The 115290-nt window shown below is 41.5% G+C and overlaps 1 protein-coding gene across 2 annotated transcripts; it reads right to left on the bottom strand.

Annotated features, from left to right (window-relative positions):
• Nucleotides 1-7259: 7259 nt before the first annotated feature.
• On the bottom strand, nt 7260-93877 carry LIN28B (lin-28 homolog B). 2 transcript variants are annotated; one of them, XM_059469193.1, is made up of 4 exons: nt 93844-93877; nt 85982-86169; nt 45018-45202; nt 7260-7629 (listed from the first exon to the last, which is right to left on the bottom strand). In XM_059469193.1, exons 1-4 carry the CDS (start codon nt 93875-93877, stop codon nt 7260-7262), a joined length of 777 nt encoding a protein of 258 aa, XP_059325176.1. The 2 variants fall into 2 exon arrangements, with proteins under 2 accessions (XP_059325176.1, XP_059325175.1); XM_059469192.1 differs by lacking the exon at nt 93844-93877 and adding an exon at nt 86453-86531.
• Nucleotides 93878-115290: the final 21413 nt, after the last annotated feature.

Here is a 115290-nt window from a genome sequence, read left to right as displayed (position 1 = left end):
GAATCCTGGATGATTTGGAAGTAAATGGGTTGTAAGCATCTAAACCTAAGCTCAGGGCTTGTCATTCTTTCTGCCTAGTTTGCCTTCTCCTGGCTGGAGAACATTAGAAACACCACCAGTCCATCTTTGTTGGTTTATGAATTGTTTGGCTGCTCCAGCCCTGAATATCTGGGCTAAGAGCTGTGCAGTAAGTGATGCCCAGGGCCAAATATTGAACAGCCAGCAAACAAAAATCGACCATCTGCATGTTAACTGAGCACCAGCAGCCTGAAAAGATGCCTGGGGCTTGATGGCACCTACTCAGCAATCATCCAGCGGCCAATGACTGCAAAAATAATAACTGGTGCAGAGCAACATGCTCTTGAGGGGACTGCTCATCTCAGAGGTCAGCACCATTGCAGGCAGCAGACAATACTGGAAACAGCAGAGCACACTGCCAAAATTGTGTTTACATTAATTAATTGGGACATCACCTGAATTACACTGATATCAGGAGAATTCATGTCACATATTCATCCACAGAATGAATTCCCTCCTGTCCACCAAAGAGTGTCCTCCTGTGCAAGTATACAGGAGGTGTGAGGGCTAATTGTGTAAACAACTTGAAAGTATGTGAAATTACTTGCATCTGGGGTATTTTTGTTATTGGAGAAAAGTTGACTGGTGTTGAGGGAAGGAGATAGGTATGCTGAGTCTACCATAAATTAGGAGTAGTTTAGAAATGAATAGCTTGTGTAAATGTAATGGCTTGTGGGAGCTCTTGCTTCCAACAGATTGCAAGAAAAATGCAGTTCTTTCAAAAATGGCCACATTTGTTTTGGCACTTAGGGTTACAGAAAGGCTGGAAGATTGCTTGGAAGCATGCATCCCAGGACCCACTGAGCAGGGAAGAAAATAAACAAACTACTTTTATTGTTATTTCAAAAGGCTTCTGTGATTTTGATGTCACTCTATTGATTAAATTAGAAGTTTCAACCCAAAGATTTTTTTCTTGTTGGCACAGAGCAATGTTGTTGTAATGCTGTGTGGCAGCGATCACTTCTCTGCAGGGTTAGGAAGGGAGGCCTTGCCTTGCAGCAGTGGGTTTAGGTGCTGCTGATGATCTGCCTTTGCCTAATGCACATGACAAGGCTTCCTGTCTATAACATGAAGAGAATAGTTCTAAACTGTCCTGGGAAAGGATAAAGATGCTGACTTTTAGTGGCTCTGGGAAGGAGGGCTGCTCATTTGGGAGATGAGGTGGGGAGAACTAGGTGCTGCCCTTCTTGCAGGTGCTTTGGTCTCAGTCAGCATTAGACACAGCTGGAGAGGAGGTTTCTTCATTTCACTTGTTCCAAGGGTTTCCCACATCTGTGCATGGCCAGAGCTGCTCAGTGCTCCCCGAGGTGGCTCCCTCCTGCCTGTGTCACCTTGCAGGGTGTTCCAGAGTTAGGTGGTGGCACACCCAAGGTGTCCCCTCCCATTCCCTGAGACACTGGGGTGAGGCTGGCCAGGAGCTCATGTAAGCACCTGGTGTGAACTGTGCTCTTCACAGAGCCCTCACCAGATGTTTCACAGGAAGCCTCACTGATCCTCAGGACTGACACCAGCAGTGGGACATGTGTGGGATGTTGGCCAAGGGGAATGCAAGTCACCTCTTCCACACTTCAGGAGAGTGATGAAACCACTTGGCTACAGGTTGGGAGTGAGGTGGGAACACGACTGGATGTGACTGGACATGTGATTGGGACACATCTTCATAGCTCTCTCTTTTTTGTCAACATGTATAGAGGTAAGGGGAAGTAAATGGAAGTTTTCTGTGACTAGAAGAGTAGTAGATAGTCACCCTTTCATGCAGGTGTTTGTGCAATTAGAAAAAAAAATTCCTCCTTGTATTAGAAGAGGTTGTTAAATTTTGCCATTAATCACTGCATGAAGAGTCCTGTGTTAAAACAGAGGCACTGGAGCTGGCATATACACATCCTCAAATATTTTAATAGAGAATGATGAGCTAATGCCATCCAAGTCACTAATAACACTTTATGTAATTTACAGAAGGAATTTCCAGGTAATGAAAAATGAGAGCACTTTCCTTTCTAAAAAGAAATCCCTCTTCAATTCAGTTTAAATTACCATGAGATAGATATATACAAGCTTACAGATTATGGAAGTAGTGATAAAGATGGGATGAGGCTTAAATACCAAAAGCTTTTCAGGTGAGATAATAACCTAAATGTCTTATAGCCTCAATGTCCAGTGTATTCTCACAGAGAATAAGTACCAAAAGCTATAATCCTGCAGTTTGATTTCAATAGCTGAATAGGTTTTGAGGTACAATTTCTGCAGCACTGCAAGTATGATTCAGGTGTGAATTAATAATTTATTTCTCCCTCCCTCCCCCCAGCAATGACTTATATAACTCAAATTATTTTTTCTGAAGGTAATATCCCAAAACTAAGTGAGCATAGGTGCAAAAGAAAACTCCCCAGTGACATGCAGTGTGTTTTTACCATGCAAATAAAGCAAATCTCAAAGGCTCACTGTAAATGCCAATGTTATATGTTTTATTTTTAATCAAGTAATTCTTTGCAACCTCGCAATATCCATGACTGACAGGAAAAAAAGACATTAGGCATGAAATGAGAATATAAAATACATGATATGTAGAAAGGCAATCAGTGCTTTAGTCCCTCAAGACAGTAAACAGGTGAAATGACTTTCAAAACTTCAACTCAAGGTTTTTTTCTTACAACATAAAATTCAAGTGATTTTTCTTTTATTTCACCTTGTAAACAACATACAAGTCAAAATGGACAATGAGGTAATCTATACTACAGAGATAATTTAAAAACACTAGATAAGACACAGTATTAAAGACATATAGAAATCAGTGTTCACTTTGGTCTCTAGTACGGTTATTGTTATTATTATCACAAGCAACACATACTAGTTAAAGCCAGTCTGGTGATGTTTATCAGACAGTTGTTGCTTAACTTAGTAATCCAAGAGGTAGTCAAAACCATTGTCCTTTGTAAAGATATTCATACATTTGGTTCAATGACAATGGTAGCAAATACCTTGCTACTTTTCAACATTCTCAGAAAAATACTGCCACAGCTGCTGATACACAGCCCTGGTTTATACAAAAAAAAGAAATGTGTCTTCATAGATCAACCTCTTGTTATCAGTCAACAGTTGTAACAGGGGTAACACAACCACTGGATCTTAAAGAGGCTGTTGATAAAACTAACCAAAATAAGATCGATGCATTTAACAAGGCTCTGCTTGTTTCTAAAACAATACTCAAATCTCATTAAGACTTCTAGGAAATTAAAATCAGTGCATCTGCACATGTACACATCTTCCCAATTACTTTTATATCTAGCACAGGGGAATACATATATATTTTTTATGATAAACATTTCTTACAGATAAATTAATTAAATTAAATTTAAGACTCCATGCAATTTCCCATGTTCTTTTATAATGCTTCTTACAAAGAATGGTACAAGATCTATAAGCACTTTTTTTAAAATGGGGTTCTATTAACAAAACTAAGTTAGCAGGAACCAAGCAGGAACTCCAGGATAACACTGGTGCAGAATAAAATGGCTGAAAAAGGTGGCCTGCAACGGGAAGAGGTAGGATCCAAATGTGGTGTTTGGCACTCCCTGAAAGCTGGCTAAAGGCAAAATATTGCAAATGGTATTACAATGCCAGATCTGCTATTAACTGCAGCAAAAAGTTATTTGGCTCTTCCTCATGGCCTATCTTTTGTAGCATGTAATTAAATACTGTGACCTCTCCTTGGGGAAGAGTAAAAAATATCTCACAATGTCCCTTACAATTAAATCACATAGAGCGTTTTGGGATGGGGGAAGGGGAGGGAGGGAGATTCTTGCTTCAGGTTTACCCTTATCTCCACTATTGTTAGGAGAAAAATACATCTGTCTGAGCAGATATTTGAACTATTTCTACTCAAATGAGTTTTACTGTGGAGCGCTCTGGCAAGGACAGGCTGGTGAATAGGGGGAGATCCAGCCTGAGCAAATTCTGCCGAATATTAATTTTGTCCTTAGGCATGAAGGAAGAATTCCAAACTCAGTCTGTGCCTCCTCCTTTAAAAGGTTCTTTGCTTATTTGGAGCAGCCAATTGAAGGGTGTAACTACATTTTTTTTCCTACTGCAGCCCAGTGCTAAGTAGTTACCTGCTGCAGCTTATGCTGCTATATGTTTAACTTAGGCATGTACATTTTTGTCTCTTCTGGAGCTGTATTCATTCCCATGAACAGTGCCCATAATCCTTTGGACAGAAAAATAAAAACTTTCAAAGAAATGTTTGGAAAGGTCTCATAATTTCAAATGGATGCTTCATCTTAAACAAGTATTTATCATAACGTCTGCAGTGGTGAACTAACAGTCACATATTCAGTACAGATAAAAAGTATGTACCATAGATCAACAGCCACCTTTAAGGCCACAGCAGCACAAAGGTGTGTTCATGCAGTAGATATGAGGTAGCCTTTTGCTGTAAACAGAATAATAATTTTATTGTCACCTATGTAAACAAAGTGGGCTTGATGCTTCTGTGTTTTTGTTCTTCCCCCTCCACCCCAATCCCCCATCCCTCCCCTCCTAGAAAAGCCAAGCACCATAACCCCAACTGGAAGTCAGTGGGAGCTGTGGTTGCCCAGCATCTCTGAAAACTCAGACCCTGTGAATATAAAGACAAATGCTCACATAAGCAACCAGTACATAATACCACTTCATCATTTCACAGGAACTTATAATACAAAACGCTGAGATCTGATTATCAGAAACGTAGGTCTACGTCAACTCAGAGGTAGTTACTAACATCAGTACATAATACTTATACAGAGATAAAAAGGTCTAAGACTATTTGGTTTGTTCTGAGTAAGCAGGTCTGTAGACTATTCTGTAAAGAAAAAACATTACATGGTATATTCCCTGAGCAAAGTTCTTTGTCCTGAGTATGTTATGTAACAGTGATAACATTCTAATATATAAAAATAAAACCTTAAGCTTTCAACAATAAGATAGGGTTTGGTATGTGCTCTTAGCAGTTCAGTCTGACTTTGGTGCGCACAGTGATTTAAACAGCACCTACAAAAATCCACATGTTGAAAACATTTCTTTATCTCAGCTCTGAACTTCTTACATATAAACAGGGAATGACCAGTTTTCAAATCCACAGTTGCCTATTTCTATAAGGAACTTTGGTTTAAATTTTCAAAGTGACCTAAGTTTTGCATCTTTGCTGTTTAACCTGGTTTTTACACTGACTAGAAGGTTAAGCAATGCCACTTTGATTTGTCTACATAATTTAAATAAGTTTACTATCCTTACGTAAGGCAAGGACGTTCTCTATAGATATATCACATTCAATATCGTCAAAGGTAAGCTTTGCATTAGCATTACTGAGAACTTCAGTACAAACCTTGAGATTCTTGCAAACACTGGCAAGGAATTCACACAAAATAATTCTCTCTCGAAATTGTGCCCTTCACTGAAGAGTTTGATGACTACCTGTTCACTGAAGCAGCAGCAGCACCAGTAAAAGTCTCATGTGGCAGGACAAGTGGGAAGGGGAAAGGCCAGGCAGTGAGCCAGCTGCATACCTGGTGTAACCCTCGGCTGCAGAGGAGTCACCAGGGTAGGACTTTGGCTCGCTGTAGCCTTTCATGCAGGCTGTTTCTTTAGTTTGATTAGCTGAGCTTAAACCTACCCGACACTTTCAAGCTTTAACAGCCTGTGTTTATTGCCAATGTTAAGGATTATACAGGTTTCTCTAATTAACTTACATCCACAATGGGATTTGTCAGAGTACGTTATCTTACGTATGACTTGGTAATTCAAAAGTTACAAATGGAAAGCGACTTGAAGTTTTGATAGGCTCCAACTCTATTAACCCCGGGCAAGGCCTGCAGCCCAGGGAGTCTCACTCTGAGGCCACCAATCTTCCTCCTCCTTCACACAGAAGTGTGTGGTCCTAGGGCACTCTGCACCAAGGCTGGTCAGCTGCAGCCCCCAGTTCACCAGAAGCAGGTGACGGCCAGGGCTTCTGGGAAATCTGCAGGTCTGCACCCATGCTGTGTCACCATCTAGGGAGGCCAGCTGAGCAACCCCCAGCGCCCATCAACATTTAGTCTTAGGAAACTATTCAGCCCAGGATCTCATTAGCTTTGCATTTTGTTTTCTTGAAAACCCAAATGGACAACAACAATAAAAATCCCTAGGGAGTTCTCTCCACGGTATTTCAATAGGAAATAAGGGGGAAGACCCTTCAAATTGAGGGACACTACTTGGGACCAAGAGAAATTGCTGCTGCTGCGGCTACTACTGCCACCAAGGTACCCTAAATGTTCACAGTATACAAATGGCTAACCAGGATGGCATCCTGACACCACTCAAAAGGGTCTGTTCGGTAACAACTTACACATTCTCCCCTACACAACAGACATCTAAATTACAGTCACAATCATATTAATTTAACAAAACGTTTTGAAAAACCATCACAGAAACTACACATTCATTGTCTTTTCTGGAGCTTTAAACTCCTCACCAACAAAGGGTGGTGGCAATGAGAGTTGTCTTGAGTCATGAAACTGCTCTGCACTGGCATGGGGAGGGGAGGGTTTTGATATTTTGTGGCGATGAAAAAGGAACTAATTCAAATTGATGGGACGGGGGATGTCTTAGTATCTTTAGTACCATATGGCAGCTTTAAAATATGAAAGTATCCTTTGGTTCACAAGAAACGTAACAGTCTTGATCTCAGTTCTTTGTGTGGTTTATCAGTTCTTGCTTGGTTTGTTTCTGAGTGAAATTTCAGAGAATTAGGTTTTCTTGTTTGCTTTCTGAACACATTTAGAAACAGGTTCTAGGAATGAGTTCAGGAACATTGGGTGGGTACAGTGACTTTTGCTTCACAGTAATGTCTGGTGGGATCTGGAGAATGGTCTGATGGAAAAATATATATTTATAGATATGTACACATACACACACACACGCATGCACACTCACACATACACACAGAAAGTAAAACATAATGCACCCTGCTCAAATGTATTTTGTTTGGAGTGATTTGTCTATCAAAGAAAAAAAAAAAAAACAAACAACAAAAAACAACAAAACATTCACAGTTCCTCAACAGTAGTTAAAATTCCAGGTCAGCTACTGATAATGAATTATTTCCCCTGTACTTGCATGAGGTAGACATCCCAAGAGGGTAAAGAAAACGGAACATTATGAAAAATGCATTAAGTTTTTTTCCTTTTCTGAACAGAAGGCCCCTTTCTGTTTGGTTCTTCAGGCGACGCAGACAACTTACTCGACGACACTTCCTGCGGTGACCTGCCCGAGCGCTCCGACATCTCCGGCCTGCCTTCCTGAGAGTACGATGGAGACGAGAAGCCGTGCGATCCTCCCCCTTCTCTCAGCAAGGCAGAAGTGGAAGGCTGCGGTTCGGCTTCGTGTCTTCCCTGAGAACTAGCGGGCTGCTGCGAGACAGTTTTATGGGGGCAGTTAGCCACCATGTGCATGATGCTCTGACAGTAATGGCACTTCTTTGGCTGCGGAGGTAGACTACATTCTTTAGCGTGGTGGTCGAGGCCACCGCAGTTGTAGCATCTAAAACCAAACAGAGACAGAGATGGAGTTACGCGAGGCAGCGTCCAGCGGGAAGGTTCCTTGCGGGCCCGGGCGCGGCCCCACTAGAGGGCACCAGATCTCCAGCCATGGCCGCCCCGCTGTCCTTGCGAGCCCCGGCACCCGCTCCCGCTGTCCCGCGTCGAGCGGGGATGCTCCGGCTGGGCCGCTCCCGGAACCGGGGCCCGAGGGACGCGGGGCCGGCAGCCGGGGAAACGCGAGCCCGGGGAGGGGCGCGGTGCCCGCCCCGAGCCAGGACCGGAATTGCCCCAGGGCCCGGCTCTGTCCCAGGGCCCGGCATTGTCCCAGATCCCGGCATTGCCCCAGATCTCGGCTCTGTCCCAGGGCCCGGCATTGTCCCAGATTCCGGCATTGTCCCAGATCCCGGCTCTGTCCCAGGGCCCGGCATTGTCCCAAGGACCGGCTCTGTCCCAGGGCCCGGCATTGTCCCAGGACCCGGCTCTGTTCCAGGGTCCGGCTCTGTCCCAGACCCCGGCTCTGCCCCAGGACCCGGCATTGTCTCAGATCCCGGCTCCTCGGCTCCTCTGGCTCAGCCCAGGCACGGCGGGCTGTGGCCGCGGTGCCGCTTTCCTGGGATGCGCTGCCCGGGGTGCAGAGAGGCCCCTCCAGCCACACGGACACGGCTTCTCCCACACTTCTCAGAAATGGCTGAAGCCCACAAAACCTCTTCTATTTAACCTTGTTAGCCAGGGGAGTCCTGAAGAACTCTCCAGCAATTCCTTACAGAATCCTTTGTAACACACATCGGGAACACCAGTTATTGGATTACATTATTCTAACATACGATACAAAGAAATAATTACACGCCTTTGGCATGGTGACCTTATGTGCACCACCGAGTTTTCAACTTTGGCTGCTTTTGTATGCTTTCTGTTTCTTTGTTTTATAAAACTTGCACTGAATGCATAGACATTTCATTTCAAATAATCAAACATTACTGGAAAGAACTAAACCTGGGGGGTTTTTTTGTTTTGTCTTTTTTTTTTTACTTTCCCTTAACCACCAACGAATTAAAAACAATTATTTCACAAATACTTAGGTCTGTGGAGTCAAGGATTAAAAAAAAGACTGTAACTATAACTATGAACAAAATACTGCAATGTGCTCTGGATCAAGCCCACATAAAGATGTGTTACACTTTCAGATTCCTGAGAAGTAACAAAGCACCATTTGACTATTTCACCTAGGATTTAGAAGTCCCTACTAGTTTATACAATATCAAGAAGTTTAATCCAAGCAAAGCTTATGTATAACTGAAGTCTCACCTATGGAATTTGCTTTACCTTGCAAAGAAATGCTATTGATAAAACCTGTGTAACTTTTAAAAAAAGACTGCAAATACCAACATTTGTAATTCCACTCCAAGAAACAATGCCTGGCACCTCCCACTTCACATCTCTTCATCACTAGCAGCAAGATACCAACCATATCTTCATTTCCACAGACAAACAAAAAACCAGCACAAGTTTCTCATGGCATGCTGCATGCCATCATGTCCTACAAGACTGACCAGTAATTTACAGAAGTTAAATAATGAACAGAACTTCATTGTCCTTTCAGAAATTATTGTGATTTATTGTTGTATCTTCCCTAAAAATGAGTAAGAAGAAACCAAGCCCAGTACAATGAACTCTGCACTTCTACAACAACTGCAATAACATATTTTAGGTGAACTGGTTCCATTTTGATGTCACCACTGCCCTGAAGTTTGATGTGATTTTTCAGTGGAATTTGAAGACTGTGCTTACACTACTCTGTCTGCATATACTACAGACTAACCCATGAAGGCAAACACTGTCTAACAAAGCTTCCTCTGAATCACAAAGAAAATAACATGCACCAGCCCCATTATCACTTAGTATTGATTTCCCTAGCACAGGAAGGGAAATGACATACTAAGTACATTGCAAAATCCAAACATCCTGATCTAAGACCAAAACATCAAGGTTTTTTCTCCTATGGTTAAAAAAAATAATTTTCAAGTTATTAAACATTATCCCTACTTTTTGCCAAATCATTGCAGGTATTTTCAAATTAGTGACCCTCACTTGCCAGTATGTTCAGCATTCAGTCTTCCTAACTGGCATTCAGCTGCTTCCACCACAAGCTTTCTAAATACCTTCTGAAAAACGTAGCAAGGAAATAAAGCCTTGCAATTGGAGAAATGAAACAATAGCAGCAAAAATCTTTTAAGTGTTTTACTTTCTCCCCTTTCAATAAATACATCTAAGGATACACAGATGTGGTACTGATTGTAATTTAGGTTATATTAGAGAATGATGCTTATTATTTGTCATTGGTTTCTAGCAGTGTACTTGTTCCTGGGATAAATGCATTCTAACAGTATAGCATAGGAGTGTGCAGACATTCTGGAAATTGTATTTTTTGTCTTAATTCAGGATATGGAATTTTATGGCTGTGAATGCATCAGCACATTTATTTTCTCCCTTAATATCACATCTATTTAGAACAGTTAGCAAAAAGAAAAAAAGTTTGAAAATAGGGTAGAGGGCCTCAGTAGCAGGATAGGCAGTAACCATGGACAAATCAATTTAATCAGTCACTATGGTATGCTGTGTTATCCAATTCAGTGGACCATTTCACCTCACCAATTGGCAAAGAACCTGCTGTCAGGGCCCCTGCTTCCACTCAAGCAGCCTCTGTCACCCTTTGCATAGCTACTCAATCAATACATCCTATTTGCAAAATATTGTAATTCCTTGCTTTTATTTAAATTTTCATTGAAATGTCACTGTAAAAGAAAAACTGTCACAAGCAGTTGTGATGAAACTCTGATTTGGTTTTTGGGGATGTTTTTTGTTACCAACCAAATCAAGCATCTGGGTAAAGTGTCAAATTAAAGTATATATGTGCCAGCCAGGGTGTTGCCTGGACTTACAGAGGAGGGTGATATTTATTCAGTTCTTTTAACTATTTATTCATTCCTCATCAATCACTCTTACCAGGAGAACAGATCACACCTCGCTCTGAAACGCCTTCCCTTTCCAAGGGATTTATCCCAAAATGCAAGTGGTCAGCCACCTCAGAGCTCACAAATGACAGCATGGCATCATCCCCAGACATTAAGGTATGGCATTAACCCTTTCATTCTGAGCACTTCAGCCCTTTGCTCCTCTCTGCTGCGTGTTCTTATGTTACACCATCACGAAAGCCGAGAGCACAATGTGCACATGGGAGCTCACACATTCACATCTCCACCTACATACACACACAGAACAATACACAAGCTGATCCTGCCATGAAAACTGGAAATTCTCATTCCACTCTGCTCACAGAAACTCCAGATTAGTGCAACCACAGCAAGTATCTCTTCTCTTCTGAAGCACCACGGAAAGAATGTATGTTAGCTTATTAAACACAAGTTTATATGTAAATTCTACCGTGAGATGAATAAAACACAAAAAGCCCTTAAATGTGCAATTATAATAGAATCAGCACTTACAAAGAACAAAAGTAAGAAGGATTTGTTAAAATAGGATTGTCTTTCTCACAGTAGGCTTCCATGATTTGCTAGCTAGCTTCAGGCTCAAAAATATAAAGAGATGGCAATTATCCTAACGGGAAATCCTTTCTTCTCTACAGCACTGACAGGAAGGTGAATCAGGGTGATTTTTTAATATAAAAAAGATGAACACCTTAATAGAGGAACACCTTGAGGAACTAGTCTACCATTATATTTCAATACTCTCAAAAAAACCGTAACAATAATACCTACTAATGAAGAAAGAAGCGAGCATATAGCAAGGTTAAGAAAACCTCCTAAATTCTCCTTCACTATGGATTTGTGATTGCACAAAACTATACATATTAAAGGAAACATGAAGAAGCAGAAGTGTACAGATTCCAACACAAAATATGCTGTATTAATTGCAAAAAGCTAATGACTGAAATTGATTAGAAATACTCAATTTCACAACCAAATAATACCATCTAGTCTTTAGCCTTTTTTCCTTCTTCCAGCAATCAGATACTCCTACTCAGGAAGCACACCCCAGCCCTAAACTTTTTAAAACAACAATACCCTTGCCTTGCAAATATGTTTTCCACAGTAACAACTCAGATGGGTTAAGCAGCAGTAGTTAGAGTAAATACAACTGCTTGCTTCTCTGAGCTGTTTTATAATACAATTTAGATGATAATCCAATACATATGACAAGTAGAGAAAAAATATGTGTAACCCCAGACTGTTATCTGTTGAGAGAAAAAACTGTAAAATTACCCTAGTGACTGACTTGGGGGAGGGGAGGCAGGGAGTAAGGGGTTAACATCTAACAGGGATAGGAAAGGGAGGGAAGGGGGTACACTCAGAGGAAGACTAAAATAATTCACCAGGATATACGCCACACCAATTCCTCTTTTGTTATTCCTTTCTGAATGCTATCAGACCACAAAAAAATGATTCTTGGCTAACAATACTCCATCTTGCAACATTAATGCCTTGAAAACGGCATGGAATCCTAGCAGTGTGTGCACATGAGATGCTGTTACAATACACTGAACGCAACTGTGCAGTTAAAGCACAAAGGAAATGTTTAAAATCGTACCTAAATGTGCTGTCCTTTCCAGGCATTACTTTCACAACATACCTGAAGAAAGGCAGATGGAACAGGCAGCAGATCAATTATTCTATTTTGTAAATGGCTGTAAGGGGAAGTTAAACCATCCATGATTTAACAGAAAAATGGATCTTAGACATAACTAAGATTTCTTTCCTCTGTTTAAGGCTTCAGTGACTTGTCTTGAAAATAAGGCCATGAAATACTGCAAAGGGATGCTTCTCACTACCTGGATGTGACATTTAAAAAAGCTCAGGGTGCTTGCTCAGGTACCACCTGGGACAAGTGACAAAGACCTCCCACACCTCAGCAGGTGCTGGAGGATCCTCAGAAAGGATCTTCTGGACTCTCGAGGATCTGCTAATTTCAAATTGTCTTTGCTGCAGCTTGAAAAGCCAGGTTGGACGGGACTCCAAACAACCCAGTCTAGTGGAAGGTGTCCCTGCCCGTGGCAGGGGAGGTTGGAACTAGATGGTCTTTAAGGCTCCTTTCAACCCAAAGCATTTTGGTGAGCTGACAAGACACACAGAAGATGAGTGGAGTGTACACTCTGCTCATGCCTCCTGACAGGGAAATGGATGGGATGTTCCTGCTCACAAATGCATTGCTGGGGTGTACACCACTCTGGCTATCAACCTTTAATTCTTAAGCTGTAGCTGAATGCAGGAGAGAATACAGACAACTTTGAAAACACACTAAACAGGTATTAGAATTAAAAGTAGTGAACACTGAAATACTACTGAAATAATAATTAAGGTCATGTGAAATTATCTTGTTAAATAAACTAGAGAAAGGACTATTTACAATCCTCATCAGAGCATTTATGGCTTGTCCATCAAGCAGGCTTACAATGAGGAAGAAAACCTCACTAGCACCTCATCTATCAATCCATGGGGAACAAAATCAGTTTAATTTTACTAAGTGTTTAGTAAGTAAGTATTTTTAATCAAGAATGTTGTAAAACAGTGTATTATCAATGCAGAAAATGGCACACTGGTGCCACATTTAGGTTTGTGTTGGTCCTGTGAGTATTTGCTACCCAAACTTCTCGTTCATGCAAAACACTGTGCAGAGGCAACATGCTGGGAAAGTTAATTGCAGGCTGGCATTTTTCAGTGAAATTCAGTTAGAAAATTTCCTGTGCTTTACTGCCTTTTTGAGATATTTAACAGGAATATATAAAAAAAGATAACCTCTTAAAGAAAAAAAAAAAAAGATGAAATACAATAAAAATTCTCACCCATCTATTATTTTTCCTGTGAATCCTACAACTCATGATAATATACCAGAGATCCAAGACTTTCAATTTTGCGAGAAAAACAAGGTCCCTCCATTTTTTTAATCTTGCCTTCTTTCTTTTTACAGACAGCCCCATCACACTGACACCCACCCGCACTGTCTGCGAGGCTTCCAATAACACAGGGTGGAATATTGATGGTGTTTACTCTTGTTACAAATAAATAAATAAAAATGCTCTGTTGTAAACTCATCAGATCGACTCGTTTTCTGTGGTTAGTTCTAAATCAATCTATTTTCCCCAGTGTATCACAGAACTAATATCAATAGGTTACGGTCTTTTGTTGCTCGGGTTTCCCCTCCCCCTTCCCCCCAACAAAGAGGCTGACAAACAACGTGCGGCATTTGTCTGATAAATCAGGCCTGTCAGGATACAATTTAGCTTAAGTTCATGAGAAATAAAATTGTTTAAAATTTCCTAATACAATTTCACTGGAAGGTGATGGGGTTTGTTTTGTTTTTTTTACAACCAAGGGCAACAATGAAACAGAAAGGTGGTTCAAAAAGCACAAAATGCAGCTTTTTCTCCACAAAAATGGAAAGGACTACAGAGACAGCAGATCTTAAAAAACGACCTCAACGATGTTGTTTCCATTCTTCTTTCCACTAAATCTTATCTCTACTATCCACTCAGCTCCCTTTACAGGCATGGAGGAAAATTATTTTTCACACAATCACACAAAAATCCTTAAGAAATGCATCCTCATGGAGGAATGATTGGGATGCATTTTCATTTATTACAACCAAAGGGTTTTCTTTATATTAAGAGCTAAGAAGTCCTGAAATAACAATTTAAAAAGTGAAGTTTTGTTTCTAAATAACATGAAGGATGGTTTTGCTCCTATAGTATCAATATAGCATGGAAAGAATGTGTATATTTTAATGGTTTCAACCCATCCAGATAAAGCAGATACAAAATCAGCAATGGTTTAAGGAAGTTATGTTTTAAACAGCCATATATCACACATTTCAAACATGAAATGATTTCAAGCAAGTTTACTACTGTTAATCTTTTTGCACTATGAAACCACACACACAAATACTCTCAACCACAAATTTCCCTTGTAAGCTTTAATTTCTGTGGGAATAATAAAATAACCCAGTTTTTCAACAAGAACAGCTCTGCACACAATAATTTTTTTAAAAGTACGTATTTTCCACAGTTCCTGCTGGTGGTGGCAAGGCTGCCTGGGCTCTGCCCTGGGCACTGCTGCTGTGTGCACCCAGGTCTGCAGTGCCCTGCCAGAGCCAGCTGGGCTGCCAGGGCCTTGCAGGCCTCACTGCCCGTGCCTGGAAGCCCTGCTGAGTGCCCTGTTTTCAGAAGCCTGCCTCGGTAACACTAGAAGCCGAGGTGGCTTGAGCCTCCTGGCCATGTGGATAAGGATGCACGCTGCATAAAACCGGCTCAGCTCTTTCTGGGTCAGTGAGGTGCTGGTCATGAGCTAAGAGGCATGCCTGACCTTATCTGCCTCTCAGCAGAGCTGGTTCCAGGGTTTCCACATCCACTGATCAGTTAATCCACAGATGAGATAAAAGGCAGTAGGTAACTGGGAATCAGTTGTTAAAAATTGCATTTTCAGTTTTGTTCCTTATTTCATTGCTAACATTAGCAGCAAATACAACAAATACAGCAAATGCAAGTGACGCCAACTCACAACAGCAGGAAACAGTAAATGGCATCCTGGCAGTAGGCTGGAGCACTGAGGCAGGCCACAGTAGAGAAAGAGAAGGAAAGGAGTTATTCTGGGAGTTCATAACCTATTCTTCCTCCTCAAATACCAGCTGTGAGTGGTGTGACTTTAGGTACCTCATATAAATCAGTTTCACACACAAAGTTTCAGAAATATCTGGTTGCAGGAGCATAGACTGACTTAGATGCTGGCCTTGAAATGGATTCTCCCATTACATACACTGAGTTAGATGGCTTGCATGAATACAGGCTTCATGAGTGTTAAGGATTGCAGGATTTAACCAGCAGCTCACATTTTCATTTCATTCTTCAGAAGCAAAGGGATGGTTACTGTCTCTGTGACACACTCTCTACGAGGAGACCACACCAGCTATCTCTGTAGCGGTTCTTTCCAGAGCTAATGGCACTGATAAAGTCATGTCACATGAATCACATGGAGGGCTTCCCATCCCAAATGTGGAACAAAAGGGCATCAAACATGGTGCTTGGTTTTGCTTGAAATAGCACCTGTAAGTTCATACATTCAATACCCACAAGAACAATTAAATAATTCAGATGCTCTATAGCCACACTTTAATGGTAAGGAAAATCTGCATCACTCTGATTGCACTGACTGAGAAAGGAAGCAGCCACCTTATTCACTTTTCTGAACTTGCACCTTAAGATGTCTAAAATGGACCAGCTTCATATATTTACATTATTACTAAATGGCTAGGCTGAGCATTTTCTCTAACACATTTTTAAGAGGCTTTCAGTATCTTGAAGAGAAAAAAATTATTTTGCAACTTTCACATTAAAATGCGGAAGCAACAGTAAAGCATGAAAAGAGGATTTCGCCTGCAACAGGATTAAGCCTTATATGTTAAAGCTTTTAATTCCCACCTGAGGCAGGTATTCTTGTTGTCCCACACTGCCTGATCCCTGAGCATTAAAAGAGAAATAATGCCATTTTCTACTATTCTGCCCTACATCACCACCGGATTTATCCTCATCATTAATTCTCACTATTAATTGTGTACATAAGATACATAATATCTTAATATACAAAAGACAAATACAATTGTGTACCCAAGAATAGAAAGCAATTTATGCATATAAAAATTATTGTTAATTCAGAATTTGGTGTTTCCTTTTTCCTTGTTTGGCCTCAGGATGGCAAATCTCATGCACATGTTTAATACTCATATCTCTGAATTTTGTCTGTATACACTTAAAAATAATGGAACATAATGATCTAGTTTACTACATATAGTTTCCCTATATGTGGTAAACTAGATCACTTTATCCTCTTGGTTGGATTATGTAGATTTAGTGGTATCACTGCAGTAAAATTATAACAATGAAGTTAATAAAAGTTTTCTTAAATATTGCTAGTTCCCAGAAAAAGAGCATCTTAATGGTCTTAGTTCTGATGTCAGTCACAATGGCGTAGATCCAGAGCAATTTTGATGACTTCACTGAGCTTATTTTCTGTTCTCTTTAATAATGTAACACAGAAAATTTCCCACTGTACAAATTCTGAAAGGTCACACAGCAGCAGCCAAGGCTGGTTGCAGAGGTCAGGTTGGTACAAGCTGTGGGGCCACAGAGCAACGTAGGCTGAAGCTCCTTCATTCCACCTGTAAATTTGTGTTGCTGGTTGATGTAACATTTGAAAGCAGAACACAGCATAAATCACAAAGAAAACCAAAGAACTGGGGCAAGAGTGGAGGAGTGATGTGTCTTCTGCCCATTTTTGCTCAGCCTTTCAGACTAAGAAAGAATGAATTATCTCAAAATTAAGGATCCCTGGTTTATAGGCCAGGGATCAGCTTTTCTGGCAGGACTGATGAACTGACTGATGAACTCTGAATTAGGAGATGTTATCAAATAGGAACCCCACACTTAAATAAAATGTTTGAAAGCAAAGAACAATTCAGACAAGAGCACCCCAGCTGTGATCATGGCAAGGGAAGAACAGATTACAAGCTGGACATTGAGTAAAGCTGCCACAGGAAAACACAGTGGATATGGTCACTGAACACAGCACAACCAACTTCCTGTAGTTTTGATCAGAAATTCACACACCAAAGCCCAGAATTTACAATTTTAAAAGCAGTCACAAACCAGAGGAATAATTAATGTCAGCATCATGTCTGTGTTTTAACAATTCATTAATACTCTGAAACAGCCCTCCAGTTATCCAGTAGCACTCACTGTGCAAGGCAGGAACACTGTACATTAAGAGTGGAAGAAGAGGCAGAAAGGGCACCATAATTTAATGCAAGCCCAAAAGTTGTTAGTGATAAATCCAGACCACTGGTTGGGGTGGAAGAAGGCACGTGTGTCTCTGCAGTCACTCTGTGAAGTGTGCAAAGGCCACAGGAATGGTTACAAGGGGATTGGCTACAAGTTCTTCCAATTTGGCAGGAAAATCTTGACTTCCAGTAAAATAGAGGATTACTCAGTTATGCTGGTAGCCTGTCTGCTCTCCTCAGATCCCAGGCTCTGAGGCACATTAGAAGACACAGAGAGGTGACTGTGACATACTGCAGGAGCTAGGAATGGAACATATAACATGTCAAATCCATAGGACTCCATTAGCCCTGACTGAAACTCAGCTTCTTCCTGCTTTAATGATTATTTACCACACTGCCACAAGGTTATGGAGACAATTCTTACTATTCATTGAGCTGTAATTATTCTAGTGACAGATCTACTGCAGGAAAGATTGAGAGTATCCTTCTGTCACAAGACCTTAAAGTATCACAGCTGGGGCAGGGGATTTGAACTCACAGCAAACTGAACTTATTCTTTTCTTCATTCTGGATAAACACCGAGTGCTTGAGGAAGGAGGGAGCGCACTGGCAGGCAGTGTGAGAGAGCACAGTTCTCAGCATCAGGCTGGAGCAGGGTCCCTCCCATCCACTCAGTGTCCTCCAGTGGCAGTGTCCTTTGTCACAGCTGCTCCTGAGGGGTGGCACATGGGTGCCACAATCCTTAGTGAGTGCAATAACAAATTGTACTGGCTGTGGGTGTTGGGTATCTGTATCACTGCACCACTGGAAAAACCAAACCACCAACCTCAGGAGCTGCTCTGTAGCTGAATTCTTCACCCTCTGCACCTCATGGAATCCCAGAGCCTCCATCACTGCCTGTCCTTGTCAGGTACAGTCTCCCCCACATCTTGTGCTGCTTCCATCACTGGGTGTAATGCTCTTTCAAGTGGTCACTGACCCTCCTTCCCCAGAGAGTGAAGATGAGAAACCTGGGTGTCTCACCTACAACCTACTAATCCTCCTTGAAAAGGCTGAACAACCCTCTGAAGATTACAGCAATCTCCTGATGGAGGGAAGATTGGCATCCAAACTTGTCTTTCACAAGTTTCACAAGGGGGAGGTGTGTGGTGAACTGGGGGACCTTTTGAGTAGGTTAGAAGTGTGCTCACTGGCTTGGGCCATACAAGTGAAGAGGAGAACTCAGAAGTCAACCTGGTAATTCCTGAGGGGCTCAGCTGTAAAAGCTAGAGCACAGAGTTGCTGCTGTCCAGTAAAAAACTCAGCTGACATAAGACAAAGACAGCAAGTTAAATTTGACATTCGAGTCTCTTGGCAGCCCCTAAACAACAAATCTAGGAACCAGATGCCTTTTGTGAGGTTGGAAATAGTCACACCTGAACAGTGTTAGCCATAGAAGACAAGGGACTGGACCTTTAGAAATCTGTCACTTCCTACAATATTCCTGGATACTTTCAGGAACAAATCAATTGTTTATTGAACCGACCTCTCTCTTAAAAACCTAAAAGGACTTTGCTGCTAATCAAGGTCCCTTTGGCTCTCCTCCTTACAAACCTTCTATCCAAAATATCCAAATTTCCTGGAAATACACAATCCCATATAACCACAAAATGAAGGGAAACTGTGTCTGCCACTCTGGATTTCAAGCACAGCCCACAAACTTCCCTTATGAAAAGTCTCATCCTTCCCAGGCTCAGAAGCTGCTGATGGAAACTTCTTTCTCTGTTATAGGCAGCCTGTGTGACACAGTTAGGTATAATCAAATGCTTACAGGAATTTAAATGCCTAAGTCCCACTGACTTCAGAGCTAAACAAGGTCCTCATAGCTTAGAAAATCTGAGTCTGTGCCCCTCAGGATTATATCTGGTACACCAAGGAAAGTTATGGTACAAAAAAGTACAACCACATGGTGATCAGGCCACAAATTGCCATTCACTAGTACAGGAATTAAGCACATGCTGAAAAATGCATAAAATACCTGATTTTGAAACTGTTCTCTTTGTTACAGCTATTTCACCACTGTCCAACTATTATCATGAAAAGTCATAGACAAGTTGTGAAAAGTAATTTCAATTACATCAGAAACATTACACAGAAAATGAGGGCTATCATGAGCTTAATTGGACTTCACATAAATGCTGAAATCCCCTCCACAAGTCTTTTACATTCCCTCTTGGCAGGCAGCACAGATTTGAGAATTAGATGAAGAAAGCACACACTTTCTAAACGATGAAACAAATCTAAACTAGAATGTCCTCAATAAGCTACTGTGCTTGGATTTCATTCCAGTTTCCTGTAAAGCTTTGCACAATGAGTGCCACCACTGCTTGCTGTCTTGGCAGCATCAGGAGCAGTTCCCAGGGTGCCCTTCTGTTTTCATACCCTGCACTGCAAAACAAGCCAGCAGCAGTGTGCTGTGCCAGGCAGAATGCAGGGAGAGTCAGGGACCCTGCTCCAATGCTGCAAACCATCCAGAACCATCAGCAAGTGACCAGGACTCCAGCTCAAATATTTAGCATTGCATTCACAGCTTTTCCTTGGGTAATATAAAAATAAGTGGAAGATAATTACTGAGTAAACAGCCCCCTTTCCAAGAAGAATGCTTCCAAAGGCATATAAACTGCTTTCAAAAACTGCTAAGGATGATCCCTGTAATGATCCATGCAGTCACTAAAATGCTAGCCAATTCTCAAAGGAAAAAAAATCAGTTAATTCACTTTTTTTTTTTTTTCCTATTTGTAGCATTTATTTAGCTTGCTTCATATCACACCTCCAGTTTTGAGACAAAATCATAAATCATTGCACTGGCACAACTGTGGGTGTGATAAACACTGTCAGGAGGTGGGAGGGAGTAGATTTAGCAATGCAATTCCCATTGTCCTCAAACACTCTTGCAGAGGAACTACAATGTGGAACAGGCACACTGCCTGGGATTTACCCCTGGTTTCACACAAATCTATACCGGATTTCAATCTGGATTCATGAATTTGTCAATATCATAATATTCCATCTGATCCCCACCAGTAGGTGTGTGTAAGTGAACAGTGGATGTAAGAATCACACACTCCAAGTCCAGGCAGAAGATGCAGATGTTCAGCTTAGTCTTGTGTGGCTGTGGCTGAATTTCCTTTCAGTTAGAGACAATGAGCTGGAAAAGAACTTAACTGACAAAACGTAGCTGAGCTGTGCGCTTTGAGTTAAATACACTCTAAATATAGTGCACAGAGATGCTTAACATCCCTCCTCTAAGGAAATAGGTTTTTTCACCATTCTTTTACATATTCCCCGTAAATCCACCAGCCCCATTTCAGGCTAACTAATGCTTTTTTTATGAACTGTCCCTCCACTTATGCAGAGCATGGCTAGGGCATTTCCCACTCGTGCTCATGCAAGTTACAGCTGGACATATGCTTTTACTTGCAGTCTGACTATTTTCCTTTTACCCCTTCACACGTTCTGCCTTGCTGTGTTATTCTTTCTTAATTTTCCTACCATTGCAATGCTTCATGTGGAAGCACTGCACCTGTCAGGGCTAGCAAGAATAGTTCTCTATTTTCCTTTTGAGGCTATTGTTAAGGTACGGCTTCAGAAAAAAGCTGCTGCTCATGGACAGACCAGCAGCTAAAAAGGGATAGGAGAAGGGAATGTCAATGGTTTGTCACCAATTACATGAGATGACTTCTCAGCTCAATTTATTTTGCCTGTAGTTACCTCAAATTCAGTGGGGAGGAAACCTTTGAGAGGAGCTTGGCAACTTTGACATGCCTCTCAAATTTACAGTATTGTAAATTTGTAAAACTACTGCACGTTTCAATAATCACGGCTGTGATTACAGAACTGATGCATATAGTCAGAAACTCAAGTGTCACATTCTGTGTTTCCTGTCTTTGCAAGAGAGATGAAAAGGCAGCATGGAGGGGCCATAAGGGTGGGTCAGAAAGCTGAACAACCGAGTAAGAAGAGGGATAAACAAGAAGAGGGTCACCCACACCAAGCCACTTAGTAAAGGCAAGGGAGGCCATCAGCAATGGCACTGTCCCACCTGCTGGCAAAGCCTGGAAGGCACAAAGCAACTGTTCAGCCCTGGGGAGGCTGATGCCAACCCCAGGATGCTCAGGAGGAAGTGTGTCCATCACAGCAGCACTGCACAGCTCAGCAAGGAGGAAGCTCAGAATGGCAAGACCTGAAAGCCTTCCCATGTGAGCCTGCTGACACTGCCAGGATAACTGTGAGTCAACCATGTCTGCTGCTCTTAGGGTACACAAGTATAATTGTTTAACTTCAGGAGCAGAATTAACTTCTGTTCCACCACTGAACTCACAATTCATGGTCAGAGGCAGCCGAGATGGCCAGGTCATCCAGAGCAACACTTGCTCCATTCTGAGGAATGCCTTGAACACCTCTGCAGCAACAGCAGTCTATCCTCACTCTGTAAATTACCTTAGCTCTTTACCATGGATTTAACTGCTCAAATGCCTGTCTTACAAACAAAACAGCTTTGAGATTGAATTATCAACTTTAATACTCATTCAATAACAATTCATTTTTATTCAAGAATGGGACACCATAGAGGACGCTTGGGTTCCCTTAAATATGTCAAAGCTGGGACAAAGAACCTGATTTCTGCAATATGCTGGGATAATTCTCATGCCTTATTATACTCAATGGCATAGAAGTTAACAGGCCAACATACCTGTTGACATACCACTGGCTCTCTAGAGCAAAAATTTTTTAGAGGTTGTTATCTGCCATGGTTAACTCTGCTACTAAGTGCTTTGGTGGCTCTGAAAGCAGAGTGCTTTACAACAGAATACACCTATATGTATCAGTATCCCTTTTAGCTTCAATGAATACTTTGAAGTTTTGAGGTTTTCATGTCAGAAATGCTGGTGTCAACATTTCTAGGGCCTCTAATGATTTCTGCTGTTACTTAATCCAGCCTCTAATATTACCGTGCCTGTAAATTACTTGGAGTAAACAATATTCGACTGCAATTCTAGTTTGTTGACAGGATTAAAAAAAAATATTTAGGAAGAAACATCTGCACTTGGAAATAGTACTTTAAAATTATCTAAATGCTACCACTCTGGATCTTTGAAAGAGCATCAATACCAAATGTGCTTACCACACATCTTAGGCGACTCTTGCCGCGTGCGTTTAGAGTGGTGCTCCCTTCGGTCTGGCTCCAAAGTTAAAGCATCTGAAGTGTAAATTGTGTGTGACACAGCCAAGGAAACCCACTTTACTTTAACCTTGTTAATGGCGAGCCAGATGGAACCGCTGAGGCCACCCATTGTTCGGGTTTGCATTTTTTTGTAATGCCATGGTGTAGGTCCATAGGGCCTCATGAATTCCCCTCCTCTGAATATATACTGTGCTGTTAAAGGCACTGAAAGGATCAAGCTCTGCTCTGAGAGCAGCTGGCTTTGTATTTTTTTAATGGTTGTTAGCAGCAGCAGCAGCAGGTCCATTCTACTCCCCTATTCTTCCTCTGCCCTTCTTAAAATCCTGATCTGTTGGTTCTTGAGGGAAACCAAACCCTAACTCTGACCTATATAGCACATCATACATTACCTCAGGGTCATTACCCCAAATATTAATCAAAAGCCTCAGATTCTCCCTCCCTTGCAGCCTCAGATCCTGCCCCAGCAGTTCTTAATCACACAAGTAATCATCACTGACTTCATCAACAGTCAGGTTGTAATTTCTTTCCTACCAAACCCAGGTAACCTGTGAGTGCATCATTTTTGTTAATGACCATTGCCTTCTGAAAATTTGGTCAAATTTCCCTGTCTTGACCTCCTTTGTGCCTTTAAGATGAAAAAGGAAGTAAGAGGAGTTTGAGCAAAGCCAGCCCACAGCCAATGACCCTGCCCGAGAAATAAGGGGGTGCTTGCAAATTGTTACATGCCAAGACCTGTTTGAACAGCATTTGTGATGTAGAGGATGATACCTCGCAGTGCCAGTGCAATGATGCAGAATTGTCAAACATTTCCTGATGAAAAGCTGCAACACATGACTTAACAGAGGTAATAGAAAATCCACGAGACTACAGCTGGCTGCCTAGCAGGTTTCCAGTTGCTGTGCAAGATAACATCATTTTGGGAGAAAGGAGTATTGTTCTCCCGGTCTACTCCAACTGTGGTGCATGCTGCTCTGCACAGGATGAGGAAAGCACAAAGCCATCTCTTCAGCCCTTCCTACCCAATGGGCCTGCCATCAGGAAAGCAAACTGCATCTCAGGAAAAGGAGGCAGCAGCCAGGAATTACTGAATTGCATCACTGAGCACCAGACAATGTGCCTCCCTCTCTGCAGAGGACTTGACACTGCAGTTAGCACAACCTGTGAATGGCACTAGAGGGATGCTGCAAACAATTATCTGCTCCTACAGAAACTGCACAAAGGCTTTGGCAACACTGAGGCTGATCAGGCTATTAAAAGAGCTGAGAAACCATAATCAATACTTCAGAGCAAATTCTCTGATCTGTTCCAAGTGGTTTGCTTTTGCACTACACTGGCACAGTAAAGAAGGAAGGAAATCCTACTACCTGATTCCCAGGCTCATCTGGTATAGGAGACACACTACTCATTGAAATAGATTACACCCCTGCCATTCCCAGTTAGTGTGTGTGCCTTTAGGAAGGAGAGTCAGGAGGCACCTGAAGCTCAGCAGAGCTTAGCCTGCTCTAGGCATGAACTGGAGTAAAGAATCAAGGACCTGATAATTTATCTTCTTTCCCCAAACTGCTCTAGATGCTGTCAAAAGAGCTGCTTCCACTGTTCTACAGACTCCCAAAATCCAGCTAAATTCCAGCCAAACTCTTTACTCTTTCCCAGAGTTCCTGTAACCTGACACAATAACTTTGGGGCAACCATGGCAGGCAGGAAAAGGGGAAGATCAATGTACCCCAATGTTCCCCAGTGACCAAGGGCAACCACAGGAGACACACCAGAAGAAAAGGCAGGATGTGATAACTTCTGCTTCCTCCTACAAATGTCAAGTTTAAATTCTGTCCCTTACCCCTTTATCTTTTACATAAATAGTAGGGTGCAACTTAGGAAAATTATTTTTACTTGAATACTTCTCTAATATTGTTGTTCTTAAAGGCTATCTGTGTGGTGGTGCTGGCATAAGTGAGAGATGCTGCACAAGGCACAGAACTTTTATATTCACTGTGTTGTTAAAACCATTTCCATTTCTAAATAATAAATCACAGGGGAGGGTTCAAAACCAAGCAAAGCTCTTTTTCCTCCAAGTAAACTATTTTTCAACTATTTCATAGTTCCTGTATTGGACTTTCTTTTAACAAATAATTTTCCTTTGCACATTGTAACAGTTCATTTTTGAAGGCCAGACTACCTTTAGTATATTTCCATTGTCTAAGAAAATGATCCAGTTAACAGAATACAAATACTAGATAAAGTAAATAATAAAAAATAAGGCACAATTTGGAACTGATAAACTAACATTGCACTTCATTCACTTTTTATAATTTTCCTGTCTTCTCTATTTGCAGGATGCAAAGCTGTCATAAATATTTTGAAATTGGACAGGACTGATTGCCATTGCTTGCAGTTTTTATATCCCTTTTTCATGAACATTCTTTAGTCCTAAGTCCATATCTCAAAGCAAAAACTGTTAATAATCCTGAACTGATGTGACACTCAGTACTTTAGCACCCTAGGATGGAGATTATGTGCCCCCCTTGATTTCAGCATGTTAAGTTTCCTTGAAGCTTTGTTTCTTTCAGAGGCAGCTGTCTGCATTTCCATACCTTACCCTGCCTCTTGCCTCCAGAGCTTAAATCACATGGGTATCAGTTAGAAAAAAATAGATGCAAAATTATTTTTTTCCTATGAAGTCTTGCAGAATTAATTAGTTCAGCTGGTAACTTTCCTCTGCTGATGATGATGACAAGAAGAAAACCACAAGCTGTCTTATAGAAAGGGAAGTCATCAATAAATCAGGACTTTAGTTGCCAGTACCACATTCTTTGTACAAAAGGAACTCTGAATAACATTAGTATCACTCTAGAGCTTTACCATAAATTAATTTTTTTTAAATGAACTGGTTGTTTGTGTGAAGTTTTTTAAGACACCTGTTCAATTTTCTTAGTAACTGAGGGTGTTTGAAAGATTCAAAATAATGCTAGTTTACTATCTCAACATTGCAAAATAGCATTTTATAATTTACTTTTATATTTGAGCAGCACTTATAAATCCTTTGAAAACTCACTGATTCCTAGCAATGACTAGGAAAATACACATATCTGGAAACACCAGGGAATATATATTCCCTTTTTTGGAAGCCTGGAAAACACAATATTGTAGACTGAGTTTCACAAAGTTACTGACACTTAGGTCTGCCTTCCAGCATTACAGTACTACTAACTTCAAGTGCTGATTCTATCTAATCCTTCCCATTTGGTGGGAAAAATTCCTTTGAAGATCTGTCATTAAGAAATCTGAAATATTAACTTCTTCTGTATGACACACAAACACACTGTAATTAGAGCATGTGGTAAAATCAGATGGAAAGAATATGGTTTTCTGTTACTGTATGTGAAATTTATGTTATTTTTTCCCTTGTCATGAAGAATGCAGGCTATAATTTTAGTACATTTACGCTCCCAATGAACCTCTGAAACTGTAACACCCTTCCGATAATATGATTGATGTGAAATAGCTGAGCACTACAATGGGAAATACTAATTTCTGTACGTATCTCCAATTGTCTTCACATTGTTCACAGCACTTCAAACAAATGCAACAGAAGCAGAAAAAAAAGAAACAGATTGTTTGGCAGGAGCTGGCAGGGAAGGAAGAGCTGTGATGGCACCACAGCTGACTCCTCCAAGCCTACTGCTTGCATTTTGCAAATTTTGAGGAACAACTGCTGAAAGGCAGGAAGGGAACTGAGAAATGACCACTGCATACATACTAAATGCCAGACTGGAAGTTGGCAGTGAGTTAAGCCTGAGCACTGCAGCTTTTAAAGGCTGCTCTTCAGTGCCACAGGGATGTCAGGCACAGAGCTGAGGAACGCCGCTCACCTTCCCAGTCAGCTGCCAACTTCTGGTGCTGAACAGTTTCAGAGACAAGTTAATGGTGTGGTGGCACCAAAGCATCTAAAATAGGTAGGATTGCTTTTTGCATCCTATTTTCACTCCCTGGCCAGGGAAAGCACAGGCTGCAGCCCTGCTAAGAGGCAGGACCACGGCTCTTGTGTGCAGCGGGATCCACTGGCAGTCTGACAGAGGGAGCTCAAATAGAAAAGACCTCGCCTGGGACACTCCCCAAACCCTCTGCGAGGTCTTGCTGATGCCTAATTATACCTCTGGCCTTTTGGAGGCCAAACCCAACTCCCTGCTGGGTTTTGTGTTCCTGACACTTTCCTCCCATGAACCCCGCTGGCTCTTAAATCAGCACCTGCCACCAGCGAGGGCAGACTTCCTCTGGCTCCTACTGCAGAGGCCAAAAAGCTGCTGCCAGCAGGGAACGTCTGTGCCACGTCGAGCAGAGAGCACAACACGGCTCACGCTGAGCCGCCCGTGGGGTTCCTCGCTCCAGACAAACCCACTGAGCTGTCACCAGCGGCGTCCCCCACTCTGCCACCTCCCTGTCCGGCTGCTGCTCGGTGCCTTTCACTCCTGCAGGATTAGTTTGTGCTCAGTTACGCTCCCCAGAGTGGCTCTCTGAGGAATTAGATCAGCACTGGTGACCCTGCAGGCAGAGCACCACAAGGCCGGTGTGGGTGCAGGGGGTCAGGAGTGCCCAGCCTCGGTAATTTGAAACTGCACCCTGGCAGAGCCCTGGCTGGAGTCAGGGGCAGCATCCCTTTCTTTTAAAGCCACAGCTCCCCTTCAGGAATGTGAAAAACGCAATTTATGCATCATGTATGAGCTGTATGACTATGCAACAGGCTGTTGCTTTTAAGGGTTAATCCTTTGTTAACGGGGGTCCTTTTTGGGCTCGTGCTGCACAGAAAAAGGTACCCGGACGTCCATAGCTCTTTGTATTTGTTGTCTCATACTGTCCTAATTCAAATTGTCCAAATTATTATTACACTAATTGTATTACTATTTTTATAACCATTTTATTACTATTTTACTATTAAACTTTTAAAAATTTTGAAAACAAGTGATTGGGGTTTTTCACAAGGAAAAAATAATAAATAGGGATTCAATCTGTTAACGCAGTCCAGAGCCTTGGAGACTCCCATTACTTCGGCTTGTACAGAGCAGTGCAGACAAATCAACAACAGCTAAAAAACCTTGTATGTTTTATACTTGAAGAAGCATTGTTTTCTGAAATTTACATTACTTTCAACTTAATGGTGCCTCTCTAGCAGTTCTGGCTGAAGAATTCTGCTGCAATTGTTGGGGAGAGTTTTGGCAAACTTAGATCAGACATAATTAAACACCAGCTGTGTGTCCCCAGGGAATGTCAATATGGGATGACAAGAGTCCCCAAACCCAACTATGTATTAATGGATACAGGCATGAGATATAGAACCAGTGGGTGAAAGTTTACACTCTAGATATTCCATAAATGATTTACAAGTATATATAAAGCAAAAAAAAAAAATCTCTGGACGTTCAATGCCTACACTGACAATAACCTAGACATACTCAATTTGCTGCATATTTAAGAATACTTACTGATGCAAGAAATTTTAATTCCAAAATCTGAAGGAATTTGTCTTGAATACCTCTGAGAAAGGGTGTGGCCTAGGGTTGGGCTAGGCCCACCTGTGTACCTTCCCCATTTTTGTCTTTCTTTCAGAGTGGCTCTCTTCCCTTGTGGAAAGAGACTGTGACATGCAGAATTATCTTACTGGCACATTCTGCCAAACAGGTCTCCAGGGCTGTGTCTATTACAGCATCCTCAGGAGAACTCTCCTGGCCACATTGCTTGACCATCTCAGCAGTCTCAGCAGTGTCATGAGTGCTGTCTGTCTGCAAACCAAGAGGGGAAATGTTACAAGTGCTTGTCTTGTCAGAGAGAGCCCAGTCCCGGGAGGGAGCACCCTGGGGCTCCAGTCACAGCACAGCCACAGGGAGCCTGGCTCTCAGCACCAAACCATGGCCTCACCACACTTCAGTGCAGCCACAGCTGTGCCACACACTTTCATTTGTGCTGGCTTCCACAGACACTGCACATCCCCATGCACAGAGTGCCTGGGGCTCCTGGGTGGCTGCCAGGGTGTGAGCCCCAGCAAAGAGCTGTACCCCAGCCAAGCAGAGCTCTGGCCAGCCAAGCACCCTGGACCACTCAGCTACAGCCTCTGCTGTTTTCCCTCTCGGTCAGCTTGCAGCTCACCCATGTTTGGTACTCCCCCTCCTCTGCATCCTGTGGAATATGCACTTTAAAGCAGCTTCTCTAGCTTTCTGCAGGGGAAATGGGGGTAAAAGCTTTGGTTTGGGGCAGCAGCATGCTGCAGACCTGCCTAAAAGCACTGAAGTTATCAGTGCACAGAAAGCATCAGGTCAGAAGCAGCCCTGCCTCTGTCACCAAAGGTGAACACTGCCCACCCACCAATGCTCTTTATTCAGTCAGCCCCAGTCCCACAAACTACCTAGCTCACATCAGTATTACCTGTTACCATCTCCTTCCCATCTCCAGTTCTGCACACCCCCACCTTCACTTCCATGCTGATTCTGCTCCTAAAAGGCCCATTTGGCTCTTATGTACTGATTTTGCCTTTAGACACTGATTGGAATGAACCATTTCAGGGGACAGCTGGCTACTTTAAGGAAATAAGGATTTTTTAAACTTGAACTATCATGTAACAAAGAAGTGGGTTTTTTTTCGAAACAGGAATAATAATAATAATAATAATCATCATCATCATCATCAACCTGTCTCTGTGGAATCTTTTTTTTTTACTCATTTTTACAAATGAGAATCTGCTTGAAGAAAACATTTCCAAGCTAAATGAAAATGGATTTATATGCCACACACAAACTGTAGTACTCTACAATGTAACAAAATATGCAAGCTTAAGCAAATTTACCACCTGCTACCATAGCAAGGGAACATGGTGGAATCCTGCTCACAACACAGCATCTCATTATTGCAGCTGGATGTTCCACTACAGTGATTAGTGTGCACACAGTGGCACAATTAATTTCAGTACTAACACCACCTTCATATAGTTTTTCACTTACAGTCTCAATTCTTGAATCTGTCATTCAAGAATTTTTGCAGGTTTTTGGAAACTCTCAACTGGCCTTCCTACACAGACAAGACTGTAAATGATAAAAGGGCATGTGACATTTTTACTTCTGTTGTTACCTGGCCTAACAAGAGCAAGCTAACATAGCTACGTTATTATAGCTTCATTTTGGCTGATACCTTAAAACTTATTAAGTCATCTTTCTTCAGAGCAACTGAGGCAACCTTTCATAAATCTGTTGTATATACCATATATGTGTGTACAACACATGTATACAACAGATTTAATAATTATTTTTTCCTCTTGAAAAGTCTATTTTCTATGAAGTGCATCTTAACTTTGCACTGGTGTAAACACCTATTCTGACAAATCCAGAAGCTTTCAGATTTGACTAATTTGTATTTTATCCAATAATTAAGCAAGAAATGTGGGTCATGAAGAAAAGTTATATATAACATCTTAGATTTATTACCATATACTTCCAAAGATTCTATGGACAGCTATCACCTGAAGTATCTCTTACATTCATGCTCTCTTGGCAGCTGGAAACAACTTCAACCACTACTTAAAACAAAACCAACATGCTTTTTTTGCTGGCTTCTCATTCAAATCAGCAGCAAGAAACAGATGAGGAACACAAACCTCAATAGTCCCTTAAAAAAAGGCCACCAATAATCCAGTTTTCTGAAATCCTCTGAACTCAACTTTTTGTAGAAAGGGTTTTCTGATGAGTTTTTATTTTGAAAAGGAGGGGGGCAGTGCAGGCTAAACCCTAGAAAGCAAAGCAGAAGCAATAATCTCTTTAGGGCAGCTCATGGTAAGGAAGTGACTCAGCTGAGGAAAATTACAGAGTCCATTTGGAGACGCTGATTCCAAGAGCACCAGGGTCTGCAGCCAGGACTCTGGCACAGCTGCACTGCCAGAGATTTCAACCTTCACAAACACATAAGCCTGAAAAATACTATTTGCAGGAATTCTAAACAGGTTTGTCTATCTCTACAGCATTTTTTTGTTGTGAAAAGAAGATGTAAGGGAACTGAGGATATATCCTCAAGCTATTTCTCAAAAGGCCAAGCAAAAACAAAGCAGGGTTTCATCATAAGGAAGTCAAATTAATTTCTAAATAATTCAAAAATTGCATTATAACTTTCTTGAGTTTTGAATTACCCTTCCACAAACTCAGCAAGCAGTCTATTCTGCCCTGTAAGCTATGGCACACAAAACTTGGAGGCAGCTCTTAGCACATTTAGAATTAATGCCACAATTACTAAGAGATGAAAAACCTCCACCACCTTAAGAGTGTGCACTAGAGTAGTTTTCGATCTGCAGATCTCAGATATCTACAGATTATGTTTAAAGGGTGGGCAAAAGATATTAAGAAAAGCAGGCTTGTGAACAGGATGCTTGCATCATCAAAGATCATGAAACAAGAGGCTACACACATACAGCAAAAATCCTGGGGAGCAGTACTTCCAGATCAAAAAATGTGTGTGCATCACTGCATGCTAATAATTCAAATAGCCAAGAATCACAATTCTTGTAATAAAAAACTACAGTGATTTTTAAGTATTATATGGACTAAGAAGGATTGCATTGAAGAGTTTATTGGTAAATAAAGAGGACAGAAGGAAGGTATAGAAATGACTCAGGCAAACAAGAAAGTTTTTTAAGTCATTTCAGGTACACTATCTTTGTAATTAATTTTTTCTTTACTAATTAACATCTTCTGTCCCTTCACAAGGATTCACGAGTTCTCACAAGTGGGTAACCAAAACCATTCTGTAAAACAGAATTAGCCCTCCAACTATGGATTATTTAACCACAGAGAGTGCTGACAAGCAAGAAACCCAGAATGGCTGATCAGAAGCTGCCCCATTTTATCCCAAGAATTCAAACAGGGAACAGGTCACCAAGATGCAATAACATCAGGGCTGGTTCTGCCCCTTCAAATGCTCTCTGATTCCCAGTGCCTGTGGCACTCCTAGGGATGCAGGACACATCCAGGACCAGCAGTGCCTCCAGGATGGCAGAGCACAGCCCTGCAGCTGGCAGAGCCTCTCCAGCAACCCAGTGAAACGGCAGGAAGGAAACAAAGCACTCCCTGCACCCCTGGGAGCAGCTCCTCCTGCTTTCCCTTCTTTTCCTTCCATGAAAGAACAAGAAATTGTGGTGATAATTTTGTTCTATTTCCCCTCAGGTGCAAATCAAGACTAAAAGCTGCAAAAAGAAGGTTTTCACTGTTAGAGTTTGTAAAGTTATAAGCTTGCAAAGGGGTTTAAATCTCTTATCCTTCATTATCCAAAGTGGAAGTTACACTGAGGTTTAGAGATGGCTGTCTTCTTGAGTTTAACTGTATTACAGTACTTCAATTTAATTAGCAGCCATACCTACAGAAGCAGTACCATAATCCATATGCTGTGAGTCAGAGCCTGAGCTGAGAGGGACCTGGAACTTTTGTTTTCTTTCCTGCTAGATGGGTTTGCATGCTGAAACATTACTCTGGCTTTTGCCTATGATACTGAAACCACTTCCATTTGCACTTTAAACAACCAAGAAGAAAATATGATTGCTTACACAAATCCTCAAACTTGCATAATTGTTCAGATGTGGGAAGGTGTCTTCTTCTAGATAATAACATTTTTGAAATCAATGCACAGATGAAAGATGAAGTTGTCACTCTTCTAAAAACACACACTAATGAATTTTGAACTATGTCAGACAAGAACAAAGAGACAATGGTGTCTTTTCTTGTAAGTCAATTTATAATCTATAAAAGAACATGTCTTGGTCACAAATTTGTATGGGAAAGGAATTCACACTTCAAAAACTGAAACAAGGAGAGATGCTTACAAATGAGTTTGAAAGTTTTGGAGTTAAAATTTTAACTTGGGAATAATTTTTCCTTTGTACTGAGAGCACCTGCATTCTCCAACAACAGCAAGGGGTCTTCAGCAGACTACAAGCAAGTTTCAGGTTCTACAACACTTACTATTGCTGTTTGTAAGCAATACATCTAATTAAATGCACACAGACTGTATGAGCAGATCCTGAATTATTATCTCAAAATGTTGCACAAAAACATTTAGAATACAAAATACATAGTGCATTTATACTGAAGAGGCATTGTGTTTCTCCAATAAAAAAAAAAAAAATTCTTCAGTGTTAATGTTCTCAAATAATATAAATTGCTTGCGTCAACAAACACAGTACAATTAGCTTGTTACCCTTAAACTGAGTTTAAAATAAGCAAATTGTTTGATGACTTTGATGTTTTCCACCCAAAATGTGCTGGCTAATTTTTCCATTCCAGTTCCCATTCCAGTCTTTTAACTGCCTTAATCTCCTGCCCTCAGATGTTGACCTCCTAAGAACAGAGGTCATAGGTTAGCACAGACAGACCTCAAAAGATCTGGACTATCAATTCATGCCTGAAAGATTTCTCTTCCACAAAAGAACTACTAAAAAAGCAAATTCCAAAATCCAACTCCACAGGCTGCATAAAATGTAAACTTGTTGATAAACTGCATTCATAAATATTATAAAAAGATTGGATCTAAACAGTGTGAATTAATTTCTGTAGGATACAAAAATAAACCATAGGCACAGACATGGAATAATGACGGAACTTCAAAGATAAAAAAGGAAAGCTCTAGACAGGGCAGAATTAAGAGTCGGCATCTTTAAGCACAGATATGCGTGTTTTAAATGTTTCTAATCTCTACATTTGAAAGTACCATTTTTCCACATCAGGCATTTTTAAACACGATTTGTTTTCTTGTAAGGGTGAAAGTGTGAGATTAGCTGACTCAGTAAATGAAACAGCACCAGTTAATACAAATTTTAGTGATTATTAGTGAGACTACTGCCTCATTTTCTTGCAATAATCAACCACACAACAGATTCCACGCTGCTTGATTGGTCAATGAGCGAACAGCTCTCATTAAAAAAAAAAAGCCAGATGTTTCTTTTCTATGTATAAGAGAAATGTATAAAATTGTAAAGGAGAAAGATAACTTCAGGAGGCTCCAGGGAGGTAAAAATACAGAGATAATAAGAAAGAACCATTTGATAAAATTATTTCTGGGATCCAAGGAAAATTTGTTTGTTACACAATGAACATAAAGACAAAAATTCCAGAATTTCTCACTAGTGAAGTGAGTAAGGATATTCTCACATTTAATAACATAAAATCACATTCAATTATTTACCGTGTAAATTAAATGAGGATTACTTTTTTACTTAGAAAATGAAACTGCTTACACATTTTAACTAATTATTAAAAGGAGGCGTATGCACATATTTCTAACAATTATTATTTGACTGGCTAACCATTATTCTTCAAAAAACTATATCAAAACATAAGAACTTGAAAGAATTAGTCTGATAAACAGGAAATAAGAGATTTTTCATTTACTTACTAGAAAGCAGTGATTTATAAAAACTGGGGAGAAAGAAGGTAAATACAATGAAACCTTTAAAAAGGTAAATTAATAGGCTTACATCTGAGCTACATACAACTTCTAATCCTATTGCAACCATTGATGGCTCCTTCTCATTGATGCAAGCAGTAACACTGCACAATTCTGTAGTACAGCTCATCTCAGGCAGACACACACTGACACACACTCACTATTGTTTTGTTTTATATTATTAGTTTAGCATAACAAAAAGGCAAAGATACTAATTTGAAACACTAGCAAATCAGAAATTGAATTTAAAACATGGAACTATTTCAGCTTTTTATACTGGTGAGAATATATTCATTTATCATTAAAAGAAATCAAAGCACTCTGGTTAAACTTTGATGCAAAGGCTGTTGCAACTTTAATTGAGCATTCTGTAGTTAGCTGTTGTTTGCAGAGCTGTCTAAAGTAAATTAAATGTTTAGCATTTAAACTATCCAACAGCTAAAAGGGTAAAACTCCAAGTGACTTCTAGAATAGAGGCAGCCATTCAAAACAAGACCAGTACAATTTAAATAGATTTTTTTACTTTCAGCTATTCGTTGTAAAAACTCTAGTGCCGGGAGAATCAACATCATAAGATTATAAATTAATGGAGATCAAAGAAAAGAAATTGTTTAGCTCACTCCCATATTTCATAGTGAACTTTCACAACTCTTTCCTCCTTAACCATTCCACTGTTACTGAGCAAAGCCAGCTCCCACTTCATCAATAATGCCATGCTTGGCTTGCTATTCCTCCAGCCTGGCCACAGCACCTCTGCTCTCCTGGGCAGTGTTCCACTTCCTCCCTGAAACTCTTCATCCTCATCCTACAGCAAACAAAAACTAGTCCAAATCCCAAAACTAGTGAGAGGAGTATGCAGGTTAATTTCTACAGATCCTATTATCTACCGAAAGATAGAAATAATTTACACTGCAGTAACAGCTTGTGAACCCACATGTGAATTCTCCTATATTGCCTTTTCTCATTTGCTGCATGAAATACAAATTATTGCACCCTTCTTCCTTAGCCTACTGAATTCAATGCTTGAACTCACCACCAAATCCAGCTAAATCATGAACACAAAAAATACTGATTTTGGGACTCTCACTATGATCTCTTTGTGCACTACAAACATCAACTACTTTGCAATGTCTCTACAAAATGTGTGGTTTATTTGGTATCAGAGAAATGCACCGGATTCTGGAGCACAAGGAAAAAAAAAAAGCCAAAATTATTTTCCAGAGGAGCATTATTCTAAGTGCCCAATTTGAAATACCAGTGCCCTTGGAGCACTCACTGTTTTTTAGCACTTGATGCATTTAAGGCAAAGTTCAAACTGAGCAACTGTGAGGGCTGCATTTGGTGGTTCTGCAAGACAAACTCCAGATTGTCAGATGTGTTTCGTTTGTCACCTGGTAAGCAAGGAACACACAATACGTAGAATATTCTAGAAAGTCCCATTTCAGGTCAACCCTCCCAGGTCCACTGGAATCACCACAGCTGCTGCAAGGCTGCAGAGCAGGAGCTCACATACCAACCTGTGCTCCAGCTCTTGATTTGCAGCAATTTTGCAAAATGCAGGAAAATTCAGTTGAATCCCTGACTGTGTGTGCAGGGAGATTCAGGTTTTTCTGTAGTCCCTGAAGAGCAGCAGAACCACCAGCATTGAGGCAACCATTTGGAGCCTGGAAAAGATCTGGGCTTCTCACACTGACACTCTTTTCAGTGGTCTCTTCTCTGTTTCCTAAGTCCTTTCTCATCCACCTCCTTCCTCATCTTCCCTGTGTTTGTTTTCCTATTCCTGCTTCTTCCTAATCTTCACCCTACCTTTTATCCTTGAAATACCTTCCTATTACCCTGCCTGAGGGATTGTGGATACCACAGGAGCGTTTCTATTCGAGCTCCACTGTGTTTTCACTGAGCAGCTTGTCATAACCAGGAGAAGAAACTGCAAAGTCCCACTCAGTGCTGCTACTTCTGCATGGAGGATGCAACATTGCTGTGCAGGGGTGGCTTCAACTGGTGCATTTTCCCTGAAATAAGAGTCCCTTTCCTGGTGTAAATATGCCCTTACAGACTCATGACTTCTTTCAGGACACCGCCTGTGTGTCACTACCTGCCTGACAAATGCTCCAGCTCAGGTGCTTGAGGTTTTGGGGGATGCACAGTGGGAAGAGCAGCATCGTGCCTGCACCACCACTATGGAGATGACTACCTCTGTGACACATTCCTCTTATATAATGAGCTGCTGAGCTTCTTGGCAAAATAAGATATTGAAGTAAATTCACATTTTAAATTATTCATATTTAAGTAGGTTTGATCTTTAAGTGTCAAGGACAGAAACATGAAGCCACAGCTAATAAAAGAAACAGCTGTAGTGACTTGGAATTACATTACCACACAGTCTTTATTAATTTGAAGTTAAAGGGCTCCAGAACTTTTATTCCTTCTAAAGAGCATCAGATTCATCCACAGTGGTAAATCAGGGGCAATGTTTCAGGTATTTAGCAAATATGCTGTAATTCATTTTTCTCCAGCTTTCAAGTTTTGGTATCTTTTTCAACAGGCCAAAATATATGACAATTATTTCCATCATCTGGAATCACCATTATAATTGGTCCTCAGTGTTGTGTATTTATTACATTTTATGTTTTATTATTGTGTTTTGAGTATGTTTGCTAGGTGATGCTCGAGTGCAACATATGTTAAAAAAAAAAAAAAAAGGCAAGAAATGCAATAGTTTTCCTAAAATAGGAGATTTGGGGTTTAGCTGTTTAATTACAGTGTGCTGTCATAAAATACAGCACAGGCAGTCTGCACCTTTAGAAAAGGCAGCTTATGCTGTGAGCAGGTCTTTTCCCAGTTCATTGACAGCTACAGCATCACACTTGAGTGTGATTCAATCAGTAGAGATGGAATTGATATAATATCAAGTTTGAAGTAACTTTGCTGTCCTAACCTAGCTCTCCTAGTCCATTTAACTTCAATTCAAATGTCCTCCATGGCATGCCACCATGTGTCATTCAGCTCTTTCATTGAAAGCAGCACAGTCTGTAGTCAGGACCAGGATCAACTTAAAACAGAATTATCACAATCTGGACAATATCTTCAAATAATTCTCTGTTCCCTGCTATTTTCAAAGCACGAGAGTATTTCCTGATTTGACCCCTGAAAATGTATGCACTATTTTGTTTATTTTTGTCTACTTGAAAATAGTATAGTAGTAAGAAATTAAACACTGAGAAACAAATTTGAATTAAAGAAGAATATGCCAGTTATGTCAGGAAGATTTTTTTAGAAACAGAATGATTTTTTGAAAATTATTTACTAAGATACTTTTAACATATACTCTACTGGATTTATGCGTAATGTCTGTTAAATTGAGCAAAGCTCTCAATTCTTTTTGCTTCTGAACTCCTTCTGGTATGTGTAATCATTAGTACAGTAAGAATGCAGACGGATCATTAGGTGTATCAGTGCAGGCAAAGGTCTGAATATACACTGAGAGTTTACTGTAAGGGAGAAAGAGCTCACCCTGTGATTAAAGAGAGTGGAATAATAGTCAAAAAACATGAAGCCCAGAGACGACACCTGATTGAAGAAAAATATTCTGCGTTCCAAAAACAGTGTATGTACTTAAGAAACCCATCTGCTGTGCAGGGACAGCTTTACTCTACATGAGGCTGCACAGAAATGACACCTTCCTACTCACTTCATCTGTTCCTGGTATGTTTTCAGAATTGAATCTACTTACTTTAGCATCAAATTTGGATTTCTTATTATAAACACTGTGAAAAATTTGGGGCCTCTCTCTTCTTAACTGTACATGCATACAAACACATACCAAAAAACTTTTTCCAGTCTCTACTCTGTTCTAAGCTTGTAGTGATGAAAATCACATTTGGATGTTGCTTAGCAGAATCATGGCTACCAGGTTCCAGGCTCTTCCCTTGGCACAGATATTTGCATCTACTTGAAGAACATGAAAAGCCCCACCAGAAGACACATGGTGGAGAGGCAGCACATATTTTTGCATCTTTTGATGATCTGTAGGCCTCAGTGCAAAGCCCAATTCCTGCTTGCACCCAAGTGTGCAGGCTGAAACACTGCACGGTCATGCAAGCTCACCAGCAATGGAGGATCTGAAAAGAGTTCTTACTTTAAATGGCCTTGTGATGGATTTAGTAGTTAAATTATCTGAAACCAGAAAATGGCCTTTTAAATGAATGGGGATTGCTTGTGTAAGCACCCAGCACATTATAGTGTGCCAGGGTACCCCCAAATATCTAAAACTGACCTGGGATCAAATTAAGCTTTATAGCCTGCATCTAACTATGGGCCTTGGCTTTGCAAATCTAACCATGATTTAAAATTTTGAATGGGATTTCTTCCATGTCTTCTGAAAAACAAAACCTTATATTCAAATATTATACATGCTGTTATTCACAACTGTAATCATTTTCTACACTTTGCTCCAACATGCAAGCACTGATCTTTCAGCTCTGCATCCTGGCTCCTGACTGCTTGAGCTACATAACTACGGAAGAGAAATCCAGTGTCTTTTGAGAAAGGCAGCTCCCAGTGCTGTATGTTGGATCTCGGGGTAGAAGCTAGCCTGTCTTCCAAGAGGTGAGGTTCTCCTGCTTCTGCTCTCACTCTGGAACACTTTCCCATAGTTCTACACCAGGCATTTCAGGAAGACTGGTTTAGTTACACCCTGTGCCAGAGAAGAAATCATGACACACAGTGTGTGGTCCACGGTATTGGGAGCTATACACACCAGGCAGTGGCAGTTGTTCTATCTTTTCTCCCTTAAGCCACTTTCTTTCTTTTCATTTTTTCCATGCCAAAAATACTTGCTCCTTAAGATCTGATTCTGTTCTTAGACTGGACAGGCCAAGTCCTGGAAGCACACTGTGCGTTTGTTATGCAGGAGGGCTGTGACTGCCGAGCTCCCTTTAAACAGAGATGGATGATGTAGATTTTAACAAGGGCTGTCTAATGAATATATGCACTAACACTTTTCAGAGGGTTCTGACTTAAGACTTGGATGGGTCTGCACAACGACAAGCAAAGATTGACCTCCTGCCCTAGAGATCCATCTCCAAGCCAGCTTTCAAGCCTCCAAGCCACAGCACCAACTGGTAGCTATTTTTAAAATTTACCTACTTTTTAACCCTACCAACAAGACCCTTTGGTATTCTGGTTTTATCTCACACCTGGAATACTCAAAATGTTGCTAAAACTTCCAAAGTCTTGCCAACCTGAGGAAAAAAACCAAGGATAAAAAACTTTGTCCCTAATGTTTGTAGCCCTGTTATGTAGCCCTGTTAAGGTGTTAAGATAAAACCTTCATAAAGTACCTGGAGTATTGCAAAGCTCTCAAGGTAGTTTTTTGTTTTCTTTTTTATATATATATATATATATATATATATATAATTTTTTTTTAAATTCAGCATTCTGAAGTTCCTGTTACAAGCATTTCATGCCAGTTTAGTGGCTTATTATGGCACAGTCAGCAAATATCAGTCCTAAAATTATGTAAGGAAGCATTACTCAGAGTGGTTTATCTCCATTCTAGCCCATTGTCTAGACATGCAAATTGTTAACTCTATAAAACTCTGCACAAATAATACCAAGCTTTGCTTGAGGATCCAAAAGGAACTTGCATCCAGCAAATTCAGGGACTTAACACTTAATCTAATTTGTCTTTTGCACATTAGTTGTTGATACTGAAGGAATGTTTAAACCACTACTGCCAGAGATAGAATGCAATACCTCCCTGCTTTTTACAGTCTCTCCTTAAATATGTGCCTGTGTTGGAAAGATGGTAGTAGGCCAGAGGGACCTCATTTCATAGGGCAATTTTCACATAAGAGAACAAAATTATGGCTGTCTTTCCATTCTAAGTTTAAAAGGTTGTCTCAGACAACACTGGAAAGAGCAACTAAACACCTAACAAAATAAATCATTATGATGCAGAGAAAGGGCAAGCAGTCAAAAAAATGCCCTATGCTTGAAAAATGGGAAAAGCAAGAATGAAAATTGGAATGAAGAGATTCTTACCATCTAATACCAGGTGCAAGGGAATCATAGAGGAGGTGTTCATGCTCTAATTGCTGAAACACCACCCTTGAGTAATGTCCTTATGCAAGGTTGTATTTCTAAGAAACTGGTGCAAACCATGCAATATTTGCATTACTTGTGTGTCAGTTTCCTCTTTAGAAAATGGCAGAACTGTGAATGCAATCTACATTGAAAAGGAGTAGGAAAAATTCACCATCTCACAGTAACATGCTGACACCATTTTGTGCCAAAGGCAACAACTCCCTGAACTTGTTGTCCATTTCCCTGGCTGAATGACTCAGTTTGCCCATTCCCCACTTCACCTCAGTGCTGTTCAGGACCTGCCCAGAGCAGGTCTCTGGGGCTGGCCAAGTGATGTCTCCCCATTGTCAGGGCTGTGTGCGGTGACAGCCAGCCTGGCCTTGCTCACTCTCAGCAGAAGGGACTGACAGGCTGTTCCCACCCATCTGCTGAGCAGGGGCTTTATGTGCTTCTCCCACGTCGGCACTAGCTCAGGGCTCTCCTGCCCAGCCCATACCACTCTCATTGTTCACATCTCCTTCACAAAAACCTGCTTGGTTCAAGCCAATGGAGGCTTTTCTGTGAAAGTTAGATTATACACTTGTGTGTGATTCAATCAGTAGAGACGGAATTGATACAATATCAAGTTTGAAGTAACTGCTGTCCTAACCTAGCTCTCCTAGTCCATTTAACTTCAATTTAAATGTCCTCCATGGCATGCCACCATGTGTCATCCCCTCCTGCACCACACCAGCTTAGCGGCTGTTTGTGCAGATCACGAGCTTTTAAAGACCTTTAAGATTTTCTTAATATAGTCTGACTTCAGATCATCCACAAAATGTCTTCAGATATTAAAACCATTTTCTGTCTGACTCAGACACAAACTAGTTTTAAGTGACAGTTCACCCAGGGAGAATTATATTATTTAATTACAACCCCTCCTTCCCTAAGTGGCTCTATTTCCACCCTGTGGGTGGTTTAGAACTATGTTCTTCTTCATTTGAAGATTATGGGTTTGGTCACATTCAAGAGTTACTGGTGAACACCATTTATAACATCTTAACACAAAACCACTTCTTTTCTAATTGCTCCTCCTTCATATTTATCTATATTGGAATAAAAGTTTTCAAAGTGCTGTGTCCATGCTGCAGCACTCATTACTGTTCAGCCAGCTGAGCTGCAAACACGTGGCTGTTTCACCAGTCATACCCCAGAGTGTATTCAGCATCACCATTTATCCAGTGGCAATGGTTCTTTGAGCTCCATCATTTGGAGCAGCTCCCAAATCCCTTCCTCACAGCTCACTTGCAGGGCTGCACTATAAACCAAGCCAGTGAAATATTTCATGTCAATGTCCAATCTCACAATGTAGTATTTACTTATTACATGTTTAAATCTAAACCAGTTACTGACACAGGTCACCTGTACTAGGAAGTTTCCAGGCCACAAGTATGATGTTAGCAGAAGGTATCAGAGGACTGAAATGACATAAATTAGAACTGGGAGATGGAGTTATACTCCTAATTATTTCTTCCTTGTTCCCTTCTTCTTGATTTATTTTATTGCTTCCATTTTGGTGTAAAGATTTCAAAACCAAAAAATAAAGAAAAAAAAGAAAGCTGTCAACCTTCCCATCTCCCCCAGAACACTCCACATGAAGCAAGTGCCAAGCTAAGCAAATGCAGCATAACAGACACTCTGCTAAAAAAGTATCCAAGTTTGAGCTCCTAGCAGGAATATTTACAGATACTGGGTAATACCTCTAGGTCCCAAAGATAACTCTAGCTTCTAGTCCTGTGAGCACCATGCACCTTTATTAATATTGTCCCAAAGGACTGTGGGTCAAATTATTTATATGTACACTGCACTAAAGAATATTCTCCCATCTATATAAATAATTACAACTCATAAAAGAGTCCTTTACCTGGTTTATTTTAGGTGACATAGAAACACTGGGAGTGCTTGTTAAAAAAAAAAAAAAGAAAAAAAAAAAGAAAGTAGTGTAATTTTTTCCTTCTTCCCTTTTTCCTCTCAACTTTACTCTGCTGGGTTAGGTTCTAATTTCATTTGTTCTACTCTAAACCATAGATGTCTCAACAAATGACTAAATACTTGATTAAGTGTGATTTCAGAGTGCTTCATCTTTTCTGCATCAGATCCCCGTGGTCATTCCTAGAGAGCAGCACAGCACACTTTAGTGCCAGCTCACTGCCAAAGCTGAGCAAAGCACACTGTGGATGGAATGTGTGAAGAGCTCCTACAAAGCGAGCTGCACCTGGTTACAGTGCAAATCCTCACAAATATCATCACAGCAAGGTCCCCACAGCAACAATACTGCAAATTACAGGGACCCTGAGTCTACCATGGAAGCCTCACAAAATCCACCAACGTTGGTAACCTCACTGTCAGGACTTTTTTTCCTCCCTGTCTGTACATATTGCTGCTTTTCTGGTTTTTCTCCCTCCACCTTTGCTATCTCTAACTCCTCTCAGTAATTAGAGTAACAGAATCCATCAAATGGGATCCAGACAAAAAGATGCACTGAGGCTGGGCCCTCACACTCTTACACTGGTAACAATAAAAAGAGATGAACACAAGAAGTTGGAATTAGCTTTCATAAATGGAGGCAGTTCTCAGTACAAGAGAACAATCTTGTAAAATCTTCAAGAAACTTTTCACTAGACATGTTGGAGGTGCACCTTTTTAATTGTCTAAGCATTCAAAACTAATTTTTCTTCAAGCAAAGACACTGCTTTTCACTGAGTGATAATGTCAATGCTACTTCAAACATTTCAAATTTCAGCCTTTTTGGGTGTCTTATGACTTAAGTGTAAGAATTCTGAGACAGAAGTGGGTAGATGTTTTTGCCCACATTTTCACATTCAAATTAATTCAAATTAATTTTAAATTCTCCCTTTTTTAAAAGGCAAGTGAACATTAGAGAGTACACTGTCTCATAGATCAGCCCCCCACACTGTTTTCCAGGGTATATCTGTTCAACTTTTTCTATGCTTCAGCTATGAAAAAACATGATTGAAAGCAGAATTCATCTCATTTTATTTTAGAGGTTTGTAAGGGAAGCATTTACAGGATTGGAGCTAGGATCCCTTTGTAATCCCTGAAGAGGAACAGCAGCAAGGTAAGATACAACCCCAACGTTTTATGTGCTTGAGATGAATTCCATTTGGAAAGTTCTGCTTCCCCCTGCATCTACTACACTGTATACTACAGATTGTTCAAATCCCTGCCTCTATCAATATGTATTCTTCCCTCACTGCCTACAACCAGCCCATTTCAATTTCAAGGTTTCTGAAGCAAGGATTGTCTTCCTTCATATACATGTGCAACAAATAGGTAAACAGGATCACACCAGCATGACTGTGGCCTTTATTTGCTGCCAAAGTATGAAACATCAAAAACAGTGGTAATGCTAATACCCTGAACAGATTAGCAATTAGAATTCATGGAAAAAACCAATTATTTAAATAAGAATAATACTGAAAGCCTATGGCAAAATAACAAAAAAACCCAAAAAACCACCCCCAAAAAACCAGCCATTGCATGCAATACCACTCTATAAGGCCAGATATGGAGAGCAATCAAAAAGAAAGCTTTGTCCAGCTTACACAGTCCTTGTTGTGGTTATGGACTCTGATCTGTTCCAGCAGCAATAAATTTTCTTTATGGCTTTTAGCTTTTACAAAGGAGGTGAAAGAGGGACAAATATCATGTTGTATCATGTTGTCTCCACTCCTTAACTAAAAAAAAAATTAAAGTGGGGTGGGTGGGACAAAAAAAAAGGGCTTTTAACAGAAGTAGTGAGGACAAGTGGAGTTCATCTGTAGCTAGTAAAGGTTCCTGATCCCAAATTTCTCAAACCTGGGCTACATTGCCTTTCAAGGTGACCCTATCTTTCCTAAGCTACGCTTTGCTTCAGAATGTGCAAAGGAAGAGAGCATCACCTCCCAGTCATGCCATACATTAAACACTGCAGGCAGAACCTGGGCTGTTCTTACTGGGATCCTCACAAAGTATGTATTCCCCTTGCCTTCAGTCATTACAGGTCAGGGCTGGGGAACAGCATGAGGAAAAAGGGTGAATTCACCTAAACAAATAAATAAATACATAAGCTTTTGAGCAGGAAGGCTGTCCTTGGTGAACCAGGTACAGGTGGCTTTGAAGTGGACAGGATTCAGAATTTCTTGAAGCCATCAGAAGTAGAAAATAAAGGGTAACAGTGCAGTGCAAGTCAAACTGCTGCACATGTGTAGAGACAAGTGCAGCAATCAAAATTACTTGAAATTTGTAAAGCATTATTGCAACAGCCCCTCGGACCACCAGGAATTAAAAGCTCTGAAACACCTTATTCTCTGTTCACTAAGTAAAAATGTAATTAACCAAATTATGTACATCTGAACCCTTACTGCAGCACCCACATTTTTTTCCATATAAAACTACTGATGCAGTTTAATGATAGTTTGATAGTCTCTTTAGCATGCACAATTCTCACCTAAACATGACATTATTTCACCTGTGTTCAGACTGACCTCTCTCCAGTCTAAGAGCAATATCTTCAGAATAATAATATATTCCTCTGCAGGCTCCCTCTAATTTAATAAAACCTTCTCAAGTAAAACTCTTCAGTGGGTGACAGCTTTAATAAAATTACTAAGCTACATGTAAAAGCCAAATGTACACAGAAGGCTTTCCTTTCACAAACAATAAATGCTGAAAACACAATTTCAAGAAAAACTTGCAAAAGGAAAAAAGGGGGAATAACAAAGTAAGGTAATTACCTATCTCCCTTTGGTTTTCTTTTTTGTACTGTCTTCCCTTTGGGTCGTCTTTCACTTCCTAAACAGGGGCTCCCACCAGGGCCTGTTACCCGTATTGATTCAAGGCCTTTGGAAGATTTCTTAAAAGTAAATTCCACAGGTTCTCCTTCTTTTAGGCTTCTAAATCCTTCCATGTAAAGCTTGCTCTGTAAATAGGAAAAACACCGTTGGTTACCATTGCCTGAAAAACAGTATTTACATTTATAATCAACAGGACAAATCACCCCGTGTACCATCCTACAACACACACAAGTTGAGTAACAGCTTCCTCTGCATGAGCTGTAGCAGATAGTACAAATTATAGTCCTGGATACACTGAAAACCCCATTCAACACTAAACAAGTAAAAATAACCTATTTTTAGTATCAGCAAAACTGAAATAACATTTTCCTTTTCTGTGATGAATGCTATAGATGAAGCAGAAAAAAATGTTGTATTCTTAAAACCCTTAAAAATTCTTAACTGGTCTCAGGAAGTGAAATGGTCTGGAAAGAGAGCAAGTGCTCACTTCAGAGCAAATTAATTTCTGATTAAAGTTTTAATTCTTTATATCTGAGACATGGGTCTGCTGCTCTGAAAATGAATCAAAGACACAGCAAGCATGAGAGGCACAAGGAAGGAACTCTGAACAAAGTCAGCTGACATGGGCAATTCAAATATCCCTAGTGAGCTGCTGAATTTCTGTTGACTACACCAAAAAATCCTATCTACCTAGCACAATTTATGTATGGGTTTATATTTTCATTCACAGAAAAGGAAATTTTTATCATCAGGGCAAGTGAAATAAATACTGATAAGTATTTTAATAATACACTGCAGTAGAAAACTCTTGGACAAGCTGAAGTCAACAGGAGCTTACCACTGATTCTGATACAATGAAAATTTTCATCATGATTCCGAACAATGAAAATTTTCATCATGATTCCAAACAAATTATGTACAATAGTAAGTAAGCATTCCAAAAATCTGATTAATCAAACTCTTAAATAAAATGATAATTGAGTTAAATGACAAGGAGGCTTTTAGGGGTGGTGGAGATAAAGTGGTTGCAGTACATTTTTATTTTAGAAATTACACAGTACATGAATGAAAGCAGTTGGACTCACAGAGAATATTACAAAATACCCCAATTTACACACATTTGGGGGCCTTTCAGGAGAGTTATAACACCTATTTTCTTCCTTTGCTCATGAATTCCTCAAAGGAAAGAGAAAAAAATGTATCCTGGCTGATTCTTAATCCATTCCCTAACATTCACTTGGCTGAACCACGGAGTCCAGAAGGAAATCTCCACTGCAGGTGCCACCCCAAGTCAGCCATGTCAAAAAAAGCCAAGTGACACAAAACCTGCATCTGTTACTTGCCCAGTGCAACTAGGAACATGTAGAAATCAGCTGGCAATCCTGACCTGGGCTCCCTGTGCCCCCTGATGGAGCTCTGCAGCACCTGACACTGTTCTAGCAGAGCACAGGAACTGACACAGGTCACTGTTTCCACACAGAGAGGGAGCTGGTTTCTCCAAAGGATGCACAGAGAACAGGACCAAGAGCAAGGGCAGTTCCCCCTGAGCTGCTACACAGCAAACTAGTCTCAGACATAAGGAGAAATTGCTCACTATAAAAAGAATTAAACAGAGAAGTCCAAAGTAATAGTTGCCTTTGCTGGAAATATTCAAGGCTTGTCTTACCAGGGCACTGAATAACCCAATCCAAGGCCCTGCTTTCAGCAAGATGCTCAACCAGATGTTCAAATCAAGAGGAGCCTTTCAACCCAGGCTTTCTTTTGGTTCTGATTTATTAACCCAGTGCTGGTGAGCCTGGAGAACAGGATTACAGTTCCTGGTTCTGCAGCAGAGCTACCTTGGGGCACCTGTGTCACTTAACTTCTCCCTGTTTTTCTGAAGAGGGGTGCCACTGAAAAGTCTATTTTTCACAGCACTAATAGATTAAATTATAAAATAATTTGGAATATTTATTTTAATGAAATCATGTAAAAGCACATATGCCTCAGCTTCCTCAAACCCCAAGTTCTCAGTGCATCAGCACAAGGCACTACTGCTGCTGGTCTGACTGAGTGGCTCAGGTGCTTATAATTTGTCCAGCAGCCAAAAGTAACCAAGAACACAGCTTCACTCATTAGGAAAAAGGATGGTTTTGTTTATCCAGTTGTGCAGCTCTAGTAGGCTTGGCTCTCAAACACAAATGTAACAGTGTGAAATATGAGACAAATCGCTGATTTTATAGGCTGGAGGTTGAACACTATTTAAATGTGGGGGAAATAACATGGAAAGGCTGTGGAACACATGAAAGAAGAAATATATCTGTTCCCTGAATCATTACCTTGGCTTTTTTGAAATGTTAAAATTTAAGGCATGAAAAAATAAATAGGCAAATGTTCTTACTAATGCAACTGGAGGACAATAATTGTACACAAACCAATGAGACAACCACCCAGGAGGGCAGCATTATTTCAAGCAAGCTCTCCACTTTGAAATGCCTGTGTAGCAATAAGGGGATCCTTGCCACAATGAAGAACATCCAAGTTCAGGATGTGCCAAAAGAAGACACCACCACTCCTCAACTGAAACAACAGACAACCCTGAACTGTCTGTGGTGTGAGTCCATCTCTAGGTCTGTCCACAACTCTTCAGCCTTCAGTGGCCACCAGGGACATCTTGGTGAAAGGAAAGAACTGAACAATGTGTATTCTGTCCTAAAATAAGCACACAGCTGAATGTTCCAAAACCAGACAATCAGTACAACACAGATGGGTGCTGATCACAAGGGAACCTCAGAGGCATAAGCCCTTATTTTCCTGTAATACTCAACACAGCATGGATGCTTCTCTACTTGCTTAATTACAACTTAATGAAGATACAGTTAAGTCTCAGTAAGAGTTATGCATTTTCTTCCTGATTTCCACCATTATTAAAAAATGCAAAAAGGTTAACATCTGATACATGTAACGTTGTCTTCTTTTTTACCTCAAAAAAATACTTGCTTCAAATGCAACTTAAAGCAGGGCATTATTAGTATTCTAGAATGTTTTTATTTTTCTCATTTCACTGTTAACAACAGACCTTGATTTCTAAACAAAGCACTCTATTTACAAGAGATTTTTAAACATTTAAAAGCTTAAGTAAAGCAACAATCATGCTTTCATGAATCACATGTTATGCAGGTGTACGTTTTTTGCATGTGTTTTTTTCGAGCACTTTTAACAACAAAAAATGTTGAAAAAGCCCCACTTCAAATGACTTGCACAGTTCTCTTCTTGAATAGATCTCAACAGCTTTTCAATGTCAGAGATGGATTTGGTGCTGTCTGACTTTCTGTGCAAATGTATAGCTCATGGTGAGGTTCTCTGAGGGTGCAGTAACAAACAATTCAAAGCCATTGTGAAAAAATGGCATTTGGAAACCAGCAAAACCAATCTAAAACCTGAATCCCTCTTAACTCGTTTAAAGAGTTGGACAAAAAATGTCTGTAAAGTTGATCATTTAATGTTGAGAGACCTAGCTCAGTATTTTCCTCACATTACTTAAACAAATAAAACTGACACAATTAAAAGCAGCCAGAGTTTCAAGTCAGTGAACCATTTCTAGAGCCCTGAATGGGATGTATGGGCACACCGCCAACAAAGAGAAAAACTTAAAAGCAACATGCTTTTCCTCCTCTCTCTCTTTCAGCTGTCAGAGACTTTACTGTTATTTTTACCAGCAGTCAATACAGTGGTTTCAGACTGGAGCTTTTTTTTTTTCTCTTTTTAAATTTGACAGGACCATTTATGGTGATTTGTTGGGGTTTTTTTTGTTTTTTTGTTTTTAATAGATATCCTAATGTAAAATCTCACACCTCTCTGTTACAAGCAATGGCTTGGTCCAAAATGCTGGCAATCTTGTCGTAGTATTGGTAACAACAAATATAAATAGAAAACCCCATGATCACAAGTTCATGGAAGCATTTCCTACTACAAAACAAAAACTAAAACCTAACAAGTATAAACTGTATTAGTAAAATGGTCCCCAAAGAAATGCACCAATTCCTGGGCAGTGTCAGGGAGTGCTTACAGCTTTCAGCAGGCTCTACAAAAGAAAGGAAGTTTGGAATTAAGGATCATTACAGGGGCCCTGATTGCCTCAGATATGTGTGCATTACTTTTAATAAGTGTGGGGAGTAAGTGCCTCATCACAACTTTGCCATTTCTAGTCAGGGCTGTGAACAACTGCTTTTGCAGACATTAAATCCTTTAGAGGGACGAGGGAGAAAAGTTATTTGGTGGCATTCTGCTTACCTCGTTTATTTTCTGTATCTCTCATTTCTGACCCTTTTAATCTAGTGATTGATTGATTGCTTAGTACAATGACCAGACGCCACCAGTATGCTGAGTTTCCCAAAGTAAGAAAACTGTTTTTCCTCCAAAATTATCTACAATTAAATCCAGACATGAAGGAAAGCATATTCTAAAGCCCAGCTACAATAAAAATTGTAAGAAAATCTCTCCAAAACAACCTCGTACAGTTCCATCAAGAGTCGTCTGCCTTTGAGTAAAGCAAGGGCACACAGTGAGAGGACCCAGAAATAAAACAATTTAAACTGGATGCATACTACTGCCCTTCCTTGCATTGGACCAAAACCCATGCAGAATAGTATCAGGTCCATGACACAACTCCTGCTATGAGGACTTTTGCTGTTGACCAAAAGTTCTTTCTAGGAGGTTTGGGAAGACCGTTTTTGTATTTTGTATTTTTGCAGGCAGAATGCTAAAGCCAACAAAAAATTCACTACCCTGAATAACAGCCCCTCCAAGGGCAATGTGCAGCTCTGCTGCACTAACACAGGATTTGAAGACTGGGAACTTGCAAAACACCTCAACACTGCTCCTGCTGACCCTCAAGGGCTTGTTCCTGCTCCTAGGGGCTTATCTTGCACCAAATCTGGCACTTCTTTTGGTCCTCCCCATAAGCCAATTTAACTCGCTAATCTGACAGGAAACAAACTCAGTTTAAAAAGAAGGGGGGAGGATAAGAGGAAGAGGAAACAGAGATAGATTTTTGTTTTTCCAGTGAGCTAAATCTATTCACAGAGAAGTTCAATGAGCTCTGGGGCACACACAGTGGAAACAGCAACTTTTTGAGATGAGAATGTACTCCTTAATATTTTATGTAAAAAAGCAAACTCTACAGCATCACAGGGGGTTTTTTTAAAGCTTAACATAACACAAAGTAACTTTCAAAAAGCTACAAACCACTATTTCTCAAAGATTTGCACTTTGGCTCTAAGACAAGGAAGAGCCATGCACACTACATGTATAAAACATTTATGAGAAAGGGTGAGCTACTGCAAGTAACTTTACAGTAGGGAAAGAGCTGGTATGTAGGCAGTAACCACATGCAGCTGGTACACTGCAATTTCACACCTTTATTTACTTGGAATTTGTTTCTGTCTTGAATTTCCACCATGACCGTAGTCATGTTCATAACCTTGTTTCCATTCATCATCCTGTCGCTGTCCCCACACTGTTATTTTTCTTACTGAGAAGTGTGCAAAGGTATTTATTTAACTTTTGAACAAAAGGCTCTGTCTAATTCAAATCCACCCTCCCTATACAACAGAAGGATTTCTTCTTTCCCAATTTATATATCTAAGAAACTTCTACTACTGCTTTAACTTTTAAGAAGATTAAATGAATTCTAACTCCACTCAATACTTACAGTTCTTGTTTCGTCACTTCCAATAAGTGATTTCTTTTGATAATCTGTTCCTTTTCTGCATTACCTTTTCTCAACCCAATATCTCTCCCAAGAAAAGGGTCTGTGCTAGAATGATTAGGTAATTTGCCACAATTCTCCTTTTCCTTTACTTGTGATTCCAGTTGAACCTTTTCTTTATTTAAGCCTCCAGTACTTCAGCTCACCTATGTTTACTAAACCGTTCTCTTAAATTTAATGCATATATCTTCAAAAAATTACAACTTTCTGTCATCTCATTTATCTCATTTAATTTACACCAAATATACACAGTTAATATTGTACCTTCATTTTTTAAACAAGCATGTGTTCTGTAGGGTCAGCAATTCCTTTCAAGCGCAAAATAACACAACTTCTACTCTGAATTACTCTTTTGGTAAGAAAGCTATTGATGGTTGTATACAGAAAAAAACATTATTACATCATAGTATTAGACATGTTGTCTGTATATAAATCTAAGCTAGAGACCCACAACAAGTCTCTCATAATTCCTTCACAAAGTGATTTAGGCCAAATAGATTCTACTGTGTCCATGCTACTCTTTGTTTCCAAGGTGCCAACTTCACTGATGACACCATATCAATTTTCTGCATAATTTTAAGTATTTGTGTTCAGGCCATGAATTCAATTTGGCCTGTTCTCTTTGTATCTGGTTACTTATCCAGCAGTGTCTGCCCTGACTTTGTATACTAATAAAAAGAGCCTGGATATCAAACGTATTTTTGCTTTTCCTCCTCAACCTAACCCTCTTTTCCTGCTATAGTAAGTGTATCTTTTGTTAGTGTAGCACATACACAACTAGTGTTCTGCTAGTAATTTTCACCCTTTTCTCCTTTTCATGGACCATGTATGTTACTGCATATGCAATTCTCATTTACCCAATTTTCATTGTTCTGTGCTTTAATACCAGGCATGGAAATCAAACCAGTCTCTTCTCTCATTTATAGTTTAAGTAGTTTCCCATCAGTCACAGTAGGCACAAGAGAGAATTGACTCACTACAGTCAGTTTCAAAAGGGAAGTTCCTCTTTTCCCACCAAAGCCTCAGGTTGGCTCAGGAAGAAAACCGTTTAGCTCTCCTTGGCAGTGCCAGGTTTCTGCTTTGTTTCTGCTCCCTGAATCAGTTCTATGCCGTCAAAAACCCACCAGCACCCCTCAAAAGAAGCCTTGTGACTGTGCAGCCATGGCAGGTAAGGCTGTCCTGTGCAGCACCTTGCCAACACGTACATTGCTTCAGTGATCTCCTGAAACCACACTATTCATCTCAGATAGTTTAATCTCACACTGTTAATCCCAGACACTCAGAAGTTCCCCCACTGAGAAGCATCTTCTCCTCTTGATGGTCTCCCAATGGTCAAACACCTCCAAGCTCCCTCCCCACAAGCGTTCCTTGCTCCCAGCTGGCTGTGCTGCTTTTGGGAGCCCCACAGACACCCCAGGGTGGGGGCCCTTTCCTTCCTTCACTCACCACTGAGCCATTCCACCCTCAGGCAAGTGCAGCCACCCCATGCAACTGAAACCACCTTTTTTTCTGTCCCAAATACTCATCTGCTGTAATGCAGTTTTGCAGAAACCCAAAGGTTCTTTTCTACAAAGATTAGGAACAAACAAACATGACCTCTTATGCAATCAATAAACAGGGCAGATTATCCTCTTTCTATTTTCATTAGAATGAGGCTCTTTCTTCCCCACCCCCCAATTTTTATTCTTCCAGGATATGAGGCCCTGATGTCCAGCTGACCAGACTCTCCAAGGCATCCTGATATTCAATTCATTTTAGTGATGCTTCCAAGTGGAAAACTTCCCCAAGAGGGAAGAACACCATCATCAGACTCTTTGGTGTACCTCTTCCCCTGACAATGTGCAATAAGCTGAAAAATTAATGAGCTGCATACTTTTGTAGTGTCCACCTAGGCACAGTATTTTTCAAACCTCCTCTCTGTTAAAAAACACAAACTTCCAAGGCAGAGGTCAAAACAAGCCACCCCTGCAGCTCGTCTATTACATGAAGAAAGGAGCTATCATACGGAAACCTAGACCTTATCTCTTTCTCTTCTGGGAGAAAGAAAAAAAAAAAAAAGGAAAGAAGAAAAAGCAGAGTGAGCCACCAGAAAATCCAAAAATACCACCAAGTCCACTCCTCTAATTTCTTCCAGAATGGATACAAATACAGCGAAACCTGCAAGATGGATTTGGACAAGATGTCTCCTGTCAGGTATCTCTCCTGTAAGTTTAATAGTGAGGACAGAACACAGCATGGCTATGCTTGACTCATTTTAAAAACCACACTGAATATACTGAAACACAGTTCTCTTCTAGCAGATCTAAAAGCTAGCATCATTCCACAGAGGTGGAAATCAAAAGCACAGGAAGGCGCAATGTACAAGTCACAGTCTGCTGCATCTTTCAAGTACTGAAAATGTACTCTGGTAGAAAGCAGAGAGTGAATGGCAGAGTTATGTCACTTAAACCACAGCTTCCTGCAGATGTACTACACCTTTCTGGTGTCATGAACCATGTTTCCAGAAACAGCTGCAGCACCTCTATTTTCCATGCCTGCCCTATGATGTCTGTGACCTTAATTTCTGTGCTCCTCCATACACCCCCATGCACAAGAATGACAACCCCTGTGTCAAGAGATGTTTAAGCTATATAAAGGTTTCTTATCCACCTCCCTCACCACCTCCCACCATCCCAAGACACTGCATATAATTAAAAATAAATTAGGCTCACATTGTGATCTGCTAATTCAGATGTAGCAGGATGTCTCTCTGCACATGCACCTTTCCCTTGCTCTGCATAAAAGTGGCCTGAGAGTGATGTTTTCTTACTATAGACCCTTAACATCCATCTCTGAGGAAGCTGTTCTTAACTTTTAAATTGTATACCAGCTGCAGAATGGTACCAGGAAAATTCTGAGAAAGCAGTTCATCCACCTTTTTGTAACCCCTCACATGAGAAAATTAAGTGGTTCACACTTCACTAGTAAACAGAAGAATGGCTAACACTGTGGGCAGCTACAGAAGCCACAGGCTGGCACTAAAATCCCCTTGCATTTCAAACAAATGAATCAGCAAATCAGCATCCATATGGAGTCCTGAACCTCCTGTTCTCATGGCAAAACCTCCATCTCCCCCTATTCTGCTGGCAAAACATATCCCAGTTATCCTGAACTGCCTCCTTCTTCCTGAAGCATTGTATAACAGGTAGCCACCAACAATTCTGCAGCCCAAAAGGGAAACAGAAGATTACGGTGAGCATGGCAGGGTTATGTTTGTAGACATTGGCAAATAACCTGTAATAATAAGGACAAAAAAGAATCCTACTTGTGAGCAGTAAATTGAGGTAGGGCTCTGGGGTGCTAAGGAGGGAGGTAAGAGAGTGGATGGTTGTTGTATCCTGAAGGAATGCAGCAACTGGAGTTTCTCAACAGGCCAGGGACAGGGTGGTGGAAGGGCTGGGTAATGCCAGAAAAACAGGGCTGGTACCTCACAGGGAATGGGCTAGGGCAGGGGCCTGGCTGAGGCCTGAAGCCAAAACCAAGCTGTGAAAAAGAAGTGGCGGACAGTTACAGCAAGTGAAATCAAGTGAAAAAGAAGTGGTGGACAGTTACAGCATCTCCAGGTTCTCACAGCCACAGATAAGCCAACTGAGCCCTCTTCCCAATCAAGTACTGAGCAGAATGAAGGTTTACAGGCCAGTCCTGACTTGGGTCATGCTGGCACTCCACCCCTGCCCCTACCTCCTTCTTTCTCTTCCTCCCCAGCTACCTCTGGGCTGGAGTCTGGAAACTGTCCTCACATCACTTCCACCCTCTCCAGGCGCTGAGAGCAGGAGCCCAGCACAGCATCCTGACTGCCACTTCACCTCAGAAACCCGAGATCATGCTGCAGAGAATGTTTTCTGAAAACTGCCATCAGCTGCTTTAGTGCAAAGCTCCTCCATGCCTCAATGACCTCTTCTAATTCTTCAGAGAAAAACACTGTCTGCTTGAGAGCTCCTCTGAGCCAGGAGTGAGGGAGTAAATGAACATGCTTGGTATTTCACCCAACTGAGAGCAACCATGCCCTAAGCAATTCCAAGATAAAAATCCATGTTCTTGTAAACAGACACCTCTCTTGAACTATTCACCAGCTTTTGGGCAAACACAGTTTTCACTTTTATGGTACAGGTGTCCTTGCTTCCCACCAAGGACTCACATTGCACTATGCAAGGTCCTACACAAATGACAAAAGAAGCCATCCACAGGCAATGCATCAATGCTGCTAAACCATTTGGAGGTCAGAACCTGTATTTGCCATCTATTTTTTAATTCCATTTACTTAAAATGTCAATATACAAGCAAAACACAAAAATAAAATACTGATAGAATATTTGTTTACTAAAATCAAAGTCACCATGCACACAAGAATAAAACAAGATTATCTGACAAAACTGGTGGGGTTCAAACATTGCCTATAAAACAAGCAATAAATAGGCTGAAATTTTCATTGGGGATGATTACTTCTTTTCACAACATTATCTGTACTGTAAATGAAAGCCCTTTTCCCTTTACAATAAAAGAAAAATTAACAGCGACATTTATACTTTATTAACAATTCCTAAATTACAATTCAAGGTCCCTAGTACTTCTATGACCCTTTAATTATGGCTTCCTTAGCTATTCTTGTACAGCAGTTATACACATTTACTCAACTTTTAATTTTTTTTTGTTTGAACGAGATAATCGAGCATGACATCAGTTCTACCAATTTATAGGCAGCTATATTTTAATTTGATACAATTTTATCAGAAGTACAAGTATCTATTATGTGTTCAGATATTTGAACAAAAGAACCCATTTGGTTTGGATGAAGAATGAGCACAAGGTTATTTTACACTTCAAACATTAATCACTTTTTCTTTTGGAGGAAAGGGAGTGGCAGATGATCTAAATACATGATAATCAAGATAGCAGATAGCAGTGAAACTAGTAATAAAAGTCTCATTGGATGTAACAGGAAATGAGTGGCTGACTTCAAATTAAACTATTGAGGAGATAGCATTGAGGATTCAAAAAGTAACTTGAACTTAGCAGTACTTTTAACTTAGTATTTGGGTGAATACCTAATTTCTAACTTTACTGTGAACCAGTTCCCTAAAAAGCTGCATTTTTAAAACTGACAGAAATTGTTGGTTTGGAGCCATTTCTGTTATCAAATCTATATTCTGTTACAAAAGACACAACTTGTGTTTCAATTAAACACCTCTGAATATACAGTGATAAAAATGATAAAACAGCATTTGAGGCAAAACCCTTCTCAAGTAAATGGAAGGCAGATTTAAGTGATTTTTATGGAAGACAGCTAAGGATTTTAACTATAAACTGTTTGATGTTAGCATACGTATTGGACAGGTACTAAGAAATGCCTGAAAAACTCTACTTTTAAAATACTGTTTTATTACTATGGTTATGATTATGTTTATTTAGGTAGGAAGTAATTGTAAAAGTGCAATATCATGCATGCAACTGCATCAATCAAATGACAATAATGTTGGCTTCAGCTCAGATTGCAGAGAATACAACACTTAAATATTATTTGAGACTCCATTATTGAATCTGTCATTTTTATGTCCCAATTTTAGCATGCTCTGGCAAAGAATGTAAATGTTTTCTGAGGCCTCCTGAAAGAGGGTCAGACCAGCTGCAGCAGGAGGACACAAAGGGGTTCCTTAAGGACAAGTCCTTCCTCTGGCAGTGTGCTGACACAGCTCCCACCCACACTGGTGGAGGAGAGCAGAGCCAGGAGTGTCACCCTGCTGATTCTGAACGTGTTTGCCTTGTGGGCTGATTGCACCTCACACATGCCAGACACATCTCACATGAAACCCAGGCAATGGTGAGTTCTGGTGCAGCTGCAAGGCAAACAATCCACAGGAGAAATCCTTCCAAACACACATTTGTGGTTTATGTGCCTCCCCTAGACACATCCTTCCAGTATCTGCCCTTCTCTCAATCCTAGAGGCCTGATGTTTCACGGGGCACTGGTGGCATGTGTGCCACACTCAGGTTTCCCTGCCTGTCAGGGGCACAGATCCTCCCTGACAAAGGCAGCACAAACAATGATTGAGTACATTCTCTTCCAGATACCCCTTCCAGCCCAAGGGATCACAAGATCAGGCTTTGCAGTATTTTCTTAATTTCCAAGAAATTTATTTCTATTGCACCCATCTGTAGTAAGATTCAATCAGTCATAATTACACTCTTATACTCTTCCTCCCAGTTCTGGCTGAAGACTTTTCTTCGCCGTAACATTACACTTCATATTGGAGAAAAAACCCCATTAACTATATAAAATTGCATTTTTTTTCACTACAACATATTTATGTTTCCATTCAGTCTTTTTGCTGCATTGGTGTAATGGTCTGTTCTTACAGACAGCCATTACACCAGTGAAAGCTTCCACCCCTCCCCTTTCCTACCCACACCAACAGCTCAGGACCCCCAAAAACCTGAAATCCATAATAAACAAAATGCAGCCTGAAATCTCTACCATCTGTATTACTCCTTTACAGGTCCAATAAAAGTGGCCTGTTCCCCATGCTGTTTGCTTTTAATACCAGAAGTAAACAAATCCCAGGCTTCATTTTTATTGGACTGTTTGAAAGGAAAAGCTCCAAAGACTAAAATCAGAGCTATAATCATATAGTAACTATAATACAAGAAACCCAGCTGAGTTGTGGGAAACAAAAAAATTCTGAGCATTATTTTTTTTCTAGACTCCTTTCAGTGGCATACAAGATTTATTTTCTGGCTGCTATGTAAGATGCAACCATTTGTAGCTGAAAGCACAACACATTATGGAATGGAAGGGGACAGGTAATAGGTGATCATAAAAATCAAGTGAGTACAAATTAAAGTGAGAGAAGTAAAAAAGGATAGACTTGTTAGGTGTGTGACTTCAGCTTCAGCATCATCTATGTGCTCCTCCTTGACTGCACAAACTCAGCACTCCCTTATCACATTCACATACATGTGTGTGAGCATGTGAAAACACACATGTCATTTAAAGGCAACACCATAACCTAGTTCATCAAATCAAGCAGCAGCCAAATTAAACACCAGGCCACACAAAGTATCCATTGCAAAGTATAATAAAGGCTAGCTAGGAAGTTCTTGCTGGCAGAAAACTTGTCAGTAACTTGAGCTCTGCAGATGTCTCTTGTCCACACTACACATAGGCAGAACAGCTATGTTGCAGTATTTAACTACAAAGGCTTTTTAAAATCCAGGCAGCTTAACTCCGGTCAGTACCTACACCAGATGCATGTGCCCAGCAGTTCTTGCAGAAATCCATTCCTCTCCATTGGGAGAGGAAGAGAGCAGGATCAGGAAGAAAGCCACAGGAGAAGAAGACTTCTGACCAAGTGCTCAAGCACTCATTAAATAAACTCTAATGATTATCAGTAGATTCACCTGAGCATGGGCCAACCCCCATTTGCGCAGTCTTTGACTCAGATACAGCTATAAACAGCTGTGAAGGTGCAGGGAAGTAAATCAGGAACAGCCACCTCTGTGTGGGAATGACTCAGCCTTTGTTAAAAGATGGGAGGTGAAACTGTAATGTGAAATAGCTGTGCTTTGTTTCCACCAGGTGTGGACAGCTGGTAAAATACAGTTTTTAATCCAACTCAGATTTTGCACACTCAGCCAAAAGCCATCTCCACCTTCAGGTGGGGACTCAAAGCTGCTGCAGGTAAGAAGGGGATGATCAGGATCTAACAGGTGTGGGTTCATCCAGGCTCCATGCAGGCAACAGGAGGGAGGAAATAAAGATTGTGACAGCAATTCCCCCTCCTGATGTCAAGAGGAGGCCTGAGAGCCATGGGGAGAGTACAGGGATGAGTTAGTGAGCAGACCTGCCTGCCTTGGCCAGATGGGAACAGGAACAACAGAGGGTCTCATTTGCTCTCATAGAACACATAAAGGACAAAAGGCATAAACAGATGAGCAAATAAGAATTTTTCACTAACCAAAGCCAACAAAGGTGTCAATGTGATGCTACAATCTCCTCTGGAAAAATGTTTCAGCAATTTTGGATAACACAAGAAGTAGTTTTAATTAGGCACAGTCTAAGAAAATAATCTGTGGTAGAGCTCTTGCAAAAAATAATAATCGATTAGTAAATGCTAACATACTGCAATTCTATTTACTGTGTTGACAAATTTAACCTGATAAATCTGCTTTTTAGGTGTTTTGAAGGCTAAAAAAATACATTACTGATGTCTGTATCCACAAAAAAGTAGTGCATTAATTCCCAAAGCTGACAACCACCTTACACACAGGAAGAAGATGACAAAGCTCTGTACCACATCTTCCATGTCAGAGAATGATTCTCCAGGAGTGGCCATGAAGAGCTGGCAGGCTGTGCAGCAATGCACCCACAGGCTCTGTGACACAGCACAGCTGCTCAGGAGACTGACACCATGGGCATGAAGCGCATTTGGAATTTGTTTCCACACCCTGGCAAAAAAGGAACCACAAACAAACCACCCCCTCCTCCAAGAACAGTAAATATCATGGGCTACAGGACTGTGTAGGCTTGGTAAACACTCCACTCATGAGCAAAATGGGCTCATGGACAGAGAGAGGAGAAAAAAAAAACCAAAACCAACCAAACAAAACAACACAAAACTTAGGATAGTGACTGATTTTGAGACCAATCTGACATAATTTATCTCACTTTCCTAAACATTTCAATTCAACAGATCTTAAGGACAAACTAGCAAACCAGCTTTTTTTCTCCATGGCACTTTTGCACATCCCAGACCACTTAGGTGTGACCACTATTTCATACAAATAGTTATTTTAAGAAAGCAAGAAAATCATAAGATTATATTCATGATTAATCACCTGCCAGGTTTCTGCAGTTCACATAGCACGTGGGATTTCTTATGGCTGGCTTTGTTCTGTAAACATGGGAATATTTTTCAGAATATCCAGGTGCATAAACGTCTGTTATATAGACAGGCAAGATATTTTTGAGATAAGAAATTGAAAAAAAAAATGTTTACAAGAAAACAGAAAGTCAAGAGTACAAAAATTTAAAGCCTTGATTGTTGTGTTTTTTTACTGTTAACACATATTAACTTGTTAATCACACTCAAGTATTTCCAGAGAAATAAGCCCCTGAAGCTAACAACAAACATGGGAAACTTAAAAGTGAGAGAGGGGCAGCGCTTGGCAATTAGGACATTCAAATACATAGAGAAGAGACACCATAAAAATGGATGCAGAACTGGAAGATATATGATTTTCACAGACTCAAGACCTCAGGTTTTCCTCCTGTACTAAAATTAAGAATACCTGAAGATGCAAGAATTAGTCCCATATCAGTAAAATTCAATTCAGCTGTTTAGAAGAGAGTTAAAGAAGTAAAAATCATCAGTGTGATATCAAAGCACAGCTTTAAGACCTGGTATTCTTTCTCAAATGACATAACCTAATGTGAATGAGAAACTTTCTTAGAGAGTAAAAATGGGGACTGACTGTTTTCCCATCAATGCAGATTCTAAAAACTAGAAGTCTTGCTGTCCTGTCTTCCAAAGGGCACAGAAGAAAAAAGGGCATCTAAAAACTTTTCCTGCTTGTCAAAGAAAACATACTGTGAATGTACTCAAAAATAGTTAATTCACAGGTGTCTCTCCTGGGAAATAACACTCTAATCCAATCCATTTCTCATTTCCTGATATGACAGACAATGAAGGCTTATCACATATAAAATCAAAGCCAGTAGCAAAGCCATTTGTTGTCTGGTGAAAAGGACACAGAACTGGCTATGTACGATCAGGCAAATGAGAACATGGCCAGGACAGTGACAGAGAGCTCTCATAAGAACAGCCCAGCAAAGCCACATGCAACAACTGGGACAAACCCGATGATCCTGGATAAAAGTTGAACAAAATAAAAACTAACTGAAGAATGAGAAAGGTCATTCTCAAAGGAAAGGGCAGGGTCCCTGCTCAGAAACTAGAAAGATGGACCAGCCCAAAGAGACTGCATCACAGCCATCTGCAGAAAATGGGTGTTACTCAGCCCAGGAAATTACACAGCGCTGCTCTTCAGTCACATGCTCCGTGGCTTGTGATTTTTAAGATGCTTTTCCCTCTGTTGCTTTTGGTTCTATAACAATTATACTTCTGTTTGAAGGTAATTTCTGGTCACTGATTAACACATCCCTGCTCTCAAGGGAAAGAATGGCAGTTATGAGCCCAGTCGCACTTGCTGAGCAGGAACACCACAGACCCTTTTACAAGAGAAGGATGACAGAGCCAGGGAGCAGCTGGGTCATGGATCCAGCCTGGGAGAGGCTGGACACATTACCAATGCAGCCTGCCCCAGTGCTTGCTAGCACATGATGCATCCCTCTTTAGGGAGCAAAAATTTTGCTGAAGGGACAAGCTTTAAAGTGTTGTTAAAAGTTTCTGTAAATACAGAGCCCAGAGCCTGCCTGCTGAAGGTCTGGATTGCTTGCACGTCAAATGTCACTAGATTATTTCAATACACAGAGTCCCTTTCCTTGCACTGGTGCCTTTGGTTTTCTGTGCCCCAGTAGGACATAAAGGCAGAAACAGTGGTTTTGTTTATATAAAGACTCACACAGGGTTTGGTCTCAATTACAGTTAATGGTGTTTGAACAACTATCTGAGCCCTTATTCGTAGAAAAGGTATTGTCCTTGGCTGGTCAAAATGGCTCCATGCTTCAAAGCAGGATAAAACTCAGAGCAGCCAACAGGAGCTTCACTCACCAAATCTCATGGTGTAAACTATCACTGCCAGATAGATGGCCATCAGTGGTGTTGAAATCTGAAGAATTCTCACCCACCAGAATGTGTTATCAATGACCTGATATAGATAAAAACATTTGCTGCACCTCTTTTGTGTTTTTCTACATCAAATAGTTGCACTGCATCATTTCTGATACAGCCCACTCCCAAGCCTTGAACATCTTCTGACTCAATCATCTAAACATCAAGACTATTTTTAGCTTCCTTAACATGCTTCAACTTCAGGGCTTAACTGGAATTTAGATTTATAAGATATACTAACTGTATTTTATGCTGTAACAACCTGTAATCACAGCTGTACAGAATATTGTGGGCTTGTCCCTGATACATTTCTGCTCCATTACAGTCAATATAAGAAGCCATCCAGGCAAGGTTTTTGGCCAAATATGACATTTGGTTCTTAAAAACAAAGCAACCAACCCATTGCAAATGAACTGATCATAAAATAAAAGCAGTTGGCTATTTAAACAGCAGGCTGAATCCATAGTATCTTACAAAATTCTATCAGTAGTGCAGACAAAGAGAGGGATATGGACATCTGTGTGTAGATACATACAGAATATCCTATTTTCAGAATATCCTGTTTTCAGAAATTATTTCTGAAATGCCAACACAACTAAAATGATATAAACTCATTAATGTAATTTTTAATTTAAACAATTAGGAAAAAGGACAAGGTTTCTGCTCTTTCCTGCTGGAAATGCAGATTCTTTCCTTCACCCACTGTACCAGGTTTGGCAATCATCTGAATAATCACCAATTTAGGGATCAATGTTCACACAAATGTAATTTTAAAAAAAAAAGAAAAAGGTGGGGTTGTGTGTGTTTTGCTTTTAAAACAAGTTCAACTTGCTGAACTGCTTGATGCTGGAGCCTGGGCCAGCACAGAAAGAGTAAAGAAAGTAAGACTGCTCCTCTTGATGCAGTGAATCTAAATGTACTAAACTATTCAAATCAGACCCTAAGAGTATCAGTAAAATTTAACTTTAAAAGATAAATTAAGTTTAGTAATTAAAAGCAATTTTAAAATATTTTTCTTTGTGGGATGTTTCACTTAGGTATTCACACACTGCGGTCAGAACTCAGAGGGACACAGATGAACTCCTCATGGAAAATTTTGAATATGTCACAAAGCCTTTCTATCAATAATGACAAAGACCAGTTCAGGAACTCTAAAAAAATATTCAAAGTTTACTTTGCACTTCACTGGGAAGTAAGTTTGGTTGTATTAACATAATATACTGAATCTATACAATTAAGATCTGGTAAGCTTAGTAACTGATGAGCCAATCAAGATGCTGATTTTTTTCAACCCCTTTCATATCATCTTCACACTTCTACTGCCTCTAAAATCATGAATTAGTATGTGCCAACATACTGAACTAGAAATGGCAAGTACTGTTGGATTAAGTCTGAGTAAATAGTTGAGCTTCTTAGCAGCTAGGGAACTAATATAAAGCAGGAATGAGGAACATTTCTGAGAAAAGATCAAGTTTGTGGAGCAGTGGGCCACAGGGCTTTAAAAATTATTGCCATGAGATCCCCCAAAAAGCAATTAAGTGACAAGAAAAGATATTCTACTTCAGTATCAGAGCCCAGCCTACACAGCAGCTGACAAATAAAATGGTGCTGAGCACACTGTGCTGATTCCTCCTGCCCTGCAAAAGGTGTATTATCAATAGCTCACACAGCATTTGCAAAATACATGCAAGGAAACACAAACTACCATCCTAAGTTCCACTCAGACTGTGGATGGGGCTAAAGTTAAGCACATTCTTCATTCACTGTCTTATGAAGAAAAATTTCAACCTCCAGCAAAAAATGGTAAACCTGACAATCAAATATGTACTCACATTTTCGACTATAACTGTGGGCTCATCTTCACTACTGTTAAATCAATTGTACTTAACTCAATTACAGTGAGGTAATTACATTAACATGAGTCAGTGCATCCACACATGGCATTTGCACGTGTGCTGAGTGAATTGCTGTTACCTCCCACATGGCACAAGTCCTTTGCTCAATCACATTAAACAGGACACAGGTCAGCACACTTTCCCCTGCAGCTCAAGTCACCACACTGCTGTCAAATGCCTCTATCCCACCTGTGCAGGGGGAGACCCACTGCACAGCTTCTCTTAACCAGGTACAGACTAACCCTGGTGTGGATTTACCCACTGTAGCACCTTTCATCTTCTAAACCTTGCTATGTCCTACTGCTTTTGGAAAGGGAACAAAAACACCCATCTTTGCAACCTGTTATTATTAAACTTAAAGGCGATGAGAACATCAACAGTGATAAATAAATTTTTAACAATTCAACGAACCTGTGTGAGTTACAGAGGTGTTACCATTAATACAAACAGGGTGATTCACTGGCTCCTGCCAACATCTGCTGGCAGCCACATGCGCACCCGTCTCTACAGTCTCAGGCTACATATGTGCCTCTAATTAACAGCTTGGGCACCTTTCCCTGGGTCTGAAGCAAGGTGGCACAACATAATTGAACATTCATCTGGCAACATTCTTTCCTTCTCCACTTCAGCCCCATTCCCAGCAGTCAGGGTGGCTATGCCACGACAGCCCTTCCCGTGTGCCAAATGCAGTAAAAGCTGCTGTGAGGAGGACAAAAAACAGACACAGGGAATAATGTGCAGCCTCTCACATGATGGAGGATCACACTCCACTGCCTCAGCCTGCCCCTGACCCAGGGTTATTTATCACTCACCTCAGAGTGAGCAATACTGGTTTGTTAACTGGGAGAGTTTCTGTCACTGATCAGGCAGGTGCTTGCAGAAATTACATATAGCTCGCCCGTACTTTAATTTAAGCAAGAACCTGTACCCTGGTATCTGTGAGCACAGCTCAGCAGTGCTCCTTGCTCATCTCTGCATCCTGAGAGAAATCTCTGCATTACTTTTTAATATAAATGACAATCAGTTGCCAAGAAACTGAATCCGTAGTCAGACATGTAAAAATCAGACCCACAGGTACAGCACAATAAAGTGACGCAGCATGTCCTTTCTCTTAAAGGACTTGCCCAGAGCCACTGAGCACAGTATTAAGGAGGCTCTGTTATCAGATATTCACAAAACTTGTGAATGCTTCTCCTCACTGCACACAGAGAGCAATGACTGATAAACATGGAAATGAAAACCCAACTGCAGAACATGTCCCCTGGTGCCCAGGTGTATGACAAGGGTAACAAATGGTGGTGCTCAAATCCTATCAAGGGGAAGATGAAAATCAAACTCAAGGTTTGTATGACTTTGGAGACAGAAGGACAAGAGGAATGAAAGTTTCTTATGCTTGTCTCAAGAAGCACTTTCTAAAACACTTTTGAAGGGTTTAATCATGTACTCACTAGGCAGGAATAAGCCCACTTTATCACAAAAGTACAAGTACTTTCTGCTTACATTCTGTATTTGGACACACCATTTTACAAAACATGGAACCTGGAATACTAATGCCAAGAAATAGGTTAAATATATTAATACAGGGTTCTAAAATATCATTATTACAAAACACTAAGTTAAGGTCAACTTCTGAATAAAAAAGCATATTTATACACATCAGAGATGTCATCTCTTAGGAATAAATAGGTATTAATTTGCAAGGCCAAATTAATATTTAAATTGTGTCACATGGTTTTCAAAGGTTTATTTTGGGGAAACTTGTTTGCAATGAAAAAAATACAAAGAAAATAATTCTTCTGTTTGGTGCTTGTTGGTCTTTTTAGACTCAGAGTGCTTATTCTTATTTCTCTGGTCTTATTTTTTCTGAATTGTAACAACAAATCACAAGAGAAAAATCAGATCTTAACGAAATCTATATAGGGATTTTTCACAAATAGCTGTGCTATCTGGCAAAATTACATGTCAAACAATCTGTACGAAATTCAAGCCCTGTTTCAAGACTATTGCATTATTTTATACAAAAAAAATCTGCAGACCTCTGCTTTCCTTTTGCTGCCTTTGCAGACCCTTCCCGGTGCTTTCTGAGCCTGCCAGGGTCCTGTGTGGCTGCAGGCTCACACAGCGAGGTCAAGAGAGACCACAACCAGAAAACTTGGGAAAAAGGCAAACAAAATGGAGGAGGGGCAGGAGATGAAGGAGAGCCAGCAGAAATGCCCACAGGGTACAGCAGCATTTCTCTCAGCCCTCATGAAATAGCATGTCCTTAGCACTACCTGAGAACTTAAAAAAACAAAAAAAAAGATACTAAAGAAAAGCTCGTCCCTGGCCAACCTCCACAAATTTCCAGCAACAATCTGGAAATTACTTATTTATTGTGGGTTATATCCTATTTGTAAAGAAATCAAGAGCTCATTGTAAAATGCTGGCTCGCAAATGCTAATCTGATGGGACAGAAAATAAGTTTATACAGCTTCCTCTTGCAATTAGTGATTTATATATGTTTACTCAGAAAGGGTAAACATTGTTTCATTTTGTTAAATAAAAAACTCTGTGCTATGCAAATACCTTTAAATGGAAAATAAATTTACATTTCATAGTAGTTTTTCAAATATTACTTTCACAACCGATATAACTTTTAAAAATGTTTTCTCACACACAGCTTATTCTTTCTTACAATAAATTTTCCATTTGTTTGCAACCCTCCCCCAAGCCCTGGGGGAAAAAAAACTGCTTACTTTCATGTCAGTGTTGTAACTTATTATAACTATTTCAAATTTGAAAATCAATGATATGAAGAACAACTTACAAATAAAGATAAATGGTATTTTGTTCACTTAACTCACTCTTTGCTAGAATAATTTGCCAAATTATTTAATTTGTTACAATATGCCTAATATTGATATTCTGCTGATTCTTATCTGTGTACCAGAAACATCCACACCTACTTTGGTCACCCTTAAATTAAGGCAACTTGTGATCAGCCTAGACTGAACATGTAATATCAGTGCACAAGGCACACAGATAATTGTCTGCAAAAGAAAATTACTTTAATCAACCATTAATCCACTCAATAAATCAAGGTTACTGAAAAGTCTAGTGATCTTCTCAGTTACATGTTACACTTGAACAGAATTTTTTTAGTTTATCAATTTTTCTTTCTAAAATAAATACCTAGGTGCATTTATAAGAAAAGTAGCTACAAATTCAAACCATCTGAAATTTTACAGATGAAAGACAACCTCATTGTGAGGATCCTGATCAAATGCGATTACACAGAGATTTGCTACTGGACAGGCTCCATTCATCAGAGGCAATCTCTCTCTGTAGAAGAGAAATATTTCCTAAAATGTCAGGACATACATTTTGCTCAATTAAAAACAGCTCCTACACTGCCCATCCCAGCTGCCTGAGGACACTCACTTTGATAGAAATTACATATATATATATATATATATATATATATATATACACATATATATATGTAATTTCTATTATATAAAACATGCACATACAACAGAGAATATATGTATATAAATAAAGGCTCCCTCAATTTATTTACATCTGTATTACCTCCTCACCAATCTCCTTGGGGACAGGGTGAACACTAACATAAATTAAGTAGAACTGCTCTCTAGCCAGTCACAGCAGAGCTTGTGTCAATAAACAATTTCAAGACAACCATTCTTGCTTTTTATTAAATACAACATCCTTCTGACCTCATGTTAAATCAGCAAGAAGCAGAACTCAATGTTTTAATGTATCTACTAAGTTTGCCCACATTACATGCATGCAGCGCCCAGCATAATTTCATTTTCCTGTACAGACAAAACTCAGTCCCACTTGCTCTCACACAAACTGAGGTCCCCTCCTGTCACTTGTCACACAAGGGAGTCCTGCACAGAGCTCACTTCCAGACTTCACTCATCAGCGGCCACATCCAATGAAATCCAAGTGACTCTGTAATTGTGGCACAGTGTTGTGCAGCACTGGACTTACACCATGAATGACAAAACATCTGTGTGAACATGAGAAGTATTTCTTTAAGAACATCTTTTTTGTCATTCATAGAGGTTTATTTCAGTGAAAATATTTTTCAAATGTCCTTAAAAGGAAAATTTAAATTACTGCTACAGCTTGCTTTGAAACAGTTTGCACAACAGGAGAGAAACTGTTCATAGCTGAGCCTTTGTTGAAGTAGCCACCGAGATCATTTAATAAACATTACACTGAATCTACTAAGAAAGTTCAAATCATGGAGATACTTCCAGGGAACTTAACATGATCCTCCTGTACTATTAAGGAAAAGCAGTGCCCAGTAAAGAAACAGCTCTGTTATACCTGCTAGCTACACACCAGAGGGGCAGTCACAAATTAAATGTTGCCAACAGGAAAGTCATTCTATTTTTTTTAAAGTTACAGAACAAGACACACCCACTGTTTGCAGGACTGGACTCTTAGCATCTCTTTCTGAGGAAATGAATGCCAGAAATGAAACCAAGGCTGGCACTGGTACAATGTGCAGTCACAGTGAGCACACACCAACAGAGGTGGCAGCTCCATGAGATACAGCTGTGCAAAGTCTCACTCTGCCATTTCTCTCCTAGGTAGCATGTTGAATCAATGAGAGCAACAAGAAGTTCAGGGAACAAGACCTGCCATTTAATTTTGGCTCAGTTCCTCAAAAATTGCACTCCACCACTGTGCTGATACAAAATGGAATGGTGTATCCCAAATTTCCTCAGGCTGCATGCCTCTGCTGCTTTCCTCAAGTTAGCTCAATTTTTCATGCAGCAAAGCCAAAGCCCTATGAGTTTCATGATACAAATGAAACCCAAACACAGAAAATAAATTACCAGTTTGCAGCTTAAGAAGAAAAGTATTGTAACTCCTGCAGCTACAGAGCAGTGGAATTGATACGGGAGTCTAGGTGGAGGAAAGAGTGGGAAGGATTGCCACTTCTAGCAGAAATCTACAGTTTTGTGGCTTAAGGCAGTAATGAAACTGCAGGGTCGTAACAAGCAAGGATTTCATCCAGGAGAAGAAAAAACAAAAAGCTAAAACCCAAATCAAACAAGTGAGCACAAAAACAACAACAAAAAAAGAAACTTAACCAAACCAAACAATCGCAAAAGCCTAGCATGGATCATATCTTCGGCAAACAGTTTTTTCTTCAAGATTAATAGAGATGCTTGCTTAATTTAAAAATAACCATGCAGAATAATTAAAGCGCTCACAGCAACAGCAATGAAAAGTTTAATGTCTATCAACCAAATGTAATTATGCACTGGTGTATGGAATGACAATCACTGGGCTCTCCAAGATATGAGATTTGGGAAAAGCATTTCTCCCATTTGGCATTGTAAAAGCAATATGTAACATTAACATTAAAAACAGACAAAGAATTTTACATAGAAAGGTTAAAATAAGTAGCTAACTTCATACAAAACATCATTAAATATTCCCATTATCTAATGTGTCTATTTAAAAACAATTTTTTGTACATTTTGTAAAACCCTATGTTTAGCTGAAATATGTAAATATAAGGCACACATGGATTAACTAAAACTACAGAAAACCAACTTACTTTGTACTGGAAACATTAAATACTTCTGCTTGCAAAACACTTTCAAAAAGCACGTGCCACCTATTTGAAGGCAGCAATAAAAGTAAAGCAGCCTTTAATCCCTGCACTATTCTGAAACAACCAAAGTAACCTTAGGTTTGTCTGTAAAAACTCCTTTCATAACATATGCTTCTAAAACAATGGTTTGCAAGTAAAAAACATTATCAGAAAAAACCATGAGATTCCAACAAGTGGGATTCTGATGGGAGGAAGGAACAATTGACACAAATGCATCACAGTCAATGGTGTTACACCAAACTCACCCCATAGGAGAGGCTGTCCCAGAGGGGTGAATCATTAAACACTGCTGACAGCCTGGAAGTACATTTTATATTTAGGAATGCAAAAAGTACTGCATTTAATTATGCTGTTATAAACTACAGTGAGAAAACTGGTAAAAGGTTTGCACAACTCAACCACAGACCAAAAAACCAGCATAATGTGACCTGCATTGGGAAAGATTGCTTGACGTTACTTCCATTAGAGCAAAACTGTTGGTGGGAAGAAAGATATGTATTTAATCCATAGTACATAAAGAAAAATTTCTATAGACCATCAATTCTTTTTTCAAAAGAAGTCTTTTTAAGTAGTAAAGCTATAGTCATAACACAAGGTAAAAACATCCCATCAAGTCCATGTGGAACTTCACCCAAGGACAGACAAAAGCAGAAGACCATTTAGTTATAAAAGCTGCATATTTAAGGTCCTAATCTTGAAACCTTTATTTACATGAACAGGTCTTACTTTAAAGAACAAATGTTTGCAAGATTGGAATCCAGCAATCATTAATCTTGTTGAAAGACTTTTTAGCATGAAGGACTTTGCTGTCCTTCCAAATAAACAAAAGCAGATAATTCTGCTGAATATTTTTCAAAAGTTCTGTCTTGTCACATTACAGAACTCAGAAGTTCAAAAGAGATATAAGATATGAGGTAAAACATCACTGAAAAGTTCTAACAATTCAAGGAGAATAATTTGTTGTAAAATTTTCTTCCTTTTCAAATATTTCTAAAAATATGACTGCTTCAAGGTGGTGTAGTATTCTGTAGTATGATTTGTTTGATCATTAGGAGGGCAAGCCTGAGAGGCCACAGAAAATTGTGATGTGCCCAATTTTTTATCATCTTTGCTGAGTTGGTCAGAGCAGGGTGATGATAAAACCAAAGACTGTGGGTTTGAGCCCCATAGGGACCATTCACTGAAAGCTGGACACCTCTGGGTCCCTTCTGACTCAGAATAATCTGTGATTCTGTGACTACCCAAGTTTAACTCTTCCTCCAAGCATCAATGAAGCAAACAAATGACTCCTGAAAGGGAGGCTGCATTTCTTTTCAAAGTTGTTCTTGATGTCACCCTGCTGCCATCTTGGTGTGTGGCAGCTCCTGAGAGCCAGGCAGAGAAGTGCAGGGCTCAGTGACCCCAGCTCGGCTTATTCCACACCCCAGTATGGACAGTGCTGCCACAAACGGAGGCAAAGCTCCAGGGAAAAGTGTTTGCTGCACAGAGCTTTATTGGCATTGTCTGCGTATCACTGTGCCCTGTGGCTGATGGAGGACTGGCCATGGCTGATGTAACACCCTTCCCCGATCAGAGATCAGGGGCACTGACCTCTTCTCTCTGGCAGTCAGGGACAGGACCTGATGGAATGGCCTGAAGTTGTGCCAGGGGAGGTTTAGGTTGGTATCAGGAAAAGTTTCTTCCCCAGAGTATGGCGGAGCACTGAAAAGGCTCCCCAGGGAAGTGGTCATGGCACCAAGCCTGACAGAGCTCAAGAAGTGTTTGAACAAGGCTCTTGGGCACATGGTGGGACTTTTGGGGATGTCCTGTGCAAGGCTAAAAGTTGACTCAATCCTTGTGGATCCCTTTCAGCTAAGACTATTTTGAACCTGTGATTCTAGTCTTTCAGCACACGGAGCTGTGATTGTCCCTGCTTGCCCCATGCCAGCATCCCAGTGGAGGGCAGGCTGTGTGTCACTGCAGGGAGATGGGGAAACACTGCACTGTGTGTGTGTCACTGCAGGGAGATGGGGAAACACTGCACTGTGTGTCACTGCAGGGAGATGGGGAAACACTGCACTGTGTGTGTGTCACTGCAGGGAGATGGGGAAACACTGCACTGTGTGTGTGTCACTGCAGGGAGATGGGCACACACTGCACTGTGTGTCACTGCAGGGAGATGGGCACACTGCACTGCGTGTCACTGCAGGGAGATGGGGAAACACTGCACTGTGTGTGTGTCACTGTGGGGAGATGGGGAAACACTGCACTGTGTGTGTGTCACTGCAGGGAGATGGGCACACACTGTACTGTGTGTCACTGCAGGGAGATGGGCACACACTGCACTAAACCCATGAGCTCCAGCAGTGCTGCCCTTCAGACAGTTTTGATCTATCATTATTTTGATCCTCAAAGATATTAATCAGCATTTCCAGTTCTGCACCGTGTGCCAAATCAGCTTTTTTTTTCCCCTTTATTTTTTAAAATAAAACAAACCGAACATTTAAACCGTATTTAGAGAGTAATAAAATCTTCGAATCTCTCATATCAATCACTTCCTTGGACCACAGTCAGCTGCCCGGGGAGGAGCGGGTTATAAATGGCCGAGGAAGCGATAGGCAATGAATAGCCCTGACCCCCGCTTCCCCGCTTCGCTCGGGGCTTGCAACCTGAGCCGGGAGGGGGCAAATTCCTGCGGCTCCCGCTGCAGCCGGGCCGGCCAGGGGAGCCGAGGGCGCCGCAAGGGAGGCCCCGGCCCCTCCTCGGCGCCGCCGCGGCACCCGCGCCCCGCACACGCCCTGCCCGAACCCAGCTCCATCCTGCCTAACCAAACCCAGCTCCATCCTGCCTAACCAAACCCAGCTCCATCCTGCCTAACCAAACCCAGCTCCATCCTGCCTAACCAAACCCAGCACCCCCTGCCCGCCCGAACCGAGCTCCATCCTGCCTAACCAAACCCAGCTCCATCCTGCCCGCCCGAACCCAGCACCCCCTGCCTAACCAAACCCAGCACCCCCTGCCCGCCCGAACCCAGCTCCATCCTGCCCGCCCGAACCCAGCACCCCCTGCCCATCCAAACCCAGCACCCCCTGCCCGCCCGAACCCAGCTCCATCCTGCCCGCCCGAACCCAGCATCCTCTGCCCACCCGAGCCCAGCTCCATCCCGCGGTGCCTCCATCCACCCTCGGAGCACCGGAGCAGCTCCTGCAGCAGGAACAACCTGCCCTGCCCTGCCCTGCCCTGCCCGCGGCATTCCCGGCTGGCCGCGCCATTAACGCTGCATCCACGGCGCAGGAAAAGCCGAGCGGAGCCTTTCCGCCCCCCCCGCGCCCACCGCAGCGCAGCAAAGTCAGCAGCCGACAGGCAAACCTTGCCAGCGAGCGGAAAAATTAAGGCCCAGACTGTTTTCCTTCGGCGCCTTGCAGATCTGCAGCGATCCAGAGGGGAACTGGCAGCGTAAAACCCGCGGTAAAGTCTGCACCACCCTCTGCCATCCCTCCACCCGGCACAATCCAAACTGACCCACATTGTTAAACCTGCTTCCTGAAACACGCAGGAATGCTGTACAAGATAAAAACAACGCTTGTATCAGGGATCTTGTATTTCCTATATTAGCATCTATTCATGGTGGATATTTCATTGTGGAGTTTTTGCATAATTTCTAAATTAATTCTTCTGATTTGATTCCTTAATGCATGAATGTAGCATTTTAATACAAAATTTTAATAGCAACATTGCTGCCAGAAAGCTTTTGATAAAATTTGTGAAATTAATAGAAACTTCATATTTCAAAATCTTAACAGCTGCTTTTGACACAACAGTATTTTGTTTAGTAAATGTGTAAAAATTATGTTACAATAATATAATCAGTACTTTTCAACAAACCAATTATTAAAGGAAGAAAGGATTAATGTCCTTCTTCTGTATTTAGCATGTCCCTTATTGTCTGATGATTTACTTCCATGCAGATTTAATAAAAGGAAGCTATTTGCTCTTTTGTCCATCGTATTTAAAAATATGGCAGTGAGTTGTTAGTGTGCCCAGAACAATGGGCTCATAAGACATACAAATTCAGATCAACTTAGTTAAATCACTGGAATTAAACAGTAACAAAAAACTCCTGTACTAAATTTTCTACATGTTCACTTAAGTGGAGAAAACTGTGGATGAGTACACATTTTTATCTCTTTCAGTCCTCTTTCCTCTTTCAGACCTGAAATGTCAGGAATTTCAAACTTGTCCACAAAGTGGCACAGCTACACTTAAAATAATGAAGATCCTGCTGAATGTGCTGCAAGAAACTCAGATGAACATTTGTGTATGATAAGTTCATACAAATAATACTGTTATAAAATTAGTTTTGAGGGCATTTTAAAGATTACAAAGCTGCCACAAAGATAGTAAAAAACAAGTCCACTGAATGATAGCTTATACACACAAACTCCCCTTTCATTTATTTAATCAACGTTTTCTGGTTTAAGTATCTAAGCTCCCAAATGAAACTATCAGATAAAAAAATCCTTGAGACAAATTCTGCATATGCACTGAAACTCCTTGACAACTATTTCACTGACTTCACATGGCTCAACATTTCATTTCTTAGTAACATTTGGTCCTTGAAATATAGATAAAACATACTGTACTTTCAAAATGCACATCAGATGGAGGGAGAAAACAGAAACTAAGCTAAGGTTTACCAGTTTTTTTAAGAATTTAACATATAGATTATATTTATAATCCTGAAACCAGAAATGCTGCAACAAAATCAACCATGTTATGCCATTAGCTCACTCAAGAGAATATAATACACTATAGGTGCATTTCATGACACCTACTGTGGTCAGTGCTGACTTAGATCCCTTATCATGGACACTCAGATTAAAGGAAATCAAATTATAACTACAAAAACATTTTAGTGTTTTATGTATGCTTTAAAAAAATATACTGATTCCCATTAAAAAGATATTAATATGTGGATCACAGAAAATCTTAAACATTGATTATACTATCTAATAATGGCCACTAAATATAATTCATTTTTTGCCAAATGCTCCAACTGTAGCTGCTTTGGCAGTCTAATCTTAGTCCATTTACAGCTGTCTCCAGTAAAGAATGATCATCCAAAGAAGAAGAACTGTGTGAAGATTAACAATAAACCCACACAAGCATGGAACGGGCTATCATTTCTCAATAAACTACTTATGATTATTCTCAGTAAAAAAGAAACTATACTGCAAGAATAAATTAATCTGCCATTTGAAGAAAATATGTAATTGCTCAATTAAAATAAATTAATGAAAATTAACGTGAAAATTCTTCAGGGAATCTGGATCTACCAATTACGTTATCAAACATAAAAAGATGTTGCTCAAAGCAGACTGCAAATTAATTTAAAAAGCATCCACGTTCTTGAAAAATGTAGTTACTAAATGTAAATACATATAAAAGGGAATATGCATTTTTATTTTTTATAGAAATCTTTAAGAATTTCTTCTGAAGACAATGTAGGCACAGATCAAATTTAAAGGGACTTTCCCAATCAGTGTCTTGAATCTATATAATTTTAAACATTTTCAAATAAAATTGAATGTATTTTGGAATATTGTAAACTTCTTTTTTTGATTCTTGAGGAAGAGAAGGCATTGCTAAGAGGAGAATCTGATAACCTACTTTCTTAGTGTAGATAATAGACTATAGTCCAGGATAATTAAGCATTCCTTAGTGAAAGATGTGGTAATTACTGCTCCATTTAGTGTTTGCAAAAGCAGGAACTAACACTAACAAAATCCTATTCCTCCAAGTCTAAGCAAAAATTTTATCTTCAGATAAAATTATCTTGTCTTTTATCTACTATATTTCTGCCTAAAAATTTTGAATTTCGTTTTCATCTTAACAATGGACCTTTAAAATGTTTAGCTCTCTTATCCTCTACAGTTCAATCCCACAGTCCTCTCTTTGTGCCTAGTGCTGTAAAGTCAATGATGACATGTAAAGTTCTCTAAAGTATGAGAAATTAAGAGTTTATTGGTTTATTAATGCATCTGCTTCACATCCAGAATAAATTATTTCAGTAGAAATTATTTCATCTTTTTTTTCCCCAAGTTGCAGTAGTTTCTAAACCAGAATCACACACAACAAACAGGATGCCCTTAGATCAGCCTGCATGCCAGACCCACCCAGACCCCTACACAAGAAACCACACATTCCTTACAGGGTTCACTTCCACCCCACATTTCCCACCCACTGAAAAAGTTTCTGCAAAACATGCTACATGAAAACATTGAACAAACGTGATTTTTACTCATGTAAAACAGCTATTTTTACAAATGCAACGTGCTTCTTTAATTGACACACACACACAGGCACACAAACCTCCAAAACCTAACAGCAAAGCAGGCAAACAAAGCAGATTTGGCACAGCCAAAGGAGAATGTATTCACTGCAGTGGAGACCCATTGAGGACTGTGGTGAGATGGAAACTTTTTGACTAACTGCATTTACAAATATTTGAGGATTATACAATGCCTCCAAATCCATGAACTGTCCACCTGCTCCTGTCTGAGCAGAAGGTTCAGCTGCTTCCTCCTCCCCACAGGCCGTGCTCTCCCTTGTCTCTGAGTAGTATCTCTGCTCTCCCTGTCTCTCAGTAGTATCTCTGCTCTCCCTTGTCTCTCAGTAGTATCTCTGCTCTCCCTGTCTCTCAGTAGTATCTCTGCTCTCCCTTGTCTCTCAGTAGTATCTCTGCTCTCCCTGTCTCTCAGCAGTATCTCTGCTCTCCCTTGTCTCTCAGTAGTATCTCTGCTCCCCCTTCTCTCAGTAGTATCTCTGCTCTCCCTTGTCTCTCAGTAGTATCTCTGCTCTCCCTTGTTTCTCAGTAGTATCTCTGCTCCCCCTTCTCTCAGTAGTATCTCTGCTCTCCCTTGTCTCTCAGTAGTATCTCTGCTCTCCCTGTCTCTCAGTAGTATCTCTGCTCTCCCTTGTTTCTCAGTAGTATCTCTGCTCCCCCTTCTCTCAGTAGTATCTCTGCTCTCCCTTGTCTCTCAGTAGTATCTCTGCTCTCCCTGTCTCTCAGTAGTATCTCTGCTCTCCCTTCTCTCAGTAGTATCTCTGCTCCCCCTTCTCTCAGTAGTATCTCTGCTCCCCCTTCTCTCAGTAGTATCTCTCCTCTCCCTTGTCTCTCAGTAGTATCTCTGCTCTCCCTTGTCTCTCAGTAGTATCTCTGCTCTCCCTTGTCTCTCAGTAGTATCTCTGCTCTCCCTGTCTCTCAGTAGTATCTCTGCTCCCCCTTCTCTCAGTAGTATCTCTGCTCCCCCTTCTCTCAGTAGTATCTCTCCTCTCCCTTGTCTCTCAGTAGTATCTCTGCTCTCCCTTGTCTCTCAGTAGTATCTCTGCATCCCTAATACTAGGGCCTGGGAAGAAGACAGATCCTAAAGGATCCATCCAGCACGACTCCCATCCTCCCCCTCGCCAACACAGATATGCAATACTGCAAGTTACAAGGTTTTCAAAAAAATTTGCCAATACCTACTGCATCCCATCATCAGCCCTGCCAGAAATCAGAGGCCCTGCATGGGGCTCAGAAACTGTTCAACACCCCAAAGGCACTTTCACTGCAAGGATGAACTGCACTCACCTCCAACAGAACCTGCTGTGCCCACACTGTGGATCCTTTCCCACACTAGGAATATTTCACATACTTCTCCCACTTTCTCCTACTGTGAGGAACTTATTTGGGACTGAGCAATTTTTCAACAGGAAGATGTAAAAAAACCACATTATCATATTATTATTATATTATACCTTAGCATCAGAGCAGACTGGTAGATGCGTGGCCAGGTGAATTTAGGTGAGACATTAAATATTACACGCTCACAGTAGGAAAGAAGGAGCATACTGTGAAAAGTATATACAAATTACATACATAACATAGTATGTGTGCATGAACTCAACAAGTTGTATCACTTTTAGTCAACTTTTAATTATGCAACAGTAACCCAAATCCTGTTTACAACCCTACATTTCAGGCACTGTACAGGAACAGCTCAGATCGTTTTTGAGCACAAAATGCACACTTACAGCCTTATGAAAACAAAAGCCTGTGAACCACAGAGTTTCAGTAAAAACATTCATGTAAGAGTCTTAACATCCACTTGTAACTTTTACAGGTCAGTAGGACCTGTATTCACGAGAGAATACTGAGCAGAATTGGGCCCACCAGGTCTATAATCAACAAGAAGGGAAGGGATGTCATAATTTCATTGCATTAAGGAAGAGGTGCTTAATTGTGTTTAATATCTGGGGAAGAGGGCAGCAAACAGGTTTGTGAATAATTCTTGGATTTTATTCCACTTTATGTCAAAAATGACTGATTCTCAGGATGTACAATCTGCATGTCTTAGACCAGGTAGCTAAACTGGGTGAGATAATATATATTTTAAATACAGGATGCAGTTTGGGGTCTAATCCAACATCTAGAGAAGTCAGCTTGGGTCTATTAGGTATGTTTGATACTACTACTTTTATATATTTCTAGCATTTCCAGTACAACGAGTCTAAGAATATTCATAAATTATTACACATGGTCAGCAGAGGCTTTTTAAACCCCCTTATTTCCCCTAAGATTGTATTATTACAAATGGCTCATAAAACTAACCAAGGTTTTGATTATCACCTTGCAAAACACAGTTGTAAAATTAAATAAACTATTTTTTAAATTATAGCCCATGTGCACAATTTAGGAATTTTAAAGACACCTATACTTTGAAAAAAATATGAAATTATGCTTATTCTGGTCTTGTTAAGGAACACAATGGCTATCACTTTTACTCTCAGTCTCAGACCAGGGTTTATTTTGGGCCATGTATTTATATGACCATAAACAGAGAGTTGTAACACAATTGTTAAAGTAACCTCATGTGGCACTGTAATAAAAACAATCAAGAAAAAGAAATTCTCTCAGCACTGCCTATAAATTAGCATGGCTAATTTAAAGAAGGCCTCTCTGGGAACAGATTATCTTTGATGGGAAAGCCACTATCAGCTAAATTGATGAGAATTACACATTTATGAATGTAATAATAACATTAGCATTTTCTGAGAGTGCACAAGATCTGTAATAGTCATGAAATATTACTTTGATTTTGTAGATAAATTCATACACTTCAAATATTGATTACATATGCCTTTACTCAGATTTTATGCATTAAACAACTTTAATCAGTGAAAATATTATCTTATGATGCTAAAAAATGAATCTAAACTTTTCAGCCTTCTTCCTTCCAAAAAATGCAATTCTAGCACCAGATCAGAATTTTGAAATAGAAACTGTGTGATTTTCTTGGCTCCTGCTCTGATAATAGAATAAGAATATTCTAAAAACTCAGACAAATAATCTCAAATGCTTTGATGTACTTAATTTTCTAAGTTGAAATTCCATACACATGGAGTAATTAAGTAGCTGTACTTTCCAGATTATCAACTAATTTCACTAAGACCTCACCTATCTGCTAAAAAGTTCTATCCAAATTATTATGTATATGCCCTGTAAACATGCTTATTTCAGTTCAGTAGAAGAAAAAGCCCCCATATTATTTACATGTATCAAGGGTTCCCTGATTTTTATCTGCCTCATAAATAGTGCTTTTTAAAATCTGCAATCAATATATTTCAGTGCCACCACTGAACCGCAATCTCCAAACAAGAAAAAGAGAAACTGGAAAACTGAAGTGTGACAAAAAGATTGCTGAAATCAAGTGACTGATTTCACTTCCAAAGAGAGCTCAGATGCTTGTACTCTCATGCCAATACCCTCAAATGCCCTTTTCCTTGAAAAATCATTATCACTTTCGTTGTGTCTCCATCCTCAGCTGAAGGTGGCAACACAAGAACTCAGCTATTTTGCACCAGGAGGCTGCAGCTCCATTCATCACATTCCTGTGACAGCAGCTTCCAACTCTTTGCTCCAATTCCTCCACCTCACCCTGGCTGCTCCTTGCTTGCACCCTTGGCCACCCTCCCACGGTGCCAACACTGCCCACCCCTATTTGTGGGGATCATAGGGATTCTCTGCTATGAAAAATGATACAAAAATCAGATACAAACCTGAACACTTCCCCAGATGAGTCTGCAATGCAGCCCCACAAGCATTTATCCTAGTCCAACATGAAGAGTGATGCAAAAGCTCTTGAATCTTCCTGAGGCAGCTGCACTGCTGCCAAAAGGAAAAGTCATCCCTGTAGGATTCCCACTGAGAAGGGTGGCTGTAGGAGTTTAAACCTCCACCTATTCACCCACACTGCTACTGCAAAGCCTTGTTCAGCTGCTTGCAGAGCAGCTGCTGAACCTGCTGCATGATACAGCTTTGCATGGTCAGAAAAAATCAAATTCAGTGCCAGTTTTCCATGACACAGCAGGCTGTGAGGTCTGCAGCAAGGTCCACAGCTGCTCCACCAGCAGCCAAGCCATCTCTGGAGTGAGATGTGGAATTCCCTTTAGCTATTTCTCTAGTTAACCCCCTGCTCCATTTTAAGTCAGAACCAGCCAGACTAACCTGAGGAAAAGCATGGACACCAGTTTCTTCAGCTGAATAGGCTTAAGCAATTAGATGCACTTCCCCACCTTCCATGCAGAGGTGTTCAGTGATACTCTGCTGATGTAAAAGCAATTTAAGGATTCACTGCTTTTACCAGTGCTATCCATCAGGCAAAAGCCAGTCCAAATCAGTCCTGAAGAACTGTCCTTTAAAAAGAGCCAAGCATCACACAATACCTCTCTGACATTCCTGGTTACTTTCAGCTGGTTTTTAAAAAGGCAAAAAAGCACTCCTACATACAGGGAATTAAAAATTTAAACAGTACATCCTTATTTATTTGTGTTGGTTTTAAAAAGCATCATAAATGGTCTTTAGTTTTTAGTTCCTATCATTCTTAAATGATACTTTCACAGTCACTTTTATACACCTTTGTAGAAACTGGTGGGCCTAATTTTGCTTCTGTTGATAATTAGTGAGGGAATATGGCAGGCCTTTACTGCAATGGGTTGCTTAAGGAAGATGAATCAAACAATATTTACATGGGAGTATACTTTGTGAAACAAAGCTCTGGATGGTTCTAAATGTACTTACTACCTTGGTAATGTAGTTGCAAACCAGAACAAGCAACAATAACAACATTTTTCCCAATTTGACAATTCATTTCCTTTTAGCTTTGGTTCATACATCTGCTTTGATATCTTATGTTTGTGCCCCAGACAAAATATCCTCTTCCTTCCAGTATCCCAACTCCTGTGCACAACTTCCTCAGTCTTGGAGAAAAGGAGGATAGCCTGCTCTGGAAAGGGTGCATTCACTGCTCTGCCAAAGAGGGAAACATCTCTTAAAACAAAGTTGTCCCACTGAAACCCTCTGCCTTTGGGCCACTTGGGATTTCTACTTGTCAACATGCAAGTTTTAAAACTCTTCAGCCAAGTCTGATCTGATTGAACACCACTTGGGTTTAATGGTGCTGCCATTCACTTAAACACTATATAGGTTTACTAATAACAATTTACTACAGCATTGGGGATAGATGTAAATAGATGAAATGTGGAAGATTAAGAAGATGGCAGGTGCATAACTCAAATAACCAAATTACAAGTTTCTTCAGACAACCATCTTAAACCATCAAGCTGTCAGTGAAGTATATGTGTCCATACACTATGCTAACTCATACAATAACTAGTAGCCAAAACAAATTTTTCAAAATTAAAAAAAAAAAATCCCAAACTGCTGTAGCACTCCACAGCACAATCAGTGGTCCCCATCATTTCTGTGCATGCTGCAGCCCAGCTGGTGAGTGCCAAAGCCTGGCTGGCTCTCCAGCAGCTCCATCCCATTTGGACACTGCACTCAGCGCTGAGGCTGCTGAGCAGACTCTGACACCCGTGGCTGATCCCTGCTGGATCCTCCCCACGCTGCAGACACACTTCCTTCCTCAGCCTCCCTCCCCAGATCCTGCTGGCCACTTTTGTTTTGATTAGGACTGGGCTTGCCTGGTCCCCAGCAGAAGTCAAAGACGACAATTCTGTAGCAGCATATTCTGCCTGGGGATTTCTATACCCCAAACAGGCACACCTATGTCATATTAGACATAGGAGCAATGAAATACTGATCCCACTTGCTTGCCCAGCACTTCCAGTTATCCTGAGCAATTAAGTAGTTTTTAAAAGCCCCCAATGAAACAAATGAGAAAGGTATGCTAGATGAAAGAATGAATGCATCCTTGAAAAAGCACAAGATCACAAGTGCTCACAATGTAAGAAAGTCAGCATTGAGTGTACAATGTCATGCCCTACTCTGTCATAGAAAAAGTAGTTCAGCTGCGCCTAAAAACTAGGAATTCAAGGAACACACATCTGATTCATCCTTGAAAAGAACAGTTGGTCACATTAAGGGAAAAGACTGTTCAGATGCTGCTTATATGTCTCATTTTCCATTTATTCTTCTGTTTATAGTCAAAATAGTCACAATAATTTTTCCTCCTTCTTTAGTTATAGGTACTTGAAACAGTAAGAGCAACCTTTATAATACACAAATGATAGTACAGTATAAAAGGACTCAATGCAAGAAAAAGGTGTTTTCTCCATTTTAATCAAATTTTGCAGTAATAGTAAGAAAGTCCAGATGAAAGTGAAAATTTTCAAGCCAACTATGTTCCTTTTAATGAGAAGACAAAATACACCAGCTCCTACATGCTGTTCCTCCCTTCCTTCCTCTCCCTATCTCATAAAAAAGGATCCCAAAGAATGATTGTGTTTAAGGTCCCGGTTCAGAAATATTGTATCAATCCCTTAGTGTGGTAAGAATTTTGGACTACAGAGCCAGGTCCCAACAAACTCCATCTAAACTGAACAATCCATTCCATCCTGAAAAAACACATTATTGAGAAACAGACATAAATTCTTAACCCTCAATACTCACAACCATACATTTAATTGCATCTGTTTACATTCAACACCCTACAGCTCATGATCATCTTTAACATCTGTGCTTCACACTAAGCAAAGGAATAAAAGATTTGTTTCTAACTTAGTCTGTACAAAGTGTGTGTGAAAAAGAATAAACAGCATTTTTGCCTTACTGCCAGCATCCAAAAGAACTAGTATATATTTAAGTTGTCTAATTTTGAATGTGCAAAAAAAAATGTAACAAACATCATCCTTTTCTGATTCTATGAGAACTTCAGCTCTTCTGAGTTCCTTGCACTGAAGACCTTTATTCATGTGCACCACAAAAGGTTTCCCTCGCTTCACCTCTCCAGTCTGCTTTACCCTTTGACAAATAGATCTTCTAAAATTTAGTAAGAGCCACTCACACATAACTAGGTCCAGAATTCACATCACAAAAGAGAAACAAGCTGTATTATTCATTCCAGTAAGGTGCACAGCCCTTGGATTTAAAAAGGTTACAAAGGACTATCATTGCTACTCTTCCATTTTTTTTTTGAGAAGAAACAGAGTTGACTTGGCACATTGCTGCAGTGAACGTGGCTTCTGTTCCAAAAAATCAAATTGTTTATAGGGCTCATAATTTGTATATGACCCTGATTGACTCAAACACAAGACTTAAAGATTTAAGCTGCATCAGAATAGAGCTAAAAAGGAAAAGACTGGACGTGTGTAAGTGTACCAAATTACACTGTAGACACACAGATGCACATATATAATGGCTGACGTGTTTCTACCTTAAATAATGCATCCAGCTCGAGGTACTTCATTACCAGAAGGGTAACAACAGTCTGAAGGTAGTTCAGAGGAGATCAATCGAAATGATTAACACCAAAGGAAGGACTTAAAAGGCAGGGTTAAAAACTCAATACTGCAGCTGTTTTGTGAATAGGACTTTCGCTGGGTGAAGGGGAAGAGAAGTCCAAACAAAAGCATGGTCCTCTAAAAATATATCAATATATACAATTAGCAAAGCACTGACTTTAGAAAAATGTGACTATAACTCACACATAGCTAAGGGGGAACTCCAAGAAGAAAGGAAAATTATTTATTGCAAGCTCAAAAGTCTAGGTATAATGAGCTTAAACTATTACAGGAATTTTGACTTGACATACTGTAAGTTTTTGCTCATAGCAAGATCTCAGAAACTGGGCATAACCTCACCAAAAAAGGGTAAGATAAGAAAGTAAAAACGCTGTTGTTGGGTTCAAGCTAGCTTTGAGAGGACTTAGAACTAAGTAAACTAGAAGCTTTTCTCCCTTGTTCACACTGCTTAATTCTATAAAACTATACTATTGGCTACAAACACTGCAGAAAGAGCGAATGAATGCATGCAACACTACCTGCACACACTTCAATGATGAAGTATCTTCAAAGCAGTTTTGAACAGTAGGGTTTTGTTTCAACAGATTAATAAACTAACATCTTTGCCTTGAAAAGGACCCTTCACGTGGCAAATTTTTTTCAAATTAAAGAAACTAATAGGAATAGGGTCCAACCACTGCTCAGGCAACAGACTGTTGTACAAGCAGGAGCATTAAATAACATTACAGAATTAAAGACATTTTTATGCTCTGGCTGCTACTGCTAGAACTGGTCAGCTAGTTAGCTAACAAAGCATTGTACATAACAATAACAATTATCTAAAATGTACTCTGAAATACAACAGGTAGTAGTTCTCCCTGTTACACTACACAGAAAACTGATAGAAAGAAGATTCATGTCACCATGAAGTTTATATATACACACCTTAGATTTCATCAGAATGAAAATGATGAGTAACATACTTTGCTGCAAGAGCAATTCATTGCAAAATACTAATAATAACTTCACTCAGTAAGACATATCTGTAAGTAAGCTCAAAATGACAGAGACACACAGTTAACATGCAAGGAAACATGGTATTTTTCACTGCATTTTACACTGTGATTGTCTTAGAAACCCAAGGGTATGGATAAATTGTAGATTATTAAACTGTAATAAACAAACTTGTCTAACGTTTCCTTCTCTTCCCTTCCTTTAGGGAACACAACTCAATAGAGACCTTCAAATTTACAACTACTTTATTATTTTCTATGACTACTTTCCATTATGAAACTGAAAACCTTGTCTAGTATTACTTAAATGTATCAGGTTATCATGCAGTTCAATACTTCTCTATTTCCATAGCTCTAAGAATATCTTTGTTTCCAAATGTGTTTTTTATTAACAGCACTGCTATGTTTTAAATATTTGTCTTCTACAATTCAAGAAGCAAAAAATTTACATACATTAACACAAAATTACATTAAGAAAGAGGGAGTTTTATCTTTAAAGTAAATTTATAGAACTGTAAAGAGCAACTTCGTGACTTAAGATACAAAGAAGGGAAGAAAAGGGGAAAAGGAGGAAGACTGCTCCTTCTTTGATAAGTGTTTCATTCATTCAGTTCTAAAGAGAAAAAGCAGCAGCAAAGAGGGGGCAGTTTTTATGGCAGCACAAAGCAGGAAGTGTAGGAATTTAGTGAGTTCACTACTGGATTCTGTGCTTTGTACATAATTCCAAATGCAAGCAGCTGTATTGGAGGTGCAAGGGCACGTGTGTGTAAGGCACTAGGACAGAAATCCACCCCACCCTGCCACAGCAGCACATTCTGCAGAAGTTTCAGCCACCTTTTCACTAACCTAATCAAAGGTGTATGATTTTAAAAAGCCTGATAAACTTACTGGAGAATAAAGCCGGGCCACCAAACGCACAATTAGAAGGGAGTCACTCTATAACCACGAACAGCCCCTTCACCGTCATTGCAGACGTCACAGCAAACGGACAGCCACGTAAAAAGTGGAAAAAGATGCCTTTTGCCTCCCTAACATGGCCCTAGCCAAGCCCAAAATGGTCTCTCTACCTGAGAGCTCTCCTCTTCCCTGATCACAGAGGAGATGGGTGAAATTCAAAATAGCACTGTTGCAACTGGAGACTTACAGAAGAACCCGGGAAGATCTTCTTTACAAACCACAGTACAGGTCTCAGAAGAAGTTCCCTTATTATTTCATACCGATTTTGCATCTGTAACTCGTTTATCATGAAGGCATTCATACCAGTTTCCACGTTCAAAACACAAAACCAACTATGCTGCTTAAAATTAAAACCATGGACCCTACACCCTTTGTCTCCCCAACAGCCTTACAGAGACACTGCTTTTGGTCTGAATATTTTATAATTACTCTTTTTTTTATTCCCTAGAAAGAAATAATTAAAAGCCAACCAACCAAACCACGTACACGCTTCAGAGTATCACCACAGGGACACTCTCAGGTCTGAATTACTGCAAAATAACACTATAATTACGTCTTAATTTCACTAACTAATCTCAGATGAGCTTTTAAAAAGTAATTCGAGGTTTACAAGTAAGCCGTTTAAAACTGTACTCAAATGTTATCTGAATGAAACCCGACATTTATTTATCCTTTTCCCAGCTTAATTTTAAACAGTTTCCAAGGAAAGGCATATCTGCTTCTGATCAGTCTGGTGACAAATGATAAACCTTGTTAAAAAGTGTGACATTTGAAAATAAATAAAAACCACAGGAGACTTTTTCCAGCCAAGGAGGAAGATACGAAGAAACATTATACCCTCGCACAAATCACCAGCCACAGAGACCAAGCACAATCTAACGACCTTATTTACTCAAATTGTACACTGCCAACAAAACCACTACCTAAGGCAACTCTTTAACTACAAATGTACCTAAACACCGAGAAAAAAATAGGTTACTTCTCTTCACATAAAACCGGGGCCCCACTGAGCTCAACCAAATGTGGCAGGCTGAGATGGAAGACAAAAACGGGTCTTACTTGGTGTACAAAGACATCAACTGGAGACTCCAAGGGGCTTCCCTCTCGATTGCTCATGGAGATGAACCCGAATCCCATTCTCACATTGAACCATTTGCAATGGCCGGTCCCGTGCAAAACCTGGGATTCCTCTTCTTCCTCCTGCTCCGGCAACTTCCCGGGCTCGTCTCCACCTTTACTCGCCCCTGCTGAGGTAGAGGGAAAGGCGGGGGGTGTGGGGGGGAAGGGGGGAGAAAAAGAGGGAAGAGAGGGACAAGATGCAAAGCAAAGAGTTAAATTCTGGTAACATCCTTTTGCCGCTGTATAAAGGGGTTACTACAAACTGAACGGGGTAAAAAAATAAAAAAAAAAAAAAAGGGGGGGGGGGGCGAACAAAACAAAATCAAAAAGCAAACGGTGAAAAGTGCGTATTTTTCCTAAATCCTAAAATAAACAACCTTCTCCCCAAAATACGTAAAAAAATTAAATCACCGGAGGTTACAGAGAGGAAACACTGCGCACGGAGGCTCTCCCTCTCTCCGAGCCCAGGGCAGCCCACGTTTCTGTACATACGTGTATTTTTCCATTTAACTCCATCTTTCAGCCACATTACAGCACGGAACGCGATACTTTACTTGAATATTGCTGGTTTAAGACCGATCCCATTTCTCAACAGAAATTCTCAGCCCAATTAGTCTCTCCTCGCAAGGCGCAGGACCGGGGGGGCGAGGGGGGAGGCCGGCCGAGGAGGGGTGGAGGAGAGAGAATGAGCAAAATTGGGTAGATTGCACAACTGCTTATTGCACATGCAGCGCCGAAACCACTATTTTCCACCGTGTATCCATCCCTCCTTGGAATAAACTTTCGATTAAAGTTGGGACAGGTGTACGGCCGTTTTCTCATCCCACCACTGCAACTGTGCTTAATCAAACAGGAACAATTCAAACAATAGCCCCCTGAAAGCTTTTCAAGTTGTGAATCGGTGTGGGCGGTACGGAACAGTTTCTGAGCTGGGTAACAATGGGTTTGGAGAAAGCCCCCTTGCGCGAGCTGCTAAAAAAGGGTAATGCATAGTTGGGTTAAAAAAGGGTGGGGGGAGGGGGGGAGAGGGGGAGAGAGCGAGCGAGCGAGCGAAAATCATAGTAAAACAATAGAAAAAGAAAATTAACCTTCGGCCATGTTGCCCCACGGGCCCTCTGCTCCAAACTCGTGAGATGAAAACTTTCCCTGTGGATCGAAGTGGTCTTCTGCATTAATCTAACATCCTGATTTTGAACGATCGCAAATTTAGCTCGCATGGTCTAATGTGCTTTCCCTCTTTTGATTTTTCCCCGTCTCTCTGCTCCGTTTCTGGCCCCCTGCGCACACGTGACTCGGTCAATTACATGCTTTCTTGCTACTAATTTCGCATCGGATCCTTAAGGGGTTGGTAGCAGGCAGGAGCAGCCAATCGCCATTTCAAGTAGCCTGACACACCAAAATAATTTATGAATGAACAAGAAATTTCCAACGCGGCGCTTTTTTTTTTTTTTCCTCCCCTTCCTTTTCGGACAGCTAATCTGCACGCTTCTTTACGGGAAATCGAGATGACGTATTATTCTGGGGTTTCTGCCCTCCCGTGCGTGCAGAAATCCGTAGGAAGGTCCGTGTGTTTCTAGATACGGCCCAGTGAACAACAGCTGCACGCAGGGGCGGCCGTGCGGGGGAGATGTGGGGTGTCCGTGCCCAGCGCAGGCGGGATCCGCGCACGGAGGCGGGATGCTCCCGCACGGGGACACGCGTGTGTGCGGACATGGAACGGGGTCACACGTGTGTGCGGACATGGAACGGGGACACGCGTGTGTGCGGACAGGGATCGGGGTCACGCGTGTGCGCGGACATAGAGCGGGGTCACACGCGTGTGCAGACACGGACCGGGGACACACGGAACAGGGACAAACGTCTGTGCTGACATAGAGCTGGGTCACATGTGTGTGCAGACACAGACGGGGGACACACGTGTGTGCAGACACGGAACAGGGATACACGTGTGCAGACAAGGACCAGGCACACACGTGTGTGCACACACGGACCGGGGACACACGCGTGTGCAGATATGGACCGGGGACACACGTGTGTGCAGACATGGACCGGGGACACACGTGTGTGCAGACATAGAGCGGGGACATATGTGTCTGCAGACACAGACAGGGGACACACGCGTGTGCAGACACGGACCGGGGACACACGTGTGCACACATACAGAACAGGGTCACACGCGTGTGCAGACACGGACCGGGGACACACGTGTGTGCACACACAGAACAGGGTCACACGTGTGTACACACACAGAACAGGGTCACACGCGTGTGCACACATACAGAAGAGGGTCACACGCGTGTGCACACACGCACAGCGAGCGCCCGCAGGCATCTGTGGCACCCCGTGCGCACAGCGCGGGCAGATGCGCAACTGAATCGTGACTAATTTCGCATTCAAATGAGAAGCGCGCCGGAAACGCGGTATCACCTTAATATGCCCCAGAATGTGCGGAGATCTAGCGTTTCACAACATTTCTGGAGGGGGGATGGGGCGAGGAATTGTACTTCACAGGTTTCTCCGCCATCTCTTTCCGGGGGAGGGGATGTGATTAATGACTTCCTAAATAAGAGCCCAGTTTTCAAGCCGAGAATTGGAGTGAACCTCAATCAGCAGTTGGGAGAGGACTGACAGAGAGAGGGATTTACTGGAGAAGAGGGCAGAAAAAAAAAAAAAAAGCCTCGGGGGAAGAGGACAAAGAGGGGAGAAATAGCGGTGACCAGGCACTGCTGGTTTAAGTCTTCACTGCCAGCGGGAGGGGGATCCGATTCGGAGAAGAAATGTGTGATGTGTAACGGGCTTGGTAACAGTCCCTTTGCAAGAGAACTCCCCTTCCGCGCTCACAGGTACACGGCTCTGGCCCTGCCCTTCCTGCTGCTCTACGCACGGCCAAACGCTTGTAAAATAATACTTTAGAAACGTGAAAAACAAACAGGGGAGAATTAGTTTTATTTTTCCACCTGCCCATCTCATTTAAAGTTACAGATTAAAGTATTCTGTCCTCATCACCACCTACTCGCATTAACCTGTCTTTCCATGCGGTATTTATACATATAGATACATGCATATATACGTATATATATAGATATGTGCTTTAAACGTTGCCCATACCTTGTAAAAACCAGGACTCCGACTTTCTTTTTAACCTCCCCCCTCCTCCCCAGCATCCTCTCTTATCCCAAGGACACACAAACAAAAGCCAAGGCAACAAACCGATCCGTGCAGAACCTCAATGCAAGGGGCTTATGCATTTGCAAAGCACTTGCTGTTGTTTGGGAAGTGGCGTCGATCAGTCTGCCCAATTAAGGGGAACGCCTTTGCCCCCATGGGCCTGTTTACTCCTTTTGTTGCCTTTCAGGAAAGCGTCAATTCCCCTGCCAGCGCCTCATTCCTGTGTGAAACACCAAGGTGGAGGCTCCGTGTGATCGCCGGCAAGAAAGAAGCGAGGGTGGTCAAGAGTGTACAAATACAAGCACCCTGACAAGTGGAGCAGAAGCTTTAAATCCTGAAATTCCTTTGCAGTCTTCAACCGTAAATTTCCTATAGGTTATTTCAACAGTCAGGTCGACTTCCTACACTGACCTGCCTTACGCATTCGTGCTACATACCGCTGCTTTTGGCTCATAACCTCCCTTTCCCCCTTACAACAGCGATTATTTTGCAAAATAAATCGCCAGTAATTTTATATGTTTGGTTCTTATGACCCGGACGATATGTAATATATAATGCTTGTACACGATTTTAATAAACGCGAAACCTCAGTTATGAACAAGAAATTAAGGTTACCGGAAGAAAACAATCCTTACACCTCTTACTTGAACTGCCCAAGATTACATATCTACTATGTAGCAGAATGGCACTTTAATAAAATACAAGATCCCCCTGCCCCTCGAAAAGAAAGAAAATACCGGTTTAATAAAGTTTTTTAAGTCTTTATTTTAAAAGATCGGTTTAATTTACCGGTATTCGGAATTAAAAAAAAAAAAAAAATCCTTAGAGGCTAGAATATTGGTTTAAAAGACACAAACGAGTTGATTGAGTTCATTAAATGGACAAAATGTCTTGTTAGCAAATTTCATTGAAAAGAAAATTCACTATATGTTCTTCGATGAATAAATGAACGACTACTAAACCACGTAAATAAATGAATGTAAATATATTGGTTACAAAGTTTTTCTTAGGTTGCAAAATAAGTGCAGATTTTGTAAAATGGAAGGGGGGTTGGGATTTGCAATGTGTCTTTACGGAGATTTTCAGGCCTCCAGTATTAGTGGAATTAAGGTTGGGGTCACTGGACTGGTCACTGGTGTCAGATGTTATCGACTCATTCATTTCCTGCAAGGGACATCAGCCTTTCAAGTTTTGTGGAAGGTAGAGAGCTGTTGCCAGCTGGGAACTCTCCGGGTAAAAGAAAAAAAAAAATTAAAAAGAAATAAAAGGAACCCCAACCAACACCCTTCCAAAATTCATTCTGAAAGGAGGAGGGAAGAGGTAAGAAAACCCTACAGAACAAGCCAGTTCGTGGAAAAAATTAGTTTCATAGTAATAGTTTACTTTTTCTTTTTTTAGTCAACTTCTATCCTTACATTTCGCTAAACAGATGCTAATTTTGGAAAAAACAATTATAGGAAGCTGGAATCATTGTCTTCCCACATGCACAGCAAGAGCTCGCCTGAAACTATGTAACCAAAACCAGTGGTGTTGGATTTCCTATTTGTCACCTTCCTAAAGCTTTTAAAGTCCTAACTTTGCTTTCTTCTAGTCCCCTAAACAAAACCAAAACAAGGCAAAAACCGCACAACCCCCCTCCCCGAAAATACTACAATACTACTCGCCTTCTCAAAAAAGACCCCATCTCAAAAAAAAAAAAAAAAAAAAAAAAAAAAGAGGGAAAAAGAAAACAGGGGAAAAAACAAATCACAAAAATCCAAAACAAACGGCGGAGCCGCGCGCATTTGTGCGTTTGAAACAAAACGCGTGTTTTACACTTAAAAGCAGAGCTCGGGGTGCTGCTGCCATTCCCATTTCAAAGCACGGGCAGCGCCGCTCGCCGACGGGCGGGCGGGGCAGGAGCGGCAGGAGGGGCGGGAGGGGCAGGAGGGGCGGGCGGGAGGGGCGGGAGGGGCAGGAGGGGCGGGCAGGAGGGGAGGGAGGGGCAGGAGGGGCGGGCAGGAGGGGCGGGAGGGGCAGGAGGGGCGGGCAGGAGGGGCGGGAGGGGCAGGAGGGGCGGGCAGGAGGGGCGGGCGGGGCAGGAGGGGCAGGAGGGGCGGGCAGGAGGGGAGGGAGGGGAGGGAGGGGCAGGAGGGGCGGGCGGGAGGGGCAGGAGGGGCGGGCAGGAGGGGAGGGAGGGGCAGGAGGGGCAGGAGGGGCAGGAGGGGCGGGCGGGAGGGGCAGGAGGGGCGGGCGCGGCGCCCCTGCCCCCTCTCTCTGCTCGGCGCCGCCCCGCCGATGCTGCACCGAATGAGATGCCCGTCGTGTTTTTTCTGCACGGTCTCCACCGACAGCGGCTCTTCCTAGATGTGTGGCCGGAGGGAGGCCTTTCCCGCCGCTCCTGCGGCCGGGAGGCTGTGCCGGTGCGGAGCTGTTCCCGCCAAAACCCTCTCACCTACATTTTGGGCGCCAAAGCCGCTTTCCCTTTCCGCCGCCGGGCCCCGCTCCCGGTGTGGCCGTGCCGCTCCCGGGGAGCCGAGGCCGCTTCCACCGCTGCGCCTCCGCCGGGCCGGGCGGGAGTCGGGAGCCCGCCGTCAGGGCCCGGGAGGCGGCGGATCTGTCCTCCCAACCCTGCCCAAAGCCGGGCTTTGCCCCCGGGCTTTTGTTTAACACTGCCCCGAAAATGCGGCTCCTTCCCGGCGGGGACGTGGCGGTGTGCCTTCCCGCGCCTTTGCGAGAGCAGGGTCGGACGCGCTCGGGACACCGCCAGTTCCCCTGGTCGGGCTGATTCCCTCTCTTTAAAACGCCAGCATTAAGAGTGGAAAATATGCAATTTGTAATTATTTTTATAAAAAAAACCGAAACGGCGCCGGCCCAACTGCGTGGTGCCACGGCTCGGATCGAGCAGGGACGGGATTTGCCCGACGTGCGGCTGCGGGTATGAAGTTAGAGGCTTTAAGGAGGCGCCTTCGCACCGCGCCCGTCCCGAACCGCGGCTCTTTTCGGGAAATGCAGTTTCCAAACTGCATTTCAGGGCTCAGAAAGCGCCTCTCCGCCCTCACTCCCGGCCGCCGCAGCAGCTCGGGTTTTTAGCTTCCCCGACGCTCCTCAGCAGTCACACCCACGGATGCCCGGAGCCCGCCCTGCTCCCTCATGGGGACGGGGCAGCCCCCGCCGGGGTTCGCAAGCGCCGCTGCTCGAGGTGGGGTCGGAGCGCGGTTTCAAGCACGGGCTTTGCGAGCACGGTCTGTCGGAACGAGAAGCGGCGGCCGTGGGTGCGGCGCTGCCTGCCCTGCCGTCCGTGCACCTCTGCCGGGCGTGCCGGCGCTTTGCGGGGAACTGAAGGTGCTGTCAATTACTGCGATCCCGCGCGGGAGGACGCGGGAGGCGCTTCCTCGGGTGCAGGATGTGGTCTCACGTACATTAACCGTCTCCCAGCTGAGGATTTGCGACTGATAGCGGCCGCTTTCCCGGGGGATTTAAGGAGGCTTTGGAAGTCGTCGCGGGAGACCGTCTGACAGGGCTAACGCCCCGCAGGGAGCACTGGCCACCGCGGAGGGACCGGCCACACGGCCCGGTGTCACCGCTTCGCCGCCCGTTCGGCAGCCGCTGGACGATGAGCGGACGGGTCCGCGCCACGGGCACTTTCGCTGCAGCCCGTCCCCTCAGGCGGGACAGCGCGGCTTGAGCGAGCCTCATCCTCCCCGACGGGCAAGTGCCCCGCGCTGACACGGACAGCTCCTCCCGCTCCAGCACACAGCCAAGCCCCGGCGCCCGCCATCGCCCCCCCAGGCCGCCCACCGCTGCAGGGATCGCGGTGCAGGAGCGCGGTGCGGGTCGCGGTGTCCCCGGGACGCGCGTCCTTCCCTCGGGGGCGCAGCGCCGCTCCGCGGGGAGCTCCGCGCCCCGGCCCGCGCATGCGCCGCCCCTGAGGGCACGGAGGGCGCCCGGGCAGGGGGACGGACGGGCGGGCAGGGGGACGGACGGACGGACGGGCAGGGGGATGGACGGACGGGCGGGCAGGATGGACGGGCACGGGGACAGACGGACGGGCAGGGGGATGGACGGACGGGCGGGCAGGATGGACGGGCAGGGGGACAGACGGACGGGCAGGGGGACGGACAGGCGGGCAAGGGGATGGACGGGCAGGGGGACGGACGGACGGGCAGGGGGACGGACAGGCGGGCAAGGGGATGGACGGGCAGGGGGACGGACGGGCGGGCAGGAGGCGGACAGACGGCACTGCTGAGGCGCCGCAGTCGCAGGAGGTGCGTGGCGCCAGTGTGGCAGCGGCGCGGCAATACCGGGTTTGAATTTGAGCCCGTGACTGAGGTGTGTGCGCCCACCGGCGCGCCTGCCGCGGGGATGGTCCCGGAGCGCTCACACGAACCCGTGAGCTCCCACCATTTGCGACAGGTATGCGACATGCGGTTATTGTAAATAAACTTTCCTTATGTAATTGTTTATTTTTCTTACAGAAGCCGAGCACTCACGACTGCATCCAACAAGAACTCTGAAGCTGTGGACAAAATCAGCGGTTCTTCCCCATCCCACCCAGTGATTAGTTCATGAGGGTCAGCGGGACAGAAGTGCTGAAGCCCGTCAGTTTTACAGATACACAGTCAGCCACGTAAGACGCTGGAGAGAAGACTGACCTGAGCCTGAGGAGACCTTCTTGAATGACCTCATCGTCTTCTGAGGAACCTAAAATCAGAGAGCCGGAGTCAGTACCGCGTTCACTGTCCCAGAGTACCGTATTTAATTACCTCAGCTCCCGTTCAACGGCTCATTAGGAGGCCATAAAATGCCAGGGCACTGACTCTATGAAGTGACCTTTAAACCTACTGTGTGAGACTTACCTAGCTCATCAGAACCACAGGGAGATAACCGAGAGAAAAAATTTAAGTGCTGCTTCCCCCCTGTCCCCCAGTACCAGTAAAAGCATTGCCCCTTTCATTAGTCTCTTATGAAAGCTACACAATTGATGACAAGAGGGAAAAGACACAGATTTGCAGAATATTGGAAGGTGTTATTTTCCTTTATCAATATTTAATTGCAGTAGGTAACCTAAGAACTAGTGAGCTGTCTTTACTATGCTTAAATTGTACATAATAAACAATTAAGTCACTCCTTGTATATGATTTATGAAAAGCCAATAAAAACAATTCTCCAGGATTCTTTCATGGTCAAAATAGTAACTCAATGCCAACTTATGAGTATCAACATAAAAATGCTTTTAGTTATGACTTATAAAACTGCAGAGCACAGTATGTAATATTAAATTCTAGGTCTCAATCTAAACAAAATCAAGCAGTCATACAAATACAGATGTGTGACTTGACTGAAACTTCATAAAAGGTGTATTTTTGCTCTAGTTGAAAAAGGCCTGCCTTATTTTGTATAATGTCAACGAAAATATCACACAGAAGAAACCCACTGCAGATGGCACGAAGCATTAAGGAAAGTACCTTGGTTTTGGAGTATTCTTCTTACTTAGGTTGTCCAGTTTGCTTAACAAATGAAGGATGAATAGACAGGAGCATGCACAAACTCACCTGCCACAAGCCTGTCTTCCTGTCACCCTACTATCTTTCTGAATAATCCATGTTAACCAAAACCCATGCAAAAAGAAACACGGAATTGCAGTATCAACCTGTTTAGATATAAGCCCAGTTCTCTTCTGTTTTAGAGAAATCTGAGTTCTGTCTTTTTTCCAATTTAAGAGAACATCTGTACAGCTATCCTGCTCTCGTACTAAAAAACAAAAAATGGAGTTGGATATCCTACTAGGAGTGAGAAAAGTCACAAGAATGAACAAAGACAAATCAGAACCAATTTTCTTTAACTTCTTTTCCCTTACAGTTAAATATCCTGAATACTTTCATACACCAGAAATGGGAAAAGGGGGTGGTACAATTTTTCTTTTCAGTGCAACAACACTGGCAAGTTGATTCTGTTCCTTTTCTTTTGTAGTAACTAAGTTTTCCAATGGAATTGTGTGGACTTTTGTCTAGTACTAAACCTAACTCTGCTTTTACACCTTCAAGCACTGAAGCCCAATCTCTTGTATCTGCTTCTTTGTTCTGCCAACCTGTGGCCATGTGGCTTTTGTGTCTTTCAGATTTACCTGCATTATTTATGCAACATAATGAAATATGCAAGCATAGAGTAAAGGATCCGTTCTTGGCTTTGGAACATAGCCTGCTTCAGTTTATGAAGGGATTAAAAATAAGTATTTGGGGGAGTGGTGTTGGGATTCAAAGGAGGAAAGTGCAGTTCTTAAAAACTGTAGCAGAAAACAGGACAAGTTCAAGCTATTCTTGTTTCCAGTATTGTCATTTTGTGACACATTTTTAAGCATCATATATTATAGAGAGTCACAGATTATTAAGCAGAAACATGGATATCTAATTTTTTTATAATTATTACAAAAAGCTTCCTGATACAAATCTTAAAGCTTGGCATATAGATGTGTTAGTGTAGAAGAGCTTGGGCATTTCAATTCTATTAACTCATTTAAATAGATAGTTTAAATGAGAAATTATTCTGGCATGTATTTTACTGTGTCCTACTGAAAGACATACAAAATCAGTTCCTGATTTAAATGGAAGCAGGTTTGGGCTCTGAAATGGCTCATGGTGAACTCTCCTGTGCCTGCTTATGCTGTACAAACCAAATAATTATTTTGGCATTTTACTTCTGCAACTATCTTGGCATTTACGTGAGCTTTGTAACTGCAAGTAAGTAAATAAATGCTGCTGAGGAATTGTGTACTAGACAGCAAGATGTTTTCAGGGAAAAAGTCACTAGCTTTGAAAGCAATCCTCATTTTTACCAGGCATTCACAGCATGTGGAAGGATACTGTAACAGTAAGCATGAAAATTAACGCGAGAGAACACCAAATAGAATTATTGCTGGATAGAAAATACAATGAAAAGTGTAAAGGCACACTGACAGACACTCAACAAAGGTAATCCACTTTCCCTTACAAGTAGCACATTCTGTAATTGAACTAACTTTACAGCTTATGTAATCTATTTTTGAAAACTTATCAATCAGTAAAAAAATAATAAGTTTGTATCTATTTAAAATGAATTCTCTGAGATATGGATTGTTTTGAATTCATTACCTTAAGCAGGTTTGCTGCCAAAGAATTTAGAAACATTGTTTGTTTGGAAGAAAGCAAAGCAGAAATAAATAGTTACTCCATTTAAGATATACACTTTCCTCCAAAAGTAAGTTGAAAAGAAAAATTAATATGTTAAACTCATTTCTTTCACCGAGGTAGCCAGAGGACTGTTTTCTTCCAGAGTAAAGCCAGCAGTATTTTTTAAAAGAATGCTGGGTACTGTAAGTATGATTAGAGAGTAAAAGAACTAGAAAACAAAACCCACCAATCCTTTATTTTATAACAAACAAGGAAAATAGTGATGCAAAGGAATAGGGGAAAACATTCCAGTGTTGAAAGGATCTTCCTTCAGTTAACTCACCAGGAGTGAAGACTTAAATGATGAATGCTGCAAAGCATATACAAAATTTTAAAACTCTGTGGACAGAACCTAAGCATAGTAAGAGCATAAAACATGAGCTTTTAAAATATATCTATATACACATACACACCAGTCAGATATGTTAACAAACTTTACTGTCATTTGAACCAGCCAGTAAAAATTAATCTTATTTACTGTTCCTGACTGCTGATAGAAGCATTATGCACACAGTATTTTGATTTCAAATCTCACAAATGAGCGTTGTCTGGCACTCTGAATTTACATGTTTTACACAGATTCCTCAATGTGCAATTCTAAATATTGGATTTCCTCCTGACATGTTTTTATTGTTTAAACTCTTTTTCCTCCCTTTTCATTTTGTTCAGTTCAATATAGTTACTTTGAAATGCATATATAAGAAAAATTAAAGTTTCCAGAAAAGGTACACTCAAGCGTTAATGTCCTTATGTAATGAGAGGGTGGATAAAGTTGAAAGCTCTCACAATTTTATTCTTTGTTTAGCCATAATTTTCTTTGCTTTTCTTCCATATTTCTGTTTATACACCATTACAGTACTTTTCTAGCATGTGAAGGTGAAAGCAAGCATGCATGAGATATTTAAAAATATTTTCACAATGCTAATTTAAGGAAATTAATTGAACAACTAACAAATGAAAACTTTGCCTTCTTTGCTAATTTCACTCACTTTTGTCACTGATCGGAAGCAGGGTGACTACAGCTTCAGGTAAATAACACAGCTAGGCAATAGCCCAGATATGTTTTTTTTTCTGATATGAAAGAGGCTAAGCATATCTTAGTTTTTAGGAAATGAACAAACAAACATCTAGTTACACACCTTTTAATTATGTGTAAGAATGTCATTTGACTACAGTGAGAACTGGAACAAAGAAAGGCAGAATGTGCTTCCACCATTGTTAGGAATCTGATTCTTTTGGGCAATAAAAAGGGTAAAGAACTCGACACAATATCAGAACAGGAGCCAATGAAAGCCTGACAACTCCAGGATCAGAGTTTCTCCTCAAAATTAAATGCTACTACTATACTGACAATTGTTTAAGCAATAAAAACTATTAACCATTTATTTAGTTTAAAATGTTAATAATACATAACAAAGGAATATGCTGAACAAGGTTATTTTTGTTTAAAGGATTGAAATTAATTAGATACAATTTTCATATTTAGTGTATTTGATTTAGTAAAATCTGTAATTTCTTATGGTCTGCATTTGAATATTCATATCTTAAACAATGATCATAATTCTATAATTAAATAGCAATGTAAACCAGGTATGTTTCAAACAATATTCTGTGATTCAAAGATGAAATTTTTAAACACACAATGTAAAAATGGATCACTACTGTTCTACTTCCTACATATTTAAAGTATTTTGTTCCCAGTTTACTGTTAGTAAGGGCATTTGAAATTGCTGCACATTGATTTGCTATACAGCAAATGAAACAATGAGAAAACTACCTTGTGATCTTATTATATGTTTTCAGATGGATTTTTTTCTTTGTACTTCTTAAATTACTTCATATCAGTACTTTGTAAGGAAAAGAACTTTAAAAGCCCTAATTCTCAAATCATAAGTAGGCAATATTTTTCAGAGCTTGATCACTCGTTTATTTTGTTATTTATTTCTGTGAGAAGCTACATATAAAGAGTAAGATTCTATTTCCCCACTTGATACCTATTTGCAAACAAAACAATGCCAAATGAAGTACTGAAAAAGAACCCTGCTAAAGGTCAAATTAAGAACAAATCTTATGACTAGCTGAATTCAGTATTTGTGTAACTTACAACTTTCACCTAGGTTATAAAAATACTGCAGCCAAGTAGGATTTTAATATCATCCTGTCAAAAGTGATGGCACTACAATTTTTATTTTAAAAATGGAATAATTTTCATTTACTTTTATAACAATTTTATTATGGTTTGTTCAGATCTCTTTTCTGAAATGTTTTCCATTAACACTTGTTTTGATGGACTTTACACACCTTCACATATCTCTTCCTTTGCACAAAACTTTTGTCTTATTTGCACGTGCTATTTATCTACAAACCACAGAATCTTATTTCTTAATTTTTGTTGGGTTTTTAAATCACTGAATTATTACTTGAGAACACTACTAATGATGGATTTTATAATAATTTGTACTTTGCAATATGTTTATCAAGTATTGTCCATTAAAATAATAAAATCAAACATTGTAGAAGGTAAAGAGCAGATGAGTGTCTGTATTTCAAACACCAATATTCACTTTCCTAGAAGAGTGGATAGTTCAGGACACATCTTTCCCATTTCAGCTGGAGTGGACATCAGTCCTGTATGTCAATGGCTTCTAACTGAGTCATGGTTTAAAACAACCAAACAAATAATGCAATAGTCACTTTTTATAAACTTTCGTGGAGATAGGTTATTAATTCAAATAGGGGGAAAAAAGTAAACAAGAACATCAGTGATATATAACTAAAATTCACAATATCTAAAAGAAAAGATAAAAACTTTAAAAACAATGTACACATCAGTAGCTGAAGTAGGTACAGGATATAAAGTATCTGAAAAAAAAGCAAAAAACCTAATATGTGATACAAAATTATTAGTGAGTGAGTGTACACATTTTAACAGTTGAATTTCTAGTAGTTATCCTTAGGTGTTTCATTACTGCATATGGTCACCCTATAGAATATTTGTTAAATACCTTCAGAATATTTATGAAAGCTTGGTTTAATTTAAATGTGATATTACTGATATAATTACTGAACCAATACCTTCAAATTGTTAGAACACTGAATCTTAGTGCATATAATAAAATAATAATCACATACACATACTTGTTAAACAGTCAGGTATTAGGTCTCTCTAATTATTGCATTTGGACATAGAGCATGCTGCAGACTGAAAGTAGGATTATGGGGAAGTGGTTTGCTAGAAATAATAAGTATGTGCATGAATGCAGAATGGACCTGCAATCTAACTTTATTGAAACAACAGCATAAGCAGGACTTTTTTTTTTTTTTTTTTGCTAAAATCACTGAAAAATCAGAAAATGGTTACACAACCCTCTCATCTCTGATGCAGTAATATTAAGTAAAGATGGTGGATTATTACATGTTAACTTAAGAAATGCATTTAAATATTTTAAGACAAACACATTTTGCACCAGTAACAGCACAAATATTTCCCTAACAGAACTACATTCAATAAAATAGGGAATTGTGTAAAACTTCTTCTATTTCTCTGTTAGAACTGACTAGTTAGGTATTACAGTCCTTACCCTTCTGTATAATTAAGCTTTTGTTCAACTATGAAAAAACTAGAAACTGATTGCTTGAAAATGAGCTGCATGACCTTTGTCCTGGTTTGTCACCTCTGACCTTTAATTTGAAGGTCAATTCATTCTGCATATCAATTAATTCTATTTTTAGAAGCAGAATGTATATTTTTAAAAGTGTTATCCTCCCATATGAAACACACCATGTTGGCTTTGTATTTTTGTCAGCCTCTACACATCACACCAGAGGAGCATATTTGCCTTTTATTGTGCAACTGTATTTGAAACATCCAGTGTGCAATTACAGAAAATGAATGCTTGTCTCTGAGATGAAAAAAAGTCTTTTCTTTTTCATGTGGTCGAGATGTTACAGCACATTAAAGTGAATTTGGTAAAAAAGATCTGCTAGACAGCACACCTTTCTAAATTTGTCTTTTTTAAATAGAGGAAAAAAGGAGAAAATCCTATGCCTGTGTTTGCACTGCTGCTAATGGATAGCAGGTTTTTCCTGAACCTTCCCTGTGCCACGAGTGGTTATTTCGTGTCCACTGATGATATCCTGTTTCAGAACTTCCTTTCATAAACTGAGCCTGTGGTTAAAAACAGCGAATACCAAGTTCTTGTCTAGTTGCTGGTTTCATCCGCACACTTCCATTTCACATAGATAACGTTAAGTTACAAGTTGGCTACAAAAAAATCTGCGTTGCTGGGAGCGCTCGCGTTCCGAAGGAGAAAGCGCTGTGGCATTTGCCATTGATTTTGCTGTCAGCATCCGACACCGGCGCGATGCGGTGTATGACACACAGGCCGTGGGTGAGCGCTGCCGTGACCCGAGCGCTGCAGCGCCGAGAGCGGCGGGGGCAGCCGGGGCCGGCACACGGCAGGAACATGGCCGCGGCCGGCTTCAGCACCGGGGACAGCGCCGAGACACCGGGGAGGGAGGGAGGGGCCGCGCCCGGCACCGCGCTGCCAACCCCGGCCGCTCCCTGAGGGGCACCGCGCTGCCAACCCCGGCCGCTCCCGGCCGCTCCCTGAGGGGCACCGCGCTGCCAACCCCGGCCGCTCCCTGAGGGGCACCGCGCTGCCAACCTCGGCCGCTCCCTGAGGGGCACCGCGCTGCCAACCCCGGCCCCCGGCCGCTCCGGGCCGCTCCCCGCGGGCACCGCCGGGCACGGCGCTGCCATCCCCGGCCTTTCCCCGCGGGGCACCGCGCTGCCCACCCCGATCCCCGGCCGCCCTCCGAGGGGCACCGCGCTGCCAACCCGGCCCCTACCGGCCGCGCCCCGCGGGCACCGCGCTGCCAACCCTGGCGCTCCCGCCCTCGGGGGATGCGCTCCTGCCCGCCCAGCCAAGGCAAAAGGCTCCTCTGGAAGCTGCTCCCGGCCCAGCGCCCCGCTCGCAGTGCCGCCTCTCCGGCCCAGGATCGCGCTGAGCGCCGCGGGCTTCAGCTGCCGCCCAAACAAAACGCTGCCACGGGGTTGCAAAGCGCAAAAAAGAGGAGGAACAAATGGCTTAACAGCTTGGGGTTTAAAATTCACTTCTGTGCTCGGCGATGCAATGTGAAACACTGCGTGTGACCTACCACTGCATCCTGCAAATGGCCTAGACTGCAGCTGCTCAGGCCTAGGAGGGAGAGCATGTGGGGTTTCCTTCTTCCTTCCGTCTTCCCTCTCATGAAATTCTCAGTACATGCCAGCTAATAGATTTTCAGATTAATTAAAATTTTTTCAATAAAGTTTTGATAAAAATGAGACAACAGCACATGTCCTTTACAGAATGTATTTTAAAATGATCAGAGTAGAAGGCAGTTACTTTTGTGATACACACAGAGGCAGAGTTTTTAGCACAGCTGCATTTTTGTAACTACTGCAAGGGACAAACATCAGATATAATCACTATCTTTGCCATTACATACATGATTCATTTGACTACAGCAAAGGAAACTTGACTTCCTGGTGTATTAATAATTTAGGTCATAATTTAATTCAACATTGATTCTTACTACTCTTGTACCAAAGGGGAAAAGAAATCATCATCCTTTGAAGAATTACGGCTTAGCTGCATATATTACAAATATTTTTTCAAACAAGTTTGTCAGTATTACCTCCTCTGAAGCTTTAAGGGTTTGTTTGGGTTTTTTTTCAGCAGTATGTTTTAAAAAATAAATGTGAAGCATACAGATATCAATCGAAGAGTAAACACGCACTATTGCACTTCAGTACAATGTTATATCCAGATATCACTGAAAGTATACAAAACTACATTTAAATTAACTATGACCAAATTTAGCTGTAACTATTTTCTTAGTGTCTGATGACTTGTCTATCACAGGACACTTCTCCATACTTGCAATTTCTATGCAAGATGGGAAATTCCAAAACAGGTGGGGAAAAACCCACAGCCCTGTGAATGGCCTATTTAAAAAGAACAGCAAGACCAGTTACATAAGGAAAAGGAGTCAAGCCTGTAAACAAATCAGTGTAGCATGCACTATGGTTTTGTCCCATCACTGTAAGATAATCGTATATCATTTACTCACCATCACTAATAAGCTAACCAGCTGGTAAGAGAGAAACAAGTAAATGAACCAAATCTCTTTAGGTAATATGTTTATCAGATTTAAATGCGTAATTCCCTCATGTTAAAGCTAAAAAGATACTTAAAATTAATTAGACTTTAAAAATGTATTTAGATACGCCAATTGCATATTTTATTATAGCTTGGACAAAATGCGTGCATTGCTGCTGTTTACTTATTTTCAGATCACCGTTCCCATTCGATAGGTGGTTATCTGACCCGCTGCAGGGCGTACTACAAAGACACAACAGCCGAGCGGAGCTGCCGGCGCTCAGACACGCTCGCTGCCCGCGGAGATGCCGCGGCCGTACCCTCCCCGCGGAACCGCGGCCGCGCAACCGGACCGGGAGGAGCAAGGCGTGAGGGAGGCATTTCGGCACTTTATTTGTTCTCCCCCGCACCGCGTCCCGCACCGCGCCCAGCCGGCACCTCAGAGCCAGCCGCGGGGCTCCGTGTCACGGCGCCCCGGAGATCCCGCCCGCCCCTCGCCGGCGCTGTCCCCGCTGTCCCCTCAGCCCGGCCGGGGGCGGGCAGCGCCCGGCCGCGACCCCGCGCTCCCCGCGCCGCGGCGGGAGCTATCCAAGATGGCGGCCCGGCCGCCACTCGCGTTAAACCCCCCGCACCGCGCACACGGCGCCGCGCGTGACTCCGGCCCCCGCCGCCCCGCCGGTGGTTACCGCAGGGCGGTCGAGCCCCGCACCCTTCGGGGCGCGCCGCCTCCGCCCCATCTTCCGCTCCCCAGCCGCCTCGGAGCGGACGCGTCGCCCGGCGGGTGCCGTCCCGCCGCCAGTGCGCTCTCCTTCCCCGGCCTTCCCTTCCGCCGGGCCGCGGGCGCCCCACGCCGGTCCCTGCCCGCCCCTCCCGGCCACGGCGGCTCGCCGGGCGGTCACCGCCATCCGGCGGCGGCTGTCGGCGGGGCGCGGGCCGCCCCCTGGCGTCGGGCTGCCGCACCGTCCCCGCGGCCGCTCCCCCGGCCCCGGCCGCCACCGGCTCTCGGCGGGGCGCTGCGCCCCGCTCGGCGCGGGGGGCGGCTTCGTCCCTTCACCCTTTCCTCTACCGCGGTTGCCGTCGTCGTTGGCGTTTGACGGGCGGCGCGGCCCCGCGCCCCCTTTCCGCGTGCCGGCGGCTCGGGCGCGGGCAGCCGGGGCCGGAGCGGGCGGGCTCGGGGGCAGCGGCGGCCGGCGGAGGAGGGGGCGCGGCGGCGGCGAAGGGAGAAAGGTGCGAACCCGGAAGTACACCCGCCCCGCCGCCGCCCGCAGGGAGCACCCGCGCCCGCACACACAACAATGCGGCGCCGCTCCGCCTCCGCCCAGCGCAACTTTTCCGCCGGCACTGGAGAATTCCGCCGGCCGTCCCCTCCCCGCGGCCGCCCACCAGCGCCCCGGCAGGTGCGGCTCCGGCGGGAGGGCGAGACCCGCGAAGGGAGAGAGGTGAAGGGAGCTCGCTTACCTCCCGCACGCCATGGTGGCCGGGCTGAGCGGGGCTGTGCCGGCGGCTGCCGCGGTGGCGAGGCGAGCGCGGGGGCTGGGGGGCACGCACCCACCGACGGGCGCCCCCGGCGGGGGGCTTTGCCTTCCCGAGCCACTGGGAGGACGGAGCGGAGGAGGAGAAAGCGAGCTGCGGCGGCAGAGGGAAGCGGCGCTCCCGGCGGGAAGGCGGCGGCAGCGGCAGCCAGCGAGGAGGGGCGGCGGCGGCGGCGGGCGGACACGGCCCCGGCGCTGGCTCACGCCGCCGCAGCCGCCGCGCACCTGCCCCGCCGCCCTCCCCGCGGGCGGGCGGGCGGCACCGGCGGCTGCGCGCGGGGGCGCTCCAGGGCAGCGGGAGCCGGCGGGCGGGGCGGGGCGGCCGCGCCCCCGGGAGCCGCCCGACGGCCCCGCCGGAGCCCGCGCTCGCCCAGGGCCCGGGCCCCGGTCCCGCATGCAGCCGGCAGCCTCCTCCCCAGGCGCCTCCTTGGCCTCGCATCACGGAGGCCGCTTGGCAGCTGTGGTGGCGTCCGGCTCCGCCGCCCCGAGGACTGGACCCTTCAGTGTCCTCTTGCGCTGCTGCTCGCCCCCAAATCTGCCGCTAGCAGGTGGGAGGGCATCGCTCTGTGTGGATCTTGTGCGTCTTAACAGCACTTTAACCAACTGCAGCCACGACCTGCTGATGTGCAGCCCACAGCCACAAAGCAGGCAGGATTCCCGCTGTACAGCTGGTTTGTCCAGGACTTGTCCGTTCCCAGTAGCCTTGCAGCATGATTGGTTTCCTTTAGTGGCATATGAGACTTTAAAAATGCCAACGTTTTCTTTTTCTAGCTTGTCCTGTCTTAACTGTGGAATACCCCAAGCGTAGTATACATACTGTCATAAGCCAGCATCAACTTCACCCAAAGGTATATTGTCTTTGTTCTAAAAATAGAAGGGTTAACAAAGTTTGGCTAGCTATGGACCCAAGTTCCACATCCTTTTGCTACCAATCCACTCTATACAGGCTCCAGTAGTCACCACTTTGCACATGCACTGGCAAAATGGGTATGGTTCTCAGCAGTGTGGTTCCTTTCATGTGCTGAGGATTAGCCAGCTGGTGAGTCAAACAGTAGGCAACTGCTGAAGTCACACCGGCTTCCATCTGGAGAGGACACCGATTAGCAGTCTCATTTTCCCGACTGCTGGCTTTCGTCATGACTCGTAGTATTTCTGGGTCCTTTATGTTGATTTGGGCTGAAACTGTGAAAAGGGTTCAAAATTAGCCTGAGAGCAAAGAGATGGACAGCAAATGCAATTCCATTTCCTTAAGAGAACAAGATAAAAACTAGTGAGCCCAGTTCACATGTATTTTCTATCATTAGGCATTAGTATGCTTGCCTTGAACTTCCCACTCTTGGGCTTTCCTTTGTAGATTTAAATGTTGAGGGTACAGTAAGGCTTTCAATAATTTATTAGCATTTTTTGGTGTAAGTAAGCACAAAGTCAGCACTAAAATTCTTATCATACATAGCTTTATAACTTCCTTTCAACAGAAAAAGCTTTACACAGAATTTTGCTCTGCCATCTTAGCCTGTGATTAAAGCAGCTGTGAAATGTCTCTAGCCTTCAAATACTGTGCCTTACTTAGCTCAGAAAGGTTTTGTGTGGAACAGAGATGCTTCTAAGGCTCAGGAGGGAGTCTCCCAGAGACCAAGTGACCAAACTGTTTCACTTCAACTTATCTAAGCACAGCCATAGAATGCTGCTTCATGTTTCACCGATGAGATTTTAAGTGCCTGCATTTCTCTAGAATCCTAATATTTGGCTCTCTTACCTAGAATTTGGTGCGTACTCTGTGGGAATATATATAAATCTAGCCTAGCACAGAGTTATATTACCTTAACACAACTTTAGGTATATTTGGCTAATAGTTTGAGACTACACAATCTTTTCTGAAAAACAAACAAGCAAAACCTAATCATGATCAGAAGTTGGTTTTTCACTTAATTTTTATTTATTTCTTATAGATGGGGAAGAGTTCCTTCCTGGTACCCACTATTTCTGCTGAGGTATTTATTTTTGCAGAAAAAGAAACTTCCCCACATGCTTTGTTTTGCTGTGCCCTAATTTTATAGCAAGTTTGTATAAAACAAATTATATATGGAACATAAGCAGAATTGAACTTCTTCAATAAATCACAGCAAACAGACTGTGAAAACTCTGCACATTTTTTCCTATTGCTTTCTCTTCTTTTTCAGCTTTTTTCCACTGACCTTGTTCATAGGGTTTCCCCCTGAGAACTTGCTGAAAAATTTGTTTCTTCCTATGCAGATTAAACAGTACTAGGCATTTTCATGAGCCATGGCATTTCTTCCTAACGTGACCTGTTAAAGTGGCCTGCCATCCCAACCCACATTTTGCAGATGTGCTTATAAAATTTCTTTCCTCCTCCACTGCATTCCCAGACCCTTTTCCTTATTTTAGCCTATCCTATTTGCCCACTAACTTCCCATACTTTCCTCATGGTTTTCTAATCAGCCTGCCCTATCCTTGCCTCTCACAATTAATAGGAGAGATGCTGCTGCTTCCTGAAGAAATTTATGACAGCTCTTCCAGCCAACAGTAATGCTGATCTTCATAAACTCATTTTCACATATTGCAGACTAAGCTATGCTGGCCAATGGACACTGATATGGCTGAGATGCTTTTGGCAGTGAGTCTCTGACCCTGCTCCCCAGTTTCCAGGCTTAGCTTTTTGCCCCTTGGAACTTCCTCTTAATCCATGTTTTTTCCTCATTCTGGTCTTGCATTTGTCTTTTTTTCATTTAACTAAGAGATTTGTTTTTTTAGACCACATCAAGTCTACCATAAAACTCAACCAAAAGAAATTACTGCAGTTTCAAAGCTGAATGTTCCCTGCATGCTGGCAGCAAAAGTGATGTGAAATGTGCTATAGGACACTGGTGAGGGTCTTGTTTTCTTTCCCCCAGAAATGCTCATGGTCCAAACTGTTTCTTAGCTGTAAATGGCTGTGTGCAGTTATATAACCATTTCTGTCCTCTTTTTAGCCATTACTCTCCTTTTTTGCCTTTGGGTTTCTTTTCTTTTTTTAATGATCCCATGAAAATGTTAGTAATGGAGGAGTTTCCTATTTTCCATGTGTCTTCCTCCTATTTTATTTGCATTTGCCAGTGGGGCCAAAGAAATGAAGTGATTTCTTTAGAAGTTTGTTTGAAAAAGCTGTGCCAAAATATGCTGCTCTGCTTTATTTTGTGGCCTTATGAAAATTATGCTGCATTTTATGAAGCTTTAAATTTTAATGTGAGATTCTCAAGAATGTTCCGTTTGCAGACCTAGGCAGATATCTAAGCACATGAACATTCAATATGGTAATCAGAGAAAATAATTTTATCAAAAATGACTTTTTAGGCATTTATTTATTTGCTGCAAAGTCAATTTCTTACACAGGCACACCCAGAGTGCTCTGCCAAGCCAAGCCTTAACTGTTACTTCTCCACACCTTTTCTAAGCCATTTTTTACCAACCTTTACCAAACTAAAAAGGAAGATGTGAACCCCCACAGTGAAAGCAGATTCAGCTTTCTTCTTTTTAAGCCAAGGCCACACATGTACCTCCAAAAAGTGTTAGCTTGAGCTTTCCTATTAATGAGAATGAGTGTGTCAGTATGTGTCACATAGATAGTGGTTTTATACCCGGGAAGAAGACAAACATTTTGCCCCTGCCAAACCAAGTATAAGGGACTGTTCTCAGTTTATGTGTTCCCCCTACCAGGTTTTGTTTCATGGATGGAAAATCCTGTGCCCAGGTCCTCAGTGCTGGCTTGCTTGCTCAGGGATATGGAAACTCTCTGGCCACATCTGAATTATCAAAATGAACAGGACCAAAATGAAGTGCCAGAGCGCTGGTTGTGCATAGTCCATGAAGAGGTTTAGTGCCAACCAGGCTTCACCAAAACAATAAGTGCCAGGCTGTGGCTGAGGAGCTAGCATAGGAGAAACTCAAGCCCTAAAGGGCAGAGTCCTATTGATCTGGTTTTAGGAACAACTGGCTAAAACTCCTGCATGGTTGTGAGATGTGACAGGCTAGTCAGCCACAGCATAGCAGAAAATGAGCCCTGGAATTTTTTATTCACTGGTAGGACATGGCCTTGACCCCACGATGACTTTGGTGAGGGGAGGGGAAGGAGAGAAGGAGGGGAGCAGGGGAGTGTCCACTATGAGGGCTCTGTTTTTAAGAGCCAGCTTTAAAAATGAGACTCATAATTGAGTGGTTTCTGCTCTCAATACAGATTTCTTCTGTATTTTACATTTTACCACCATTAAAAAAAAGGTTAGTAGGGAGGAAATAAAGACACAGGTCTCCTTGTGTCTAGCTGATTACCCAAAGTGGTAGTTTTGACCAAGATTTTAAATGTTTGTTCTATTTCTGATTTCAGGATTCAGGATCAGTTCAAACATAAAGGTTTCAGAATGCTCCTCTTCAGAATGATTAGAGAGTGGAGGTTGTGGTACTTTTTAAAAAGGAAAAGTAATATGGAGCTTTTCATATAATGCTCATCAGCAGTAACAGCAAAGAGTCTGAGGCAGGATGAGGGATTTATGGTGAAGCTGAATTAGTGCACAAGATCTTCACACATAAACAATTACTTTAAAATGACAACAGTCATGTTCAAATGCTGTTTTAGGAATTCAGGGACATGGACTTGGTTAACCATTTCTATTTAATGCTTTTTAAATCAATATGTGTAGCCTGTAAGAGGAATGGCAATAAGAAAATGTTAACATTAGGAATAAATTTTATGTTACGGCTGAGACTGGTCTGTGGGCTTTATTGCATTACACTGGATGTGGTTTTCATCAGCTGAAACTGTCTGGCTCCTTAGAGCAGCTTGATTTAAGGAGTTTGAACTAGTTTCCTTTGGGAACTGCAGGCTCAAAAATTGAATTGTTAGCTGGTAGAAAAAAATTATAGAACATTTTTGAAAGTGTACAGTGGTGAAGAAAGGAAATGATTACTTGGAGTTGGGGGCGTAGAGTGAGAAAGTGCCTGCCTCATGTATCTGTGGGTGGAAAGGCACAGTTGGCTTATACATTTATTTTGTTTCTTCATCTACCATTGCTCCAATCACAAGAACTAATTACAGTCAGTTAGGTCAGCATTTTGCTATTCGATTGAATATTGAAAAACCAAGCAGAGAAGTTAACATGATTTAGAAAGAGCTTCTCTGCATTTCCACTGGACTAGAATAATATGCAACTAGAATAATAATGTCCAAGCCTTCATTTGCAGCATCACTCTTATTGTTACTCTTGAATTTTAAGAATGAAACATTAATTGATAAGCAAGGCTTAAACTACTCAAAAATATTGTCTCAAAAGATTTTGTTTCACTCCTGGCTTACCTCTGCCACTTCAGTTTCAGTCAATCAGAATTCACCCATAGGTTAATTGCAGAAATAAACCACATTGCTAAAGGGTGAACTGATTGAAAGTGACACTGATTCAAATGGAGACTGCTTTGATACAGGAGAGTCTTTCTTCATATTTCCCATACCCTTTAAAATAAATAAATAAAAAAGACAATGGAAATAAAAGCATAGATTTTTAATAAATTTTGAAGTTTTTTTCTGACTAAAAGTCAGAATAGTTTAAGTCCCATTGTACTTGCTATCAGAAGAAATTTGGGAAATTTCAATTAGGCAGAGTCCAAGTTAAAATCTGAGTGGGAAAGGAAGCATTGAAGGCAGATCCTCACAAATCCTACTTATTTATTCTTGCAAAAAAGCAAGAAATGAAAAAAAAAAAGCATGGCAGGTAACAGACAGAAATAAAAATTGCAGAGAAAAAGAAGGGCTCCTTGGCCAAAGTAAAAGTTGAGATAGGAAGTGGAGAATCAGCTTTCTGTGGAAACAGGAAGATCTCACAACTTTTTGCAACAGATTCTGCAGTATAAATAACAAAGGCATGTCTGAGGCTCAAAATGAAGGGAACAAATTGGTTAGCTACAGAATGGTGGCAGAGGCAAAGATTCTCCAAGCAATCAAGGAAGAAATAGTGATGATGAAAAGGAGGGCAGAGAAACTGGAGCGTCAAAAATTTGACAGTCACTGCAGGACCAGCTATGTGAGTAGCAGTGATATTTGGCTGGTTAATGAAGCCACAAAAGAGGAGACTCCATGCCAGAGCTAGGTGGACATGGAGGAAGAGGGAAGGCAGGAGTGACACTCAGCAGCTGAAAAGTTGAGTGATGAACTGTGAATTTATTAAAAACACCTAGGTGTCTGACATTTTTCTCTCTCAGGAACAGAGCTGACTGAGACTCTGAAGCTATCAGGCTTAGTGATTTTGGCTAAATTCCTTGGTAGAAAAACTCTGCTGCAGGCACTGGAGGTATCAAAGAAATTATTCTGGACCTCCAGTGCTACAATTTATAAAGACCAATATGTAATTAAGTAGCCAAGAATGTACCTTGTAGTTTTAAATACTGTCCTTTTCCCAAGCAATTTATTTATACTTCAGCAACATATCCTTAACGTGGGGAGCTGAAAGTTGCCATTTTTGTGTGTTTCTTTAAGTACCATGTTTCAGTTTTCATGTGATAAAGTATCCCTTTCCTAATCCTAGCTTGTTATTTTTTCAAAACACATGGACCCGTGTCCTTTTCCTCTCTTATTACCAAGAGATGAAAGTTGCCATTTTTGTGTGTTTCTCTAAGTACCACGCTTCAGTTTTCATCTGACAAAGCATCCCTTTCCTAATCCTAGCTTGTTATTTTTTCAAAACACATAGACCCAAGTGTCTTATTACCAAGAGATGAAAATGGAAGTGACACAAATCAGTGGAGAGAATTTTCCACCCTTGTATATAAGATTGATTTTTCATACTGGGAAATTTTACCCAATGAGCAAATGTGGAAGATCAAAATGTGAGTCATTTTGATGACAGCACACTCATATATAATTTTCAGGTTATTTGTTAGCAGTGTCTTCTTGTGACCCTAATTAAATTAAAAGTTACAGGTGACCCAACAGCAACAGAAGAATGATCATTTCCTGTGGCCCAGTTTAATGACTGCATTATCTTTAAACCTAGATTTCTGCATTGGGAACAATAACATACCAATGCTGTCTAATGAAATCAGCCTCAATTGTCATGACCTTTTGTTTACTTAACCTTTTGCTTCCATCGTTAATTATATGTGTTTTATAGTTAGTGTAGAGGGCATGATCATTAGCAAAACCTATCAAGCTTGCTTTCTTCAGAAGAAAGGAAAAGCTAACAAACAAGCCTGGAAAGAAGTAAAGGGATAAAGCATTCATCAGAGAGGTGAAGACAGGACTGATAAACTCTCCAGTGGCAACATACACAGCAAGTAGTGGGTAAGACATTCTTGGAAAAAGGAGAAGATATTTGCCGCCATACACATGGTTTGTAGTTGTTTTGGTTTTTGCCTTATTATTCCTGTAATAAGGAATTACACTAATAAAAGATTATAAACTGTCAATTCTCTGAAATTAAGTGACACTCATCTGGACTAACTGCATATTTTAAATATATTACTTGGTTTAGAGCTTGCAGTACCCTTCTTACCCTTTCAAACATACCCATACCTTCATTGTTTCAGAACCTGCCATATATAGAAATCAAGGATTTTGCCTTTTCCAGCTTCTCTTCAAACATTGATTGTTTCTAGAAAAAAACTAAAAAACACTGCAAATACCTCTTCCTAAGTCTTGGTTTCTACCAATTTCCTTTGTACTTGCAGGACTCTATTTAAAGATTCAGTTTTACTTTTGAAAGGGGATTTACTAAGACAAAGATTTTATTTCCTTGCATTACTTTGCTTTTCTGGGCAATGGAAGACTCTTGAAGGCATTTTATTTCTTGTAGCAATCTTGTTTGAAGAACAGTCCATTTTAGGAGCATATCCCAGGATTGACAAGAGTTGTAAACTTGAGATGAATTCTACAAAAAGGGACAGACATGAAGAAAAGACCCAACAAAAAAATCCCTTTTCTCTTTAAAAGTCATGGTAGCTTTGATGTAGATTTTTGCAGGGAGAGAGTTGAGTTGCTTTACTCTTTCTATTTGACAAAACCCAGAAAGAACCTGCACAAAGACTAACAAGTGTCTTAGAGAAATGAGAGGCTTTTAAAAGATGAATTTCATAAAATTAGTTATAAAAGCATTTTCCCTGCTCAAGTGCAAAGCTGCAAGGATTGATTGATAGGTCAGACAGTCACAGTGTAATTCTGTGGGACCTGGATGGGCTGGAGCAATGGGTTCAGAGGCATCCCCTAAGTTCAACCAGGAGAAGACACAAGTTTTGCACCCGGAAAAGAACAATTCCATGCACCAGTAAATGTTTGAGGCTGCCTAGCTGGAAAGCATCGTGGCAGTAAATGAGATGGGGGTTCTGGCTGATGTCGAACTGAACAGGAAAGATAAGCTGGAGTGAGTCCTGCAATGGGCCACATAGATGATTCAGGGATTAAAGCATCTGCCATGTGAGAAGAGGCTGAGAGAGCTGGAACTGTTTAGCCTGAAGAACAGAAGGCTCAGGGGGAACCTGAGCAATGAATATAACAAATATCTAATAGGAGAAGGAGAGAAGACAGAGCCAAGTTCTTCTTGGTGATGCTCAGTGAAAACACAAGAGGCAATGGACACAAGCAGAAGTATTGGAAATTCCATTTAAACACACTGTGAAGGTGATCAAATGCTGACATAGGTTGTCCAGAGAGGTTGTGAAATCTCTGTCCTTAAAGATAATTAAATTTTGACTGGACCCAGCCCTGAACACCCTGCTGTAGGCAACATTATTTTGAGCAGAGGAGGATTGGATGATCTCCAGAGGTTCCTTTCTCAGTGACTCTTTGATTCTGTGATGTGTGAAATAAGGCAAGCCATGTAAAAGATGGCTTTAGTTATGGTAAAAAATGCTAACCTAGGTGAAACCTACATCTGCAATTCAGCTGGAGCTGTACAGAGCTGCATGGGCTCACTTGGGTGGAACAGCTTGCAAGATCAGTGCTCATGTAAAGCTGTGTCAAAATTAAGGACATTGAAAAAACTGTGGCTTTTGACTTAGGACATGAACTCACCTGGTCAAATACTTGGGTAATTCCAAGTAGAATTTGTTACAGTTGAATATGATATGATAAATGCATTGGGCAAATTGGAGATGGTCAACTAAAAAATAAATTGTCTGCTGAACCCACACAATGGCATTAGACAGGTCTCTTAAATGTAGTTTGGGAGCAGAGGTAACCAGTGTGACATCTTGTTCTTTGTCTCTCAGTTTAAAAATAAAGGAAAATTGGAAAATCTTTTGTTTTCTGAACATCTGCAATGTGCAGACCAGAGAGTTTTCCAAAAAGTGATTGTTGTGGAATTGGAAATGTTTCCTTCCTCACATCTGCTCACCTAAAACAGTAATGCACTGTATATTGTGGCATGCAGATCTGATTTTATCACCAGGAAATGCAGTCATCATCTATGGGCACAGAGAAAGTGCATCTAAGGACTAATTGGCTCCATGTCTTTCTCTGCCTCTTGGGGTAGCCAAGGTCTGTATTATTAAACTCTCTAAATTTCAAATAGTGGCCAGGTACAACCCCATCGTTGTAAATGGTGCCTCCTCCTTCTAACTTGTGAGTTGTGCCCTACATTGCTGAGAAAAAACCCTAATTGGTTCAGTGTTTATGCAGATGAGTAAGTTCCTGTGTTCAGACCCATCTTCTGTCACTGTTCAGGTTACTACTGTATGTGCATCTGTATGTTTTTCATCCCAGTATCTGAAAGCCTCATAGCCATTAATGAATTTTATTTCTTTTGACAACCATGAAAGAAATAGAAGTGTTCTCCTAATTTTACAGATAGGAAACATAGACTAAAATAATTTATTTTCTTGTTATTGCTGATGGCTATATGATTGAATTGAAAAGCGAGCTGCTATAACTTCAATTTCAGCTTACTAGCCTATTCATTAGACTATTGTTCTTTATAAAGTAAAACCTTAAAAATTTAAGCAAATTGAATTTGATTATACAAACATAGAGGTTAATTAGGCCATTAGCAAAGCTGAAACAACTGAACTTTTAATGGTTTACCATAGACCACAGAGATCTGAGTAAATAAAACATCAGCTTTGAAAGCTTCTCTGAGAAAACCTCTGAGAATGTCATGTGTAGAATTTTATATTTAAGGAAGTGTTCAGCTTTGCATTAAGTCAAAGGAAATCACAGATCTGATAAAATAAGCACGTTTCCTCAGCTTTCATCACCTTTCAGTTTAAAAAAGTGTGTGTACCTATATTTATATATTTTGTTGTAACTTCTACATCACTGATTTACATACAGTAGCTATTTGAGATACTCTCAGCTTATGATCTGATTTGAGGTAAATCCCTCTAACCATACAATATGAATTGAAAAGAATCGTAAAATTTACAATGCACTAAACACAAACATATTAAACATAAGATGTCTTACTAGAACAGAAATGAACACCACTGTAATTACATGAAATAAATATTCTGCATCAAGGAAATTGGGGCAAATATTCAACCAGTTTTGAAGTAAAAAGTAATTTTGAAAAAAGGAAGGTATTCCAAAGTTATAGGTTAGGTGTAATATAATAGATACATATATATTCACTTACTGAAAGTAAGTAAATTCATTACTCAAAGTTCATCTCAAATAAGTGTTCATTTGAGTGTTTCATGATGGTAATTCAAGAATCTTTGAACGACTGAAGAATTTTTTGATGACTTAAGAAATTCTTTTCTATTTATTTGTTACTGGTTGAAGATTATTATCAGGTAAGGTCAGCGCTCTCCTAATTGTTTGTGTTATGCAGTGTATCAGTGCTACTTGTCACTTAGCATACTTCCAGTGAGTTATTTTTGGTACTTACAAAAATATTAACCTCACTCTAAGGATATAGAAATTAAGGCTAATTTGTACAATGGAATTTGGGAAATCTAATCTGCCTGCTAAAAATTCTGATGGGAATTCTTTCTCTGATGGGAATAAGATTCTCTCATTTTCTGTTTTTACTGCACAAGAATGAAAACATCTCTTAACGAAAGACTTTAGAGAAAAGAATTTTCCACAAAATTTGTTAACCACAACTCTCACTGCCTTTCTGAAAAAAATAACTACCAATCTGAGGAAGAGTCAGAAAGCCTAGACAACTGTCTCCCTCAGCATGCCCTTTCCTTAACATAGATGACAAATGGGATTCATGCACTTCAGCTTGGTGACATGCTAC

This window comes from Ammospiza nelsoni, chromosome 3, assembly GCF_027579445.1.
Source record: "Ammospiza nelsoni isolate bAmmNel1 chromosome 3, bAmmNel1.pri, whole genome shotgun sequence".
Taxonomy (NCBI): Eukaryota; Metazoa; Chordata; class Aves; order Passeriformes; family Passerellidae; genus Ammospiza; species Ammospiza nelsoni.
The sequence above is the reverse complement of the archived record's forward strand: the minus strand, read 5'-3'. Positions and strand labels throughout refer to the sequence as shown.

Coding starts and splice junctions, on each gene's coding strand:
- LIN28B (XM_059469192.1), bottom strand. CDS start 86,531: ATGTACAGAAACGTGGGCTGCCCTGGGCTCGGAGAGAGGGAGAGCCTC. Junction 45,203..85,981: donor TTGATGTCTTTGTACACCAA/GTAAGACCCGTT, acceptor TCCTATTTACAG/AGCAAGCTTTACATGGAAGG. Junction 7,630..45,017: donor AGAAAACCAAAGGGAGATAG/GTAATTACCTTA, acceptor GTTTGGTTTTAG/ATGCTACAACTGCGGTGGCC.